General features: G+C 36.8%; 6 protein-coding genes across 8 annotated transcripts; 3 read left to right on the forward strand and 3 right to left on the reverse strand.

The window, feature by feature from the left end:
* Nucleotides 1-5,719: 5,719 nt before the first annotated feature.
* LOC306865529 (serine/threonine-protein phosphatase 2B catalytic subunit gamma isoform-like) lies at nucleotides 5,720-34,593 on the reverse strand. 2 transcript variants are annotated; one of them, XM_079410197.1, is made up of 14 exons: nucleotides 34,204-34,593; nucleotides 28,692-28,889; nucleotides 27,169-27,293; nucleotides 22,373-22,484; nucleotides 19,878-20,023; nucleotides 18,471-18,610; nucleotides 18,240-18,317; nucleotides 18,045-18,139; nucleotides 17,771-17,896; nucleotides 17,126-17,203; nucleotides 12,759-12,843; nucleotides 12,160-12,257; nucleotides 9,661-9,687; nucleotides 5,720-8,284 (listed from the first exon to the last, which is right to left on the reverse strand). In XM_079410197.1, exons 1-14 carry the CDS (start codon nucleotides 34,253-34,255, stop codon nucleotides 8,109-8,111), a joined length of 1,536 nt encoding a protein of 511 aa, XP_079266323.1. In that variant the 5' UTR covers nucleotides 34,256-34,593; the 3' UTR covers nucleotides 5,720-8,108. The 2 variants fall into 2 exon arrangements, with proteins under 2 accessions (XP_079266323.1, XP_079266324.1); XM_079410198.1 differs by lacking the exon at nucleotides 9,661-9,687 and having other exon boundaries at nucleotides 34,204-34,587.
* A 2,166-nt stretch (nucleotides 34,594-36,759) lies between these two features.
* LOC306866107 (5-hydroxytryptamine receptor 7-like) lies at nucleotides 36,760-43,834 on the forward strand (the record flags this gene model as incomplete). Its single annotated transcript, XM_079411128.1, has 2 exons — nucleotides 36,760-37,226; nucleotides 43,084-43,834. The coding sequence occupies 2 exons, from the start codon at nucleotides 36,760-36,762 to the stop codon at nucleotides 43,832-43,834; spliced, it is 1,218 nt and encodes a 405-aa protein (XP_079267254.1).
* Nucleotides 43,835-53,398: 9,564 nt separating this feature from the next.
* Nucleotides 53,399-74,005, reverse strand: LOC306865656 (dematin-like). Of its 2 annotated transcripts, none has more exons than XR_013783885.1 (15): nucleotides 73,864-74,005; nucleotides 67,609-67,663; nucleotides 67,155-67,217; nucleotides 66,847-67,002; nucleotides 66,507-66,551; nucleotides 64,743-64,875; nucleotides 64,617-64,661; nucleotides 64,364-64,507; nucleotides 60,296-60,405; nucleotides 59,983-60,088; nucleotides 59,263-59,327; nucleotides 58,102-58,150; nucleotides 57,531-57,913; nucleotides 57,145-57,225; nucleotides 53,399-54,583 (listed from the first exon to the last, which is right to left on the reverse strand). XR_013783885.1 is itself a non-coding variant. In XM_079410391.1 (15 exons), the coding sequence occupies exons 2-15, from the start codon at nucleotides 67,615-67,617 to the stop codon at nucleotides 54,470-54,472; spliced, it is 1,191 nt and encodes a 396-aa protein (XP_079266517.1). In that variant the 5' UTR covers nucleotides 67,618-67,663; nucleotides 73,864-74,005; the 3' UTR covers nucleotides 53,425-54,469. The 2 variants fall into 2 exon arrangements, 1 of the variants encoding a protein (XP_079266517.1); XM_079410391.1 differs by having other exon boundaries at nucleotides 53,425-54,583; nucleotides 57,531-57,596; nucleotides 58,097-58,150.
* A 4,129-nt stretch (nucleotides 74,006-78,134) lies between these two features.
* LOC306865657 (protein PBDC1-like) lies at nucleotides 78,135-81,813 on the forward strand. Its single transcript, XM_079410392.1, has 6 exons — nucleotides 78,135-78,362; nucleotides 78,768-78,833; nucleotides 78,940-78,999; nucleotides 79,083-79,223; nucleotides 79,302-79,413; nucleotides 79,518-81,813. Exons 1-6 carry the CDS (start codon nucleotides 78,333-78,335, stop codon nucleotides 79,628-79,630), a joined length of 522 nt encoding a protein of 173 aa, XP_079266518.1. The 5' UTR covers nucleotides 78,135-78,332; the 3' UTR covers nucleotides 79,631-81,813.
* Nucleotides 81,814-81,946: 133 nt separating this feature from the next.
* On the reverse strand, nucleotides 81,947-101,900 carry LOC306865655 (exportin-7). The gene is made up of 28 exons (XM_079410390.1): nucleotides 101,776-101,900; nucleotides 98,189-98,335; nucleotides 97,956-98,049; nucleotides 97,701-97,867; nucleotides 97,017-97,082; nucleotides 96,674-96,778; nucleotides 96,383-96,548; nucleotides 95,681-95,754; nucleotides 95,477-95,596; nucleotides 95,132-95,278; nucleotides 94,799-94,971; nucleotides 94,517-94,710; nucleotides 94,332-94,437; nucleotides 93,080-93,215; nucleotides 91,932-92,005; nucleotides 91,764-91,844; nucleotides 91,589-91,652; nucleotides 91,257-91,365; nucleotides 91,072-91,178; nucleotides 90,818-90,906; nucleotides 90,361-90,468; nucleotides 90,183-90,265; nucleotides 89,835-90,049; nucleotides 89,609-89,747; nucleotides 88,574-88,734; nucleotides 82,828-82,926; nucleotides 82,474-82,601; nucleotides 81,947-82,226 (listed from the first exon to the last, which is right to left on the reverse strand). The coding sequence occupies exons 1-28, from the start codon at nucleotides 101,791-101,793 to the stop codon at nucleotides 82,133-82,135; spliced, it is 3,264 nt and encodes a 1,087-aa protein (XP_079266516.1). The 5' UTR covers nucleotides 101,794-101,900; the 3' UTR covers nucleotides 81,947-82,132.
* A 2,859-nt stretch (nucleotides 101,901-104,759) lies between these two features.
* Nucleotides 104,760-115,951, forward strand: LOC306865493 (uncharacterized protein). The gene is made up of 5 exons (XM_079410119.1): nucleotides 104,760-104,958; nucleotides 106,558-106,854; nucleotides 106,976-107,090; nucleotides 114,163-114,335; nucleotides 114,907-115,951. The coding sequence occupies exons 1-5, from the start codon at nucleotides 104,899-104,901 to the stop codon at nucleotides 115,804-115,806; spliced, it is 1,545 nt and encodes a 514-aa protein (XP_079266245.1). The 5' UTR covers nucleotides 104,760-104,898; the 3' UTR covers nucleotides 115,807-115,951.
* The last annotated feature ends 28,228 nt before the right edge of the window (nucleotides 115,952-144,179 follow it).

Consider the following 144,179-nt stretch of genomic DNA (forward strand, 5'->3'; position numbering starts at 1 on the left):
TACATATCCCATGACGCATATCGTGTATCTCGCGATAGTTTCACAACGAGACTTAATATTCATCTTTGAGGACGTTGAAAAGCTTCTGACCGGCGGAAAAAATTGTTAAATGAATGAATTAGATTATGAAGAGTGACGATTTGTAGATGGTGCTTTTCCTTTAATACATACCTTACGCAATCTATTTTTCAGTTACTTTTTAAAAGTGGTGGGGACAATATCGAGCCTGGTAAAAAGTGGTGGGGACATGTCCCACCCGTCCCACCCGTAAATTACGCCTATGAGTACCGTGTGTTCCTGACGTACCGCAGGGAGATGTGACTCACGCCATGCCGCTTGTTCCAGCGACTGTTCCTCCATTCTCCAGCTGTTGCAGAGTAGGCCTAGTACATGTGAGTACACTGCACGGGGACAAGTGCTGACTGAGGGACAAGCTGAGATAGAAAAGTATCATATTTATTTCATGTTGTCAATAAACACAAAATATGTCTACATTGACTGATTTTGGTTTACACTTGATTTTAAGGTGTTCTTGTAACAGTGTAATTATACATTTAGCGTACTTACTATATGGGTAGGAATAGGATTAGGGTTACTTGCATGTAATATGCATAATTTATTTTTATTATAATAGTAAGTATACCTACATGTGTAACAAGTACACCTTAAACTTTTCTCTTTTAAACACCTTTCTCTTATGCTACCTGATTCTAGTGCACTAGACTAGAATTGAACTCCAAATGTGTGTGTTTTTTATCTGCTATTTTGCTTTCAGTTGAATCAACTGAAGAAAATATAAGAACATGTACGAGGAACACAATGCAACAGGAATAAACAGGGTTGGTAACCCCTTGTACGTTTTTGTTTTGGGTGAACCATGAAGATATATGATTTGATTCAACTGTACAGTTAAACAGGATGCCAAGTAGCTGCTATTTTAGTAGACTTTTTAAAAAAATATTTAACAAGTGAAAATCCCACTATGAGTCAAAGTTAACAAGTATTCTATTAACTATATGGTTCAGGCAGCTGTTTTCTCATCTATGCAAATGCTGCTTCTCAGTTCCAACGAACTACAGCTCATTTATATGCGAGGTGGCCACAACGTTTTAAAAACGTCCAAAAGTGAGACAGACAGCAGGTGGAGCTGTTCACACGTTATTCTCTTATGCACAGATGAAATGCTCAGATCTGGCTTGAACGTTTTAAATCAAGGGTACCACACAATCTGCACACACACAAAAAATTATTTCATTCTGATTTGTGTGTGTGTGTGTGTGTGTGTGTGTGAAAAAGCTCCAAAAGGGGGAATCAGAAGCCTTAAAATCTTTTTTAAAAACAAATTAAAATTTGTGCAGTAAAATAAAAGTCAAAAATGTCATGGACTATCATTTTGCATAGTGATTGAATTTTATGAAATACTGTTTTAATGGAAACATTTTTAAAAAATCAAAGCCTAAGGATCACGTAACTATTGTTCTGCATGTCGTACCAAACAAACACCCTCTAGCAGTCACAATACAGCACAGCCTTGTGTTCAAAGCCTTATAATCTGGCTCTTGTAGGGTACAGAAGTAAAGAAGGATTGTCAGAGAACGGCCTTGATAAAGACAGTCCAAGATAAAGAGAAATAAATGACAAAGAACAGCCAAAAGTAGCTGAGCCAGTGTGCGTGGGTGGTCAATAATGCTCAGCAAACCGTTTACGACAAAATGGGCAGTTGCAGGATTCCAACTGTTTGGCTACTGCTATTAAGCACACACTTTGATATGCATATCATCAAATAAATAAAACCAGAGCTGCAAGTAGTAATGTGCTCAGAATCCAATCAGATCCAATAATAATCATAATAATAAAATATATATAGATTCTTTCTTTTTAAATATTAATACTTTAATTCAGCAAGGATGTCATAAATTGGTCAAAAGTGATAAAGATATTTGTTATAAAAAATGTTATTGCAAATAAATGCTGTTCTCTTGAACTGTAAAAATACCAAGCAGCACAAATTGTTTTCAACGCTAACAATAATAAGGATTTCTGAATGAAGTAATGACGCTGAAAATTCAGCTTTGCCTTCAAGAATAAATTATATATATATAATATATTACAATTTTAAACTGTAATATATATATATATATATATATATATATATATATATATATATATATATATATATATATATATATATATATATTTTTTTTTTTACTGTATTCAAATAAACGAAGCCTTGGTGAGCATGATTGTCTTTCAAAAACAAAGTCTTAGTGATAATTTCAAATGATAAACCTCCAGCAGTTATTATACTTTCTCATAATGCATATTAAGACATTCAAATTGTACACAAGTATCTCTAGAACAAACATTAATGCCATTCAACATAATAGTCAGCAAATTAAGGTTTATTAATTCAGCTGCAATGTAGCCTGAATGCAATTTTGGTAAACAGAGCCAGTTTTTATTAATATCTCTCTAACACTCATATACTGTACATGTGGAAGGTCTTCTCTCCCTTCCTGAAATGTGTTTCTTGTATTCAGCTCTTCTAATAGCTCACCACCAAGATGTCTGTTGAATGTGGGTTGAATTCTTTCACTCACACAAGAGTACACTGAGGGAAGTGATGAGTGCAGACTTTGAATGCTAGCACACTACATAATCACGTCCTTCACATTACCGAGAGAGAGAGAGAGAGAGAGAGAGAGAGAGAGAGAGAGAGAGAGAGAGAGAGAGAGAGAGAGAGAGGTTTTCATTTACTGAAGAAAAACTGGGTAGTGCTCGCCTCCACAATAAAGTGATGGACACATGAATTGAAGAGAGATTTCTAAAAGCATCCGCTGCCATCAGATTACAAAAGCATTATTACAGCTACAGATAAATGATCCCTAAGATTAAATACTCAACATGAGGACTGTACTTTATCTATTGGATTAGATAATCTAATTTCTCATTGAGCATAATGGATGAGACTGGCTTACATTAAATAAGCCAGTTTGCAGTTTGTACAATAGCATCTCTACAGGGACAATGTGCTTTCAGGAGATTATAAAAAATGAGCTTGTGCAGCAAATCACAGCAACAAGCCTGAATAACCGCTCCAGTCTACCTACGCACCTACAGAAAGCAATGTTAACTGCACTGTAAAGCCACTAATGTGACCCTGCAACACCTCACTGTTCAAAAAGAGGGCGCTCTCCACTCACTTGAGATAAAACATACTGACTTAACACTCCAGATCATGAGAATTTAAAAGAAACCAGCAGGATGGACGTACTAAAATCACCCAGTCACTCATTTGCCACAGTAATGAAGAACAAAAGGTAAAAGATGTGGCTTCATATCTTAATGCTGCTACACCATTATACATCAATGTTGATCTCGTTCTCCTGAGGCCATGCAAATGATGAAAGACAAATGACCTAGTTAACTGAACCTTTTTTTTAAAAACATTAGTTACTGTTCAAATGAAGGCTGAAAAGGTCTGAGACGAAAACTTTTGATATAAATGTTTGACCATGATGGCATATTTATATTTTCTTTGATGTAATGCAACGAAAAGCAAATATATTGCAAGAACAGCAGGCTGTCACATAAAATCAAGCAAAGGCTGCTTTTGGTGAGTTTGGGCAATAGTTAACAGCAGTTTATATACCCATGACTTGTACAGTTTTAATGAATAAATCCTTAAAAAATAAAGGCTCCAAAAGCGGTTTTGCAGCAACATCATGTGTGAAGATCATTTTAATAATCTAATCAATATTTTCAACCAAACATTTTTGAAAATAAAATTTCTTCTTTATTGGCATTGATGGTACTATGAACACCCTTTAATTAACCTTTCCATTCCACAAGAGTTTAAAGTGTACACTTTAAAGGGATAGTTCAGCCAAAAATAAAAATGACCCCATGATTTACTCACCATCAAGCCATCCTGGGAGTGTATGACTGTCTTTCTTCTTTTAGACAAATACAACGGGAGTTTTAAAAAAAAAAAGTCAATGGAGTTTTAATGGCAGTGGGATTTGAGATATTGAAAGCCCAAAAAAGTGCAACCATCTATCATAAAAAGGCCTTCTGAAGAGAAGCAATGCTTTGTGTAAGAAAAATATCCATATTTAAAACGGTGCAAACCATAATCTCTAGTTAACCGCCGTACGTACATTCACAAAGAGTGGTGTTCCAGTGGATGATGTAGGTTCTTCAGCTTAACACGTTCTTCACACTAAAATATGGTTCTTGTATGAACTATTCACTGAAAGGTTCTTTGGGAAACCAAAAAAGGTTCTTCTATCGCATCATGAAAAAACTTTTTTTCAAGAGTGTAACAATCCTTACAAAGTTCCAGATGTTAAAGGTTCTTCATGGAAGCACAGAAACCAACAAAGAACCTTTATTTTTCTCACTTCCAATCAAATTCATGATTCATACATTGTATTATTCTCCAGAAAGAGAGTGGAAGTAACTGGAAAAACTTGTTCCTGACAGGACTCCTGCCTCAACAGATAATCAGGTGAAATGAACCAACATTAATTCAGCAATCCAATAAAAATTGCTTCATGGGCTCTTAAGCACATTTAAATTACACATTATCATATTCAATTGTGTTCGTTTTCACCCTCACATGAAAAGAGCTTATTATGTTTAACATACCAATTAAAAACTTGTGCATAATTGCAATCATAAGTGGGTTGAGCGGTTAGAAGTAATAACTAGATGTCCAGTTAATAAACCTATTTTTAAAATGAGGTGAGTGGTTTGTTTTCCCGCAGGACTTTCAATGCATGTTCCACACTATGTGCTGATGGCTAGTAAGAAACTGACGTTCATCCTTTTAGCATTTCTGGGAGTTTTTCAGACTGGTTGGGAAAGAGCAGGCTTTATAATTGCATTAAATAGGCGCTTGTGAAATATTCTGTGGTGTAACAAATGCTATTGTGAGGGCGTGCTTCAATTCAAGGCCTTTCAATAAAACAGAAGTGTGATTTTATTTTGTATTCAGCAACATCCTTCACACAAGTGTGTGTGAAGTTGAAAAAACTAGTCCAAAACGCCATTCAACAAGACCTTCGGGCTTGAAACGGAGCTTTTCAGATGATGACCTCATGTTAAGGACATAAACACCATGAACATTCCACATTTAATCAGATTATGTAGAGCTAACTAAAAAAATGTAATAACTAAGGTTATATATATATATATATATATATATATATATATATATATATATATATATATATATATATATATATATATATATACACATACATACACATACATATTCAGTATCAATTAGATGCAACATTTCAAATGTAAGTTTAACTTTAATATTTATATTTTATTTCAAATAGTTTTAGATAACACTGTCTTACTGTGCATTCTTCATCTCAAGCACAAATATCATTCAATCTCAGCCTCGCTTGACATGTGCATGTGGGCCGTGTTCAGACAGGTAACAATACACTAGCTATCCTTCAAGCACAGAATGTTCAAAATGTGAACGTCGTAATCGTAGGAAACCTTGACGAGCACAGACATGGATAAAGAAAAGAAAATGACAAAGCCGGTCTCACAAAACAAGTCTGCCATCAATCAGCCGCTCAAACGCAAAAAGCAGATGCAATATAGTGTGTGAAGAATCTGGAAACGGGCCAATTTCCCAAAAACACACAAATCAAAAAGGACAAAGAAATAAGAAACAACACCATTTTTTTTTCCCCCACATTTTTTATATTTAATTTTACTTTCATTTTTTTCTTTTTTAATGGACAATGTCAAACATTTTTTTTTTTTTTGTAGATTCTGCAAGATATGTTTGGAATTTGTAACAGAAGCCCTCCTAAAACGGGGTCAGTGGTCTGAACGCCCCCATTCCTCTCCGATATCAAACAAAACCCACCCTCCCACCTGAAACCCCCGACTCTCACACACCAGACATCCCCTTTTAAATTAAACATGAAGAAAACTAAACAAAACAGAGGCTTTGCAGAGGCTCATTACATAAAACAAAGACTTGAAAAGCCAAACACTTTAAAAGAGGACACGAAAAGGTGGTCATGATCTACTCATCAACTTTTGGTACCTGTTTAAGGTCGTAGGCCTCTCTCAGGTGTTTTATATCGCAAAAAGTAAAGCGTTAACTTAACCGAGGCGTTTTTTTCTTCTTTACAGAGTCTACATGACTACATCGCCGATTGAGCGCTCGCCTCAAGCAAATGATCATATACAATCAGCAGTTGTTTTTTGTCAATGATAAAGCCATATATTACTTTAAAACACTGATTTTTCTTTGGATGAGAGTTACTTTTAAATACAGTAATGATAACATGCAGGTTTACCCTCGCCGAGTCTCATTTTAAGATTGCGCAAGACATACAAACCCTGAACTGCTTGCGGCGTTAAATAAAATGGGAAATACACGTGTGAGCGACTCGATGCCTGCACACAGAAATTTTGCTATATTTATTAGCATGGCACATGACCTCAGATGTGTAACGCACAGGAAGTTTGAGTCTTTGCGCAGCGAAATCTCCAGCCGCCAGATTATTATGCAACGATAATGGTACAGTATAGAAAAAAACAAAAAACTAAAAAGTTTGAAAAGACGATTTGGTAAACAGTTCTTGCAAATCCTGTCCTTAATCCTCAAAAACACACAGTACAGTAAAAGCTATCAAAATAAATTTGCTTTGCTTCAGGTAAAAAGCAAAGATGAGGCTTCAGTCAATCATATGTGTGGAAAATGGTCCACTCTAGACAATACAGGCGTTTAGAAGAGCACACAGCTCAGCTATAGAAATACTAGCGCTGAAGATACTTGAAGTTTGCTGATGCAAACTATTATAGGTACATCAATTAGATAAATTGAAAAACAATTAAATGGGTTTTTAAAGTTTAAAACGTTCAACTGGTGGGCTACAATTATAAAGGCAATAGAAAAACGGTTTAACTAATTTACTTTAGCCGAGATGAGATGCAGGATGTAAGGCATATATGCTAATTTTCTGAGATGTTTAACGTCCAACTCATCCAATCACATTTAACGCACACATCATAGGATTCGTTCAACTGCTAAAGCGGGATGGCAAAAAAACTAATTACGCATAAAATCATGGCAGTCCAATCGCCACTTTAAGATGCAAGTGTGCGAAAGTACGGCAGAGGCCTATAAAAGCGCGAGTGACTACAAAATGGAGGGTTGAAAGTAAACAAAAACATGAAGACACAATCGCTCCTCCAACCATCTTGAGAAACTTCTGGGATGGTTTTTGCTTTTCCCGCCTTTTAGATTACAAATTGGTGTAGTTTGAGTTATGAACAGGGAAAAAAAAAAACAAAAAAAAAAACAAACACAAATGAAAAAGTAAACATTACATTTGGTTGAGGGAACACTTGAAAATGTACATGTACATATAAACGTGCCAACACTTGTTATTAATGCACTCATCTTACCTATAATTGGCATTTTTTTTCCCCACATTGTTTCAAAACCAAAACTTTTTGTTTTTGTTTTGCGTCAACAATTATCATACTCGCTTTGGGTATTATTCACAAATAAGCATTCTATATAATTATGTTGGGCCAAGAATTATTTTGCCAAGCGCACAAACGACGATTAAGAAATTCAGCTGAGCAAGTCTTGGTTGTTAAAAAAAAGAAAAGAAAAGAGTCAGAAATAAACCAAATTTATAAACGTAAATTTACAAAATGGATTTTTTTTTTTTTTTTTTTTTAACTACTGAATCTAAGATGACCTTACACCACCCCAATGCTATGTCTATATATATATTCTGTATTTTATATACACATGTAATATTCATCCTGTACGTATTCATTCATCTCGATTTCCCCACCATTACAGATCTTAAATTTCTTATCATCTATATCAATAAATAAATAAGAACCATGGTTTGTTTTTCATTACGCCCTCTTCATGGTATTGTGCGATTCTCCCCAAAATGGTCCAGGAGAGTTTTGCATGTAGGGGGCATCACCTCTACCAAAAAGAGAGAGAATGAGAGGAAAACAGAGGGAGAGACAGACAAAAAAAAATAAAAATGAGAGACAGAAAAGAAAAGATGAGGGGCGAGCGCTAGGTAGCTGCTGGGTTACTACGCCTGTGCGTTGGTGCCATTCTTGTCGGGGGAGTTGGCTGCGTTGATGGAGTTGGCAGTGCCGTCTGGCTGAATGCTGTCCTTGCGTGGAGGCATTCGCTCATTTATCCGGTCCAGTCCGCGTGCTTCCTCGAAGCTTTGGATCTTGTGTTGAGGGTTGAAGCCTTGGATGGCTGGAAGTATGGAAGCAGGACGTTAGTTAACGCTAATGCTTATGGAGTGACAGCAATGTTCAGTTTTGTTTTGGGTGTTATTGGTATCCTTTATTTTTATTATAGAGTCATATTGATATTGGAGCTTAATAAAAAAAATTTAAAAAGCAAAAAAAAAAAAAAATTAATACACCCACCCCAAAAAAAAAAATCACTAAAAGTAGCGTGACTACAGAGGGCTGTTCTTCCCCAAAGAGCACCCAAAAAAGATTGATGAAATACAGCTACATATACCAGTCAGCAAATCAACCAGTTGCGATAAGAAAATGAGAAGTACAGTAAAGCTTGACTAGTTTAGATAACATTAACCAGAAACACTGATGTACCCACGTCAAGCCTGACATTACAGGCAAAAACAGGCCTAGATCTGAGTTTATTTGTGTGCTTTTTGGTCAGGAAGTGAAACTGATAAAAACAAAGATTCAGTCTCATGCTGTGGTCTGCTCACACCCCTGCCTCTGGCTTCCCCACTATAAACAGCTGTGCCTGAAGCGTTCACGATTGCAAGACTTTCTGAAACAGTCCTCTTTCAAAAGCCAAATCTACTAGTTTATCAAGCTTTACAAGGAATAGTTCACCCAAAAATTAAAATGTCATCATTGACTCACCCTTGTGTCATTTCAAACCTGTACAACGGACTCTCTCATGTGGAACACAAAAGTTATTTTAAAGAACTATTTTTGTCCATACAATCAAGTCCAAAACATATTTTTTACATACGTTTTTAAAAATGAAGAGTTCATTTGCAAAAACATAACTCCGTTTTCAACAATTTTCAAAAAATCATTTTTTTTCATTGTGCATTCCAATTAATCTCAATCAAACTGCAGTTGGGTTATGTTGGTTTGGTTAAAAAATAACAAAAAAAATACAGTGCCATCTATTTTTTTATTATATGTTTTTGCAAATAAACTCTTCAAATATTTTTGATGCTCCACAGAAGAAAGTCATACATGAGGGTCAGTGAATTTCATATTTTGGTCAACTATCATTTTAAAATTTTTATTACTTTCTTAACACAAGTTCCTTTTTATAAAGAGTGACGACATGCAAAATTTTTAGCGAATGTTGCTGGTTGAATTTATCCGTTTAGTGGTGCAAAAATTTCACACCTCACTTTGAATGCAAACTGAACAAAGAAACATCTCAACGTGCAAATCAACCAAAACTGCTAGCTTTAAACGTAACAAGCACGTGAACTACATACACACAAATAAATACTAAATGACATCGGCAACTACAAAGGGACGAAATGCACACGAAGGACAGACAGTTAATCCAAGAGGGAGGGTAACAGACAAACAACACTGAGAAGTTTTCACAGATGTCTTGCATACCTCGTGCTTCCTCTGCTTCTACGGTGGCTGTGTAAGCATGAGTAGTAGTGCCATGCCCAAAACGAACGGGGAAAGAAAGTGAGTCAAGTTATCAATACAATCACAAGTCCATTCAAACCCCCTCCCCGTTTCCCATTCATTCATCTTCCCCTCCCAACACCTGCCCGAATGCTTTACATGCCACACAGGAAGAAACTTGAGAGGTTAGTTTAGTTGCTTCATCCAGAGTATAAACAGATTTCAAGACTAGTTTTTTCCTGGTCAAGTTTGTTTTTGAGAACCCGTGCTTCTGAGATGCAGTGCCTTCTGAACTACTCTTGACATGGACCTAGTCTATTTTTAAAGCTGAAGGTATACAATAGCCAAACAAGGAAAGGCTTTGGCTGTAAAAAAAAAAAAAAAAAAAAAAAAAACTGTATGCATGATGACAGTTTATTTGTGGCCTTCACAGGAAGATGAGAGGCAAGACAGCTTTAAGCAATGTGTCGTTCTTTGTTTTTTTTCAGCTACTGAGGAGTCCTTGTATTTACATCCCCTCCCCCAGTGAAACACCAGCACATTACAGTCATAAGACCGCGTTGTAGTTCACTGTGCCTTGATATATGACCTAAACAGCTGGGCTTTCCTAAAATGTAATGCCATAGATCTCCAAGTATGAAATGAAAAATTCCCTTGGAAGTGCATTTTTCATTAATAAAGTCACTTATGTTCAAGGCAGTAAACAGTAATATTGTGAAATATTACAACCTAAAGTAACCATTTTCTATTTGAATGCATTTTAAAGTTGCTAGGATGTTCTGGTTAGCTTTGTCCTGGCTAAAGTAAAAAAATAAATATAAAAACATACTATAGATATAACTTGAAAACCTTAAAGAGTTAGCTCACCAAAAAATGAAAAAGACCTTTACTCATTTTCAGAAGACAAATTAAGATATTTTTGATGAAATCCAAGAGTTTTCTGAACCTGCATAAAGAGCAACGCAACTATCTCGTTCAATGCCCAGAAATGGAGTAAGGACATCATTAAAATGGTCCATGTGACATCAGTGGTTCTAAAAGAATACTTTACACCTGTAGAGTGACTTTATTTAACAATTTCTTCTCCTCTGTGTCAGTCTTTGATCTGCATTCATAGAGTATCACTATGCAAAGAAAACACACGTGCACATAAAACAGTCTTTGTAAACATGTCAGAAGATTTCGACACAAAAGGATGACTTGCAATTTTTTGCCTAGCCTTACTTATCGGAACCAGAATATACAGACAATTAAGTAAGAGAGATGCAAGTTCTACGTTAGAGCGCTGGCTCCTGCGTCAGCAGACCCACATGCATGTGTTATGATATTCTCGTAAATGCACGTTGAAGACTGACACAGAAGAGAAGAAATCGTTGAATAAAGTTATTTTTGTTTTCTTTGCACACAAAAAGTATTCTCGTAGCTTCATAAAAATACGGTTGAACCACTGATGTCACATGGACTATTTTAACGATGTCCTTACTACCTTTCTGGTCCTTGAATGTGTCAGTTGCGTTGCTGTCTATGCAGGGTCAGAAAGAATCAGAATTAAAATTTTTGTGTTAACTAACCAATTAAGCCTGTCCACTCTGAAAAATAATAGCACAATTTTGAGAGATCTTTCAAGTGTTTCAACGCAAATGTTGTATTACAGTTTATTGTGTTACAATTTTATTACATGCTGACCAACAGAAAGCTGCATGGTTTAAAAGTGACTTCTGTGCAGTACTTCAAATATTGCCAACTTTTGACAACAGAACATGGGCCTTTTTTTGCTGAAATTTCGCTAATATGACTGCACCTTTAGGGTTAGAGGTTTGTTCAAATCCCCAACCCCAAGTATGTGCAGTATGTTATTGTATATTATGAAACTTTCTGAATCATACCAGATTTAAGAGCACCTACTTTCATCAAAATCAAACCAGACCATGTTAATGTGGTTGTTAGTAGGAGGGCAGCAGGCTGATGAGTTTTTACAGTGAAGGCAGGGAGAGGAAGCATGGCACACCAACAGGCGCTGGCTAAATTGGGTCATATTGCATCATAGTCATAAGCTCACAGGAGCCCCTCTCACTGTGAAAGCATCACCCGGCAGCAGCTCCTTGGCACTCGCTACAATCTCAGCAGTGCTTGGAAGTTTTTCTGGTTCCTGTCGGGACAGGAAATCTGAAGCGTGTTGACTGAAATCCCCTTCATGACCAAACCCTTTTAAAAATCTCCCCCCTTTTTAAACTATATCACTTTCAATCAAGTTGATGATGGGTGTTCTGCACAGTGAGAGAGGCAGAGCTGCTGGGCAAGGCGGTGACAGAAACAGAGAGAGGAGAGAGAGAGAGAGAAAGAGAGAAAGAGAGAGAGAAAGAGAGAGAGGGGTAAAGACTGAGAAAGAGAGTGTAAGAGTAGCAGGGGGTCGGTGGAGAGCAGGTATCGGCCTCCACACTAACGCAGAGACAGCTCAATGATGCCGGGAGCGAGACTTACCGCTCTGTAGGGTCTGTCTGCCTCCTGATAGCACACCCACAGGCAACGTCCCAGTGGGGGTCAAGCCCTTTAACTGCAACACACTCTCATTCTCCTCTCTGAAAACACACCCACATACATGGTTAAGGGATACAAAATCAGCTACGGTTTAGCTTCAAATAAAGTGTCCTGATGAATAATTTCATGAAAGCATCATGTTTTAAGTTGAATTTCTGCATTGTCAAACAAATAATGACAAAGAAATGTGTCCATGGAAAATCTATACAAATTATCTGATATTTTAAGCAGACTTATTGACCTTAAATTTTTCAAATAAATAATATAAATACATATGAACCATATGTATTATATTTACACATTGTAAAAATAATAAATGTATGAGATAGATACAGGCAGGAAGACAGATAGATAGATCTACCTTATATGTATTATTCATATTTTATAAACCTCTCTTTGATACTACTTGCATTAAATACTGTTGCTGATGCTTTTAAAGAATAAGGCCACATCTCTGATGTGCAGAACAGAGTGTGTGTGTGTGTGTGTGTGTGTAAAATCCTTGGCCATGAGGGATTTGTTCGTTAAGTGTGTATATTCACCTAAGTACAGAGAAAACTCTGGCCATCTTGCCAATGGCACGAATCTTATTTCGGATCACCTCTTTGCGGACTGCCGGGGTGCCACCTGCCACAAACATGCACACATCGGGAGGGACAGAGAAAAAGAAAAACAGAGTGAGGGAATGTTAGGGTCCAGTTTTATTGATATATAAAACTAGCATATCTATCAACTTGAAACCTTGTACATTTTATGAACTACTTTAATCAACATCATCATCTGCACACTAGTCCTATCTGATGGCAGGAGTCAAACGTACTCTAGATCAAATGAGCCATTACATCCTGAACTCCCATAAGGAATAAATAAACCCCATTTCAAAACTCAAAGGCTCACAGACACACAGAGGAAGTGTGTCAGGCCAAGTTAAAATTATGCACCATTCAAAAAAAAAAGAAGGACAAATCAAATGGGCATCAAGAACAGTAAATGGGACACTGTATTCCTTCATGACAGCTCCTCAGATGTGGGGTGGGGGCGTTCAGAATGGGTTCATCTGGTTTCATTACAGCAGAAGAAGCATCACTGTACTTCATGGCTCTTGTGTTAAGAGCAGTAATTCATTTTACATTACTGAAGTGACTGAATGGAGACAAAGGTTGTCTCAGCTTAGGTAAGCCGCTAAGGGCAATGCATGTCTGGGTAGAAGGTTAGCAATATATTTGATTCACTGATGGCTGACAGCAAAAAGAACATGCTTTGAAGCCATTCGTGAAATATAAAACACACTGTTTGTGTACTTCCTTTCTCTGCAGTTTTATATCTTCATAAAACAGATGAAACAGAGCAGGAAGCCCTTTTATATCACACAATTAATGCTGAGTTCGTATTTAAAGCAACTTGCACACAAGAATATAGTGTCCTAAATAGAAATATATGGGTTATGCGCGGAGGACTAATACACACTAATCAGAGAACTATTATTTGATGAGAAAAGGGGCATGCTGGTATATTTAACAGAGCTGAAATCCATGTTGAGAAGACAAAAGAAATTAAAGGAGACATATTAGACATGAGGTTAACGGAGCACACTTTTTACATTTTAATTGAAGTAAATGTTTATTATTGAAGTTCCTGAATGGGAAATAAATAAACTTAACACTTTAGCATAGGGACCAATTCTCACTATTAACTAGTAGCTTATTAGCATGTCTATTATTAAAATATTGGCTGTTTATTAGTACTTCTAAAGCACATATTCTGCATGACCTTATTCTACATCCCTAATCCTACCCAATACCTGAACTTAAGAACTACCTTACTGACTATTAACAAGCAGTACTAAGGAGTTTATTAGGAGGTTTATTTTATTAGGAGGCAAAATTCATAATTAATGATTTGTTAATAGCAAGAAGTTGAACCTTAAAATAAAGTCTTGAAAAAAAAACTGTTTCAAGAAAATAACTAAATGAATAAAACCAAACAAAACCAAACAAAAACAAAACCGTATACAATTTATTTTTGTGAAATACAAAAAAAAAAACCTAATACTTCCTCAGAAAGGATGCATTCATTTGATTAATAGTGACAGTAAAGACTTTACAAAAATTACGAGTAAATGCTGCTCATATGAACTTTGCTTTCATCATATTAGAATGTTTCAAATAGATTAGCTGTTATTGTAACTGTAATGATATTTCACTTTTTTTTCTTCATATAAACTAGTGTTGTCAAAAATATCGATATTTCGATAAATATCGATACTGAAATATCTGAACGGTACCAATATTAATTTCCCGAAGTATCGATACACCGATACTAGCCGAGCTGTCACTTTCACTTCTCTCCAAAGGCGCGTGGACAAGCACCACACGTGACCGCACTCGTCTCCTTCGCTCTGGTTAAATAGCAAAAGTGAAGTGAATAGAAAGATGACTGCTCTGGTTGTTAAAGAACACAGCAGGAGCGCTATCTGTAGGGATCTATGATCTCCGCGATGCAGAGAACGCCACGGAATCCAGTCATAAAAACGGAATTTACAGTTTAACGCAGAATGTCACAGAATTTGTCAAAGTTTGGATGAATTAATCAAAAGTAGGTCATTACACTTAAATCAAATCGCGATATGGACTAGTATCTGTAAATATTAAGCTGCAAAAGTCGATTTAAATATGAATCCTGCATGTTCTGCGTGTCTCTGTGTGAATGTGCTGCAGGTGCGGTTTTGTTTACTAATGTGGCGCTCGCGGTGATTTCAGCGTCTGCCGTCTCAATGAGGACATAAATACATCAACAATATCTCCTGAACTGATCTGAAAGGCACTTTACGAGCATTTTACCATTTAATTTGAGTAAAACTAGCGTCATATCATACACGCACAGAACTTTAAAAGTATTCACGGCAACCCGTCAAAATAAAAGTTCGGTTTAACTTAGCCTATTAAAGACCGTGTGCCAGAAATAGGCCATATTACTATTATTTAGTAGAATGTACATAATACTACTACTTACTACTGTTAATTTTTTTTAAAAGAGATAAATCACAAAATATTTTCATTTTAATAGTAAATCCCCTTCATTTGCCAAAAATGTAAATGTTTAATTTTCATTAATTCAAATATAAATTAATTAAAATTGTTTTATGCCTTCATCTGATATCCAGTAAAATTTAAATACACAACAGAATTTCTGAGGGGGAAAACACATTTCATAAGGCTACTGTAAGAATAGAAATTGTTTGTATGCATTCAAATAATAGACATGCTAAAACACAGAATTTGGTAACAATAAAACATAAGGTGAGAAAAAAATAAAACATTTCATACGGCCCTAAACGTGTCATTTTTGTTACACTTTTAATAAATTAAATGTTAAATTGTATAATTTTCATGATTTTAACGAATTAGACATGCTTTTAGATTAATAGCATTTATACTACGGGGCCGTTGAATGCTTGAATCTGATTGGCTGACGAACGTTCTGAGGTGTGCAATTATTTTCAGGGAAACGCACGGCGAACGTAGTTCCAGGCAGCTCTCTTGACCGCATTACAGTTCCATATCACTTCGCATCGTTGTCAGCGCTGCCCTGACGATTTTATCAGTTAGCCTAGTGTAGCAACTTAAAGGCTACACATGACATTTCTCACTAACGAGGTAATAACAGCGCTGCATCTTAAAGCAGACTTACAGTTTAGAGACGGTGCTTCAGAACACTGTTGAGGGACACACAGAGGTAGCCTAATTCATACAAGCTCTCTCTCTCGCTCTCTCTCTCTCTCTCTCTCTCTCTGTTTCTCTTTCTCTGTGTCTCTGTCTCTCTCGCTCTCTTTCTAATAACTTCATTATTAACTGCATTAGTCTGCTATCAACGGCTCAAGCCTCCATTGCCAGCATTAAAATGACGTTTTGGAACTAGCAAAAGAGTCGTTGGATGAGATGCGGAAGAAATAATCCTACTCACAATAGCGATTTAAGTAGAAAAACCGGACGAATCCCTTGAAATATATAATCTGATCGATGTCTTGAGGTGTGGCAACCGTAGTATAAGCGGAATAATTGACTCCGGACCGTTGAATTATTAGAAAAATAATGCACACCCGAGGTGTAACGGCCACTCCGCTTCGCGTCGTGGCCGCATCACCACCTCGGGTGTGCATTATTTTTCTAATAATTCAACGGCCCGTCGTCAATTATTCCTTACTTAATTTGACCATTAAAAAAAAAAAAAAAAAGTCCAGAAAAATTCAAACGGAAAAAAAACGGAATCCAGAAAAATTAAAATGGAAAAAATTGAATGTAGAAAAAAAATTAAACGGAATTTGGGGAAAAATAAAACGGATTTCATAGGGCCCTATATTTTGGTTATGAAGCAAATGAGAATATCAACAAATAGAACTTTGGATTTTAATTAGTACATATATTAGTAAACGTTAGTTTCAATTAACATTTAACTAAGATTAATAAAAGATTAATAAATAAATCAACAAATGCAGTACCTCAAGACATTTTTTTGTTCATGTGAAATATACCGCATGTTCTCGACTTGTTACATTTATCTTTAAATTAAAAAAAAATACCCCCTTAATATTGTGGCAGTTTTTTTCTCCGTGGTATCGAAAATGGTATCGAATATCGATATTTTTCAAGGTATCGTATATCGAAGTTAGAAATTCCAGTATCGTGACAACACTAATATAAACACAGCCTTGGTAAACAAGAGACTTCTTACCAACCCCAACATTTTGAAAGGTAGTGTACATTTTTGCTTATATCCTCAACATCTATAAGACCACAGTGGGGCTCAACAAAATTTATTTGGGGTTTACGAAAAGCTACAATGCAACAAAAGCACCCATCCACGAGAGGAAGCTCAGAAAGTTCAGAAAAACAACTTTTCAAGTTCATACCTTCACATGTGTCATCTCCCTCTGACATAAGCTCATCATCTGAGCAGATGCTTAACACGTTGACCAGCATCTCGGTTACTGAGAGCAAATGAGAGAAGACCAACTTTAACATGACGCTTTTCAAAAACCATACTTCTATTATTAATTACATGCTTAGGCTTTAAAACTATCTAAATCACACGCTTCATAGTGTTCAACATATGATCATTATGTACAGATATCCATTTGGTCACTCCATCCAGACATTAACCAGAATGTTTCCTTGAGGATCAGTAACCATCAGAACTGATGCACAGTAAAACTGTGCATCAGTTCTGGGGTGGTGATGGCGCAGTTCTGGGGTGGTGATGGCGCAGTGGATAAGACACATGCCGTTGGTGTGAGAGACCCGGGTTCGAATCCATGTGTCCCTGAGCAAGACACTTAACCCCTAGTTGCTCCAGAGGCGTGCGACCTCTGACATATATAGCAATTGTAAGTCGCTTTGGATAAAAGCGTCAGCTAAATGAATAAATGTAAATGTAATGTAAAACTCATTTCTAAAACCACATCCCATAATTTTGCAAATGCACTTCTGATGTCAAAATCAATATGGAAAAAAAAACAAAAAAAAAAACGATTACGCCATTCTCATTTACTCTTTACCTTTCTCCCCAACGAAGGGCAGTGACCACGTGAACACGTCCATGAAGTTGGGCAGCCAGTATGGGTGAGGAGAGCAATTGAACTGCCGGATGTTCATGACGTTGTTCTCGTATTTCAACACAGCAGCTTGAGGGGTTAAAGAAAAAAATAAAATAAAAAGAGCTATGTATATCTAGACTGCATGAATTTATTGCATAAGGCCTATAGCATAATGGCAAAAATTAAATAGCTCAGCACAATGGCACTGGATCAAAACTGTCTTAAGAGCTCTTACCTTTATTGTTATACACATCTAAGTAGTTTGGTGCAGAGAAGATTGTGATTAAAGAGGGGAAGCCTGTCGTCTGACTTTTTCTGTACATTCGATACCTAAGGGGGTCAGTGAAATGGGATAGACATTGTCAGTAAGAGCTGTTTACATTCAGTTCAAAGCAGTCTGGTTTATAAGTGTGGTGTGCAGTGTACTCACCCTGCATCTTGGGCTTCATGTGCTCTTATAACTGACAACAAGTTATTATTCATCAGAAAATCACATACTGCAGGGTAACTGTTAGAGATGGAGAGAGAGGTGTAATTAGCGATTCCAGCAGTCCATCAGTCAGAACGGCATGACTAACATTGAGAGGTGCGACTGTGAACGGGAACTGTGTAGGCAGCTATCAAACAAATGTGCATGTGGGCAGACTGTCAGCTGGAGTACCTGTAGAAATAGGAACATCCTCTCACACTGTTGTGACAAAAGTGCTCCGAGCTCTTTTCGCTGCCATAGTCCTCGCCAGGGTCAGACCACAGCAGGTCGCACATCGGCCCGAAAGCTGGAGGCTCTTTAAACCTGTCTAACTGCAGCACAACAGTGCAAAACAAACAATCAGAACTAAAAAACAATCAGAACTTCTGTTCTGCAGCACCATCTTATCCATCACTGCAACAAAACATATTCAATCTATTTGCATTTGTTTAAAATGTACAAATCAGTGACATTTGTAATGACATTAAGTGATTACTGAAAACATTGAACAAACTATCAAAGCACATATTAAGAAAAAAAAAAAACTAAATATAATCATTTTATGAATCATTTTATCAAAAAGTGTTTTAACTAAATGTGTGCTTATACATATCACTAATTCTTTTTAGAAAACATTAAATTATTATTATAATAATTATTAACATCCCAAAATAATGACATTTTAAACAAAAATTTATATTATTACTATTATTAATTACAAATAAAAAGTTGGGAGTGTTGACTTGATTTAAACCTTCTAAAATAAATTTTAGTTTAGCATGATTATAATGATAAAAATTACATATAACAATTATAGTAACAGTAGTATAGTATTTAGTAGTAAAAACAACAATTTTATGATTATTCTAAAATTTACATATTTTTTATTATTATTGTTATTGGTATTGCATTGTCACTATTATATATTATTATTAAAATTATAAACGGAAGTGTTTTAATATTACACAATAATAATAATAATAATATTAATAAGGAAATAATTTAAAATAAAATAAAGTTAATTGATTCAAAATAAGGCAACCATCCAAACCATCTATTTTGTTGTAGTTATATAATAATAATAATAATAATAATAATAATAATAATAATAATAATAAAAAAAAGTAACTATTTGAAATTTATTTAATAAATTGCATTTTTTTAAAAGTGTCGTTATTTTTATTGTTATTGCTATTTATAACAAATTATTATTATTATTATTGATAATAATAAATAGGAATAGGTCAGGATGGTTGCTAGTTGTCTAAACAACTGATCGTTTTGAATGCTGAGGTAGACTAGCGAGTTTAGATTTCATACTACTTTTTTTTTTAAGCTTGAATATTCTTTGCAGCAGTGCTTTAAAAGGAGATCAGTTTAAAGATGTAACTTCTCAGAGAGGGTTTCAGCATGTTGACATCTTGCTGCACTTTAGCAGTACAACTCCCTCCGAGAAGTTGCAAGTCTAAATTTATCCCCTTTAAAGAATCATCACAACAGCGAAACAAGCATCACCTTCATAACAAATTCAGCACCTTCCAATACTGTCCTACCATGAGTATCGCGCACACAATACAACGGGCACCACATTTTTCTTACTTTCCGGATGTCGTCGAGGCAGGTGATCTCGGGGGACAGGCCTCCATGAACGCACAGGAACTGCTGGTTGAGCAGAGCGGCCAGGGGAAGGCAGTCAAAGGCCTCCATGCAGGCGTCATACACGCGCTCCGAGTACTTAATCTTACCTGCGATGAGAGAACCACAATAAAAACACCCATGTATCTCCGAACAGGCGCAAGCAGAGTGAATGAGCTTTTCAAGCCAAGGCTGTCACACCATCCGTTTGACACATCACAGTAATGCTGGGTGGGTGAGGGCAGACCGGGCTTGCCAACTTTCCAAGGCTGGAGGAATAGATGGAGGAGGATGTCGCATGCCTTGTTAGGTGATGTTGCAGCAGATCCGCGTGCTAATTGGGATGAACTGAGGAAAGCAGCGTGGCAGGAGGCTGATTAAAGGAAGCTGAGGCCAGAGACAGGTTACACATGGAACAAGGGCCGCATACCGCCGTTAAATCCTGACATTTTAGAACGGGCCAGCCGTGCAGTGTATTGTAAACAGCAGCACTGACAGATGAGAAACAGGCTGCCTCGTGATGAGCAAAGAACAACACTGCAATGAGCCAGCAAGTGGTGAAATAGCACATCATTATCAAAGTCCCTTTGATTAGCTGGACAGAGAAACAGCCAGCTTCGAACTAGGCTGAATGAACGCATTAACAGCCAAGATTCTGCTGATCCAAACATGAATGTCATTGTCCACTGGGTGGTTCCTGATTGGCTAAATTAGGGACTTTTCATTGGAGAGTGAAAAAGATCCATTTGACCTCAGAGTTCAGTTTGCTTTGTTGACATGAATCGAAGGTCAAAGTTTTGTTGGTTAGCATGTCTGCAACTAAGGATTAGTTTGATAATTGATCAATCTGAATTTGATTAATTAGATTAAAAAGCCAAACCTTATTTTCTGTAATGTATTGCACAAACTAAATAAATGTATATATTAATTCAAAATGATAAAGATTCTACTTGGTTACACACAGACTCATACCACCTAAATGTAAAAATAATAATTATCAAAACTGGGCTGTATATATGTGTGTGTGTGTATGTATTTTTTATATATATATACACATATACAATTATTTATAGAAGCTCATTTAAATTTGTAAATTAAATTATTATTAAAACAAATTTAAAATAAAGAAATTCAAGTTACACACGCAAACTAAAATGTAAAAAACGTGTGTAAAAATAATTAAATAAATAAATAATAATAATAATAATAATAATAATAATAATGTGACCCTGGACCACAAAACCAGTCTCAAGTTGCTGGAGTATATTTGTAGCAATAGCCAGAAATACATTGTATGGGTCAAAATTATAGATTTTTCTTTTAAGCCAAAAATAATTAGGATATTAAGTAAAAATCATGTTCCATGACGATATTTAGTAAATTTCCTGCTGTAAATATATCAAAACTTAATTTTTGATTAGTAATATGCATTGCTAAGAACTTCATTTGGACAACTTTAAAGGCGATTTTCTCACTATTTAGATTTTTTTGCACCCTCAGATTCCAGATTTTCAAATAGTTGCATCTCAACCAAATATTGTCTTATCCTAACAAACCATACATCAATGTAAAGCTTATTTATTCAGCTTTCAGATTATATATAAATATAAATTTGGAAAAATTGACGCTTATGACTAGTTTTGTGGTCCATGGTCACATTTATGTGTGCGTGTAGAAGAAATATTGATTTTTTTCTAAAAATTCTACATCCTACCCAATTTTGAATTTCAACGTTTAGTTTAGGATTTTGAATGCATTTATTTTTTTTAAATTCAAAATCTTGCTCAGTGTTTTCCTCCAAACATTGTGCAAACTGAAGACTAAAAAAAGCAAACAGAAAAGAGCTATTATTTGTATTGTATTGGCCATGATATAAATTGCTAAGGTTTAAAATAAACTGTCCAAAATAACAGTTTTTCAGTGATTAAATAATAATAAGCAACACACTTTAATCATAGTAAAATGTATCATTGTAAAAACGAGGGCTGAGAAAACTACACAGTGACAGCTGGAAGCAAAGTTACATTAGCCAAAATATTTAATAAACACCTAAGTCGGCGAGGGATTTATATAACTTGTTGAATGAAGGGTGTTACAATTTTGCACAGCCTCTGTGTGGGTCTGCTGGTCATCAGCTGCTTGTGGAAAGCAGGCAGCCATTCGATGTGCGGGTTTCAGTTAGCTGTCAGCGTTTGTCATGACTGGGCTGATGGCTGATGTAAATCTAAGTGGGGAGTGAAGAGCCCTGTCGAGCGCTGAGGGACGTGATTGAGCTCTGTGCCTGCGGCCCGCCATTCAATACTCCCCTGACACGATCTCTCTCGGGATGCCACGATGGTAATGGGGAAAAAATTGCCATGACAGACTTGAATGATATGATGTGGCAAAATCTCATTTCATTCTCTTGATAACGTTTACACATACACGCACACTCAGGGTTTCTAAAGAGCTGAGCTTACATTCTTGTTTAAAGGTGAAGTACTCCGTGAGATGCCGACACTCGTGGTTGCCTCTGAGGAGGAAGAGGGTGGTCGGGTGGTTGATCTTCAGGACCCACAGAAAGAGCACACACTGCAGATGCAAACAGAAAAAGCATGTCACAAAAACACAACACACAATAGCAATGCTATCATATATCCCTATTCTGTTTCTCACAATTGCGCTGATACTTCAGTTTTTTGTGTGTATTCATACCATTTCCTAGAGTTCAAATAATGAAAATCCAGGTCACTGAAACTTCGAAAACAATTTTTCTCAGTGTGGTCAGAGTCGTTATTTAAGCACTAAACTAGACATCCTGCAGACTAGATCTGTCTTTTGGTGCCATTTTAATCTTGATACATGATGAAAACATTATGAATGACAGTGTATTGAAATGTAACATATGCATCGCAATGCAATTCACATTATAAGACATCTAAGTGTCAGTATGGACCATGTGTTAAAGAGACTGATATCCAAGTAGAAATGGAAAAATATGTTCAGTCAAGCCTACACAAAGACAATACTGCTGAACACAATTATTAGCGTTCTGATTCAGCTCAAGCTAATATGCTGGAAGGCCACGACACAGCAGGTTCAGCGTTTAAGAGGATTATACTTCCATTACTCCTGATATTTTATTAAAGGAATAGATCACTGAAAAATTAAAATCATTGTACAACACACTAGCATATACGGTATGCAGATTTTCTTTATGCATAGACTACTTTAATGACTGACTTCATTTGCCACTGCGGTGGTACAAAACAGCACACTGTGAGAATTGGGGCTGACTTGTCCTTCCATTTCAAACAGTCATATCAATAAATATTTTTTACAAGAGTGGACTGGATGCAATTGTTTTTGTATAAATCTTTAAGTAGTAGTATTGTGTTTTTTTTTCAAGATGACAACTGGACCAATGCACACTGTTTTCGATGACGTTCTGTTATTTTACACTTGTCACTAAACTAAATTAACATTTAATAAAACACATTATAAAAACATCCAGGGAAATATATTTCTAAAAACACTTTTTTTTTTGTTGGGTTGGTAAAGAAAGAAAAAAATCATTGACATACACATTGACGTCAACAGAGTGCTTTTTAAACTAATACATTTATGCAATAATGCATTAAATTGTTCAAAAGTGAGAGTAAAGACATTTATAATGTTACAACAGATTTCTATTCCAAATAAATGCTGTTCTCTCGAACGTTCCATTCAAAGAATTATGGTTTCCACAAAAATATTAAGCAGCACAGCTGTATTCAACATTGATCATGAGAAACCAAAATATTAGAATGACTCTGGAGGGTCATGTGACATTTGAGACCGTAGTAATGATGCTGAAAATTCTGCTTTGCATCACAGGAATAAATTACATTAATATATATTAAAATAGAAAACAGTTATTTTATATTATTATAATATTTCACAATATTACTTTTTTTTACTGTATTTTTGGTCAAATAAATGTAGTCGTGGTGAGCATAAGTGACTTCTCTCAAAAAAATAAAATAAATAAAACCTTACCGACCCCAAACTTGTGGACAGTAGTTCTTTAGTAACTGTATACTAGGGATGCAGCCGATACCGAGTACCGATTTATTGTCATGGTGATCGGCCGATACCGATGCCGATTCTGATGCTTCAAGCTTTATATATGTAATAATGTTATATAATCACAAAAATTACTTATACAGTTAACATTTTTATATTCATTTAAAATGGTGTTTATGCATAACATATGCTATATCCTCTTGTATTTTTATCTAAAGCCAAACGCGCTTTATTCAACCGTGCCCTGTCTCTTTCTCTCCGGATGTGTGCCGGCACCAAGTTTAAGAGCTGCGATGACACGGTTATTCTAACAAAAACAGAAACACGGTGAGCAGCAAAAAATTATAGATTACTTTCACTAAAACACAGCAGAAAACAACAATGCTGCAAATATAGTTATTTTTCTTTCTATCTATATTTATCTATCTATAAACTATGACGGAGTATACAAACCAGATGTGACGAAACGTTTCTGATCTACATTTAGCGTTAACAACCTGTAGGCTAAGAACATTGAAACATATATATAAATAAAAATATATATAATTGTTGTTAGATGGCTAGGTTGAAATTTAAACTTTGAAACTGTTATCTTTCTTTTCTGCTCAAGATGAGAACGTTTTGATTATCCATGTTATGCATGTTAGAAAGAGGACAAAATAAATAGAAACATTTAAACTCCAACAAAAAAAAAATGAATCAAATAATACAAATATTAAAATTTTTAAAATACATTTTTCATCAGGCAGATGATTTAATTTGTGTGTTTTCGCCTTATCGGGAAGTTGCAGTGACAGAAACGGTGACATTCCAGATAACGTTTGAAAGGAGTAAAGCCTGTGTTAATGCTCTTGAGGCGGCTAATATGGCCAAAGAAGATATTTTTGTTTTATAAATAAATGTTAATTTAAAAACAGCCCACAATCAGCGTATTGTGTTACCGTTACCCCTTTCGGCTCCGACGAGGTTTTGTTCTGTCCTCCACGCTGTGACAACTCACAAAAGATTATTTCTAGCCAAACAGCGCGGAGAGCCACTTCAGAAACATGCTGGTATAAACACAAGCACTGACTGCAGCCGCGATCAGCTCCGGTTCCCGTGGAACGCGTGCAGTGATGCACAGACCAGCTCTAACGTCTCTGAATCTACTGTTAAAAACTGAAAGATCCATTCAATCAAGCAAAACATACACGACAAATAACTAATTTTTCATTGTTTCTCAAAACATTCTCACACCGGCAATGACATTACTGCGGCGCCAATTCATTTATCATGTACGTCCTCACGCATTGACGTCATCAAATTGCAATCAGTACGTGAGATTGTATGAGTACCGATCAAATCATAAAATGTGATTATCGGCTGATATGGAGCGCTGATATCGATAGCTTGCTGATTATTAAGCAGCAAGCTAGAGTCTTACCAGTGGCAGATAAGAACTTAAGAAACTGAAGCTGATGTACAATGCAAACATGCTGAACCACAAACGCATCTGAGCAGACAAAACACTTTGGTGTATTAAGACTATGATTTTAATCTTTTCACATCCACTTCTGATATCATCTCTCAACCCCAAGCTTTAAAGCTGTGTAGCTAACCTGCCTAAAGTTATTAATGTTCGCTTCAAATCTTAACCTGTCACTCCGTGTGCTCCATTAGCTCATCTCCACTATCCCATTAAACACCCGCAAGGCTTTACAGTTCACACATGGTTAGATTATCCACAGAACACCGCTGCGTAACAGTGAACAGGATTTCGGTGTTAATCTGCAGAATACACGATTCTTTCTCCATCCTCTGAAGAAGAATCCTCTGCATTAATGTTGCAGTTATCTTTAAAGAAGCCCAGCAGTTGTCGGTTTCATCATAAACACTGAAAACGAAGCGTTCTCCACACAGCTCTGGGTGTCAGGGTGGGGCAAATTCTGGTGGCGTAACCTACAAAAGCATTTGATGACTGCAGTGTCCCAGTCAGAGGGCATTAGCAGGTGGTGTGGTGGATGACTGAAGTTCAGTGCTTTGTGGTCTGTGATGTCCAGGGAGGGAGTAGGAACTCAACTTGGCCTTTGTTGTGAAACACACACTCTCTTTCTATGCGTCTCAGGTGGCCGGTGGCCCTGGACCCTCAGCTGTGTTTGATGGTATTGAGCAGCGGTGTGTCCGCTCTCTTGCGCCGCTTCTTTTAACCATGACATTTCTCCCGTCCCTGAACTTTGCAACCAAAGCGTGGTGCAGAGGTGGAAGCTTTTTGAGGACTTGCGCTTGCTGGCCCATTCAGGGTGACGGACATCAAGGCCAATGATATAAAAGACGCCAGCTGATAAACCGGACCAGAAGATTTCTGTAACTATTTACACGCAATTCGATGTTGAGAAGTGCGTTCTTTCCTGCAGGACCAATAATCATTTAATGCCATCTGCTTCATCATTGTGGCTGCTTTACAATGATGATACAGTGTTACAGGCAGAGGTGACATGCTGATTGCATCATCACAGTGCATGCTGGAACAGAGGCTGTGTGAATAGCATAGCCACATGGCATTCTCTGAGGGCCAAGTTTTATTAAATGTGAACGTCTCGAGTGTCGACAATGAGCAAGATGTGTTCATTTGTCAAAGATGTGTTCAAAAGACCTTGAATATTCCAAAGACTTTGTTTAATGATTATAAAGAGATTTAAAACAAAACTAGCCTCTTTTTTTAAAGAATGTTCTGGATTCAAAAAAAATTTGGCTCTATTGACAACTTTTGTAGTAAGCTAGGGTTGCACTATTCTTTTTTAAAGAAACAAATGATTATTGGCTTTATATTTTGGATAAACAAAAAAAATGTGGATAGTTAAACTTGGTATGCATTTAAGATTGTGGTGTTCTCAGGTGGTCAATTAAACCAGTCTTATTACTGTTAAGTTTGCAGATACAATATAAATTCTTGTCGCTGTACGTTCAATAAAATGAACACATTTTAATGTTTTTCCCTGTTTTGTGCATTACTGTACACACTTTTTTTGTGAACTGAGGAGCAAGCCGAGATAATTTTCTAAGGTAAATGACAGTATTCCACTGACACTGCCGATTTTAATATGTAATACTTATGTATTGAACTTGTAGCATTGCTTTAATTATGATTATTTAGGCATTACAACACAGAAACACAGTTGTTTATCACTTGACCCTATCTTACATAACTTGCGAATATTACAATTACACTCACCTCAATACTGAAATAGCCTCGATCCACATAGTCTCCCAAAAATAGATAGCGTGTATTGTGCGGGGAACCCCCCACCTCAAAGAGCTTCATCAGGTCGAAAAACTGCCCATGGACATCTCCACACACTGAAGACAGAGACAAAACAAGTTAAGACAAACCCTTGAATTTGAAACAACAAAAACAGAGGTGACATCATTAAAAGGATGTGGCCAAAACGAAAACACTGGAGAACGTCACAGAGAAATGAAGAAATATCAGACATGGAGTACACGCAAGGAGGTCTTGGACATGTCTTTATGAGCTCAAGATGGGAGCAGAAATCTTAAAATCGATAGTTCACCCAAAAATGAAAATTCTGTCATTAATTTCTCACCCTCATGTCGTTCCAAACCCGCAAGACCTTTGTTCATCTTTGGAACACAAATTAAGATATTTTGCGCACAAGTATTCTCGTAGCTTCTTAAAATTACGGTTGTAACATGGACTGTTTTAATGATGTCCTTACTACCTTTCTGGGCCTTGAACATGGTCTATCCCTGTCTATGCAGGGTCAGAAAACTCAGATTTCATCAAAAATATCTTAATTTGTGTTCCGAAGATGAACATGAAGATGAAGGTCTTACGAGTTTGGAATGACATGAGCGCAAGTAAATTAATGAAAGAATTTTCACTTTTGGGTGAACTATCCCTTTAAGAACTATCCCTTTAAGAACTATCCCTTTAAGCAACTGAGGGTGCAAAAATATTAAAACCACTAAACAGAAGCGCACTAATACTAGGCCCACTCAAAACGACTGAGTGAAACTATTGAAAGATCAATAGTGGTCGCCACAAACAGGATGAGGGCAAACCAACCCTCCAACCTCCACAAGGTCAAATGTTTTGGGCAGAAACACCATCTCAATTATTCATGCCACAATTTCTTTGGTTTTCTCTTGCAAGCCAATTATCACGTATATAGCGCGTTACGAAAAACATGAGAAAGTGCAGTGGGGGGGGGGTAGATGTGCCCATTTATATCCACACACCTGTTTGTGTCTGCTCGAGCGTATGGCTAGTGCTGGGGGTTTCCTGTGGCCTCCACTGGGGAATTAAAGTGTGGGGGTGTGTGAGAGAGAGAGTCTAGGATGCAACTGTTTCTCTGACCTTTACAGAGCAACTACATTTGGGGTTGCTGTGGTAGGCTAGCTCTGTATGAAAATAATCACGCTCTTCTTGCTGGCTTGAGGATTAAGTCGGGGACAAAACTAAACCTAAAGATTAAGTATGATATCAGATATGCCCAATCAACTAACCGCAGAACCTTGAGGGCACTTTATGAGAAGAACCATATTGCTGTAAACTAACTCTAGTTTATGAGAAAGCTTGTGGGCGAGTGGGCATCATGTTTTTCTGTGATCGTACAGCATTAGGTGTTGCGAAGATCCTGTGAAAACCACATCCTGGATGTAGACGCTGGTTGTGAATCACGACAGGTTTGTAGCGTCATCGCACAGCGAGTCATCAAGTGTGCAACACCCTACCTGTGATGGGGGCCTCCACTTCCAGCATGCATTTCTCGTGACGGAGGATGTTGGCACCGTCGTTGATGATACGTAGGGCCGCGTCTTCCTCCAGGCGGCCCTCTTTCACCAGGTGGCTCTTCAAAAGCTCCACCTTGGGCTTGCCGTCCTCGTACAGCTCTTTCATGGTGAGCCGCGTCGTGGGAGGGTACGGCACTGCTGCAGGAAAGAGAAAGAAAGACTCACTTTTTAGTCTTACTAGTCATAGGGAAACTCAGCTGGCAAACATTTCATACATTAGAGAAATAAGATTGTACATACAAGACATTATACACGGTTTTAGCCATTTTGACTGTACAAAATGGATTACAGCTTTGTGCCAAAGCAATTCAGATCCAATATTGATTTGGACTACCCGATAGAGTTCCACAACAAATCTCTCAATTTAAGGCAGCATGTTTACAGTCACGACCGTGCAGTCTATCACAGCATCTGTTGACCGAGGAGTCACCAAGTTAAGGAAGCGCACTTCTACACAATTTCAAAGCCAGATGGTGTGTGATAAAAGTGCAGAACCAAAAGAAGAAAAATTTGTTACGCTGTTACACCAAATAAAAATATCTCAGCCCAAGAGTTTCTTAACATGCCACTCTCAGGCTTCCATCACAAGTTACTTTCAGCTTGTCTGTCAAACTGGATTTTTACATTTCAGGACCTAAAACCAGCTGAATCATTCAAGATTTTAAGACAAGCTGTTGAAAAAAACGTGCAGTTTTGAACATTCCTAGTGCTTGCCTGTGCAAAACTCTCAGCAATGATACTAGGGTGTTATACAGTTGCTAAACGCTTGCTAAAAAGAGTCCACTCCCAAGTCTCTTTTCAGCCAATTCTTTTGTAGGTCAACAAGTATCTTCTGTTTTATTGCTTATTTTAGTGTGCTGATCTTTAATAAGCATTACAGATTTTGAACAAACCTTAAAACCGACGCTACCTCAGTACACTGTGGCATTACTATTTTCATGATCAGACCAGTTCATGAACTTTTCTTGATAAGTGAACTGAGTATAAAGATAAAGAGTGAACTGACGAATGACATCAGCCAGTTTACTTTAACGTCTTTGCCAGAATACAGGCAAATTAAATTGATGTGTGAGATGACACATTATTACTCAATTCATGACGACAACTGAAAACATACAGTTCGCAGTTATGAGGTTGTCTGAAAATACAGTGCCAAGCTGACTGCCAGGAACTAAAAGTGAAACATATGCATGGTAATAACGGTTACCGTTATTGGTCAGGATTTGGGACTCTCCCACAAAGCTATGCGGGTTATCAGAACACACAAAGCCACAGCTGGTCCCGTCCCTTCCCCCAACCAACATGCACAGGTCTTGTTAAGAAGACACGAAGCCCTTGCTGTCATGGAGAAGACAGCTTAAATAAACCCTCAACAACCTGGGGGCTGGGATTTTACATTCAGAGACCATGTGCATGGGTGCGCGCTGAGACGGGCAACATGCAAACAAATGCCTGCTAGAACCGCTCTGCAACCCTTGGAGCCTCGAGCTATTTTCAGTTGCAGGAATTCCACAACATTTAAATCAGTTTAAGAGGAGCTGGGAAGTTACGTCCTGAAGTCGGGGTGGGGTAGAAGGCCAGCTGTTGGCATCGGTATGGAATCCTCTCCGCCAGGGTCACAGGCCAGGTTGGCAAAGCTTGCTCTCCAGAAGAATGTGGGTCTGGCCGACGGCCATGGCTTTCAGCATTGGGACCACGGGCATGATAGTCCACAATAAAGCTTTGAGTTCAGATGACTAGGAGCCTTCCAGGGACTCCAATGGTGGAATTAGGAGCAAAGAACCGGTTTGGGTTTACAAAACCAACCGATTTTTGATGATTTTGAATCAGAGGGTGTTGTTCTTGTTGCATGCCAGTATGAGGAAGAGAAAAACGACGAATCTTTCATGCCTGACAGAATAAAGGAAGAACACCTGCTCATTTGCCTGTTTTAACTAAAGCTGTAACAGGGCTATTATCTGGCTGGAGGGTTGAGTTCGCCCTTCTGCGGCGATGGCAGCGAAAATGTGTAAGCTCTCAGTGTGGCTCATTTGCATGTGAAAATTAAGCCCTCAGGGCGGGAGGGGGATTTTACTATCAAAGTACCAAAAATATTTATTTACCCAGCAGTGAGGCGACTGTACAACACTTGTGGCCCTTGATGATATCAAATCCCAACCCAATGAAGGCCCAGTTAAAAGGAGGTCAGTTTTGGATTATAAAAAGACACCCAGTGCGTTTGCACTTGCTCACTGCATAGCTGTCCAACCATTAAATGCCCTCAAATGTACATTTGTTGTTTTTTTTAATCTTGCAAGGATAACCTGTATATGATTCTAAACCTTTCCTACTGTGAAACTCAAAAGAACATTTTGAAAAATGTCTCCAAGTTTGCTTATTCAATGGGGTCTGATATGGTTGGTTTGGACCCCACTAGCTTGTATTGTATGGACAAAACAGTTGAAATATTTTTTTTTCTGTGGTAAATGACAATTTTTGGGTGGACTATCCCTTTAAGAGACTTCTGGACCAGACCTCGTGTATATTAATAAGGAAGCTAGAAAAGGCGTAACTTCCTGTGTTCGGCCTGATCTGTGGTTTTATCGCACTAACTGTTTTTTTGGGGGGGTTGAAATTAGAGAACACGCTAGGTAAGAAAACACATGGACTTTGAGGTTCTCAGCAAGGATGTCGAGAGCTATCTTGGGTGGTACAAGCGATCCTAGAGAGAAAAGCCATGGTGAAAGGGTGAGAGATGGGGCCTGAGGTCCGTTAATCATGCATGAGGACAGAATAATTACACAAGCAGGGTGACGCTGACCCTGACAGCTCTAGTTTCTATCTGTAAATAAGCCAAAAGGTCAAAACATTAAACTTCACTCAGCCTGACAGGGGTCCAAAACTTTATAGCATCAGCTGCATATAACTTGCTTATTTCTAGATGGCGTGCATTAGATGGTGATATGATTTCAGGGTGGGCAGGGTGTTGATGTTACACCCTGCAAATATTTTTAAAAAATTAAAAAATGCCACAGACAGCGACACAGCTTGAGTTGCTCTTTCATGCTAACTTTTCAAGCTTTCAACTGACTGTTGACCCATGTTTAAATGCACAACACAACAACCACCATACTGTCCGCCATTCTCAGCAGGGGAAAGTGAGAAAAGAGTTGCGTGGAAACGTCTAGCAACTAATCAAAGCTTTTAAAGGCACTTAACCTCATCTTTCCTCCGCCTCCATCGCATTGTTCCAAGCATGGCTCGGCTGATGAGTGCGGAGTAGAAAAGTGCCGCTGCGATCCTTGATTCCCCACACTCCGTGCTTTAACTGTGGGAGGACTCATCAAGACGCGGCCTTGGCGAGAACCTCAACTCCCACTCAGCACTTCAATCATGCTGGAGTTCATTCTCGCAGAGCTTATAGTGCTTTTAAACACAAGCTTTAGTCCTTTTACCTTCCAAACATAATTGACGAAACGACAGGCTGGCAAGCTCTCCACAAGCTTTTTTAATTTTTTAACACTTGAGTCGAACTGAATTCATCTCTCATCAGCCAGAAAATATGCTAAAACAGAATTATTGCAGACGTGGTAGAAGAATGCTGGCACACGATACTGATTGGTCACTGGGTAGTAGCGCTTTTAAGGTGCTAACAATCTACAATTAACACTTGCATCAGACAATATTCCCTCTCCGCTGTCCTGATTCTTTGCATAATTGCCCCATATGTGATGAAGTTGGCAACGCTGACTCTGTTACTTCCTTGTTTAATACTGTAAAGCTACTTGAACAATCTCTGTTGTGTTAAGCACTATATAAATAAAGCTTGACTGACTATAACTCTCCAGTTCAAACCTTTCTCAATGCAGATGTCTGTCCATCGTGGCTTACAAAACAAATCCCAATTAAACATTTTTCAGACAGCCTGTGATTATGTATATGTGTAGCGAAAAATCCAGGTGTTGGAGTACTTAAACTGAAAGGAGGCATTCAGTGAAACCTGGAATCAATTTGGAGCTGAAATGCTCCTGTTCATGCAAAAAAAGAAGAACAGGGATTCTAGACAGAAAGAGAGTCGGCTCTTTTTAATGAGGACAGTTTTTTGTCTGAAGCGATTTAGATTGGGAATGGAGATGCAAGTCATTACGGATGCAGAACTAGACTACTAAAGAGCCCAGTGCTATCAGCTCATTACAGAGACTGTCTAATTGAGCTGATCAGCCAAAACACAGTGAGCTGACAGCAGCGCAGAAGGGAATGAGAGGAAAGTACACACACATATACACATATATGTCAGCGGACACACTAGTTTTAATCAAAAACAAGTCAAAGTTCCCCGGGTGCCTCTATACCCATGAAGCCACAGACCTAATGATCCAATTAATTGTAGTACTCTACTGCGTCTCACCTCTTTAACATAAAAAAACTCCCATGAGCCCTTGATAAGGAGTTGATGCTTAAATGAATCAAATGCATCACCTAACCAAGGGTCAATCCTTTTTTTTGTCTAAAGTAGGATTATAAGCATGAGGTTAATTGGGATCACATGGATAACTTCAATTAGTTTAGTTCTACCTCAGACAAACGAGTAAAGCTGAAGTGAAACAGTTCTCTCTAATGTTGCCTAAACCCTAAAGGAGGAGGAAGAAAAAGGATGAAAGCAAATGTATTACAGTGAATTAATTGTTGTGCAATGATGATGAATGTAAACCTACGGGATTTCTGAAATACACTTGCATTAAGCCAACTAAAATCTGATTAAAGTTAATGTCTTAACTTAATAATACACACACAAATGCATACATTGTCTATCATAAATATTAAATATAAAATCAAAAATAACTACAAAAGTTGTCCATTCTGTATATTATCTAACTATACCTGTTAAGCCTACCAAAATCAGTCTAGATAAATATAGACTATATTCTCATTCTCAGTCTCCCATTATAAGATTATACATATAGTCCTATAGAAATATATATACTCCTATTAGTAATACAGAAAAACACCTGTAATGCACAATCAAATGTTTATTTTCCGTACTTGATTCAGCTTTGGCAGTTTCATGAATCCCAGGGGCTTTGCATATTCAGACCACTTTGAGTATCATGCATTCCCACTAATATCCCTATAATGGTCTGACTCACTAACGACAGCTTTGCATCTACATAATGTTTGCATACTAGACCTTAAAACTTCATTGATCTCATTTAATTCATGCCAATTCATCCCATGCAGCCCGAGCCAACCTGTCAAATTAACCATCAACGTGTGTCATTAGACTTAAGTTAGCTAAAACTCAATCAACACAACAGATGTCCTGACTTGCTTATATATATATATATATATATATATATATATATATTATACATAAACTGAATGTCACCCATCAGCTACCAGTGCGGGTTAACGTTTGCTAACATACAACCAGGCGAACGGAATAAAAACGTACTGTTTCACATATAAAACGTACCTTTGACGAGCCGTTCGGTGGTGGATTGTTTATTCTGCTCCTTCCCCGACATCCTTCAGTGTTTCTCGGTAGAATAATTGTAATTCCTCCTTGTAGCTGAACCCAGCTAGTCGCGTTAGCCCGCTAGCTCGGCTAAGCTACTGACGTTTCAGTTCGCGAGGAAAAGAAGTCCTGACCGCTCCGCTGTTAGAGCGGGGAAACGGAGAAAGAGCGCTCGTCGGGGTCGCTTTGGTGAGATGCACGCTCAAACGGTGGGGGAAAGGGGAAGGGGGAGCCCACTGTAACGGCAAAGTTTTATTTTCTGCCGTGTCTGTCCTTCGGGTTTGCTCACACAGGCGACCCAGCTGCTGTCAATTTCTCGGAGGGAGTAGCGATGTCCGACTCGTGAACGAATCGTTCGCTTGATTCGGATCTTTTTTAGGGAATCGTTTGAACCTGGTTCGTTGACGAAAATAACTGAATCGGTTCTCGAGTCAAACGACTCATTGAACCAAGAACCGTCTCTCTTTTGGACGTGTCCTATTCACAATGAGCCAAGAACTGATGAGTGAGTTGATTTAAATAAAGTACTTATAACATTTGAACCATTCCTAATCACAGTAGCTGGAAATGTGTTTATGGCTTAATTGTAAGGCACTTCAATCAATCTGGACACATTAACAACTTTTTATTAAAACCCATAACAAAAATGGTAGTGATCTGTGTCTACAAATGGCTCAACGTGTTATATGCCACGCAGGTGTGGCAATACGTAATGACGTAAAAGAATCACTAAATATGGGTTGTTGAACTGGTTCTTTAAAATGAACTATTCAAAAGAACCGAGTCCAAAAAACGACTCAAGCTTCATCTCTATGAAGAAGGGGTGGCGGAGGGAGTGAGCGGCGCGCGACAATAAAAAGGCTCTGCACGAGATGTTGCCTGTTTTTGTCAAGCGACCACAGCGGCTTGTGTATAATAAATGCGTATTCTGGTTCGTGTTTACGCTCAAATTCTGTGTCTTTCTTCTTTCTTGTTTGATCCGCTGAGTCGCCCAGACTCCCTTCTTGCGGATTAAACTCTAATCCATAGTGCAAACGGATTTCCTACAACATGGCGGCATCTGCTCAGTACATACATTTGTGGGTAGTGTAGTTTTTAATCCACACCTAACGCTTTATGAAGTCAATAAAATGCATCGCTATACAATTATCCACTAGGATAATCCGTTTATCTTGACGTGTAAATTGTTTTATATCCAGACACACAAGCAGGTTTGAATTATGAATAGGAGAGAATTAATAAACAGTAATCCACCATTGTCACCCAGTGGTCAAATAGAGAAACGTCTGATTGTTTCATTGCTGACTTGAAAGGTAAAACTGATTTGAAAAAGTGTTTTTTGTTTGTTTTTTTACACACCACAGCATGTATACAGAGTACATTTAGGCTACTAACCCGTTAATCACATGAGTATAGGAAAAATATTCATTCATGAATATCCATTTAGGCTTTAGGTCAAACCTATTTTTTCCTTTTTGGTTATAAATCTGAATCAAAACCGTGCATAATTTTGTTGATTCATTCAACACACACGTAGCCATAAAGTGGGTATAGCCTAAATATGATTACGTTTAAAATATCAATGTATAATAAATCTAGCGCTGATTTGACAGTTAAATACGTTTAAATGAGTAAAGATTGCAGTGTATGAAGTGGTGACTATCTACAGGTAGGTTGCGTATCTTCAATACAGCTAATTTGGTGTAGGCTATTCTATGGAAAGTCTTTGAAGCCAATATTCATCAGCAGAGGGCGCTATGATTTTATACATGAGCGAAATTAATGTTTGGTTAGGCTACAAAATATATCTGGATATCCCCTCTCAAATTTGATATCATGCTGGAACATAAGTGACTGATGATTTTGAATTCTAAATACAACACACTGCAGAATCTATAGTTTAGTATGGGAAAGGTATTAAAACTAGAGAATTTACTCTTATTCTGATTATTATTATTATTATTGTAATTCTTTTGATACCATTTAAAATAGCAGCTTTAATAATAGCTAGATTTAATATAGAATATTAATAGCTAAAGTGAAAACAAAATCCCTGACCTGACAGTTGCTATGCAACAAAAAACTAGTTGTGTAGTGATATCGACGCTATATTGGCCAATCAGAAACCAGAACCAGTCGTTTCGAATGTTGCTTATGACTTTAGTATATATTAATAAAGTCATCATAAAGTAACTTAATACCCATATACTTCAAACAATACAGTTTGAGTGGCGTGGGCTGAAAGCATATTTTAATTTAAAAACAGTCTATTTTTAGCGTCTAAGGTTATCAGGGTTACTCGCAGGTTCACTCATAGTGCGGCTCTCAAAAACTACTAGCTCGTGTTTCTCAGCGGAACGAGGCTGAGAGAGAGTTCAGCGTGTGTTTCACATCTCTTCGGTTTTTCGTGTATTTGGTTGTTGCCGGACTCAGAGAGGTGGTAGGCACCATGAAGTTGACTGTACACCCCAGACGCGCAGAAGGTTTATTCACGCTCAAAGTATCCATACAGTGATGTTCACGACACATGGCGCTGCTGAACTGGTTTGGGCTTCCAGCGAGACCGAAATCGTCTTTCCCAATGGGACAACTGAGTTTTCCCCCACCGTAGTAACCACAGCGGAGCCCAAAAGTAATGAGTCTTGTGGGGAGCAGCAGACTCTGGACTTGGACTTGACTAAGACAGTGATCATTGGGATGATGCTCAGCACCATCACCGCGGTCACTGTGATGGGTAACACGCTGGTTGTGATTGCGGTGTGTGTCGTGAAGAAACTCAGACAGCCGTCAAACTATCTGCTTGTATCTCTGGCCATCGCTGATCTGTCTGTGGCTGTGGCCGTGATGCCCTTTGTCATTGTGACTGACCTGACAGGAGGCATCTGGCTGTTTGGGGAGGTTTTCTGCAACATCTTTATTGGGATGGATGTCATGTGTTGTACAGCATCAATAATGACATTGTGTGTGATCAGTGTGGATAGGTAAGTTCATAGAGTTCAAGATTCTTTAAAGGTTTTGGTCATTTTAAGAGAAAGTGGAATTCATAGGCTATTGGCTTGGCTAGTGATCGTCCTCTTCTGCAATAATCTGTTTTCTGCCATTTCAGACATGTGAAAATAATATGCAACAACATGTAATATGTAATAGGCCTATGCAACAAAAACCTAGCATGTATAAAAATATATAAAATCTTTATCTTTTATATATAAAATCTATATAGAAATTACATAAAAACTTATAACACAATAAAAAATAAGAAAAATGTATTAATGACTTAAGTAAATACTCTAAGCAATATTCACTGAAATAATTAGTGATAACATGTACCAATAAAACCTGTTAAAACTTGCCAAACCTGACATTCATTTCAATAAAAAATATAAAACAATTCAGAAAATAAATACAAATAAAATATAAAATAAAAATAAAAAAATCTAATAAATAATGATAAAAACTGTTAAAATCTACCACCTTAACCTGACCTTTATCCAAAAGCTATTGCGAAATAATATTTGTGATTTTTCTCCAACACACATATCTAGAGAAAAGAAGCATTTAGTACATGCGCTTCTAGGCTGTTAAGCATTGCATAATGTTTATTAACATTATTTTAATGAAAATTGAAAAGCATACGGGGCATTCAGTTGATTAATTTTTATAAAAATGAAAGACAAAAACTCCAGAATAATCTTAAATCAATAATCTGAACATTTAAAATGCTTCCATGTCATTTGAGACTGGACAAACTAGACTTTGAAGCTGCGTCTTGGTGTGTATGCAATTTTAATGGTGCTCTTTGATAAAGTTCTGAGCTGGAACCCCAGGAGGTGAGTACTGCATGCTGAAACACGCTGCTTGACTGTGGTAATTCGGTTGGGTGCTTTCACAAGTCTCAGTGATGAGCGCTGGTTCGACAACAACATGTATCCCCTGCTTTAAACCTAGGAATGTTTCTGGCATTTGTAGGACAGCACAAGGTGCCAATTTAGATGCATGCATGTGGAATAACCTCGGCCTGATAGTGCTGTTACATTTGCTTATATAACTTTTTTGTTAAATGTATTAGCATATGTACAATAAATGAATATTTCAGAGAGGTCAGATCAAAATATTGATATGATGAATATGGAATATGAATATGGATGTTTCATATATATATTTTTTTCACAGTATTAATCTATTATTTAATATTCTGCTGAGCAGCTAATGATTCATTTTTTATTTTTTTATATTTATGTATTTTTTGTTGGATATTATCTTTTTTTCTGCAAACACTCTTCCTAATTGTCATGATTTAAACAGTATTATTCAATGACCTTTGAAAACATTTCCTAGTCGTGGGCTGAGAATTATGCCTATGTTTAAAACAATCCTTTCACTTTGTTTCATGAGTGACTAAGACTGCAAAGCTACAATACAGTTTTAGGCTTTGACTCACAGCCCTAAAGATGAAGACTATTTCACTAACCTTTAAAGTTATACCATGACTAGTAAATTTTTCCAGTGTTGAAGATAAATAATTCACGGATTATAGTTGACTGAAGAAACGCACTCTTTTAAAGAGATTTGCAGCTTTGTGAAAAGTTTTCTCTGCAACTTTGAAGTCATAATTTAAGGCAACTTTAGGGTTTCATTTAGAAGAAAATGACAAGATACTAACTTGCTGCTGCTGCTGGAGATTTTTTAATTTTTCACTAAGGCTTTTCTTTTCAATAAAAGAGCTTTTCAACAACCTTCAATCAATTAATATGAATTGAGCAAAATAGATAGGTACGGAATTATATGGCGTATATATGATTTTATGTTCTTCAAGAGGGTATGACCGCATTGAAAAAAGATTGGTATAGGATTTGAAACAATCTTCACTCAGAAATTGCAAGTGAATTTCACAAATAATTTCGAGAAACAGCAAGAGTTTTATTTACAACGTCATTTTTTTTTGTATTTTGCAATGTATCCTCCATTCGTAAATGTGAAAGGGAAAAATGCAACACATTCCAGACGAGAGGTAAATTAGTGTAATTTATCATTATGAACAAATAAGACCTCTTAATAAAACACACAAAAAGGTTTGAAGTTCAGTAGATTATACTGAAAGTACAATTCTCTAATGATGTCTCATTTTCTTTGTTTCCAGCTACTGCAGTTCTCTTAAATTAATTAGCTTTGAAATATTTGATAGTTCAAGAGGCCTTTCATTACACATAATTGAACGCTGAGGTGCAAATTTAATAATATGGATGTAATCGACACCTTACCACCCATAACAAACCTTTCATATTAAGACCTTCAACTTTGCTTTGTTCTGTTTTTTTGCTTTTATCTGACCATCGTGCCACAGAAACTCTCAGTTTGTGCCAGCTTCACACGAACCTGTGTGAAGCTGTGAATCAATTCAATTCAAAACTGCTGTATTTCAATATTTCTGTGGCAATAACTGTATTACAACAAAACCTACCGAGTTGCCAACATGGGAGCTGCTTTCTAAGGGAGCACCCTAATTGTCATGGAATCTCATTTGGATTGCTACAAATGGCATACAAAAAAGACTTGACTTGCAATTGATTTCAATGTTTAATGTTAGCATGTTGCTAAGCTAAGAGCACAATACTATTAAGCATCAAAAACAGTATTGCTCTTGTTAACTTAAACTAAACTATTATTATTATTATTTTTTTTTCATTAATTAAAATTAAGCTGGAAAAAAACATCAACTCAAAAGAAATAAATGAATGGTGAAACTGTTGTATTAAAATAAATAGAGATATTTTAAAAACACAGAAAATTATAAAAACTTCAACTGAATTGTAAAAATATGAAAATAAAAGTTTATTTGAAATATTAATAAATAATACAACAGTATATAAATTATACTAAAAAATAACACTATTGAAAGTACTAAATTAAATATATTTAAAGACTTGTCTGCTTTCTGGAATTGCCTGCTCTGTGATGGACATCTTTGATTCTACTTATAATTTGGCCTGCTTTTGGAACTTGTCTTAAAAGGCAGAACAATTAAGTTTTGGAACAGTCAGAGCCCACTTATAATGCCTTAAAATACCCTACGTAGGCATCTCACTGCAACAGAAACGCTGAAATACTATACTCACCCACTGGCAAAGCTGCTTGCTGATCACACTCAGATTAAAACACATCCATTCATCAGTCTGACTTATTAAACTTCTGTTTAGTATTAGCTGCATTTGATTTATGCACCATCTCTATAGGCCACATAATGGAATGCAAAACATGCCTTCATTCAAACATTTTACTACCAGTGTCTGTCCTTGCAGTCCCTTAAATGTTTTGCTTTCCATTGCTTATGGTTCTCAAATCAATTCTGACTCATTAAGCGTCTCAGCATCTTCCGCTCATTTGATTGATCTTCCACAGTCAGCAGCTGCCTAATCTTGAGAAGTGCCCCAGACTACATTGTCCATCTCCAGTAGGACTTATAAACTGAGTACTGTTTTAATCCAGTTATTATTTCCTATTTCTGAGAGGCTTGTGCAAGTGTTCTGTATTTCATCCGGTATGAAGGGGGCACAAAGAGCAAACAGAAGTGTAGACAGTACTCAACATCAAAAGATGTCCAGCTGATATGATATCACAGTGTATTATGCCATGAAGAGGCTTTCAGTATCAGCAAATCATGAGTGGTGCCTTGCTAACAACACTAATACTGTTGGGCATATGAAGGGCTATTTGAACAAACCTAAATAGGCTATATCTAAAACATATTATATTTTAATTGTCAGGTGAAATAAGGTAAAGAGAGCATTTTAGAAACTAATGTGAAATGGTTTCATGGTCCAGTGATTTATTTGGAGTTTCTGTGTAGGTGTATGCAAGGTTTTAACCTTAAGTGTCCGATCCAATAAGTGTGTCTCTAAGCCTTTCTTTGATCAGAGGGATTCTCATGCATGAAATGAAAGCTTTTATTTTTAGAGGTGGGCAGGTGAATAGAGACTTTCTGCTTTAGTAGGTAAAGAAAAGCCAATGTACCGTATGTTACATTCAAAATTTAGACCTTTAGCTACGCTGTCTTTTGAAATGTTTACTGCAGTGAAATAGATTTTGATGAGTGCAGTGATATGAAAGCCTTAGAGAGTGTGATTTTTTTCAATTTCACAGATTCAAACTCATGTCATCCACATGAGCACCAAGGCTCAACGTGTCGGATTGCAATAACCAGAAAGTCACAGCACCAATTATAGCAGTTTAGAGGTGCATTTCTGTTTTGACGATAATGATGTGGACAATGAGATTAGATCATTTGTAACAGAAGTTATATGCCCAACTATAGTGCTTCTCAAGATAGAGATGAGAGAGATGCAGCAAGAAAGATTGCTAAGCCAAACACTACATATTCATAATGGGGAACATTATTAGAGTTTTTGTTAAGCTTTTGAAGCCTTCCAGAGTGAATGCGCTAATGCTGTCTTAAACTTTTTGACAAAGCCATCACATTGAACATCTCAATGCAAGTTTAATTTGCACCAAGAAACTGAGCTTTTTTTACAGCTGGCTCACTCACTGACTGTGAATGTATCAAATACCAACCAATCATACATGGTTCTAATATGTAAATTAATCCAATGGAGCTTCTGAAATTGCACACTCTTTGAGAAGGGTTTCTGCAGCTAAACTCTGCCAGAAATTTGACCTCAAAGGACAGAGTTGAGAAACCCTGTTCCATATATGTATGTATATATATATATATATATATATATATATATATATATATATATATATATATAGTATGAATGAAATGGAGCTATACATGTTGAAATGGTCATTTCAATGCCATTTACAATTCTCAAGGATCTCTGCAGAAGTAGATCATCTGGGTATTTTTCGTTTACATTTTTATGTTGTGAATTCAGACAAGCTAATGTTTTTCGCCCACTATGTACTAGTAGTGAAATACTATAGGCATATTCAGATGCAGGGCCAGTTTGACCAAGTTATCTATAGTTCCATGAAAAGGATAGTTCACCCAAAAATAAAAATTCTGTCATTAATTACTCCACCTCATGTCGTTCCAAAACCGTAAGACCTTTGTTCATCTTCAGAACACAAAATAAGATATTTTTGATGAAATCTGATAGCTTTCTGACCCTGCATAGACAGCATAGATGTTCAAGGCCCAGAAAGGTAGTAAGGACATTGTTAAATTATTCCATGCGATATCAGTGGTTCAACCGTTATTTTATGAAGCTACAGGAATACTTCTTGTGCGCAAAGAAAACAAAAATAATGATTTTATTCAATGATTTCTTCTCTTCCGGGTCCGCCTCGGATGCACGTTCGCGAGAGTACCACGATGCAGACGAAAGCACATACGTTGTGAATGCACATTGAAGTCTGAAGCAAAAGAGAAGAAATCTTTGAATAAAATCACGTATACACAAAGTAAAAATGGTTGTTTTAGGAACTGTTCACTGAATTGTTCTTTGTGGAACCAAAAATGGTTCTTCTATGGCATCACTGCAAAAACTCCCTTTGGTACCTTTTTAGGAGTGTTGTTCAAAAATCTTTTTGAGCAGAAAAATATCTACTTTTGTGGACTAAGTTACTTAGTTGGATAATCTGGCATGCCAGAGATTCAGCTGTGAACGCGACGTCTTTTCCACTCTGGTTGTTGGTGAAATTCAGGTCAGTAGGGATTTCTTGGGTCGGGTGTTTTTGAGGTATTTTGAGCCATATCTGGCATATTATGGGTTACTGCAGATGCAAGATCTTTGGGTTCAGTCGTTTTGAGGAATGCAGTTCTCTGCTAAAACACGTCATTTGAAGTTACCTCATTAACCGTGTTATCCTCTGTGTCCACAGATACCTTGGAATAACTCGGCCTTTGACCTATCCAGCGAGACAGAACGGACAGCTGATGGCCAAGATGATAATCGGTGTCTGGTTGGTATCGGCATCCATCACTCTGCCGCCGTTCTGCGGCTGGGCTCAGAACATCAACACTGCGGGAGTGTGTCTGATCAGCCAGGATGTGGGCTACACCCTCTACTCTACCGCTGTGGCATTTTACATCCCAATGATGGTCATGCTTTTTATGTATTACAAGATTTTCAAAGCTGCCCGCAAAAGTGGGGCCAAACACCATTTCACTGCACTTCCCCCAATTCAGAAGGCCTGTCTCGATCCAGCATTGGCCACCGTAGAGGGGCTCTGCATGCATGGGATGAAGAACGGCGCAGCTACTGAAGAGTTTTCCACCCTGTCCTGCCTCTTGAACCGCGAACGGCGGAGTGCTTCGATTTTCAGGCGCGAACAAAAGGCGGCCACTACCCTTGGGGTAATCATGGGAGTGTTTTCGTTCTGCTGGTTGCCGTTTTTCCTCTTCACCACAGCGCGGCCGTTCATCTGCGGCCTGCTCGGCAATTGCGCCCCCGTCTGGCTGGAACGGGTACTGCTGTGGCTGGGCTACACCAACTCGCTCATGAACCCTTTCATCTACGCCTTCTTCAACCGAGACCTACGTTCAACTTATAAAGACCTGCTACGCTGCAGATATCGAAACATTAATCGCAGACTCTCGGCTATGGGAGTGCATGAGGCCTTAAAGCTCTGACTTCTCACAATCTGTTTATATGATGGCATGGTGCAAATATATATCTTCTTGACTCTTCTACAAGTTAAAGGGATAGTTCACCCAAAAATGAAAATTCTGTCATCATTTACTCACCCTCAAGTAGTTCCAAACCTGTATGAATTTCTTTGTTCTGCCAAACACAAAGGAAGATACACTCACCTAAAGGATTATTAGGAACACCTGTTCAATTTCTCATTAATGCAATTATCTAATCAACCAATCACATGGCAGTTGCTTCAATGCATTTAGGGGTGTGGTCCTGGTCAAGACAATCTCCTGAACTCCAAACTGAATGTCAGAATGGGAAAGAAAGGTGATTTAAGCAATTTTGAGCGTGGCATGGCTGTTGGTGCCAGACGGGCCGGTCTGAGTATTTCACAATCTGCTCAGTTACTGGGATTTTCACGCACAACCATTTCTAGGGTTTACAAAGAATGGTGTGAAAAGGGAAAACCTCCAGTATGCGGCAGTCCTGTGGGCGAAAATGCCTTGTTGATGCTAGAGGTCAGAGGAGAATGGGCCGACTGATTCAAGCTGATAGAAGAGCAACTTTGACTGAAATAACCACTCGTTACAACTGAGGTATGCAGCAAAGCATTTGTGAAGCCACAACACGCACAACCTTGAGGCGGATGGGCTACAACAGCAGAAGACCCCACCGGGTACCACTCATCTCCACTACAAATAGGAAAAAGAGGCTACAATTTGCACGAGCTCACCAAAATTGGACGGTTGAAGACTGGAAAAATGTTGCCTGGTCTGATGAGTCTCGATTTCTGTTGAGACATTCAGATGGTAGAGTCAGAATTTGGCGTAAACAGAATGAGAACATGGATCCATCATGCCTTGTTACCACTGTGCAGGCTGGTGGTGTAATGGTGTGGGGGATGTTTTCTTGGCACACTTTAGGCCCCTTAGTGCCAATTGGGCATTGTTTAAATGCCACGGCCTACCTGAGCATTGTTTCTGACCATGTCCATCCCTTTATGACCACCATGTAGCCATCCTCTGATGGCTACTTCCAGCAGGATAATGCACCATGTCACAAAGCTCGAATCATTTCAAATTGGTTTCTTGAACATGACAATGAGTTCACTGTACTAAAATGGCCCCCACAGTCACCAGATCTCAACCCAATAGAGCATCTTTGGGATGTGGTGGAACGGGAGCTTCGTGTCCTGGATGTGCATCCCACAAATCTCCATCAACTGCAAGATGCTATCCTATCAATATGGGCCAACATTTCTAAAGAATGCTTTCAGCACCTTGTTGAATCAATGCCACGTAGAATTAAGGCAGTTCTGAAGGCGAAAGGGGGTCAAACACAGTATTAGTATGGTGTTCCTAATAATCCTTTAGGTGAGTGTATTTTGAAGAAAGTTTGTAACCAGGCTGTTTTGGAGCACCATTGACTTCCATAGTAGGAAAAAAATATACTAGGGAAGTCAATGGTGCCCCAGAACTGTTCTGTTTCCCACATTCTTCAGAATATCTTCCTTTGTGTTCAGCAGAACAAAGTGAATGATGAAATCTTTGAGTGAGTAAATGATGACAGAATTTTCATTTTTGGGTGAACTATCCCTTTAAACAGCACAGTTTGGAGAGAATTCACTGGGGATAACAATAATTCTGATTCACAAAAATGTTCTAAGATTGTAAAGTTTCCAACATAGGCTCAGTGGAAAATTGTCCCTCTACCCACTTACAAAACTCCAAAAATGTTTCTATACATGCAATTCACTGAAGAGAATATCAATAACTTTTATTCTTTTTTACACAAATTATGATTATAGGGTAGATCATTGGCTACTAAAGACTTGTTTTCACTAGGTTCCTTGCACAATACTATAATAAAACCTTGTAACAATTACATACGCACTTATATATATTTTGATGTTTGTCTCTGTGTATAGGCTGTTCTGGCATAGTTAACTTGCTCAATAGCCCACCTGGTACACTGAGTGATGCACTTACTATTCAGAGCACTTGGGTGTGAGTCCAGTGAAACTCAAATCATGATAAAAGAAGTGAGATAATTCATAACCATGCCAGTTTTTATTTCACATTTACTTTTGTTATCAAAATAGCTAAGGGGCGCTGCTAGACCCTACTGTACAACAACCTGGGAATTCAAAAGTGTGCTGGATGATGCGAAAATGTACCTACAATCTATGTTAGGAATGATTTTAGGTGGCACAATATTTTCAAAAGTGCTAGAACATTAAGTTTTTTGTTCATTTTTGAACATCACTTTAAAAGTGTTGTGAAACTCTAAAGAACCAGTGTACAATCACTTGGCAAAAATGTCTTCTCAGGGACATTTTTTTTCAGTGAGCTTGGGTTGAAAGTTTCTTGAACCCACATTCAACAAATCTTTTCCTATTTTGTACAATGTGCTTTTCACAGTCCGCTCTGTACAGTTCCAGCTTTCATGCTACATGGCAAGTTTATCCAATCAACCTTCTGTGATGCTATCAGCAATGGTTTTCATGTGGAGGTCAAAACATGATGCGAGTCATAGGGAGAGTAAAAGGGCCTTAATGCACAGTTAGATAAATATGTTGTGCTTGTGTAAAGCCTTGAATTTTTACACGAGATGATAAAATCTTGACAAGATAATATGGCCTTTCATTTTAACAATACAGCTATGAATTCATACACAATACCTTTGTATTGTGTATGAATTCACAATACAAAAAAGTAAATAAATAAAATTAAAGTAAGTAAATAATTAAAACAAGCAGTCATTTCAGCGTTTCTGTGATCAAAAATTTGATGGCTTGCTTCAGGTACTATGTAAATCTGCATGAATGTGTATTGCTTTATCAACCCTTTAAAATTGTCATTACATTTTTAATTTGGAAATTAAATGAGTAGATATTAGGCCCGTTTCACACTGCCTTATTGTCTTTTGTCTTAGAACTACACTTTTATAATGTACAAATATATTATTGTCTGTGTTTTAGTGTGTTTGCTGTAATGTAATCTGAACTGCAAAAGACACTGATTGACAAAGGGTTTCAAGAATTTTGTATAAAGTATATACATATATTGTGACAAGATGTGCTGTATATTTAGTTTAGAATTTGAACCTCAAAGTCAACATATTGTCAGCGAGCTTGTATCAGTTATTCTGCTTGTACATGCTGTGCACTCAGTGTTTGTTTTGGAATATGGTGTACAAATCTAGCTGTCTCAATACTCATGTTTTCTTAATAAACATTACCCTAATAAATATTCGATTGCACATGTATTTCATTAGCATACTCTTAGAAGCCCAAGTGTCTTGTTTACCATATGGTAAAGGTCTTGAATATATTAGAACTAATGTGTTTACTTCACATCTCAAGTCAGCATTTTAAATCTGACTAAAGGTGAAAACGGCTGAAATGCAAAATAAATACTGCTTTTATATAAAGTAATTAAAAATAATTTTATATCAGAAATAAATAGCAAAACATATCAAATAAAAATACATAAAAACTAGTGCTGGGCAACGATTAATTGCATCCAAAATAAAAGTTTTTGTTTACATAATATATGCATGTATACTGTGTATATTTATGATATATATATATATATATATATATACACACATACACACACACATGCATGCTATATATTTAAGAAAAATATGTTTATATATTAAATTTATTTATATATAATATAATATAAATGTAAATCCATGTGAATATTTTCTAAATATATACTGTATGTGTGTGTCTTTAGATATATATAATAAATATACATAGTACACACACACATATTTTATAAACAAAAACTTTTATTTTGGATGCGATTAATCGTTGCCCAGCACTAATATAACCATAATATTAAAAATAAATATACACATCAAATTTAGCCTAAATTGAATTAAACATTATATTGCAATAAATTATTTGAACTTGAATGATTAACAAACTTACATGCTACTTGTTTTTCAGTGTTGGTTATTTAATGCCATTGGTTTTTAGTGGATTTGCACCAGGACAAAACAAAATTTCTTATGACAATGGCTTGTGTTTTGTACTATTACAGCATTTCTCCTGTGCGGACCTACTACAAACACTGCTAAGCAACACCCAGGTGAAAAAAGTGTGGTGTGCTCTTAGCTTTTCACTCTGCTGCTTTTCAGCTGCTTTACCTTGATGGTCAATGTGAGTTTGCAGTCTGTATGTTACGCAACAAGAGTGTGTACAGCAATATAATGACAAGAAATGTCTTTCTGTTGAGTTATCAGCACCATACAATGTGAAGTCCAGTTTATGAAACAGATGACTCATATGAGCCATATATTTTCAGTGAATCAAACCATACCCCATGACAAATGCAGCCTTACTCCCAAAACAAATGACTCTTATGAACCCGGGACCTGTTTCATAAAACAAGTTTACCAAATAAGCCAGGGGGCTGTCCCATAAACCAAGATTAGAGTATAAGCCAGGCTTATTTCGGTTAGTCAGGCTTATTTTTGGTAGATTCGGTTTCACAAATCAAACTTAAAAAAGTTCAAACTCAGTTACCCCGGCAACTTATGCTGGCAAACTAACCTGGTCCGGAGCAGGCTAACTGTCAGGCTAAGCTGAGCTCCTATAACACTGACCAATAGGAACGCATCCATATTACCACTGACTCTCTCACATACAGTCAGTTGAATTTATTATCGGTCCAAAAATAAAAGTATACAGGAAATACACCTTAAATAATCAAATAAATAAAAAATAGGCTACAACCAACTGTATTTAATGTATTGTGCCCAAATATGTAGGCGAATGACATTTTAACATAGTTGCTACTTGTGCATGCAGTTGATCAGAAGTTTCTAGCCATGCAGCCTTTCTCTCTGAATTTATGACAGCTGTACCTTTTATGGTTATTAGAACATTAAAACATTACAATCTAAAATGGCTCTTTAAAGCATTAAAGCATAAAAACACAATCAAAAGTTAAAATCACTGAATTAAAAATGTAAATTTATAATAGAAATCAGAGTACATTTTAACTGATAAGAGGAACACACATTTAACTCATTTGAGCTAGTGATTAACAGTTGCTGCTATCATAAAAATACACTTATATGTAGTAAAATTCTATGTGTCACATTTAATGTCCAACAACAAATATTTTAGCAGAATGTATATTTTATTCAGAATTCTTGCGCTAGTATTCTATTCTGCTCTGTCTGTGTAGCGCGCATGCGCGCCGCAGCGCTCGTTCTCTCGCATAGGCCTCGCCCACTCCTGACAGCTAAATGGATATATTTGCATGGCTTTCTGACATTTACAGATGTAAAAAATATACCTGTACTGTTCTCTTTATACGTTTTGCTTTCCTAGCGTGTAATATAAATAAACAGCAAGCCAAACTCTGTTCAAGAGCCAGGATATGAGCACCTTGCTCCTTTATTAGTCCAATGTGTGATTTACACAATCAAACTCTGCGGCCATTGAACCGAGTAAAACTGTAAATGAAATGAAAGAAATAAAGTAAATTAATTATCAAAAGTGTAACAAACTTATCAGTTTAACAAGTAAAATGTATACAGATACATCGCTAACTCAGAAGCAAGTTATGAGCATTCTCAATGCAGGGCAATAGTGCAATTTGTAATCGGCAATCACAAACATCTTTGATTATATCACATCACCTTTAAACTGAACATACTCTTCTGCAATATAAACTGGACCGATTAATGATTTAAATGAACTTACAGCCAATGCTTTCGGCAGGGTTTAGAAGGAGGAGGATTAATTTAAATGTGTCACAAACATGTCAAGGCTTGCTGCGTCAGGAGTTTGCTGCTTTCTGTTAGCTAATGTGCGTGACTCGCGGAAACCCGTCAAAATAAGAGTCCTCACAAGAACTTACAAAATAACGGCAGGCAAAAATAAACTTATACAGAACATTAAAGTATCACGAAAATATAATATTGGTAAATGCAAATGTCTATCATAAATTGTACACAGCCTCTAACAGAGGCAGAACAATACCTGTGACGTATCAGTTATGCACTGAGGAAAACACAATGTTTCAAATGCGTTAAACAGCACAAATATTCGCTGTTTGCTATGGTGGATCGATTTGATCCATGATCGACATTAAGGGCTGCTTCAGAATAAGCGTCTACGTCACATTATCCTGACTCACTGAACCTGGATAGCATTAGTCAGATTGCGTGAACTTGAATTGTCGTTTATGGAACCGCTTTAGTCCCGATTGATTTGTTAGGTTATTTCAAGTCAGGTTTTGGACTTTAATCCCCGCTTTTCTTAGCGTCTTTTATGGAACAGCCCCCAAGTGAATCAAAACATACAGCGCGACTAGCCGATTCCACAAACAAAAGGCTCTTATGATCCAGTTCTTTTTAATGAATCATTGCCTGATTTCTCTTAAGATCCATTTTTTTAGTGAATCAGCTCGATTCCAGATCTAGTTTTCTCTAATCAATCCACCTGGAACACTGCTCTGTATAGTATTAGCAAAAAGAGACGGTTTAATAAGAAATTCTTTGAAAATATGAAATGCTTTTAATAGGTATTCCCAAATGAATCGGAAAAGTGAATTGTTTCAAGAGATTACGAATCAAACTGATTCTGACCCCATATTAGATAGCTCTACCTCCTATTTTTCAGAAGAAAATTGGTCATGCTAAATGATAAGTGTAGTGAAATATGTTTTCCCTTTGGTGCAGAGCGTGAAATATCACAGCTGCTTCACAGAGGCTCTCATGAACCAAACCACACAAACATCTAGAGTTGTGATGACGTTGCAAGATGCATCATTTAGCGCTAAGAAAATAGTGCAAGCGTGCTGCTCAGTATAATCACATAACTTTTTTGAGTGCTGCTCAAGGCCTTTTGCACACTTCCACTTGTGTACTGAAATGTAAGTTCTGAATTAAAGCCTCTCACTTGAGGGTTTGCCATCTGTCCTGGTTTCTCCATCCCACAACACTGCTCCACTGAAGTGACAGCTTCTACCATCTGCATTTCCTCCATAGCCCCCTTCTGGGGGATAAAGACACCTTGAACTTCAATTAACCTTAATCTAGCATATGAAGACTTTCATGGGGGTTTATGCGGTGCATTAATGCTTTGCGTTATTCAAAAGCTAGCAAGAAGACCAGCTGAAGTTATCAGATACGATATAAGGTTGCCTGTTTTTGCACCATCATCAAGTTCTGCATCACAGGAAATAAAAAATGAGATGAGACGATGATGAGATTTCAAAGTCTTTCAACACATAAGTGAAACGTGAGTAGAATGAATTTAAGTGTAAAACACAACACAAAGCCATGCTTATATATTAGTCACACCTAATAATGAGCAGACAATTATTTAAATTAAATTAAAATGAATTTACATTTTTGAGTAAACTTCACTGCTGGGCTAATTTATTTGAATTTAATTTGAATAATTTAAGTTCATTTTAAATTATTTTTTGGGTCTACTTGATTTCTGTAGGCTAATTTAATTTAAAATACACAGATGTATTATATGTTATGTTTATGACTCATTATATTAATTAATTATATGCGTTTTATTTTATTTTAATTTATATTAAATTATGCTTTCATTCATTTTTGTGTCTACTGGACTACTGTAGGCTAATGTAATGTCATTTCATTTAGTTTAGAATTCACAGTATGTATTATGTTTATGCCACATTATTTTAATTTATTTTATTTGAAATTTAAGTTCAATTTACTTTTGTATCTATTTGTCTATTGTAATTTAATTTAAAATCCCCAGTATGTAAGTGGCACATATATAACATTATATTATATTAAAATATATTAATTTATTAAATGTGTGTTTTAATTGATTTTAACATGCTACATTATAATGAGTGACGTGGTCGCTATCAAATGAACATTAAGTGAATTATTAAATTCAAGCCATGCACTAATTGAAATTAGATCAAAGCGAAAGGGGCAAAACTTCAAAGTAGTATTAGTTGGAATTAATGCTGCTTTATGGAAAATATCAGGCTTTACTTGCAACTTCTCATATCGTCTGAACCCATACAGCCAAAGTTTCATTAATTGTCATTCATTTCCAAAACCCACACTCATTAACATGCTGCGAAGACATGAAATGCTCCCCGCGTTTCTAAGCCATGTTAAAGATAAGCACAATGGAGCACTGGGTAAAACGAACTCGCTGTTGAACCTGGCCCCCTCAGATCCGGCTGTACAGAAGGTGCTGTATTTTCTGAGCACTTGGCTTCCCTGCGGCGATCCTTTGTCTTGATCTGACTCATAGGTGGTCATGTGACCTGTCTCCAGTGATTCTATTGTGAGAGTAAAACAGCTAGAAGCCCATTTAGACCTCCAGAAAGTGAAAGGCATGGCAGCAAAATCTAATGACCTGATGGGCCACCTGAGGTTTGCCTCTCTAATCACACAATGGAGATCCGCAGCAGAGCTCCACATGGTCGGTACCGATATAGTAAACTTCAAAAAGTCTGCTAAAATTCAACATTTGGACATCTAACATCCACTTGTGTCTTCTTACCTTTCTTTAACTTTAATGCGTAATTTTATTTATTTATTTTTTTGCTCTATTATGGTACTTCAGGCATTTTTTGAAAATGTATTCCTATATATGTTCAAAAACTATTTCTGCAAGTATTTAATGTGAAAGATAGTCTCAGAATAGACACTTCTGGCAGTCATGGGCCTGCCATAGAATGAGGTAGAATCTGGAGCAACTTTTATTAGAATTAAACACTGCTTGTGTTCAATGAAAAAAAGACACTTAATAAATCACAAAGGAAAACACTTTTCTTTTTTCAAGTTGCAGTGTCTGTTATTCTTTAAATTTAAAAAAATAAATAAATAAAAAAAAAAAAATTTAAAAAGACAAATGGAGTTAAGCTTTGTAATGTCCTCATTTGTTGATTAAAATCAGTGAATACTTGGCACAATGAAAGTTCCCTTTTCTATCACTAAGATGGTCATTATTTTATCATATGCATTGAAAAAACATGCAAATTAATATAGTCAAATAAAAGCAATAAATCTAAATAATACAATAACCATCAAATAATACATATTTAAAAAAAATTATAAAAAGAACAAAATTTGACAAAATTAAACAATGAAATATAATACGTTAAAAATAAATCTAAAACAAATTAAGTACAATGTACTGTGTAAATGTACACTACTTTTTAAAAGAAAAAAGAAATTAATTTTATTCAGCAAGGATGCTTTGAATTGATCAAAAATGTCAGTAAAGACATTTATAATGTTACAAAATATTTCTATTTCAAATAAGTGCTGTTCTTTTGAGCTTTTATATACATTAAAGAATCCGTTAAAAAAAGTATCACGGTTTCCACAAAAATATTCAGTAGCAATAGAATAGAATACAATATATTTATATTTCTATATAGCTTCTAATAGAATATATTTATTTTAAATTGTAATAATATTTCACAATATTACTATTTTTACTGTTTTTGATTAAATAAATGCAGCCTTTGTGAGCATAAGAGACTTTCAAAAGCATTTAAAAATATCTTTGAACGGTAGTGTTCAATTTAACAAAATGCATGCGTGTTTTCTGACATGAAGCTTTTATTTATTTTTTCAACATTACACCATGTTACATAAAAACGGTGATGAAACACAGAACTATGAACAGACACATAATCGTTGGACAGTCTCCATTGTAAGCGTGCAATGCATGATTCGATAACACCTATGCCATTTTAAAAGACACTGCAATGGAGGCCAACTACTAAAGGCAGTAAAAACGCAAGTATGCATCGACAAAAGACATTCGAAATCCAAAAAAATGGAGTGGCTTTGTGTGGAAGCAAAGATCTTCTAGTGTTGTTCAGTAATTACAACCTAAGCACCAACAGCGAACTAGAACCCAAAGCCAGAGCTTACCAGCAAGCCTGAGCTTAGATATTTCATATTATTCCACAATACAACACTGTTGCTATTAGCACGAATAGAAGTTGTATATCGCAGTGCTTTTATCGGTAAAACAGAATAAATTATGAAAACGTGTCCATGCATTTTTTAATGAATGATGATGAACATTTAAGTTTTGCTAGATGTTAGAAATGTTCATCTAGTGATTGTTAAAGCTGAACTTTTCCATATCGACACCAAGAATAAATAAAAATACCACGATGTATGTACAGTGCCATATGTGTTTGGAAAACAATAAATTAATTTTAAAGTGGAATATTTGTGAACACGTTAAAAAAAAGGTGATGTTTACGATTAAAACTTTGTGTAAATATATAGGCCTATTATTATAAACATCTCTGGGCACTTTAAGAATTTGAAATAGATGTAAGGCGTAAAGAAACGGCTAGAGCAGTTTATGAAATTGATATTCCATCACTAATAATCCGATTTTTCAGGTATGGAGCGACTGTAGGGATGCGCGAGTCTTCATTCTGTCTTTATTATGTACACCAGAGACGTACAGAGACTGCTGTATATGTGAGTGAAATAACATCTGGTAATGCGGCGTCATCTTCCTTGCTTATCGTCAAATGTCTGCATAGCATCCGTATTAGATTAGAGTGGATATTACTGGCGTCTCTGGAGGGCGAGGGGTTCAGTGTCTAAGTCCAAATGTCCAAATGTTAGAAAAGGGACACTTTCTTCTTCAGGTCGTTCCGCTTCCATAGTGACAGACGATCAAATTCTGTGATGGACATTCCGAATAAGCTCTGGAATTCCTCTGGAGACAGATGACGCTTTAAAAATAAAATAACAACAATCGGTCGGTTTCTATGTGCAGTCAGAGACAAAATCCTATAGAGGACGGGGAAAACATCTTAAAGAACTTAACTACAGCAAATAATAGTTAAGTGACAGTGACCATGCGTCACCATGTCAATAAAATATTTAAATTTTTATTTGTTTGTTTGTTTGTGATAGGAATATTTGGGGAAATGCAACAATAAGATATTATTGTTAATAATAATAATAATAATAATAATAATAAGCTATTTGTGAATATTAAAATTCATTAAATTTTTTGGGGTTAAAATGAATTTGTTGAGTGTTTGGAAACAATAATAATAATAATAATGAGGAACTATTTGAAAATGTTAGAAAATATTAAGAAATATGTATTTATATTTTCATATTTTATTCAAAAAGAAATATGAACATATATTCAATATTTTTACGTTTCATAAAATAAATACATATTTAAAAAAAAATGTATTGTTGCTGTTATTCATATTTTTGTTATTGTATTTTCTAGGGATGCACCGATACCACTTTTTCCAGTACTCGCCCGATACCGATACTTTTATTTTTGGTACTTGCCGATACCGATACTGATATTTTCATTGCATTTGTACATTTTTTAAATATTGGGTACAGAAACCAAAAGAGTATGTATAATGTTAATTGGTTAACTTCATTTATCAAATAAATACAGTCAAACCAAAATTTATACAAACACCATTAAAATTTCTAACATTATCACGGTTTATTCGCTTAGTTTAGAAAATGGTAATAAAATATGACAAGAACTCAAGAGTAAAACCGTGTATGAACAAATTCAGCTTGATAATGTCAGATAACTTTGATAGAAAGGTACATAATGGATTACAATCAACCAAGAATTATTCAGACAGCTGTTATTATGACAATATTTACACAACTATCAATACTCTGCCGGGCCACCCTTAGCCTTAATGACAGCCTGTAGTCTCCTGGGCATGCTGTAAACCAGGTTCATGCAAACCTGAACTTCAGTTGTTTTCCCAGACTCGGTCTGAATATTTTTTTGTCCCAAATTTGTATCAGTTTTACTGGTAGTCCAATGTATGAAGAATTTTTGAAGAGTTATAATATGTCAGTTTACTTTATTTTGATTTTACTGTATAATATCTTCGGTTATTTTCACACTTAATTATGCCCATTAAAATGTATTTTACAAGTTTTTGTTACTTTCACTGTTATTTTTTTTTGCTCTATGGTACATCATCTTTAATTTAATATCATTAGAGCTGCTCCATTGCAGCGGTTCAGTACTGTAATTACGCGTTTTTCTGTAATAATGCAGGGAACCACTCGTTATAAATCTCCTAACTGTGATATTTTAAGGAAATAAAAGTTGCTTTTTTTCATCTGAAACGTGCTGCAATTTATATTTCAAAGCCATTCATATAATGCATAATCACTCATGAAGCAAGCAAAACACGCGCAACGCGCGCACGTATTTGTTCTGGTGCAGAATGAGAGGGACAAGTACAGAACATAGCACATAAGCTGTTAGTTTCACTTTCGCCAGAATGTCGTGTATGCTTAAGGTTGAAAATCAATGATGGTTTATAGTGAATACCCCTATAAATTGTCTTATATTTATGATTTAGTTTTAAGCCAAATGATGCGTGTGCCAAGTGAGCGAACATCAATAAAAATCACACAAAAGAAGTGCGCGCACACTCTCTCTCTCTCTCCCACTCTCCCTACCGTTAAGTAACTCGTGTGTTGTTTTACTTATTTGTTATTGACATATCTGACCGAACTACAAACTATCAAGTGATGTCTGTGAGAAAGGGATATTCGTAGCCCATCAGCTCGCGCACATCAGCTATACAGGCGTCAATACTGAATGTTTAACATTAATTTCATTGCATGCATATACTTAGTAGACATCCTTAATCTCTAATAACTCCATTCTGCTGTCTGTTGTTCTGTTGTCTGTATTTCTTTGTCTGAATATGGCAGTTATCACATGTTGTGTGGTATAGGCGTTTGGTATCGGGCATTTTAACGAGTACGAGTACAGGAGCGGATCCGATACTAGTATTTTCCCTCAAACATGCAATATCAAATAAATAAATAAATCTGTTTATATGTTCAGCTATTGTATAATAATAATAATTAACTATTTGAAAATATTAAAATACATAAAATATTTAACATTTATTTATATATTTGAGGTAGGAGTGTTTAGAAAACATAATAATAATAATAATAATAATAATAATAATAATAAACTATTTGAAATAATAATAATAATAATATATAATAGTTGTTGTTTTTCAAACACTCAAACAAAAAACAAACAAATGCACATTTTCTAATGATGATTATTATTATTATTATTTATAAAATGTAATAATAATTATGATTTATTATTCATATTTTATTAATAAAACAATATTATAAATAATTATTTTTTGCTAATTCTTTTGGGCATATAATGGCAAAGAAACTCAAGTACATTAAGCTGTTACATTAACATAATTTTGTCTTTCTTTCTTTGGTTAACTAGTGCTTATTTGTGACTTACCTCTAATCTGGTCCTGTCAACACCTGGAGGAAGCTTACTGCGCCCTCTGTGGGTTACAACCAGCATTTCATATGGATATATCTGAAGGGAGATGAGATTTCATTACATTTTGGTAACATTCTATGCGGTACTCGTCCTTTTTGATTGACTGGACACAGTAAACAGGCTGTCACATATCAGCGGCTTGCTCAAGGGAGAATGTTCACTACACAAACAACCTCCAAAGTTTTCACTTCGATATTGTCTTCATGGATGGCGTCATTGAATTCTGCATTCAATAGATGTGAGGCTTAGAAGCAACATGGATGTGAGTGAATATATGGCATGGGGTTAGAAGAAAGAAGCAGAACATGAAACTTTGGAGGGTCTCGTAAAATCTGCCTCACCTTCTGTTCCAGAATACTAGGAAGAGAGCTTCCTCTGTCCATTCTCCCACTCTGTGAATCGCCATTCTATGAAGATGCCACCCCAGCCCACGAAAAATGCCCGCCCCCGGGACAAAGGAGATCAATATGAGACAAGTACATTTACATCCATAATAATGAATCAGCCTCATTGGACTCATTATTAAGTGTGCAAACAGTGTGTGGAGATCAAATGAGTCTGAAGCCATGAAAGGATTGTAGGCTAATGTCAGGGTAAAGATACATTAGTTGCAGGAAAAGGATGTGCTTTCCATGTCAGAGCCTATTAGCTGCTGCTGGCATATTAGAAAACCAAACAGCCATGCTTGTGAAATCAAATAAGCAAAGACTTCTTACCTGTACACCTGAGGAATATAGAAAAAAAAACATTATTGGAAATATTCAGAAAAATACAGTGACATTAAACAAATATTTTCCTCATATTTGTGGATTCTCACTCAAATTGGTAAGCTGATAACAGAAGTTATAGCAGAAACGTATATAAAAAGAGAATTTTATACCCTGCTTATGTATACTACATTTTTTACCATACCTGTTTTTGCTTTTCCATTGTCTGTGGAGGTGAAGTCTGCAGATTGCAGCTAATGCATGAAGAGAAACACACATTACACACACACAAATTATATATATATCTCTTATATCTCTTCATTGCAGCTAATGCATGAAGAGAAACACACATTACACACACACAAATTATATATATATATATATATATATATATATAGCTACAGGAACATCTTAAACATCAGCTGACATGATTGCCACATGATTGGCCCATCTTTAAAAGGGTCATATAAAACTCAATCTTGATATTCGGAAATAAAACAGTGTATGCAGTATGTAAACAAACATAACTCAGAATAAAAAAAAGGTTTGTTTCCAAATCTACTATAATTCATTCATTCATTAATTCTAACCAATCAAAACAGTATTGACATATTCAAATTTACATACACTTTTAAAGGTAGAGAGGCAAAAAAGAAAAAAGTGGGTCAGAGACATCTAAGGGTCAGAGAGATGGTGAAAAACGTTAATAATATTTAATATGACAAATAAAAATGTATGAAATAAATCAGTAAATAAAGACTACATGTTATTTATTACAATAAATATGAATTTTCATGTTTAATATTACAAATAAAAATTAAGATTTTAATGAGTAAAGAATAACTGTTTTCATTATTAGTGAATAATGTTAATAATTAATATTTTTAATTGCCATTTTTAATATAGCAAAGAAACATATTTATCAGTAAAGGAAAATAAAATGTATTTTTTACAATTATTAATGCAAATACGTAATATTATTCATTAATATTCACATTTAATAAAATATTACAAATAAAAATGTATGATATTAATTAGAAAAAACTGTTATCACAATTAATGTTAATCAATAGTATTAATTAATATTATAATTACAAATTAATATATATATATATATATATATATAAGTAAAGAAAGACTACATTATTACAATTAATAATGTTAATTATTTAAGTTACATATTTATGATTACAAATAATATTTTCAGTAAATAATTAATATGATCAATATTCATGTTTAACAACAATAGTTTTAGAATATTTATGAATTTTACATTTTAAACAAACAAACAAAAATCAAACTTAATAGGAAAAGTCATATGATTTTTAAAATGTAATATACTCCTGTTTAGATGAATCTCTCTTACCCTCGTGAGGCCTGTTCGACTGCAGGGAGGTAAAGAGGCGGATTTAGTCGCACTGGCTGATGATCCTGCAATGAATGAGAATGAAACACTTAATTAGAAGCACAAATACATCCCTCAATAGACTTTCTATTCAACGCAATTCATTATTTGAACACTGGGTGTCCTCAGTGACTTGCTGGTAGGAGCAACACGCATTAGACCGGTGGTCTCAAACTCAATTCCTGGAGGGCCACAGCTCTGCAGAGTTTAGCTCCAACCAGCTCCAACTCGCACCTGCTTGGAAGTTTCTAGTGATCCTGAAGAGCTTGATTAGCTGGATGAGGTGTGTTTGATTAGGGTTGGAGCTAAACTGTGCAGAGCTGTGGCCCTCCAGGAATTGAGTTTGAGACCAAGACGCTTGATACAAATGAGCACCATGCAGCACATATATATATACAATCTTAAAAATAAAGGTTTCAAAAGGTGTTTGTTGCAGTGATGCCACAGAAGAACCATTCTAGTTTTCTCAAAGAACCTTTAGGTGAAAACAGCTCTTAAAAATCTAAAGAACCTTTTTTTCCCCCACGATAAAGAATCTTTCATTGATTGAAGTTTTCCTTGTTGTTAATGCTTCTTCATGGAACCACCATTAATTTTAAGAGTGTAAACTATAATATATAATGTCTTTCAAATGTCAATAGATTAACTGAAAGCACTAAGACTAAAACAGACATCACATACCCAAAAGTATGTTAGTCCCATCTGGCAGCGAACGTGTTTTTCTGCGGATGAGCACTGATTTCTCAATTTCCTCCTTCAGGATCAATTTGCCCAAGTTGGACTGTATCTGAAAAACAAACAGCCCAGTCATGATTAGCGAGCTCCATTAAGCGCTGGCCTCATGTTGTGTGTGCGTATCCTTCCAGCACTGCCTTCAAACAAAACACTTCATCATCCAGCCTTAGAGAAATATTCCCAGCGCAGCGGCTGATTTATGTAGACAGAGAAGGATATTAATCTCAACAGTATTGATGTATTGATGTCCTGTCATCACCTTCTGAAGTTCCTGTTCCTGGAGTCTCTTTGCATCTTCTGTCAGATCCTCAAACTCATCGTCCTCGACTGGCTTTCCCTGCTCAGCTGCCTTCTTCCTCCACTCGATCTCTGTGAGGAATTGACAGTGTATGAGCGAGTCAATTTTTATTCATAATTAATATTACAACAATACTAGAATACTACAATATAGAATTCCACAATAAAATGCTATAATATACACTGCCCTCCAAAAGTTTGGAAACACCCCAACCTTCCAACAAGACAATGACCCCAAGTACACTTCCAAGCTGCGCAAATCCTATTTGGAGAGGAAACTGGCATCATGTCTGTCATGGAATGGCCTCCCCAATCACCCGACCTCAACCCAATTGAGCTACTATGGGAGGAACTGGACCGTGATGTCCATAAGAAGTGTCCGACCAGTGTGAATCATCTTTGGGCAATCCTTCAGGAGGCGTAGAGTAATATAAAGTATCAAGTCAATGTTTTAATAAACTGACAGCTCAGATGCCCAGATTATGCAGAGCTGTAATAGCTGCTAATGGTGGATATTTTGATGAAAATGTAAGTTTTTTCATAGTTAATTAAAAAGGATTCATGCCAATATTGTCCAAAACCCCACTTTTCCAGGGTGCTTCCAAACTTTTCGAGGGCACACATATATACATTGCTGCAGTTTGGAATTGAACTGCTGGTTCGTTTGGCCAGAGGAGAACTTTGGCCAGAGGATCAATGCTAATCATGTCAGGATTGTGGACTGTTTTGTGTGTGTTTTGCTCCCCGTGTGACCCAGTTTCCCCATGTTAATTTGATCCCAGGTGTGTCTCCTTAGTTCCCTGATCATCCTATGTTTAAAAGCCCCAGTCCTTCTATGAATGTTTGTCGGTCGTTGAATTGTCATCCCTGTCCGTGATGTGTTTCCTGTGCCTCCCATGCTCCTAGTTGGATTAAAGATTCTCGTGTTTGTGAATTCCTCGTCTCCTGGTCTCCGTGTCTTCGTGCTCCCGGGCAGAGGTGTAACAGAACGACCGACCCCATACCGAAGACGAGTTCACCGCTCAGGATGCTTGAGCTTGTGCCCGTCGTTTGCGGGGGTTCACGCCGCCGTTCGCGGCTCGCCCCTGCCCGTTCTGCGTGGGCTGTTGGGCTGCCTGTCGCGGCTTACCCAGGCCACCCGTTTTGGGGAGAACGGGTCGCCATTCGCCGCTCGCCCTTACCCACCGCCCAAAAGAAATTCGTCCCGCCTGAGACGGCGATGAATGTTCCGCCCGCGGCGAGGAGGATTCCGCCGCAAGGGGCGATGAACGTTGCGCCGTCCGCGCTGAAGAGGATCCCGCCGCCTATAACGGTTCACCCCGAACCACCGAGGAAGGAAAGACAGGTGCCGGTAGGGATTTTGATTGAGTTTGAGGGCATGTCAGTCCCTCCAGTGCCTGCTCCTCGCCAGTGCCATCCAGTGCCTGCTCCTCGTCTGTGCCCTCCTATCCCTGCACCTCGCAAGAGGGTACCGTCCAGCCCACCTTCGTCTCCGCTGGTTCCGTCCAGCCCTCCTGGGTTCCCGCTGGTTCCGTCCAGCCCTCCTGGGTTCCCGCTGGTTCCGTCCAGCCCTCCTGGGTTCCCGCTGGTTCCGTCCAGCCCTCCTGGGGTCCCGCTGGTTCCGCCCAGCCGTCCTGAAGTCCCGCTGGTTCCGTCCAGCCCTCCTGAAGTCCCGCTGGTTCCGTCCAGCCCTCCTGAGTTCCCGCTGGTTCCGTCCAGCCCTCCTGAGTTCCCGCTGGTTCCGTCCAGCCCTCCTGAGTTCCCGCTGGTTCCGTCCAGCCCTCCTGAGTTCCCGCTGGTTCCGTCCAGCCCTCCTGAGTTCCCGCTGGTTCCGTCCAGCCCTCCTGAGTTCCCGCTGGTCCCGTCCAGCCCTCCTGAGTTCCCGCTGGTCCCGCCCAGCTCTCCTGAGTTCCCGCTGGTCCCGCCCAGCTCTCCTGCGTCCCCGCTGGTCCCGCCCAGCTCTCCTGCGTCTCCACTGGTCCCGTCCAGCTCAGCTCTTCCCGAGCGCCCCCAAGTGTCCGCGCTTCCAGAGCGCCCTCCAGTGCCGGCTCCACGCACGTGCCCTCCAGTGCCGGCTCCACGCACGTGCCCTCCAGTGCCTGCTCCTCGAAGATCCCCACCCTCCCACCCACTCCTGCCTCCTCCACCGCTGTCGTCTGGCAGCCCCCCCGCTCGCCCTCAGCCCTCTATCGGTACGGTGCGAGCCCCGTGGGTCTGCCATCCTCCAGCGTTGCCGGGGCTGGAGTATCCCTTACCTCCGCCTCCAGCCTCCGAGGCCCGGACTCTGCCTCGGTCCGTAGACCCAGTGGCTCCACCTCGGCTCCTAGCTCCCTCGCCTCCACCGTCACTCCTCGATCCACCAGCTCCACCGGGCTCCCTTGTCCCTCCGGCTCCGCCTTGGTCGGGCGTCGACCCGCCATCGCCTCTGGACTCCTCTCCTCTGGCTGCGCCTCGTCGCTCCGTCCCACCGGCTCCGTTGGGCTCCTTCCTCCCTCCAGCTCCACCTTGGTCCTCAGTCGCTCCGGCTCCGCCGCGGATCTCCGGGTCTCCGCCTCCACCTCGGTCACCAGAGCCCTCGGCTCCACCCTGTCCCCCCGGATCCTCGGCATCACCCTGGCTCGTTGGCTCTCCGTCTCCGCCTCGGGCTCCTCCACCACCTGCTCCGCCGCCGTTGCTCGGCCCCCTGGAGTCGGCGGCCATCCCTCCTCCATGGCTCCTCCCTCCGTCGGCTCCACCTTGGGCCATTTTCATGGCTGTGGCCTGGGTCCAGCTGAGCGCCTCCTGCTCCGGGTCCCTCCTGTCTCTTCCCTGGCTCCTCCCTCCTTCGTCACCGCCTTGGCCTCTGTCTGCCGGCCCCCTCCAGGGTATCCGTCCTCCTCCTGAACCGCCTCCCTAGTTCCCACCCGCCCCTCCCCTTTGGATGTTTCTACGGTGCGAGGACGCACCTTCCGGGAGGGGGGCGATATGTCAGGATTGTGGACTGTTTTGTGTGTGTTTTGCTCCCCGTGTGACCCAGTTTCCCCATGTTAATTTGATCCCAGGTGTGTCTCCTTAGTTCCCTGATCATCCTATGTTTAAAAGCCCCAGTCCTTCTATGAATGTTTGTCGGTCGTTGAATTGTCATCCCTGTCCGTGATGTGTTTCCTGTGCCTCCCATGCTCCTAGTTGGATTAAAGATTCTCGTGTTTGTGAATTCCTCGTCTCCTGGTCTCCGTGTCTTCGTGCTCCCGGGCAGAGGTGTAACAAATCATTAGTAATTAAATTGAATAATTAATATTCATATTTCATGTTACAATAATGTCAAAATACTACAATATATTACAAATAATATAATTTACAATCATAATAAAAACAACAACAATAATAATCAATGAAAGACTAAATATAAATTCTTATAATTAATAATGTTAATAATAATTATTATTAATAGTACTGATTGATTAGTGTATATATATATACACACACACACATATATATATTCAATATTACAACAATAATTATTAATAGTACTGTAATAATATAATAATTCATTATATTATTATTATATTACTGATAATGTTATTATTATTATATTATGTAAAAATATAATTATTATTAATAGTACTGAATGATTAGTATATAACAACAATCATTTTAATATTACAATATTATTAAATTACTACAATATAATATTGTAATATTGTATGATTAAAAAAAAAATAATTATTAATCAGTGGAGAAAGACTACATTTAATTAATTTGTATTTAATATCACAATTATTACTATTTTTATACTATTATTATATTATTATACTAATAATATTCATATTTATTATACTACATTTTAAATGCATATATGCTAAAAAGTTAATAATCTCGGATTAATTCAAGTTAATCAACTCTGCATGCTTCTCTAAAGCCGCAATAGTATCAGGGACATTACATTTCAGTAACTTCTCCTTCAATACGCAGTGATGTGGAGTGGGAGTTTGGACCTGTAAAATGTGACTGTGGGAGGGGCTACAGAAATATGAAGCTGCTGAGCATTTACCCATAGTGGCTAGAGAGGGTGGACAGGGCCAGTACTCTGTCTCTATCTTCGAAGGCTGGTTGGGGTCAGGCGGCTGGGCTGCTGGGAACTTGGAGGACTCAATGATGACATCATGTTTACTATGAGACGTTCCCGTCTGTCCGTCTGAGGACAGAGACATCAAAACATCTTTCAATACACCCTGGAAAACCAACAATCCCTCAGGAGAGTGAGGTGAAGATCACCAACTAGAAAACAATAAAAGAACAAATACCGTGTTTGTAAATTGGTGGCTTCTTATAGATGTTGGTGCCACTGTCTGAAACATAAATGTGCATGTACAGTTACAGCTCACACAGGTTTGAATGATTCTGAAAGGTGTGATTGTGCTGTGAAGTACCCGGCCTGTGGAAGTGCTGCATGAGGCCTTTGGAAGCAGGGCTGATTTTGCGGAGCTGCACCGTGGAGCCCATGTTGGAGTCTCCTGGAGAGCCCTGCTCTGACCACTCCTTTGACTCTTTTGAAGCAAATATCTGAAGATACAGGGGAACTGCATAAACCTTCTGTTATTCTGGAATGCTAATGATGAAGCACTTGATTATGGTGACATAAATTCACATTTCAGTCCTGGCCTAAAGAGTGGGCATAATTTATAACACTCAGCATGTTAACAGAAGCCAGACCATCATATTTCACTGCCTGCATCAATAATATGGCAATGCAAACTCATGCCTTACTGTAAAATATGCTGAGGGAGGTCAGCAGCATAGAATGCCATTTGATTCCACTGTTCAGTGTTCTAGTTAGTTTAAATGTAGTTAATTAAGAAAGTGCAATATTAGAATTCTGTCTGATACAGATATGCTGTAACAGTATGAATTCAGATTCATATTCAATACTTAAAAATATTAGAATGTAATACAATATAATATTATAATGGATAGTATTAATTGTAATGAATATAAAATAAATTATGTTAAAATTCATGAGGGCAATATACCTAATTATGTTCATGTTATTGCCAATAACCAATACGTGGTCAATATCAAAATTAAATAGTATTTTTTTAAAAAGAAAACACTAAAAACTATGGATAATAATTTCATGTTTATTTTGAGATTCGTTGATTCATTGAATAATGTTTCTATGACCTCATCATAATAATATAAATTAAAGACATTCATTTTTATATTCAATAAAATAATAAATAACTGTAATAATATTACTGATTTATATATCAGTATTACAACATTATTCTTTAATATATAATATTAATTAAAAGTAGTATGATTATTAATAACATTAATCATTCAAGAAAGACTACATTTGAAATATTCTGATTAATAATGCTAATAATTAATAGTATTAATTCAGATTTGTATTCAATATTAAAAAATACATACTACAATATATTATTATAATGAATAGTATACATTTTTAATTAAAAAATAAATCATTAAAACTGCTGGCTGAAAAAAATTATAAAAATAAAAAGTAATATGGATAATAAGTAAGCATTCCTTTTGAGATTTGCTAAATAATGACTTTTTAAATAATGTTTATATGACTGCAACACAATTAAAGAAATTAAAATGAAATCATAGAATTGTAATAATATTAATTTTAAATATTACAACAATATTCAAATACTGTACTATTATAATTAATAATAATAAGTACAAATTAATAATATTAATCAGCAGAGAAGGGCTATAATTAACTATTATAATTAATAAATGTTAATGATTAATATTATTAATTCATATTCAATATTTAAAAAAATAAAATACTACAATATAATATTACAATTAATAGGAATAATTATAATGAATAAAAAATAATTCATTAAAATTCTGTAATGATTACAATGTGCTGCTAATTATTTTCATATTATGGCCAACTAAACTATTATAAAAGTAATTATTAACATTATTATTAACATGAATTAAACATAACTAAAGTCATTGTGTCATATTTGCTTTGTCAAACATAGTTGAAATGTAATTCTGAAACTGAAAGTCATTTGAAGAGGCAGCATCCTTCATTAATCGAGTGGCTCGGTAAAATAATCACACTGGAAGTGTACAGAAAGATAAGTATGGTGGTTAAAGCTAGTGATCGGTGACTAGTGTCAGTGCTGATCGACAGAGGCTTGATGGCTCACCTCGGGGGAAGGAGGGGGCGAGATAGAATGAGGAGACATTGATCTCTGGAGGAGACAAGGAGAGAAAACAGAACACAGACATACATGCATCGTCTTCAACGTCTGACATCCAAAGGCTCTGTGGCTCTTTAACACACACAAATGATTTCACATGCATAACAAAGCTTGACTAATAGCTTTAAAGTTACACCTCACCATTATATCCAGCTTCCTGTTAGCCAAAACACATATATTGATTCCACTTGGAGTGGAAGTTGTAAAACGTACAATAAAGCTTCTCAAATGCTTCCCAATGGTACAATGAAACAAAGACTCGATCTAAAGACACAATTGTTCTGACCTCTCTGCTTCTGGAGAGACCTATCCGATCCAGGGCTGAGATATTGAAATGCGGCTCGTACACCATCAGATCTGGCCGTTCCACCTCAAGAATGGCTTTGTCTTTGGGAATGGCGGCCAAGTCTTTATATCCAATGACCTGATTGTCCATTCGTGCCTTTGGGGAGTTAGAAAGAGAGAGGCTGAGTGAAAGAAACGCTTGTCCTCTGGGATGCCTCACGGGGATCCTGGGAACTGGGATATCGAGCATGTGCTTTATGGTAGATAACAGAACCATGTGTTATCTGTGAAACTGAAAGTTTTACTTACCACAATCGAGGTGGCTGGGGACCCAGGAGCACTTGGACCCCGGGAGGACGGGGGCGTCCCTGCCTGTGGCGGGAGAGCAGAGCAAAAAGGTCAGAGGTCATCATTTAACTGCTCCTAACCATGTTGTTAATGACAAATAAGATCTATAAGTAATATCATCAATCAAACTGACGATGCGTGTCACTCAGCCACGCCCTCTTTCCATTCTCACTAAATGAAAAAACCCACTGCAGATCTGATCATACTTTAATTGGTTTACTTTGACAGAAGTCAATATAAAAAAAGCTATATAAACATTTGGGAAATTCTAGGAGATCGACTATTTTTGGCAAAAATGGCGGCTTTAAGGTGAAATGAACTAATGTGTGTGCGTTTGTGTGTACATATATATATATATATATATATATATATACTCTCACATATTGTCAAGCATAATAGCCTCCACATACATTACCTTCTGCATGACTAAACTATAAAACGCCTTTATTTGTTCTTCCAGTTACACAGATCTGCAAAAAAGCACAAAAAGGCCAAACATGAATTCAAAATAGAAGCAAATTAAGGTATTATAAATAATGAATTATTAGCTGGATATTTAGACATGCTAAATAACAGTGCTAAAGCAGCGTTAAGGCTAACTAATTTTGTTAATCTCATTTTCCAGTAAAAATGTATTTTTATTATTTTTATATTATGTATTATAAAAAACAAAAATATGCGAGATATTATGATTTATTTCAGAGAATATCTCTTGAATTACATTTATACTTATTAAAAGTTTAAGAAATATATTATTATTATCATTATTTATACTACTATTCAATATGGGGTCTGTAAGATTGTTTTTTTTTTTTAAAGTCTCTTCTTTCAGTTCTTGCCAAGGCCACATTTATTAAATAAAAAAATACAGTAAAACAGTAATATCGTGAAATATTATTAGAATTTAAAATAACTGTTCTCTAATTTAATAGGTTTTAAAACTATTATTCCAGTGATTCAAGGCTGATATTTCAGCATCATTACTCCAGTCTTCAGAGTCACATGATCCTTCAGAAATCATTCTAATATTCTGATTTGCAGCTCAAGAAACATGTCTTATTATTATCAATGTTGGAAACAGTTGTGCTGCTTCATATTTTTGTGGAAACCATAATGCATTTCAGGACTCTTTCATGAACAGAGATTTCAAAAGAAATTATTTTTTTAATTATTTTTATTTGAATGTCACTTTTGACCAATTGTCCTTCATTCTTCAAAAAACATCAAAACAACAACAAAACAACCTGAACTATTCTTTAATAATTACCAATTTCTTCTCACGTAAACTGTAAAATCTTCATAAATCTTGTTATATTTAGATATTTGAAAACTATATTTTGTAAAGTATTTTCCAAGGGGTTAAGTACGTATACTCGCTTTTACTTAGCAACCATCCATAAAATTCTATAGCAATGCAATTCTATTGCAATGTGCTAACAATGGCTCAGAACACCTTAGCAACCTCAAAACAATGGCTTTGCAATCACACCACAACAACCCAGCATTTTGGTACCACTCACATTTTGTTTGTAAAATGTAAAAATCAAGTTAACAATGGTCTTGATACTATGCTTTGATATAGGCTAAATCAGTTTTAGAAATATGAGAGCTGAAATGACAGTCTGCCAAACCAACATTGTGAAGATCTCACATTAGCAGACTGCATCAGTGGAACGATCCTGAAATTCAGTCTGAGGTGATCCATTTAATTAGCCTCCCACTGAGGGCGTTCAACACCCACCCATATCACACTCATTCAGCACTCACTGCACGATACATGCATTCCACACGCAGCTTCATTGGATTCAGAGATGCATATCCATATCTGTTTTATGGTAGAAAGGTACCATACAATTAATATTAAAGTCGATGTGTGTCATTTTTTTCTGTTAAAATGCTTTCTCCTAGCTCAGTTTAATATGCAGAGACAATGTAAAGTTCATCCCAAGAACTGCAATTCTGTGTAATGTTATTTATAGGCTTATAATGTTGTAGTATTTATTAATATTTCAGTAAACAGCATGTTTTTGTACATACTGGAAGAATTGACTGGTATCAATGTGAATAGCTGCTATCAGTGTGAATAAAAAGGAGAACAGTTATACCATTCATCTCCACTATAGAGGATCAGTGGACTTGTGTCTTTATGAAATGATGTTAATTCATTAGATGCAGGGACGGCATCCTGTTAGTGTGGGGGAGGGGAAGTGACATCATGATTGCTCATCCAATTTCACCATGAGCAGAGAATGGAGAACTGACCACAGCATTTATCAGGTTCCAGCATCAGAAAACATCAGAGAATTATACTCCATACAGATGGTCTCGGGTTGGCAATGGTTAATGTGCTAATTAGAAATGCAGTAATTTCAATTTCATATAAGGATGAACCTTGAATATTTTATGACAAGAGCATAAGTAACACACTCTGAGCAGGATACAAGCCTCAAGGCGTTTTGAATCCATTTCCTTGCATTAAAATAGTTGACAAAGATGCTTTTTTTTTTGCTGGAGTTGGGAGTTCACTCGAGGTAATGCGAGAGGTTTTTCGTTCCGCTTTGTTTTGACTGCTCATGCCTTGCTTCAGGGGAAAAGAGACAAAATGTCAAGGGAAATGCATTACATTTCTAAATCTCAAAAAGAAAAATCTGGGTCATATTTCAGGTCTCCATTACAGTTGAAATTGAAGAACTGACTAACTGTATAACATTAACAGTTATTTTCCTGTTTATTAATGTGAAGCTGATTTGAAGTAGTCTGTATTGTATAAACAGCTATATAAATAAATTAAATTTCATATTATAAAATAAAGTACCGTAATAATAATAATAATAAACACATATTACTCTAATATGGCAATTCTATCTTCAATTTTGAAGTGTTATTTTATTTTTTATTTTAATTAAACCATCCTTTTTTGATTATTCTAAAGCCAAAACCCTCCATGGGTTCTTTTAAACGACGCTTTGACACAAAGGGCAGTGAGACAGAAATCTATTGTAGCACCAAACATCACTAACGGTTTCCTTTCCTCCATCTTTTCCACCCTGGCCTGACCTCAGCCACAGCTGCTGTCACTGCTGGTTAGGAGGTTTAGCGATCAGCTCAGGTCAGGTTAACCCTGGCGTGAAGGACGCTGTACACCTCCTTTCTGACATGATTAATCACCCTGAGAATACACTGTAAATGGCCTGTGTTTGAGATGAAGGGACCCATGTGCATCAAGCTGTCTGTAATTCAAGTTCAATCTGGCTAAGAAGAGTCCCTAAGCACCGGGCTCAAATAAAGTTTGATTTACTGATCATTCACACGCTGAGAACACAATTTAGCACTCAAATAATTACATGGCATCTGTGACGATATTTTCATTTGGATGATTCTTACAATCCAGTTTCCTATTCTATAGAGATTTCGGTAACACTTTATTTTAAGGTGCCCTTGTTGCATGTACTTACTCTTTTAATATAAATTAATTATGCATAATTACATGCAAGTAACCCAAGCCAAACCCTAATCCAAAACCTAACCATATAGTAAGTACAAGCAGTTAATTAATATTACTCAGTACTTAAATGTATAATTACACTGTAACAAGAACACCTTAAAATAAAGTGTAACCAAGCTTTTATTGTGTTTTTCTGCTGTAGCTTGTGCTGTGGTGCACATTACAGGTGACCTTAAAATTGAGCCATTTGCTGTTCCAGCAGGAATCTGACAGCACACATCCTCTGAACACAGCAGAAACCAGAGGTGATTGTTTTTAAAATGAAGCACCACAACTGCAAATCTATCTGCCATCTTTTGGTGAAATACTCATAATGGTCAGTAGACTTGATCACAATATTGATGATAACAAGTCTTGAGAGACAATGTCAAGAGACATTAACCAACTTTATCCACTAAATTTTTTTTAATATTACTAAATAATTGTTGTATTTTGTGCTGAATTAATTAGAATAACATGTCAGGAATAATAAGGAAAATAACAGTCTAAGTGGGACAGCCAGTCTTTTAACATTTATTCATGGGTTAATAAATGTCATAGATTAAGGCTGAATTATGTTTGGATTTTAAAAATTGAATATTGTGATGATATTTCAACAATTTACTTATATGAAGAATTTGGTATAGCATTAAATGTTGTTTCAATGTTGAAAAAATTAAATTTGTCCATTAAATTATAAAAATTGTAATTCATAACCAGTAGTTAAATTGCCTTTTACCTCAATCAGTATAAATGAGCATCTGTTAACCAACATCCTAGTGATGAAATGGTAACACTTTATAATAAGGTTCTATTAGTTAACGTTAGCTGATAAATTAACTAACAATAACTAACAAGGAGCAACACATTTGTTAAAGTATAATCCTTGTTAACATTAATTTACAAAAAAATACAACTGTTATTGTTAATTCGTTGTTAGTTCAGGTCCATTAAATAATATGAACAAATGCAACTTTTGATTTTAATAATGTATTAGTACAACCCGAATTCCAGAAACATTGGGACGTTTTTTAAATTTGAATAAAATGAAAACTAAAAGACTTTCAAATCACATGAGCCAATATTGTATTCACAATAAACCATAGATAACATAAAAAAATTTTAAACTGAGAAATTTTACACTTTTACCCACTAAATAAGCTCATTTCAAATTTGATGTCTGCTACATGTCTCAAAAAAGTTGGCACAGGGGCAACAAAGGGCTGAAAAAGCAAGACATTTTGAAAAGATTCAGCTGGGGGAACATCTAGCAACTAATTAAGTTAATTGACATCAGGTCTGTTAGCTATAAAAGGGATGTCTTAGGGAGGCAGAGTCTCTCAGAAGTAAAGATGGACAGAGGCTCTCCAATCTGTGAAAGAGTACGTAAAAAGAGTGTGGAATACTTTAAAAACAACGTTCCTCAACGTCAAATTGCAAAGGCTTTGCAAATATTACTATTAATGCTGAAAGGTATATAAAGGTTTTAGAACAACATATGCTCCCCTCCAGACGACGTGTATTTCAGCAGGACAATGCAAAACCACATACTCCAGCTATTACAACAGCATGGCTTCGTAGTAGAAGAGTCCGGGTGCTGAATTGGCCTGCCTGCACTCAAGATCTTTCACCAATAGAGAACATTTGGCGCATCATTAAATGAAAAATATGTCAAAGACGACTATGAACTCTTCAGCATCAGACAACAATGGGACCAAATTCCAACACCAAAACTCCAGAAACTCATAACCTTAATGCCCAGACATCTTCAAACTGTTTTGAAAGGAGATGCTACACCATGGAAGACATGCCCCCGTCCCAACTATTTTGAGACCTGTAGATTATACAATTTCTCAGTGTAAACATTTATGTTATCTATGTTCTATTGTGAATGAAATATTGGCTCATGTGATTTGAAAGTCTTTTAGTTTTCAATTTATTCAAATTTAAAAAAACGTCCCAACATTTCCGGAATTCGGGTTGTAAATGTTGAAATTAACTATGTATCAGTATTCATGTTAACTAATGTAATTAACTAATGTTAAAAAATGAAACCTTAATAAATACAATTGAATAAAAATAAGCAATACCTTATGTTAACTTTTACCCAAGCTATAGATAAAATAAACACAATTAAAAATAAGCTACAATAAAACATACTTAATTGTGACTGTCAGACTTTAACATGCTGCTGCTACTACTATCCATACACTAATCATTTATAGAAGAGCTTCAAATCCATCTGTTCCATTGCATTATTGTACTTAGAACATAGTATGCACTGATAACATAAGAACGGCATGTATATCAATAGCAGCATAAAAACATGTACTACCACAAAACATGCTGATCAACCAGAGAGAAGCTTATGATCAGATCTACCATTACTAACATTTCTCTAAGATAGCACAGTGTGTCAGCCTGGAATTAATGGACCTGCTTCAAGGCAAGCATTAGAGAAAACAGAGCGTGTTAATAAGGAAGCAAGGCAGCGCACTCATGAGATCCAGAGAAAGCCCATATCTCCAGTCAGACAGGGAGTTTTAGCATGCATGAGTAAGCAGTCAGGGAGTATGATTCTTATTCACTACAAAGAAATCAATTTCTTAATCAGTATGTGTGTATCAGACATAGTTTTGCTTCTCAAGTAAATTACTCTTGCTTTAAGGATGTTTAGCTGGATTTTCACTGGAAGACAAAACAAAAATACTGATATGAAAATGATTTTTTTGGTTGGACATTAAAAATCTTTCACATTGGTGTAAAACGATCATCTTCTCGGACCATCAAAACACACTTCCAAGCACAACATAGTCACACAAGTATGTTTTTTTTATCAGCATTTGAGAGATAAAATCATATATTTTGTGAAATCCGTTGAATTTTAAACGGAAAAGAACCAGAATTTGAATATGAACCTTAATTTGGTTTGGTTTACGGTAGTAAAACGAAGCAACCAGTGATAGATTTATGGTATGATACAACTACAAAATGTAAATAAATAACAATTATATTGCTTACTTAAGACATATACTGCACAGGACCAAGCACCAAGAATCCATAACTTCATAAAAAAAAAAGACTAACTGAAACAAAACAAAAATTGAGGAAGGGGTCACAAAACCAACCGTAATCACTCTGAAAGGAAACAGTCATTCTGGAAGCAAAACAAGCCACAATACACACCAGGATTCCACCTCAGCTCCAGCTATGTGATGAAGAGGAAATCCTATACGCTGAGAGATGCAGACTTCCTGTCATCCCACTCCCGTTCTCCCCAGTCCTCGTCGTCTCTCTCTCTCTCTCTACACGCTGCCTTGAAGACCCCACCCACTTCTCTCTCCACCCAAACTGAAATACACTTATCTCAGCAGACCAAGAGAAGCCAACGCCCAATCAGACCCATCGGTTGCATCACCAGGGCAACGATCTGCTCAGTCTGAAGCAAATTCTCCAAGCAACGCTGATGGATACAGGATCCATTACCTCTGTGAGGCCTTGCTGCTCCGCTGGGAGCATGATGTGAGGAGTTGAGGAGCTGGGGAGCTTGTGTTTCTGGCTTGACATAAACAGCCTGAGGAAGCACTCCTCTTGAAAATCTTTCATGATAGAACAATGGCCATTTTGCACATCAAGGCCTAGAAAACAAGCTCTTCCTAACTCCTCCCCATCACTTCTGTTGTGCTGCACGCGGTCAGGCAGCCATGTTTCTTTATTCCAGACGCTTCTTTATTCCAGCTTTATTCCGCACGTAGTGCTATCCAGGTCATACGCCTGGGGGTTTAGCAGAGCTCTGGATTGTCTTGCCTAGTTCAGTCAACAAGCTTGTGAAGATCAGACCAGCTGAGAGACTAACTGCTGGATTTGTTCAATCAGATTAGTGTTCCATTGATTAAACCTGCAATGCTTCTCAGTTCCCACTATTAGTGAATCACTTAACAGCAATCCCAATGACAGGAGGAGACATCAATGGACAGAAAGTGCATTATTACAAGTCCATCACTTTTTTCCCCCACACAAAGTATTACAGACTGTTTTGCAGTTTTAGGACAGAAAAGAATAGACACAAAACTGAACTGAACCAAACAGAATAGAATATGACAGATTAGAACAGAGCAGAATATAACAGGAAACATTATAATAGAAAAGAACAGAACAGAATGGAATAGTCCATTACAGAACAGAATAGAACAGTCCTAAAAACTGTTAAATTAAATAGAATAGAATATGACAGGGATGAATAGAATATGGCAGAATAGAATAGTTATGTCTTAAAAATGGCAAAATATAATAGAAAACAACAGAATAGAGCATGACACGAAGAAATAAAAATAATATGACAGAAAATAACAAAAGAGAAGGGAATAGATCTATACCAGACAGGAAGAATCGACTGGACTAGAATAGAATAGTCCTGTCCTAAAAACTCTCAAATAAAATGATTAGCTATGTCAAGGAAGAATATAATGTGACAGAACTGAATAGAATAGAGCAGAAAAACATATAATAGAATAGTCCTGTTCTAAAATTGTAAAATTTAATGTAACAGAATATGACAGGAATTAATATATATAGCAGAATAGAAAAAATACTAAATAGTCCCAAAAACGGCAAAATAAATGGAAGAGAATATGAGGGGAAAGAACAGAATATAACTAAATAGAAGGGAAGGGAATAGATCTAAACCAGACAGGAAATAATAGAATAGTCCTGAAAATGGCAAAATCAGATTGACAGGAGTTAATAGAATACAGCAAAACAGAATACTCCTATCCTAAAAACTGCTAAATAAAATAGAGTAGAATACAATAGAGTAGAATAGAATATGAAAGAACAGAACAAAATAACATAATAATGACAAGAATGAATAAAGAATAAGAGGAAAAAACATAACATGACATAATAGAATAAAGAATATAATAGAATAGTCCTGTCCGAAATACGGTAAAATTAAATAGAATAGAACAAATAGAATAGAATAGATCTAGACCAGACATTAAGAATAGACTACACTACATTAGAATAGTCCTATTCTAAGAACTAAGAACTGCAAAATAGAATTATTATGACAGGGAATATTAGAATGTGGCAGAATAAAATGAATAGAATATAATAGATATAAACCAGACAGAATAGTACTGAATAGTCCTAAAACCACAAAATAGAATAGAATAGAATAGAACAGTGGATAGAAATGAAATTTTACTTTAGCATTGATCTTCCATGTCAATTCAGTCTAAGTGAAACAGTGCAGGAAGGGTGGGTCATCTGCTGTCTAACTTGATTTATAATATCAAACAAAGTCTACTTCAAAGTTGCAGTACATCTTGCAGCCTTTTATCTGATGATGAGAAGGTCTTTTCACCCCCAGCATCAATGCTGTCACCTCAGTGTGTGTGATCATGAGGAATGTTTTTGTTTTTGTCTGCAGTCATTCCTTTGATGAATAGTTCAACAAATATGAATCAGAGCTGCTGGTATTAGTCAAACACTGTTAATTTCCCATTAGTACACTTCAAAAAATCTAAATATAAGTCTATAATAATAATAATATCATGATATTTAATTTAGCCTTATAATAACAACAAAAAATAAATCAATCAATAAAATCAAATAAAAAAAGAAAAAGCAAACAAGTGTTGCTCAAAGAAGAAACTGCAGGACTGAAGGAAGTAGAAGTTTCCTGTTGCAGCGGGGACGCGCAGCTGTTCGGGGGCGCGTCTTTAATGTCAGCAAAGAGACTGTTGCTGTTTTCTTTTCTTTTCGTTTCTTTCTTTATTTACTCCGTTTTTTATTACGATGTTATTTCGGGACGCTAGAAAGGCACAAGTAAAATGTAATTCGCTAATAAATCAAACAAAAACGTTAATATACGTGCGAAATGTAATTGAATCATAATATACTCGAGTGATGAATAATAACGCGTACAGGACAGTTAAAGGACAGGCCCATACAGAACATATTCCTAATTTAAGGTCTTTAGATTTTGTCGAAGGTTAAGTGGCCTGGACATATTCTATTTCTAGCTGGGCCTTTTAAACCCAGATTCGACATTTTCAAATAAAGCTATAACTGTCCTCTAGAGATCGCGCGACTCTTCTGTGCATGCAGAAGGACAAGTGTCTGATGATGCCTCTGTAGGCAATACCACAATACTGATGCTTACGGCAAAATATTAACAAATACATCCATCAATACACCAATAGGTAGCCCACATCAAACAGCAGTAAACGATGACCGCAAATCCATATTCGTCAATAACTTGACCATATTGTCAGCACATCCTCCATTGCATCCAAGCTATGTGATGAGAAATAACATGTCGCCTAATCGTACCTGAGACTGTAAAGCAGCGGTTTATTCTGTCCTTTTCGTCCGGTGATGCAGAAATTCAAAGGTCTCTCACACACTCACTCAAGATCATTGCGTGGATTACGCGTTCATATGCGTGTGCCACACTGGCCGTGTCTCAAACACTAGTGAGCTGCCTACCTAGACAGCACTCGGAACGCGCTTATAATCCCAAAAATGCGCTCTGTAGCTTTTGAAACACAAACTCTGAGACGGAAATGTGCAAAGGAAATGTGAAACATTTTTTTTTTAATACAGTGAATGGCCAACCAATGAGAGAAAATAAGAGTAAACAGTTGTATTCATGATGGGACCGTCCTGTTCCTGTCACAGTGCCCTTATTCCTCCCTAGAATGCGAACTGACACTCTTTCAGGATGGGTATGCAGAACTATGAATATGTGCTATATTTGATCCTTTCCTGGTTTTCACTTTATTCAAACTTTGCAAGGCGCCTTTTCTGACGTTATATTTCATGTATTAATCAGGCTACCTCTTTGAAATAAAACAAAACCTTAAAATTCTATTTTAATTTTCTTAACAAAAAGCCCACATCACAAACCATCCCTTACAAGACCTGTTTATTGTAAAGTATGATGAAAAAAATATTAAGACATTATATTAACAAATGATGCATGCCAGGTGTGGCTGCAGTCGTAGGCCTACCTTAAAAATGACAAATCAGCATCTATATTGATTTACATTTGTCATAAAAGAGGTGAAACATTTTGGAAAATTCTATGTATGTTCTTTTTTTGAATAATGTAGTCTGTGAATGCCTTTAAACTTAATAAGGCAATGTCTAGAATTGATAGAATGTGCGATAATATCCTTTAAACTCGTTTGCCACAATTCCTCAGAAATGTCCACTCCTAGTTCTTTCTCCCATTCAGAGATAAAAAAAAAGTATTTTATTATTTAGACAGATAAATTACATTTGATAAAATATAAATGTATTTTGACATTGTACCAATAGCTCTTAATATTTCAAATAATTCCTTAAGACTAAATAAGCTAATTGTATTACTAAACACTGTTACAAAAATACTTTCGGCTTTGAAGCAGCCCAACCACTAGAGGGCGCAGTGCGCAGCTTCTTATTTAGGTAGTATTATACCAAAATACATTTTTCATAAATAGCATTTTATTAAGGCTATTTTTCATTTAATTATTTTATTTTTCCCCCCACATTTTTCTTAAATCAATTCCACTGCAGCAATACCTGATCTGAACAGCAGACAGAAAACACCACCAAACACATTTAAATCACGTGTCTGTAGCTCATCCGGGTCAAAAGGCGTCAGTATGGACACGGGGGATGTTCTTGCATCTTTGGTAGGCAATTGGTTATTTTAACTTATCAACAAAGACAATGCACTGTACAATAACATGATAGGCAAAAATTGCATTTTACTGAACCGATGCTCTCATGTAGCGGATTTTCATAACCGTTCAGAGCCCAGAGTAATATATCCATCTTAGTTAGCCTGCATGCTAACAAGCATGTTATGAGCATATGGCAAAAATAACGAATTAGATCAGGAATACGAAATTTCCTTAATCGTAACTGATTTACGTATCCAGATTTAAGCAGTACTTTAGTAAGATTGATGAATACATGAATTCTAGTCTCTTGAGGCTGCATGTATTTAATGAAACTGGTTTTACGTATTAGATTTATGAATACACTTTAATGTTCAATTTACCACTGAATTGAATATTTCTGTTTTTAATAAACAGGGGGTTGAGGGAGCCACTGCGGCTGCGCATGCGCTGTCTCTTCCAGCAGAGGCGTATGGAAATGATGTGAGTTGGGATGTTTTGATATCTACAAATGAATAAGAAATTCAGTTAAATATTTGTAAAGTATCACCGCTTCAAAACACTAACCATATTTTATGTTTGCCATCAGGCCCAACTGGAAGTAATGTGGGCTATGAAAGCCTACAACCATGCAGAAGTTTACTATAATGTAAGTGAATGAGTGTCACAATCTGTTCTGTCAGATGGATTGCTTAAATGTCCAGCTTCACTGACGGGTTTATTTCTCTACAGCTTATTTCCTCGGTTGATCCCAAACTTCTAAAACTAACAAAATCAGACGAGCAGATATACACTAAATTCCGAGAAGCATTTCGTGACCTCAGTATTCAAGTTCTGGACCCGGATCTGCTGAAGTCAGCGGATGCTAAAGAGGTGCGTGAACTCACTCTGGCGTTTTAAATTTCACCTGTATCTAGTTGGTCAACACATCTTTCCATTGTTTTTTTTCAGAAATGGAGGCCCTTTTGTAACCAGTTTGAAGGTGTTGTAGAAGACTTCAACTATGGTACATTATTACGACTAGACTGTCAAAAGGACTACACTGAGGAGAACACCATATTTGGTATGTGATGCCCACTCCCTTTAGTAGTTTACACACTTCATACAAGTGCACAGGAAACAGGTTAAGAACAGAAAGCCTAATTTGCCCCTCCATTTTCATTTCAGCGACCAGAATCCAGTTTTATGCCATTGAGATTGCGAGAAACAGAGAAGGATACAATGACTTTGTCCACAATGCCAGTTCAAAAGCCAAACAACAGAAGACAGATAAGAGTTAATCATAACAGCTTAATATTTGAAATGGCCTTCTTGGTGTAGAGGAGATCTTTCTACACACAAAGCTCAACAGTGGAGAAACGCGTATAAATGTCCTACTTGTTTTTGCCCCCTTATGTTAGTGTGTGTAGGAGTTGTTTTTCTCATTTGTAGTCAGAAGTTGGATGGTAATTCAATTTTGATTTTCCTGCAATGTGTGGCACCTTTTGTTTGTAATAACAGTATATACTTCCCCCTGAAAAACTGCTTTTGTGTTATTTGATTGCATTGGAATTAGAATTGCCATTTCTTGAAAGACAAAATTGCATTTGCAACCCATTTTTTTCAGTATGTTGGAGTGAAACAGGATTTAACAAAGCACAAGTCTTAAGTAAATAAAATTAAACACCAAAATGGACATCTCTCATGGACATTTTTGACATCGCTCCTTCTTAAACACCTCCAGAACCGATGATTTTGATGGGATGTGGAGACTCAAGTTCACATTTGAAAACATCTCGACATACCCCAATGCGGACTTTCTTTCAATTTGTCATTTGTGCTTAACTTTCACAGCATCAACAGGCATTGCTGCTACACTCAGATCTATCCAATAAAACATTGTTGAGCAGATTCCATTCACTACAGACTTCCATGACTAATGATTTACAGGAAATTCCAGGTTTTCTATGACCATGGGAACCCTGCTGCTTTTAAGAATAGGAGTGTTTATTAAAAAAAGGATCAAATTTGACCATGTCGACTTAAAAACCACGACTGTTTGGTCTAATGTTGCGATCACAAAACGTGCACGTAATGGTACAAACCAATGATGTTTATTTTGCAGTCACAATGCTTACACTATATGTAGCAGACATCCAAACAAACAATCAAACAATTCAACCAGCTACCTTATCACTCAATGGACCCAACAGTCGCCAAAAACACATTCACATCAGGGAACCAAGAAAAGAAAGTGAACATCCATGAGTGTTGGACATGGTTAAGAGATGAGCTAGTTCTTCACAAACAGTTAGCAGCAACATCTTTTGAGGAGCACAAGTTGCTAATATACTCCATTCGGCCTCTGTGTTTAAATCTACCATATTCTGATGTGTTTTCTGTTATTAAAAATAAACCTGCAATCCAGGGGGGGGGGAGAACGAAAAAAAAAAAAAAAAAGGGGTTAAAGCTAGAGACAACTGTCGAAAGTGATCCTGTCACGATGACTCAAGTACCAGGCTCTTTTTTTTTGAAGGACACGGCTACATTCTATAGGCTTCACTACCGAAGAACGCCAGATCAACAATAAAGCCACGAGAGACTGGAAGCCTGTGAGATTAAAAGCAGGGAAAACAGTTTGACGAAAGCTCAGAGAGCAACTTCACCACAACCAAGTCACTTTATCTAATCAAATCCACAGACGACATGATCGAACCCTTCAGAGACAAAGGGGAAAGGTTACGCGTGCATTCTCCGATGAATTTCACACGAGGATGAGGTGGTTTTAGGACCATTCCCAGGCTGGTGCAGTGCAGATATAAGAACAACATCCTCGGTGCTGGGGATGTGACCTAAAGTTTGACGCAAGACGGACTTCATCATGCCCAAGATATGAGGGAAAATGGTATTCCTTCTGAAAACGTTAACGCAAGAGGTTTTGTGTATTTACAAAGCTCCCGTTTATGTTCCATAGTGTCAATTTGAGGGGGGAAAAATAATAAATGTACAACTTGTGATCCTATTTGACGCTTCATCCCTCCCCCTTTGCGGATAGGTGTCAATCCCAGCACTCACGCCTCAATCCCACATCGTCACCCGGATATAAACGACTCTCTCCATACAGACAAACCCACACTTCAGCACAGTTGCACTAATTTACTAGACTGTAAAAAGTTTTCAATCACACTCATTATTTGTCTTAAATCGTAATCATTATAAACATTGTTGAAAATGTTATGAAAAAAATTTACACTTTTTTTCCTTATGTGTTTCTATACAAGGCAGGCAAAAGCAGAGCACTATGTATACCAGCTCATCCTAACCCTTCCTCCCACAGACATGCTCTCAAACACACTCTCATGCTTACACACACACACACACACACACACAGATGCCCACTTCCCATCGTCCCTTCAAGTGGTTCGGGTGTGCTGCCCACTCTATAGAGTCCACAATGGTGCCGTCCCACACCCCAAACCCATTCCCAGCCAATCCCCAGCCGTACCCTCGTCTCTCTTTTTGGACTTTGAGTCCCAAATGACAAGAGAATGGTCAAGGAGAATGACCTCTAGAAACTGGCTTTAAAATATGTATATATTTATATGTGTATATATATATATATATATAAAAAGGGGTGGGGGGAGGAGGTGTGAAGGGAGAGAGGTAATGGGGTATTTTTAGGGACTGGGGAGCAGGAGGTGCAGGCTTGCGCAGCGGTGGTCCCCTAGCAGCCGGGCCAGGGGCGGGTGGGAGTACGGGCTGGGGCCGGGCCACGTGGGCGGGGCCTGGTGCTCTATGGAATGTCAGCTCATCATATCGTTGCTGTTTACCCCGTATGTCGAATTCTTCATGGAGTCATTGACTTCTCTTCTAAATACTGAAAGATTCTGTGTAAACCTGCAAAAAAAAAAAGGGAAAAAAAATGAGTTTGCTAAAATTGTATATTACATATACATGTAAATAAATAATACACAGTCTAGTTTACTACTCTAAAACTTATAGTTCAGAAATATGAGATAGCTCACCCTAAGAAATGCAATTAAATGTGCTACATCTTTACTACAGAAATTAATACATTTAACAGAACACAACAACAGAAAACGTACATGCAAAGTTTGCTGAAATTCTCAGGAAATTAAATTACCTGTCTCTGTTTTTGGTCAGCAAGTTTCTCTCTATGCCCTCCATGAGATTTTCAAAGCATAAGTGCATGGCTTGCTGCTTTTCTGGTGGTTGGCTGTTCACAATGCTGTTCCTCAAATCCGCAAAATACTACAAACACAATGCAAATCAGCATGTTAGAATGATTTTTGAAGGATCATGTGACACTGGAGACTGGAGTAATGATGCTGAAAATTCAGATTTGCAACAAATAAATTTAAAAATACATTGAAATAGAAAACAGTTATGTTAAACTGGATGAGTATTTCACAATATTTTTGGTTATAATAAATGCAGCCTTTGTCTGAATATCTTCTATATTCCATCTATCTCATACCTTCTCATTGAGTAGAATCAAGCCAAGCAGTGGCCGTGACATTGACCACTGATTCCTACAATCTTCAAAAATGATGATATTCAACACTGTGGACAGCATCTGGATAAGATTGTGAGAACTCTTGTCAGATTAAGCATCTCAATACATTTCAAAATGTAACCGTATTTAATAGACATACATAGGGCTGGGTGATATGGCCCAAAAAAATGATTTTTTTATTTCTATCAGTCGATATCAATAATTATTTCAAATTTTTGTTTGTTTCAAGTTAAAAGGCAGATTTTTACTCCTACGTGAAATGTAGAAATCGGGGCCTGTATTCACAAAACATCTTAAGGCTAAAAGTAGCTCCTAACTCGCCGATTTAGGAGAAAGTCTTAAAAATAGTGGGCGTGTCAGACCTAAATTTTTACTCTAAGAGTATTTCACAAAGCATTTTAGTGCTATAACTAGGTCCTAAATCTGTGAAACAAGCTTGAGGTGACAGTAGTAGTAGTAGCTTGAGTTAGAATGCAGATGCAAATTTATGTTCATTATCAAAAACGGTAACATCTGAAAAAAAGCTCATTTTTATATATTGAAATTTAATTATTCGGACTGTTTGAGTTTTATTAAAAATTAACCATTGGTCTTCCATAGACGCAAACATTTAGATCATGATAACCACAGTTAAAATCTCATGGTAAAAATGTAATGCCCTGGTTTCCACGTATTGGTATGAAAAACAGTAGTCTAAATGCATTTAGTATAAATGCACAAATGCTATAGTAGTCCAGGTGATGTGTGCAAAATTTGAGGTGATTATGTTCACTTTTTCATAAAAGCATGAAACTGTACAGTTGTACAGGCTAGGGACTTGAACATTTTCATAAATGGAGCCATCGCATGGTTGCCATAGCGACCATTTTACTTTCCGCCATAACCAAATTATATATTGTGTGTCATATCGCCCAAACTAAACATGATAAGAAAAAAAAGGTGATGTCTACCCCTATGTTTTGATGGCCAAGGATTACAATGATACCATATACAAAAACAAAGTGTTCAGGTGAAGAGTTAATGGTGAAATCGGCAATGTGAGAAGGAAATCACAGTATCTGAGCATCACAGCATTTACAAAAGTCTATATTATGACCATCAATTATTTCTTTCTTTGACAATTAACTAATACTTTATTCAATAGTACAATAAAAGATTGTTTTAATTATTTGTTACATTTATATAGCGCTTTACATGGAAGTGGTTATCTCAACCACCACCAATGTGCAGCATCCACCTGGATGATGTGACAGCAGCCATATTGCGCCAGAACGCCCACCACACACCAGCTTAACTAATATTTTATTTAATAGTACAATAAAAGATTGTTTTCAAGAATACAATCATTTATTTCAGAGATATAAAAAATAAAAAAAATCTCAAGCAAGTGTATTTTTCCTTACCTCTCAGGCAGTCGGGTAGGCGATAGTATGTTTCCAATACATTCTTGTTCTGTCTCAACGATGCTCTAACATCACATGCAGACGGCAACACAATCTTGCTAAAGTGCATCCTATCTGCACCTCTTCTGCTGCACCTCTGTCATTTTCTGTGGGTCTCTGGAATTGTCAGTCAGCTTTCAATAAACTGCATTCTGGCCATTGCTTCTCAGTCTACTCTTAGTATCTTGGGCTTGACTGAGACCTGGATTTCCAGAAGACTCCGCAAGCCCTGCTGTTTTCTCTAACAACTTCCCTTTCTCTGTTAAACTCCATATTGTAATGATTTATCACCTTCCTGGTCAACTGGGAGCCTTTATATAGGAGCTGGATGGGCTGCTGTCCTCATTCTCTGTGGATGGCAGTCCACTTGTAGTCTTCGAAATCCCTCTGGAGAAGCCCTACACTGCAGACTTCCACTTACCACCCACAAGCACTAACAAATCAGGCAACCAGCTTAATTTAATTTACTCATGCAGATTTACTTACTTTTACTTTACTTTTGTCATTTAGCAGACGCTTTTGTCCAAAGCGACTTACAAATAAGAAAAAGTAACTAAAACTAAAAAGTTACAACTCTATAAATACTATCTACCCACATATTTAAGAAAATAAAGAAATTAAATCAAATTAACACATGCATATAACAACAACATTTCAATAATAAACATATCAATGAAAAAATTAAATAAAAAGCTACTACTATCCCTTGCCGGTGTCCCTGCCCGGTGGAGTCGCACGGTAGAGTCGATGGTCTTTACACTCTTTGGTCTTCACACTAGGAGGGCTTCACACGACGACTGCCGCGACCGCTGCCGCGGTATAATAACCTTTATTATACCAATCTAACAAATGATCGTTTCAATTCAGCTGGACCCACTTTCCTGTTTATCAACTACAAATGGCCAAGCAAGTGCACACACTGACAAGATACACGTTTTTAACGATTTATCACAGACAACATTTGGTAAAACCTCTAGACATCTCTGCTCATTTTTTTATTACATTTAACCTACATATTACTACCCGTGTGCCACCAATTCCTCTACCAGTAACTTTTAGGCAAAACCTACGCTCCCTTTCACTCCTCCATCTTTCCTCTGTAGTGTCTCACCCACCTATTTCTCATCTCTGGATGTAAATACAGCAACTGACACTTTATGATCCACTTTTACTTCTTTTCAAGACAATATCTGTCTAGACAGGCCAGTGCATACTACTCCTTTTAACCTAAAACGTTGCCCCATGCCCCATCTTTATTGTATTTTTGCTGAGCAGTCTTTTGGGTGGCTCACCAATGTACCAGATTTCTCTAATACTAAAAATTAAGTAGGCTTGACCAACATTTTTGTGGGGAGAGGAATTTATTGAAGATGGTAGTATAGCAGTTCTTCAATAGCGATGTTAGCATGTCTTCCTTCAAACAATCTTAACCCTTGAATGTATCCTAGCTTTTCCCAAAGTTCTGTCTGTGGGATATAATTTTATACCTAAGGACAAAAGGGCTGACAATACTGTTAGGACCTTCCCACTGGAGATCCTGCAATCTACAAGATGTTCCTGAGGAATGCTGTTCCTTTGTTATTCTAATGGGATGGACTATTTGGTTCACACCTTTATAGACAGTTACATTATTTCTTTCACAGAATGACCAACTGAACTTTAACCAATCAGGTTTCAGCAGCAGCCATTCAACTGCTTTGCTATCGGTCACTGTAGCCCTGCAAATAGTGGAAGCTGATTCCAAATCATCAGTTCTTATTCTGCTAGATCTATCTGCCACTTTTGACACTGTGAATCATCAGATTATCCTGTCTACCATCACCGGGTCTGCACTCCACTGGTTTGAATCTTATCTCACAGGTAGGTCTTTCAGGATTTCCTGGGGAGGAGAGGTATCCAAAAGACATCAACTGGCCACAGGGTTTCCTCAGGGATCAGTTCTTGGACCCCTCTTCTTCTCCATAAACACTACATCACTGGGACCCATCATACAGGCACATGGTTTCTGCTACCATTGCTATGCTGATGACACACAGCTCTATTATTAATTTCAACCAGACAATCCAATAGCAGCTGCTCAGGCTGCCTGGCAAACATCTCAGCATGGATGAAAGAACATCACCTGCAGCTCAACCTGGCAAAGACTGAGCTTCTCGTTTTCCCTGCCACTCCAAGTCTACAGCATGATTTCATCATTCTGCTAGGTTCATCAAAAATTATTATTTTGTTGGCCAGCTGACCTTCAAGGACCATATTGTAAAGACAGCTCGATCATGCAAGTTTGCATTGCACTACATCAGGAGGATCAGACCCTTCCAAACAGAGCATGCTGCACAACTTCTTGCCCAGGCCCTTGTCATTTCTAGGCTGGACTATTGCAATGCTCTTCTAGCTGGACTTCCATCATGCGCAATCAAACCTCGACAAATGTTTCAGAATGCAGCGGCATGACTGGTCTTCCATGAGCCCAAAAGGGCACACTTCACACCTCTCTTTATCTCCTTGCACTGGCTCCCGATTGCAGCTCGCATCAAGTTCAAGACAATGATGTTTGCATACAGAACAGCCACAGGCTCAGCACCCGCCTACTTCCTCCTCACTCTTACAAATCGACATCCTCTCCAGAAGTCTGAGATCTGTAAGCAAGCGATGCCTTGTGGTAATATCATAGAGAGTCATTCTTGTTCACTTTTCCTGGCTGGTGAAATGATCTTCCCACAATCACAGTAATTAGCAGAACACCTGATACGTTATCTGACAGCAACACTAATTTAATCCCATACCCAACCCATTTGGCGTAAAAACCTAGACCCAAACCTGCATTAAATCTTCTACATGAGGTAGACAAAACTCATTTATTAAAACTTTTATTCAAATTGTGAATAGATTAAATACAGAAAGCAAGCACAGAGTGCTCCCTTTAATATAATCACTACAGCTGTCAATCAGTGGGAGTGCGATTGGCTACATTGCTCAGCGTGTACTGCACAGAGTCAAAATAGTCTTGGTTACTGGACCCGCGACCCGCCCATGTTTGTCACTATCTGGCCCGCACTCACACCGCACCCTACACATAAATTTTATTCCACCCGTTACATCATATATTAGCGGTTCACCTGCGTGTACCTGCTAGCGTTCAGGACTCTGGCTTCCCCCTTGTGGACAACATAATAGACAACACTGGCCCCAGAGAGTGTTTGTAAATTAAGTTTACGTGAAATATGTTTGAAATTTCATTCTGCATCTTCTGAAATTTCATTGGAATCCTTCTCATAAAGTCACTGAATTAACCATTAACTGTTCACCTGATTGCGTTGCCGTCTGCATGTGATGTTAGAGCATTGTATTGTATATTGTATTGGAAACACACTACTGCCTACCTGACTCTGAGAGGTAAGAATGATTTTTTTAATATCTCTGAAATATTTGATAGTATTCTTGAAAACAATCTTTTAATGTATTATTGAATAAAATATTAGTTAATTAGTTTAAAAAATAATTATAATATGGACTTTTGTAAGTGCTGTGACTCAGATACTGTGATTTTCTTCTCACATTGCTAATTTCACCATTAACTCTTCACCTGAACTGTTTATGTTTTTATATATGGTATCATTGTATTCCTTGACCATCAAAACACAGGGGTAGACATCACCTTTTCTGTGTTATGATGTTTGGTTCAGGAAATATGACAAAATACATAATCTGGTTATGGCGGAAAGTAAAATGGTCGCCATGGCAACCACAAGGTGTTTTTGCAATGGCTCCATTTCTGAAAATGTTTAGGGCCGCAAACTATACCAAGTACCAAACTGTACCAAGTGTCATGCTTTTATGAAAAAGTGAACATTATTTGCACATATCACCTGGACTAATAGCTTAAATCACAGAAAATACTGTAATTATATCCCCTTACTTCTCTAATACATTGAATGCATGTCTACATTAATAATGTAATTCATATGAATATTTCACATTTCTGCCACAATACCATGCAGTTACTGTTACTACAGTAAATCCATGGTAAATTATGCCGATTTGTAGATTTGAGGAAAATCATATCGCAATAATTATCGTTTTTTTCATCGCCCAGCCATGCACAAAAAAAGTTTTTTTATTTTTTATATGAACATAAATTGCTGTGAAAATTAAAATTTTTGTTCCTCTTATGCCTGAAATATGATGAAACACTACATTATTAAAAAACAAGTGTTTATTTTATGATTTTATTTTTAACTCTCAGGCCTTTCAAAGCCTCAGCTCACCTGCTGGATCATCTCAGGGTGCTGCTGCATTATGTGAAGGAAGCGGTCGCTCTCCTGGGCCATGGGTGCCGCTCGTTTCTTCGTGCTGCGTGACAGCTGCTTGAAGAGATAAGTAACTATGTGGTCCAGGCTTGAGCAGCAACCAGTGCATACCATTGTGTCTGTAAGGAGAAAAACAGAAAGCTCAGGTTCAAAAGTTCACAAACACCTAGGGGTCCATGATGGAACTACAGGAGGGTTTGTGAGATTAAAGGGTTATTCCACCCCAAAATTAAAATTGTGTCATTAATCACTTACCCCAATGTCGTTCCAAACCCATAAAAGCTTTGTTCATCTTCGGAACACAATTTAAGATATTTTAGATGAAAAGTTCACAAACACCTAGGGGTCCATGATGGAACTACAGGAGGGTTTGTGAGATTAAAGGGTTATTCCACCCCAAAATTAAAATTTTGGGGTGGAATAGGCTTGTGACTGTCCCATCGACTGGCAAGTAATTAACACTGTCAAGGTCCAGAAAAGTATGAAAAGCATCGTCAGGATAGCCCATCTGCTATCAGCGTTTCAATCTGAATTTTATGAAGCGACGAGAACACTTTTTGTACGCAAAGAAAATAAAAAAAACATTTTTTCAACAATTAGTTTCCTTTCCTGTTGTCTTTCTCAGTGTCACCGTAGCTCCATTTTGGAGTTTATCCACAATATAGCACATCCTTGTGTTGTGGCTGACACAGAAGAGCGTACGCAGTTTGCGTTCAGTGGATAATCTCCATAATTACGTTGACGCAGAGAGATACAGAGACGACAAATTGTTGAAAAAAAAAGTAGTTATTTTTATTTTCTTTGCGTACAAAAAGTATTCTCGTCACTTTATAAAATTCAGATTGATCCAATGACGGCAGATGGACTATCCTGACGATGCTTTTCATACTTTTCTGGACCTTGACAGTGTTAATTACTTGGCAGTCAATAGGACAGTCACAAGCCTATCCCATACAAAAAAGAAAATTCAGTAGCTGAAGAGAAGGTCCTTACCAAGTGCTGTGAGCCCCTCTGATATGGAGGACAGGATGTACATGACCACATGAGGCTCCAGGCTGGCGATAAAGTTCATATGGTCTTGGGTTAGCACCTCCAGAAGAGAGTAGTAAGACTGACTAAGTTTTGGATAGTCCTGCAAGAACAAGAACAAACCAACCAAAAGTCAACCAATCTGATGCTGAAGGACACAATCTTGAAGATGATAGCTGATGATTTTTACCAGCAGGTCACTGTGAGGGATGGACAAGAGCAGCTTAATAAAGGTCTGCAGAGCATTGTCCAAGGCGTCGTCGCCGTACAGACGGAAGACGCCGAAATTGACATAGTTGCCGCTTAATACGGCTTTCAGCATGGAGAAACAAATAGAGATTCCTTTCAGTTTCAGTGCATAGACCTGATCTTTTGGCACCTCACCCAGAGTCAGGATCCGATTGCCTTGAAATGAAAAAAGAGAATACTATTACAATGATTATTCAATTAAAGTTCTTCAGATTTAATAATGCTACAACATACCAGAGGAACAGTTGATTGAAATATGAAAACCGGGTTATTATAGGAGAGTTTGTACCATATGTTGTAATCATCTTGCTGGTTTCCCTGAACAGCAGGATTCCATTCGGTGACGACACATCAAACTGTAATCTCTGTGACCTTCGTGTAAAAAAACCCCACACTTTGAGTCAGAGAACATACATAACCTTTAAACTCAGGCCGCTGTGACATATGCAAGAAGTAATATTGTATACCTGTTGTGGACGAGCTCAGCCATGAGTTTGAGGACCGGTGTGGTGCAGGCAGGTACATGGTACCAGAGCTCTATTGCCCTTTGTAAGATGGGCATGTAAGAGGGGTAACTAAGATCCATTAAGGAACACATTAAAATTGGCATTCAGTCTGATTTGACCTAAGAGATTACTTTTATATCATTTATTTGTATTAAAATTAAGAAAATAGTAATAAATAATTAAATAACAAAATAACAAAAATACTAAGAAAATATCAAATAAACAATAAAATACAAATAAACAAATTACAAAAAAATTAAAATAAATGAACACAACAAACAAATTAAAAATTAAATAATTACACAAAAATAAATTAATAAACAAATAAAACAAACGTAAATAAGAGAAACCAAATGCATAAATAATTACACCAATAAAATAAACAAGAACAAACAAACTAATGCATATTAAAGGATACATCCAATCAAAGAGCATCATAAAGCTGGTCTTGGCATTAAAGGCAAAGGCAATTCCCCTCAGATCTCTCACCAGTCCTACTAAAGTCCTCTGAAAGGCGGGAAAAAACAAAACAAAAAATTTGTTAATTTCTCATATATGAAAAGACTGGGGTGCAGATGCATTATATAGGTCAGCAACATAAGAAAACACAAGGTCTCTTGCAAATGCTTCATGCCACACTGAGGTTGTATGATAAACAATTCAACATCTCACTTTTGCTTCTTGTTCATTGAAGGTGTTGGTACTGAACATCTGAGCGATGGCCTCAAATGCAGCAGTGAGAGGAAGCATGAACTGTTCAAACTGGTCCTCATCTTCACCTGTCAAAGACACAGACAGTCTCTAAAGATGTTCTTTGACATGACGCTTATATGCTATATCTATATGTACACCCTTACCCAAATCTACCATAAGAAGTCTTCCCAAGGCTGTGTAGAAAGTGGTCCGACACCTCATGTCACTGAGGTTGGCCTGATTGTTCACACCCAGGAAAGAAAAGTGCTCACTCTGTCACACAGAAGAAAAACAAGACATTTGTCAGCCCTTGAAAGTTCCTCAAAAAACTATTTAATAATAGTAAAATGTTATTTGTAATTACTTTTTTCTTTTCATTTATTTTTTTATGAAAAAAGGTCTTGCCCTTTTATGTCATTGTCTATTAACTGTGCTTCAGGTTCAAATAAAGTTAAAGTGGAGTTAAGAAGAAGAAAAGCTCAAGTTGGTCACTTACTGTATGGTTGTTTAGCATGAACTGGACAGCACTGAGTTTCACCAGTTTTCTAACACTGCTGTACGTGAGAAATAAGGTTAAGGAAACAGACCAAAACATATTCACTGTCGATCATCCTCAATAACAATACTAATATTGTTTCAAATTTAAACCAGCAACAAGTGTGTAAGGATATCCAATCGAGAGGTCATTGAGGAGCTGTAGTGTCTTAGATGTGATTGGTTCACACTGTCCCCAGTACTTCAAGTTGGTGATTCTGCATTAAAAAAAAAAAAACACTACGTTAAAAACATTGTTAATTGTTTATAACAATTTCACCCATCAATAGCTGACATATACTCACATTTTCCCAATGAAAACACTGAGTACCATGGTCTCATCATTCAAGCCAAGAACCTCTGATAGTCTTCGATACAACTAGGGATCAAACAAAAGTAGTATTATTTCCTGTCATCATATATTCATTTTGAACTGGTGTTTTACATTGTAGCTCGAACAATTCATTTTATAAATGTAGAATTTAGTAACATGTTAAACTACAAAATAAAACAGGTTGGGAAATAAGGCCATGAGAAGCAAGCAACTGCGACAATTCACAGGGGGCTCTCACAAATCCATAAACTATAAAGATTTGGTCAGAAAAGGGGAAAAAGGTAGGTCAATTTAATTTCCAAATTAAAACTTAAAATGTTACCTTTAGTGACAAATACAGAATAAATATTTTTCTAACACAAATAAAACACACTGCTAAAAATAATATCTTGGAAGAAAAAAAATCCATAGTGTTGAGTCCTAATTATGGTCCCAAATGGCATCTTCCTCCGAGTCTACACTTTGCATGGGCAGCTGGGTAACAATACACTGTAAGCCTGCATCCTTACGGTCCAAATTAAGAGTGCCATTTGGGACAATTTAACATTAAATCTAATACATTCCAATTGTCAAGATCCAATCAGACTTCGTAACAGTTTTCACACTATTTGTACACATTATAACAGTTAGGAGGAGCAATTATAAGGTGTTATTTTCCTTTTATTAAAGTAAAGGACAACAGGCTAAAGCAGAACTAAAGACAGGTTTAGAGGAACAGCTAGTCTTTCTATGTGCACTTATCTTCTCTGTTCACATTTTGGAATCCGAGTAACAGGAGAGAAAACTTCAGCTTTCTGGTTAGTTGAGACAGAACACTCATCTCCAACATAAAAACAACTATGGTTTCAATCCTACATGTCCATTTACAAAGCAGACTAAAAGAGTGAAACCACAACTAAGCATGCAAAAAAGCTGAATCGACTGTCTCTTTTCAAAGCCCAGACACAACACAAGCACAAATTTCTGCCATTCTGAGAGTTCAAAGGCAAAACACTGTGAATGTTAAGAGATCAATAAATCATTTACTGCTAGCTGGTTTGTGTTTCAGATTTACTGTCTAAACAAACCACAGCTTGAAGTTCACGCTCACGCAGACAAATACAACATAACTGCAATTACCTTTGATGATTTTTGCACCTGGTCACCGATGTAGATTTTGCGAAACTGCTCAAAGAAACTGAGCATGGCTAATTCAAGCTTCTCATTTCCTGCTTGAGCCAGTCTTGAGTCTGTGAGGTTCATTAACTGCAAAACTCTGAAAATTACAAAATATGAAGTCGATATAAATATTACATAAAATTAAACAATGGGAAGTGAGATCGCTTCATCTCAGGAGACTCATACTCAAAATAAATTGTCAACATAAATAAACTAAATCAACAAAAAAAAGTTACATGAAATTAGTCCCAATTAGGAGTTCCAATTAGGAAAGTACAGTATGAGAAAAGGACATTGGTTTTTTTTTCTCAGATTTGCTAAATATCATATTTAACAGTGTTATTAAATTATTAGTTTTTAAAATGATCTAAAAAAAAAAGTCATATTACTTTTGCGACACATAGCAGCATAGGTAATATAAATGTAAAAATAAGGAAAATAAGAATACCCAAATGACCAATTTAAAAAAGCATATTAATAATCTCTAACACTGGCTTTAAATTTGATACAGATATACTGTTCATCACTAGTTTGATATAATATTTGAAGCATTAAAAATCTGAATGCCTGTTCATACCAAGACGAATGTTTTGTGTGAAAATTCATGCGATAAGCATTTTAAATGTTTCAATTCGAATGACTGGCTGTTAACGTGTCTGCTCATTGTGTGGATCATTGTGAACAATCATCGTATGTCAATGCCTTTTTTTTTTTATACAGAGAATTCTAATCTTTTCCAATTGCACTGTGAACAAAAACTGGCCAACCAATAAGATTGTGTTTTTGGTCACATATTCAGAGTCTCTGCTGCTACATAAAACTACACTCTAGAACTAACAGACTATTTTGTGAAGCAGCACAGCAGAGGAAAAATCTGGAACCAACTCTCTTTCTCTATACTCTACCATTTGGTGCTGTTTGCTAAATATCATAGTGAATACAAAAATCTGAAAGGCTTTTTGAAAATATTTAAATACTGTTTGACTTCCTGTATTCTTTTTAGATAGAGTGTGTCAGAAACAAAGTTGTACAGTGCTTTGTGTCCTGGGGTATTTCTGCTTTTTTGTAAGCACCACCTACTGTCAAAGAATAATTATGCATATTCATTCAGCCCATCAGACTTTTTTTTTTACACATTGGACAGAACAGACAAATCGTATGACTGAATTTTAATTTTGGCTTGGTGTGAACGGGCCTAGGAGTAATTCCTCACCGACACACAAGCTCCCCATCCATGGCATCCTGTTCATCTGTGCTGGCGAAGGATACTCTTCCTCCAATGACTGCGCCAATGATATACACTAGCCACGTCAAGCGACCTGGACAACACATATGTAACGTAAGCATTGTTATGATACAATATATTGATTTGTATATTAGGTTTTGTTTCAAGCTCACCTTCCTGCACTGCTATGTCCATTGTGCTGGAGTTGGTAGACTGCAGAAGCTCCTGGTACGACTGGGCCGACTGATCGAAGAGCTGGACCAGCAGGGCACAGGTCTTCTCATATTCGCACCGCCCGATAGTAGACAGTTGGTCCAACTGCTGTTGCACCAAGCCAGCATCGTCCAAGGGGTCTTCAAGACCATCCCTGCATAGAACGGATATTGTATAGTCACTCATCTATGACACTCTTGCTTATTGGACCTAACCGTGACTTCAATTAGTGCTCACTCTACCTTAGAATGATATGCACGGACTCTAGGCGGGATGTGATGTAGGCCTTGGTCACCTCAGGGGTGTAGGTCTCCAGCATATGGGGCTCTGTAGCCTTCACATAAGGGACAGATGCCGCCAACCGCTGCCACAGGCTCAGCAGATAGTGCACGCTGTTGGGTGCAAACTCCCAGTGCTGGGACACACCAAAGTTATCATCAGTCTTTGAAACACCAATTTTTCATAGATCATTTTCACTTAATTCCATTAGCAAATTAACAAATAATTGCTGTCAATTTGGCTCGACTTCTGTAGAAATCACATATTAGCTTAATTTTAGCAAGTCTTTCACTCACCTGCAGACTAGTTACGGTGAAGTTAGCGATCAGTCTTATGACCTCGGGGTAGTTCTCTACTTTAACCAGCTCTCCCAGCTGATAGTTACTCTTGAGTCGAGCCAGTAGTCGACAGAACTCATGGTAGTTGTTTGGGTCCGACAAACTCTGCAAATCAAACAATAAGTATTGCAAATATTACAACATCAACCACATAATACCTGCAAATAGATCTGACATTTTAACGCAGCTATTTTCAGGCTACATGTTTAATACATGGCATTATTCAACTCTTTTTACATAAATATCATCCAAACATTAGAATGACAATTATTATTATAACTAATATTAGGATGGACAGCATACTTGAGGGTTCTCCAATATTCTCTTCACACCATCTACTAAATGGGAAAGGAACTTTGCTCGCTCTGCGTTGTTAAAGAGAGACCTCCGAACAGATGCTATTTGGACTAAACAAGACAAAACCTGAAAGACAAAAAGAACATTCAATACTAAGCAGTTATTATCAGAAGAGCAAAGGCTTGTAGATAATGTTTATCTGACACTCACCAAGGGAGACAACGAGGGAGGGATGGAATGATACAAATCAAAAAACAGCTGCAAGGTTGAGGAATCCAAAAAGGCTGCAGATGAGAGAAAAATCACAAAATTATGCATGAGTTCAACATGAATACCGTTACTGCTCAAAATTACTTTTTGAAAAAAGTGCTCACCAAGGCTGCATTTATTTGATCAAAAAGAGTCAAACCAGAAATTGTGAAATATGAGAATTTAACAGTTTTCCATTTTAATTAAGCTGAATTCTCAGCATCATTACTCCAGTCTTCAGTGTCACATGATCCTTCAGAAATCATTCTAATATGCTGATTTGCTGCTTAAGAAACATTTGTTATTGTTATCAATATTGTGCTACTTAGTATTTTTTTTTTGCAAACCATGATAATCTTTATTAATCTGATATTTTTTTCTTTGATAAAGAAAGTTCAAAATAGCATTTATTTGAATTTTTTTTTTTTTTACTGTTGCTTTTGATCAATTTAAAGGGTCCTTGCTGAATTAAAGTATTTATTATTTTTTAAAAAAAGTCTTAAGTCACAATAACAAAAAAATACAATTCCAAAATATACTATATCATCAATTCTAAAGAAGGTTAAAAATGTTAATTAAAAATGGTTGAAAATGCTAAATGCAGCCTCTTTAAACAAGCACTGGAACACAGTTGCACCATTCATTCATTGTTTGCCAGATCACCTGATCTCCAGCTGGTGGGGATCTGGACGGTGCACAGATCATCTGAGGACTCATCGGTGGATGTACCGATAAAATCAAAGTTGAGGCAATTGTGGGCCAGTTTCAGTAGCTGCATGAGTAGCCCATGCTGGCTCTCATCATTTAGATTCAAGTTCTTCCCAGATGCCTGCAGACATACAGAACAATCCATTGAGTCATTGACATAAATCCCAAGCAGGCTGGTTTAGCGGTTGCGAAGAAAATATACAGACAGACAGTACTTTTGTTCAGTCTCTGAAGCATTACCCTTACCTGCTTCAGGAGGTTGCAGGAGAGAGTAAAAATGTCAAACAAGGAGGAATCTCGAAATGATGATGCAATCTTTCTATGTTTTGTAAGTGGATGTGTTGAGTCTGCCTGGAGAATCGAAAGAAGATTCAAGGAATCAGTGATCTATCTTTATTGCAACTTTCAGTTATTGAACCCAAACATACAGCAATAAATTCCAAGCACTGAGCAAAGACTACAGTTACATTTAGTCATTCAGCAGACACTTTTATCCAAAGCGATTTACAAATGAGGACAATAGAAGCAAGCAAAACCAACAAAAGAGCAATAATATGCAAATCAAGACACTGCGAGCAGAGAAACTTACTTGGTTAATCTCATTTGTTAACTGGGAAAGAATTGTGACTCCTATGATGCAGTGTTCAACACTATCCTGAAAGAAAAAAAAAAAAAAAAAAAGTTTATTATTTAAAGAGAGTGTTGATTTTAGGTATGGGGTCATGTAGAATAAGGCATTATAATATGCTTTCTAAGTACAAATAAACAGCCAATATGCTAGTAATAGACATGCTAATAAGCAACTAGTTAATAGTCCTTAATTTAAAGTGTTACCAAATAATATAGTATTTAAAAAGAAACTTTAAGTTGACGTGAGAAAACAGCCATAAAAAGTTATCCACGTTCATTTGGATTTTTCATATGGAAACTGCAGACGATGATGGTTTTCAAAATACAAGTCTTGTGGACAATATCTTGTTTGGCATTTTTGATCCAATTCTCAAAATCAACTTGAACTTTGTGAGGACATTTGCCCTCATTGAACATGAAACTTGAGCAATAAATTTGTGTAAATGATTTATAAAACCATGCTTATGTAAAGTGTTGAATTAAATGCATGTTAAATACATTCATGCTAAGTGCTACTGATTTTAAGGCATCCCTACTTGCCTTAAAAATGTGATCGCAAAAAACAAAGAAATATTTCCAAGTTGTATAATTCTGAAATTGAACAATATTATCTTTTCTAATAAGGCTATTAAATGTATTATACCTGCAGGAATCTTGTCACATCGACGATGACATTCCTGAAGACGTAATCTTCCTTTTGGCAGTCAAACCAGCCAAGCTTGGTGATTCTGGCATAGAGCTGGATCAGGGCTTGTGTCACGAAGGCAGCAAGCTTTGGCCGGGTCGCCAGATAATTGAGAACATAATTTCCTGAGGAACCAAAGTGACATTTATTTAAAAAATGTGTCTTTTCTGGGTTTTGGGGCTCTAAATCTTGTGGTTGATCTGATAAACTTACGAATGTCAATGCGCTGTTCCAGGGGAAGTGGGTTGCTCGTACGAGACACCAACTTGGAGAGACACGTTGCAGCCAACAACTGCGAGTACGAGGACTGTAAAGATTGTACAAATACAGTGTCAAGTTAAGTAGTTGCTTAACTCAAACTAATGGACTTGGATTTTCGAGAAAACTGCTGTCAGATCAATTCAGATATCTTGTTTTTCTCAGTTCTCAAAAAGTTTAATTCTTACACTCCCACTTTCCAGCAACAACTGGCATTTACTCAGGCAGTCGGGACTGTTGGTGAACTCCACCAGAGCTTTCTCGGCCTGTAGACGTGTGGTGGTGTCTGTGGTCTCATATAGCTGCTTGCACAGGATCTCTAGCTGGGCTAGGCTCTGAAAAAGAAAACAATTCAGAGGATATTTGTGAGATGAACCAATAAAACTTTTATGTCTAAACTGTTTATAAAAAATAGTTTAGGTGTGTAAATAAAGTTTATTGCAGAAATGTGCAAATATTCAAATTAGGTCAATGACACTCATTTATCCGCATCTATTACTTTTTTTAAAATAAAAAAATACAACGACATGAATACAACTATTCTGACATAAGCATATTTTTAATATCTGCATTAAAATCTATTTTTAATATTTTTTAGGGGATAATAATAATAATAAAAAAAGTCAGGGTAATTAAAGTTTAAAGTAATAGGACAATCTTGAATCATTTCTTTAAAATATAAATTTAATTTCTTTAACAAAACTTGTGTGTGCCAAATCATAAGCCATGTGGTTTTGAATCAATAAGTGTCAAAGTATCCTAAAATATTAAATAATTTGGCCCATTTATGACAAGGCTAGTTGCATATGTTGCGACTCAAAAACATTTATAAATTAGCAATTCACAATATTTGTATAAAAATACTTTTACCTTAAGAAAAATAAAATTTAAAAAAGCTAATATTTTCTAAAAAAAAAAAAGATAAAGATGCATTCAATATTTAGGGAAATCTGATATTAATTTTTACTTACAAAAGTTACAGCACATGACATTTTTAGTGTCATTAAATTGCTCCAATTTCTTAGAACTGTAATAGCGCAACTCCTCAACAAATAACGCAATTTGAAATATCATTAGCTATGTTTCCATTCAAAGTTGACAATTTCAAAATCTTAAATTGGAATATTGCATAAAACATTAGCGAATAAAGCTCCGTTCCCATTCAATGAGTCAAAGAGAACAAAATCGTCACTTCCTCTTCCTTTTGCACGTCAAAAACCATCTCAAGCGAGCGTAAAACCTTTTTGTGAATTAAGGGATTTTTTTTTTACACATTTGGCATCTCCATTGCTTGTTTCTGATGCAATACTTCAAAATGTGCACAAGTCTTAAGATAGAGAGCTTCAGTATCTTGTACAATCACAACATCAAACATCAGGATTATGAAAAAAACCATTAAGAAAATTAATGTGCAGACATCACATCCACAAGTTATTGTTCTAGGTCACAGAGGGAGTATGTGGTTCATGCAAGCATGAAAGACTATATGGTGAATGGAGAAAAAAAAAAAGTCAGCGATACACTTTGGCAATACATAGAGGAGCAATGAAAGAGTTAACTCGTGTTATGCAGCAACAAGCCTCTGACTCTAAACAGTTCTTTGTTCCCTTGTGGAGCATAACTATACAAAATCAGCATCAGCAGAAAAACAGCAGCTGCAACAAATGCACAGCCTCAATGAAAAACTTCAAGTTTATTTTGCTAAAAAAATCTGAACTAATGAACTCAGAGACCTACAGAGTTATTTCTACATTTTTATTGCACTCAACAAATAAATCTCATGTTAAATAAACAGTTTAATACTTTAGAAACGCACACTTTCTTGTGCCAACATTAAGTTGGTTCCTCATGTCCATGTTCGTACATGCTTGATGCACCCTGCTGATAACTGAATCAAGAGACCCTAAAAGAACAGGGAGGACCCCTATACATACAAGAAAAAAAAAGCAAGATAAAATGCAGGCTGTATTTGCAAGGAACTGCACAGAAAAGATAAGACACCTTCAAGTTGAAAAACCTCAAATGAAAACACCATGCATTGGTTTTCACTAAAACTAACATCAATCCACCTGTTCACACCAACCTATAACAACATATTTGAACATTATGCATTCAATGTTTAAGTGTACTTAAACGCTTCTTAATTATATTACAATTTTTCAATAAACAAAAAGTATAAAGCTGCCAAACAAAAAAGGAATTGAATGTTACAAGCCAGAAATCCTACTGAGTCATATTAACCTACTGGCCTCACATGTTCTTTGATAGTTATATACACACACATATATGGAAGCATTATTTGGTCGGTTTAGGTCTAAAACAAGTGTATTATACTACCAATATGTGATCCGCAAACGGCCTTTAAGACATAGAGCTGCTCCGATGGTAATTAATAATATATAAATGCAAATGGAGTGGCTTCTTCACCACCAACAGAGTAACAGGACGCGTGGCAACAACACTGGAAAGCTCATGTTTACTGTTGCCTGTGCAAACGAGAGTCAGGTTAACAAAAGCGTGGTCCCCCACTTCATTAAATGTAATGGGAATAAGCAGTTATTCAACACTGTGTTTAACCTTTGCCCTCAAATATGACCCGTCTTATTTGACAGGTGTTGACAGATGACAAGCAGCGGCTGTGTTTGAAAACATGGTGTTTAACGGACCAGTCATGTCCAAAAATGTTGTCTAGCTAGGGAGGTTTTCAGGAAACAGCTATACTGAGAGAATGAGAAGAAAAAATATTTATTTTAATTCTGGGCCGACTTTATCTGTCAGTTACGCCTGAGACGACTTTGGTTGCCAAGTTGGCTTTTTTAACCCTCAGTTATCAAGATTATTATTAGAACAGTCTTATCAAGTATACTTAAAACGAAATACAGTATAGTAAATTTAGATTAATAAACATATCTAAACATTCTATAGAGAAAATAAAAAAATTAATATTACATATAATACAGAGAAAATTGCTCACAAAAGACATTTCTGGTTGGCTGCCATCACTTCTTCCAGTCATTTAACTCTCCTTAAACACTACAGGTAGTGTTTTCTAAGACTTTTTTAACACTATTACACATTTACAATTCTCAGGAGATTTTAACGTACATATCGTTTCCATAATTTTGAAGAAAAACTAATTTCTAGTCGTGCTTTTGGTTTGTCGAGGCGGCGCGCGGGAGAATCTCACGAGTTAGCATGCGAGCTACAGGCTAACAGCGAAACCGGACACATTTGCGTCCAGCAATAACAGAATGACAGATAACTGAGTGCAAATACGCTTTTGGGCTAACCGACAGGCTTTTCTCTTGGAAAAAGCCTCGCTGAGCTCGAGTTACTATCGCTTGTGTAACTTACAAGGCCAGTGTATTGCAATGCAAGCGGTTGGATGAGGGATGATGCCTTGTTTACAATGTAAAACACCACTGTTGCTATAGAGTTACGTGCAATTTAATATAAACGATCTCTCGGGATCTAACGATCTCTGCTGCTTAAAATAAAATACTTTACATTTTGCTTCAAAACAACTTTCAGCCATGCTGCAGAGTTGTGTGTTAGCCTGGATCACAGAGTTAAAATCAACATGATGACAGGCCACAAGTCAACACTTGATAATCGCATCCAATAAAGCATGCGAGTGAACCTCTCCCGCCGCGCGACGCACGCATTTATAACAAACACGCACGCATCGCCGAAATAAGCCTCGGTATCTATCGTTAAACTGCAGTGGATCATATTTCGTGAATTTAATAATAACAAAACAAAATCATTTACTTACCTGCACATGATCCGCCATTTTGCTCCATTCATGCTCCTCTCACTCCCCCTGACAATGAGCATGCGCTCATCTGCCCACGATCACGGGAACATTTACGCAATTGACGCACGTAGTGATAAAGCCAGATGTTCGCTCGGGGCTTCGTGAATCCCGTTACGGCAGACCACCAACGCCGGAAAGAGCCTTTGTTTACATGCCTCTTAAAGTGAAACGAATTCAGATATTAGAGGTCACGTGGATGTATCATTCTAATAATACCTAAGCGTGATTGACAGTGCTTATTGTGAAGTTGAGAAATAATGCTATTAATGGTTCAAAGAGGCTTCTGACGCTGAAGGCTACACCTGTTGTAAACGTGCAAATAGTAATAAGGGTAATTAGAACGTTTTAAACAGACACAGGTTTATTTTTGTATTTTTTTAAATAAAAATTATGTACTTTTTGGGAGATAAAGACTAGACATATTGCTTTCTGTACTTTTAATGTACATGGAGTGGGTTGCCCCTCAGGGATGCTGCCATATTGACATCACATGACTAGCTGTTATGCAGCTGACTGATTTAAGTTAATCATATTAACAACAACAACAATAATACATTTTCTGTACTCGTATTCCCTTTCCTCTGACTTTTTACCATGGTTTGTGAAGCAACAAGCAAAGATGTCAATTTCAGTACATTTTTAATAATGACTAGGCCTATTTATATGTTGTCGTTTTTAACGTAGCCTACTTAGGCCTACATAAACACCTTAAATAAGAATGTACAGTTATTTTTGGATTGAGTTTAATTCATTAGGCTTAACTTAAATAAAAACCCTATTGTGATAAATACGAGTGATTTTGTTAGGAACATTGCTAAGTAGTTTTTGATGTTTGCTAGCTTCTTAATAAAGTTGTATGGCTTGTTGTTCCCAATAAGAAGTTAATTATTGATGATGATGTGAGGTTGGAAGGAGATTTTCATTAACCCTCTGGTGTTGCCCGCACTGGCATTTTTTTATTTCAGTGAAATGAATGTATTATACTTGAGTTTTATAATGTTTTTTACTTTTGATATTTTGTATTATTATTATTATTTTTACCATTAACCACTTTTTGAGCATAAATGAAATTGCCAAATTAAACATAAATCTTAAATTCGGAGCACAGACTTAAATTTGGTTTCTTTAAATAAGAAAAAAGAGCTTTCGGTAAGATTTAGTTTGGGTGCTGTACCAAATGTTTCCACTAGATGAAATTGCTTCCCATTCCTTACCAATGTGTTTTGTTCTTGAACATGAACTGTACAAATGTGACTATGTTCTTCAGCACCATTTAACCTTTCAAATCAGAAATGTGTGTGTGTGTGTTCACATAGCAAATGCTAAAACATTGACCAAGTTTCGTACCATTCTGAAAAAAAGAAACAACCCCCCCCCCATAAATTTCTTCAGTAACACTTACCAAAACAGCACCAAAGGGTTAATCTTAACAATAGACCACCAGATGACTTATACAGAGGTTTAAAGATGGTTAAACTGACAGCTTTCAGGCTCTCTACCAAACCACAAGATATTCACAGTTTATTACGCCTGACAGTTTCACTCAGATTAAGCTGTGCCAGTTTACATCTCATTCAAAGTATTCACTGAAGTGAAAAGAGCGCGGAGACAGCGACAGGATTAGATGCTTTTCCATCCAGAGCTTATTCTCTGTTATTGTACTGGATTTATCACACTGTGACTTAGAATTGCTTTGAACAGAACAGTTTTGCAACTGAGTAATTGACATCTCCATCTCCATCTCCATCTTTTTTTTGTTTTTGTTTTTGTAATTAACATCAAAATTTTAGGTTAAGTAGTTTATTCCAGTTTTATTCTCCATGTTCTTGCATGACAAAATGAAATACTAAAATTCTTAAAACTAAAACTGAAATAAAAAATGAGCTAAAGCAATACAGAAATATATAAAAAAACACTCATAAAATAACAAATGCATTACAAACTAAAATGAAAATGAAATAAAAATACACAAAATGTATAAAAAATACACATAAAAAATATATTTTTATTAACACATAAAAATACAAACTAATTCAAAATATGAAGAAAAAATATAATAGAACATACATATAACACAGGTTTAAAATAATCATTGACTTTAGCATGTCACACCACAGGACATTTCCCAAAAGTATTTCATCATCTAACCTTCTGAAAGTAAGTTCCACAATCTAAAGCTTCTGCTGATTGGCCGGATGACAGCAGGATGTCACATGACCAAAGATATCATTTGAAAAGTGTTCAAGCTATAACCTTTTGACCATTTTCAAACCACACTATATTAATTTAGTTCTGAGGCTAAAAATTGACATTTTTATGTGCTTGTATTGAAAGTCTAAAGGGGTTTGATATGGATATATATCTAAGGGATATATGATCTTCAAAAATGTGTGCACATGTGGACCTGTTGATGTTTGTGAATGTGCTGTAATAGCCAGTATTGGTCACAAAGGGGCACTCTAGATCCATCAGACCTATGACATGAAACCTTACTGTATTTAAGATCTACTGATCTGTTTCCTGAGTGCTATTTTCACATGACTTGAAGTGACAAAGTATATAATGCACAGTTTGATGTGACCAGTTTTATATAGGCCTACTATACTAAAATGCTAACATTTTGCAGATTATATTAATATGATTTGGACTGACATTTGAATTTATGCACAACTTTGCATAGCATTTGCTGTTAGGAGAGTTGTAAGATGTGAGGAAAGGTGAAAATTTCCCATGGCCCTGATTGATTCTAACAAGGATGTTAACAATAGGATGTTAAATGCATTCACACTTTCGCAGAAGATGTATAGTCTTTAGCCCTAAACAGGAAGAATCATATGAGTAGGAAACCAACCCAACCACAGCAATACAGACACACGCCCACTCATCTGACTTCTCCAAGTAACTGATTTAGACTTCATCTTTGACAGGAAGTAAGACTGACAATGTACCTAAGGTCAGTCTGCCATTGACAGCAATGCCTCTTATAGTCATTTAAACAGTTTAAAAGCAAACAGGAATCAAGGGAACCTATAGAGAGAGAGTTGGGGAGAGAGAAGCAAGACAAAGGCCAGCTGAAGAACCATGGAGGAGGACATCAGGAGAAAAGGGATGCTTTATTTTCACCAGCAACGCTTCGGCAAGGTGAGACTCAATGTCCTTCTCAGAGCTTTATGAGTAGTGTGATTATTTTCACGAGTTAAACTAATGAATTGAATGCATTTTCACACTCTTGCATGGATGTGGATTCAGCATACATCAGCGGACTGACAACGGCAAAGATGAGAAATGCGGCCGCTGTACTGGCCTTGAGTATAAACGCACATAACGCAAATAACACACACACACACACACACACACACACACACACACACATATATATATACACACACATACGTGATATATACATATATAAAAGAATGCTGAAAACTATGTACTGTTATTTACACAAAACAATGAAGCAGCACAACTCTTTTCAATATTGACAAATAGAAATGTTATTTTATATTGTATTATTATCTATTAATATTAATGTTACATTATATCATTATAAAATGTTAAAAGATGATGAAAAGATGCTAACAAATTATTATTATTACAATTCTGCTCCGGGTGTGTGTTCACAGTGCTTGTGTGTGTGGGTGTGTGTGTGTGTTTGTTCACTACTCACTGCTGTGTATGTGCACAAATTCTGAGTATAGGCAAAGTCTCTTTAAGAAGGTATTCTATAGTCTTTGATATAGGTCACCATACTTGGCCACACATCACATCCTTTCTTTTCTTTTCCTTTCCTTTCCTTAATATAGTAAAAATATGAGTGTGATTTACATTGTACATTATATCACTGATTTTAGTACATTTATATTTTATACAGTATTGTTATTATTATACATTATTACATCAATATTATATTAATATTACATATACAATTATGCAGCCTCTAAAATTACTTAGAATTAATCTATCTATCTATCTATCTATCTATCTATCTATCTATCTATCTATCTATCTATCTATCTATCTATCTATCTATCTATCTATATATAACAAGTTAGGTAAAAAAGTTATCTACAATTAATAAAAAAATAGTTAGAATACATTACCTAAAATTAGAAAATGAGTAATTAAGATTACATTTTCATCGTGTAATTTGTAATCAGTATCAGTAACAGATTACAATTTGAAAGTAATCTACCCAGCACTGTATGAATACATTACTAACTGTTGGTAACCAGAAGTACATCCAAATACTTGTTGTCTGTTGTTTGACCATTTTAAATCTTCGTTTTTGATTAAATGTTTGCTTAAAGGAATATGGGATCAGATTATAGTTCCTAGCCATATTGGCCTAGAAAATCGCAACTTTTCATTTTCCATCGGTCTTAGTACACGATGTAACTACAGAAGAGTCAAGTTTTACATAGGAAAATTATCGAAATTCTTGGGTCATTTTTGATTCAATGATCTATGCTAAACTAAACTAAAAGTGCTACCTCCAGACCCGGAGATCGGCTGAATGGATTCAAAAACGGTCAAACTCAACTGTTTAACTGGAGTTATAAAATGAGCCTATTTCCAAAAAAGAAGAAAAAAAGTGTGGTGTTCCTTTAAAAGTGTCTTTGTGCTTTTAATTTTTTTTAAATAAAAATTCTGCTTGGTTTTATATTTGTTATGTAATGCAAAAACTGACTTTAAAGTATATGTATTGAAGTAGGCTATGTTATGTACGTGTGTGCTCTTCAGAGATGGAGGAAGGTGTGGTGCGTGCTGGTGGCGGAGAGCAGACGCAGCGTGTCACGGCTGGAGCTGTACGAGCACAAACACTCCTCCATCAAACAGGGCTCCAGCAAACGCAAGCCCGACTACAAACAGGTGATCCGACTGCGAGAGTGCATACAAATATCAGAAAGAGAGATAGCTGACTGCCCCAAAGACAGCGCAGCCTTTTATCTGGAGACCTCAGACAAACTTTACGTGTTCGCTGCCCAGCATTCAGAGGTGAAGGGCTGGATCAAGAGTCTGTGCGAGCAGGCGTTCCCTGTAGGTATCACATCCTATCACAGCGCATAATGATGATGAGCGTTTTGCTAATTGCTCATAATACATAACTGACACGTCCAGGTACAGATGTCACACTTTAAAACCATTTAATGCTTTTCAGGACACCAACGCTGAACAAAGGTTACAGAGAGAGAGCAGCATTTATTCTGAACCTGAGAGCAGTCCCCACGCCAGAGAAATGCAGGAAAACTCACTTTATGACACAGCAGAGAACGGTAAGGCACGTAATGTCACGCTGACAACCTAAATATAACTTATAAATTATTAGAAAATCACGTTCCTTACAATTAATAGGCTACCTTTACCATTGTGAATTGGGTTGCACATGCATTGCTGTGACCCTGAAATACTGCAAACCCAAGCCTAAACTTGCTCTTTCTTCATTAAATCAGTATAATTTTCTCATGCAATAAGAATGATAATAATACATAAATGGTAGTCTATAGTCTATATATATATATATATATATATATATATATATATTTAAACTTCAGTACACATATATCCATTTTAATATAATTTTTGTACTGTTTATTTATTTAAATCAAATTAAAACTGTAATACATGGTGACCACGTGTTATTATTTTTCATATTTTATGTCCGCACGTATGTATGTATGCATGTATGTGTTATATATATATATATATATATATATATATATATATATATATATATATGTGTATGTGTGTGTGTATATATATATATATATATATATATATATATATATATATATATTGCATGTCATATAATGCGTTTTGTATTTAATGTATTTACAGAGAATTAGGAAATTGTTATCAGTATATGTATTAATATATCTATATCACACACACACATTATATGTCTGTTTATCTATCTATCTATCTATCTATCTATCTATATAGATAAATAACAATAATAATATAGCACATTTTATATATATATATATATTATCGTAACGATTACCTTTTCATTCTAATATTTTTTTAAATCAGGTAATGCTTTAATGCATCGCACCCTAACAGGTAATAATAGTGATATTGGAGGGACAGAGAGGAGAGAGATGCTATTTTAGTTTGTCCTATTGCAAGGACGAACAGCCTCTTTTTCAAGTTAAACCTCAGGCTTGAGTCAAATTGCCCATTTGGGCCACAGGTGGCCAACCTTGATTCCATTAAAGGACAGGAAAGAGGGGACACTGTTTTCAGGTGTATGTATAGAGAGAGCTCATTCAGGAGAGACGACAAATGAAATGAAGCACAGGGATGCAAGCTGTCCTCAAATTCACCCGAGGCCACTTCTTATTGACTTTCTGCTTCTTCCTTTTCATCTAGTTCAAGATTTCTATTGGTCCTTATGTATCACTGACAACAGAGCACTTTTTTTGTGGCGCTCACTAAGGCAAGCATCACTACCACTACTACTAAGTGCGCAACGTAGTGTCTTGAATGAGGGACCTGAGGAATCAGATTGTCATTAGTAGCATTTTCAAATGAATGAACAAACAACCAGCTACCAAAACACCAATAACAACTTAAAAAATACTTAGCAATGACCTAGAAACCACCCACAATGTGGTTGTTGCTTTTGCACAGGCAACCACCACTCACATTTTAATCAGAAAATGGATGAAATTTTTTGTTCAGCTTTAAATGATGTTTTTCAAAATTTCAGAATTGAATGTGACTGTCTGACATCATCTCTGACTTCATTTTGGGCCAGAGGAGCAGCCGACCAAAAAATAGCTCTAATTTCCGTTTTATCACTTTGGGGTGACAGCTCTTAGACTGTCAGAAGGGCTTCGTCTGGGTTCCGTTGCGCAAGTTTTTAGAGCAGCACATGCAGACAGACAAAATGACACAAAGTAGATGAGAGCGAGTGAGAGAAAGAGAGAGAGCGAGGAAGCGAGGAGGATGAAACTTGTCTGACTCTAAATCAGTACTTCATGAACTTCAAGATGTTTCTATTCTCGTCTGAGGAGGGGTGACGGATCACATCCTTATTTTGCTGTACTCCATGCCATGACAACAGTTACTTAGATATTGACTTCCCCATTGACAAACAAGAACCAAATTTTTTTTAAAATATATAACAAAAATATATAAATTCATAGTTTACATTTTGTGTTTGGTAAGATTTCTTAATGTTTTAAGAAAGAAAGAAGTCTTATGTTCACCAAAGCTGGATTTATTTAATAAAAAACAAAAATAAAAACAGTAATATTGTTGAATATTATTACATTTTGAAATAATTGTTTATTTCTAATATGCTGCTTTGCTTTACATTATAAAATGCATTTTCTGTCACTTTTGATCAATTTGAAAAATTCTAAAATTAAAATCTTACTGACCTCAAAGCTTTGAACGGTAATGCATATATTATGATGGGTGCATGAATTTTGAACTTTGAACAGAAAACTGCAGAACAAGTTATACAAAAAAGTTGTATTACTTTTATTCTAATTTGTGTAAAAACAATGCAAAATATTGAGTCAAGAAAGATATGTTGGAAGGGAAAATTCACCTAATTATCGCTAAAAAATAGTTCAAATAATTGCTTCAAATAATGTAATTACACTAAAATAAGATGCATTGCATTGTGGAATACAGTATCCACAGACATTTATCATATTCCTTTCATACAGAACATACTTTACATACTGTATATGGCAGAAATGATAATAGTAGTGTGCTATTCTGAACATAATCTCAATTTCCTGTGTCCTTGGTTAAGGACTGAGCAAATAGCTTTTAATTATAAGAAAATTGCTAGACTTGGCAGAACATGAAGTGATTATGTTCATCACCCTTCTCTTAACTGTCTCTTAATGTCCCTTATATTTCATTTTCTCCAATGTACATTTCACAAAATGGCTATTATTCATATAAAACGTACAAATTAAGAGATCTTTTGTATGGAAAAGATCTCAATCTAGTTGTCAAGCTGACCTGAAATACTTCACAGTCCAGCTGCCAGTCTCTTCAAGTGCTAGTCCAAGTGCTGGTAAGTTTAAAGATGCTAGACGTCAGGCTTGCAGCAGTTTAGGGATAATTGGATTGCAACCACCCCCTGATAGATTTGATTGGATGAGCAAGAATGTTTCAAGTCGCTAGGTTGTGGGTGGTGTATGATGTTTTGTATAGAAGCTCGACATCAAAGACAAAAACTGGGAGCAGGTGGAAACTAACCGTTCAAATCGTCTCCATGAGGGAGTGAAATTCTGGGAAGCAGAGAGGCAAACAGGCGGATGAGGCATTTTCTCCATCTGTCTTCATGTTTACATTTTAAACAGGATCTTTGAACGTTTCCAAGTGTTTGTGTGACTGGTTTTGAAGACTGAATGATTCAGATTACAAAGTTTTTTGTGTTTTTGAACGTCTCTTATGCTCACTAAAGCTGCATTTATTTGATCAAAAATACAGTAAGAACAGTAATATTGTGAAATATTATTACGATTTAAATAACCGCTTTCTATTTTAATATATTTTAAATGACAATTTATTCCTTTGACAATTTTCAGCATCAGTGTCACATGATCCTTAAATCATTCTAATATGCTGATTTCAAGAAATATTTCTTATTATCAATCTTGAAAACAGTTGTGCTGCTTAATATTTGTGTGGAAACTGTTATATGGCATTCAAAGATCTGGGGTAAGAAAGAAAGAAATTAACATTACAATAATAATAAGTACTATTTATTAACCATTGAATCAGCTCATTAGCATGATTTCTGAAGGATCATGTGACACTGAAGACTGGAGTAATGATGCTGAAAATTCAATGATGCTTAATCAAATAAATGCAGACATCTTTATATAAAATCAATAAGAACGATAATATAAATGATAGAATAAATAACAAATTATAAATGCAAAAATATTATTTTATTGATATTTTAAACAATGACTCTCAAAAGAAATAAAAGATAAACATTTCATAGCTTCCACTTTGTGTCACCTTGAAAATGCAATGTGTCTTGCATTTTGGGATACATTTTTTTTGGGATGTCATGCACTCTGTCCACACATTTTAGGCAAATGTAGTATTTTATTTGAGAGCTCCATGCATACAGCAAATGTACATGCTGTGCACCTTACCGTACTGCAATAGTAATAGTATGGTAGCAAAACTGGCAACAGAAAGACAGAGTTTTTAAAGATAGATTTTGGGTCAGCAACTCAAGTATTGTAGTTCCTGTTATTTTTAGCCGATAGATGCTCAGTGTGAACACCCATGGGCCGGATAGGAAGGAAGTGGTATTTTTTTTTTCTTCTCTGATCTATAGTTTGAGAGTCAAGACAATATCAGAATCTCACAGTTGGGATTGCATTTATCATGCCTTTCCTTCCCAAGAAGCTCCCGACTCATCTTCTGAATCCGCTGTGCAGTACCTGAATCTTATTTATGCAGGTGCTGAGGTGAACTTAACACTGGCCTTGCGGAGCTCTCTAATAATACCGGCAGTGCTGCTGTGGTTTGACTGTACCTTTGATATGGCTGTGGGTTTAAAGCCTAGAACACCAACAGACAACCAATTAGTGGCACAAATAGTTTTGATCATGCATTAGTTGAAATTAGCAAACAGATGACACTTATGAAATGCAAAAATAAATGTATACATATGCGCAATTACGCTGATGCACAAAATGAATGGCTAATTCATGTATCGTCTCTTGTGATCTGCGCAATACACTGATGAACCAGGGTCGTTAAGACTCTTTTTAATCAGTGACCTGACAATCAGAGGCTGATTAACACTCGCCAGATCTCATCAGACACCCTTGAAATCAAGATGGGCACCGGGAGTCAATTTACCGTTAATGAACACATAAAGTAATTGCCAAGTCCTTCTTTGCACCAAAGCACGAATCAAAAACATGAGGAAAACATGATAACAACAGAATTTTGCATGAATTGTTCCCAAAATGACAACTTGGACATCTAAACAAAACTTCTTGACAGCGGATGTATTAAAATCAAGGCCGTTTAAGTGAATGACGGTAGCGAAGAATGAGACAACAGCTGTTGCTGAACCTAGTTCCCTGCTTACACACTAAATGCGATGGAACTTCATAAGTGATTGATTCTCATTCTATGAGAGACTTGGCTCATGATTAACTGTTTAGTGTTAGCATGTTGCTAAGCTAATGACAAATATTGAGCAAAATATTTTCAATTGGACTATATTTTATTAGTATGTTTAGGTGCCATTTTGGATCAGTTTTGTCAGTGAAAAAAGGCATTATTCACTCTAAAAAAATGATGCTATATAGCACTAAAAGTGGTTCTTTGGCTCGTAAAAATAGGGTAACTACTTTTGGTGATGTATAGCACCAAATCTTGGTGCTTCAGTGGTTCTTTGGCATGACTGAGGGGCTATATAGCACCGCTACCATATACAGAACGTTAAGCTTCTGTATGGTTCTTCAGTGGTTCTTTGGGGTGATTAAGGCAGTGTTAAGCCCCTTTAAAGGTTCTTTACGAGCCAAAGAACCACTGTTGTTGCTGTTCAGCACCATTTGACAAAGGTGCTGTATAACACCTTTAAAGATATGGTGCTATATAGCACCAAAAGTGGTTCCCCTATAATTACGAGCCAAGAACCACTTTTAGTGCTATATAGCACCATGTTTTTTTTAGAGTGTTGGATTGACTTTTTTTAAAAAGGACGTGTGGTCACCCTAAATTTGTCCAAAATGAAGTATCTTTTCTTCTGGAAACTTTGCCAAGAATGCAGCTATGAGGTCTTAAAACATTGTCCATGTAAGCAGCTCACTGGGTTTTCAAACTGAGCCAATGGATGGATTTAGTTTTGGTGTGTTCAAGTCCTCCTGGAAAGTTTGTAAAAAAAAAAAAAAAATACTGCTAGGTTTTTCCACATAAAACAGTATAGAATTTTCTCATGAAATTGTGTTGAAGGTGCTGAAAACAATGGTATTGTTTATCATTTTACTGTAAATGAACTGATAAAATGACACGATAAAAATGTTTCTGTGGTGAAGTAAATGCAGAAAAACAAATGTAATTTCTACATGTAAATGTTAGTTCAAGCAATAATAATACAAAAAACAAGCAAAGAGTTTTTTAAAGACAGTAAATTAACAGGAAGTGAAGTGGGAGAGAGAGAGAGAGAGAGGGGGACGGGATTGAGAAAGGTCCGCAAGCCGGGACTCGAACTCAGGATGCCCAGGGCACACTGTGCTCTTGGTTGCTATTGGCGCAGACAAAAAACCCCCAGTAAATTCTATATTACTCAATTCAAGCTTGTAGAAAATAAAGTGTAAATACTCACCTTTTATCTAAACAGAGAGGTGTTAAAATATCAAATGAAATATCCAGCTAAATCAGTAAAACATCAGTAAATCAGCTAAAACACTAACTGCAGCATGCGTCCAGTGAGTCATCCAGGTTAACAGAATCGTGCTTCACACGTGTGCCATCTGTATCTCCAGATAGCATGGACTGCACACATCTGCGTGTAACGCTCTCCCCAAGCAGAGCTGCAAGTGAGAGCGAACAGGAAAAACAACTAAATTTGACATTCACGGTCACGGGTGAGGCCTCACAGGGCAACAAGCCAACTATCTGATAGCTTGTTTCATTCTGGAAGATGTAGAGCGAGGAGGAAGAGGCTCAGAAAATGACAGCTGTGAACATCAACCGAAGGAACAAAGGCTGAACTTAGACAGGGCTGCCTTCTCTGGCTTCTTCCTGCTCCTGTGGACATCCAATTTTGAATTTCAAAGCTATCTCTAGAGGAAAAGCAATAGGTTGTGTTCCCTGCTGTCTTCGGTCTAAGTTTCAGTGATTTAAAAAAAAAAAGGAAAAGTGATTCAGCTATATTGTCCATGTACTTTTACAGAAAGCTGAAACTGAAATCGTTGTAGGAGTTGAGGCAAATAGTAATTTGCTCACCCTATATGATGTTTCAAACTCGTATGACTTGCTTGGAGATGTTTAGCAGAATGTTCACAATGCTCTTTTTCATGCAATTAAATTAGATGCTGATTTACAGTGCAACCATCAATCCCCCCCCCCTCCCCCAAGTACCATAAAATTAACACCTTAAAAGTAGTACAAGTTGGACATATGACTAATTTGCTATTCAACCCACATTTTACTTTCATTCTGTTTTCTGTCACAATTAGTCACATGACATGCAGAAACCAAAAGTGTTTGGCATAAAAAATTTTTCACATGAATACAAGATTGAAGTGTTTTAGGGGCTGTTTACGTTGTACAAGGCAAGATATTAACTTTTTTTTCTCATTTAATTTTGTGCTAATGCAAGTTTCTTTTGTCTTACAGTTCGAGATTTTCTGGTCATAGCAGTGGGCACAGAGGTTGCTGAACGGTGCAGTCTGTACGGGGAATATATCCTCACTCCCCTGCCGGACTGCTTATTCCTGAAGGATGTTAAAACTAAGAAAGTGTTATTCAAATGGCCGTACTGTTACATCAGGAAGTTTGGACAAGACACGGTAAGCTAGGCCTTTTTTTTTGTCCAATCTATTTATTCAAAATGCATTAATAAATATCCAAGGGTGCATTAAATTGATCAAAAGTTAAAAACATGCAAACAATAAGATATCTATTTCAAAAATAGCTGTTCTTTTGAAATTTCTGTTCATCTTCATCATAATGTTACTGTTTTTATAATATAAATTAAGCCTTGGTGAGCATCTTATGTGTATATGTGTGTATGTGTATGTAAGGCCAAAAATTAACTGATATTTTAAGACTGTAAATACACCCCCCCACATATACATACATACATTATATATATATATATATATATATTTCCTTTTCTTTATCATGACATTGATCCTTTGATGCAGGTTAAATATTCATGTACTTTTTCTCCACTCGTTATAGTGTTGTCATGTGTGCAGGTGTGAAGTTTCCTCATTTAAACACATTGAGATTCATTTGCATGGCTTTTCTCATGGGAAATACACAGCCTGTCTTTATTATCGCTCCAGTGATTGTGGACAAACATCTATGCTATGAAAATAGATTTCATAACTTTCCCTTCTCTTTTCTTTCCCTCAGTTGTCTTTTTCCTTTGAGGCTGGTCGCAGATGCGAGTCCGGTGAGGGGAATTTCGAGTTTGCAACCCATCAGTGTGAAAGACTGTTCAACATTGTCAGCACATTCATCCAGAATCTACCCAGACCTTCCACAGCAAAGCCAATCAGCCCTGACCATGTAGAACAAAGTCTAGCTCAAGAAGCCACGGATGAAACGTACAACTACACCATAGATAGTCAAGCATCTGACTTTTTACCTGAGGGGAAAATGCAAAAAGCATCAAAAATGCTCAACCCCTCTTGGAGGAGCTTTTCTTTCAATGAAATTGAGCCACAAAGTGAAAGTCAAGTGACGAGCATCGACACCGACCTCGAGAATCAGGAACCCGTCTACGCCAGAGTGTCAAAAACTCAGCAAAAAGCCACTTCCCCTACAGACCCTCAAATGCACTGGCAAAACCTGAGAAAAGCTCTCAAGCAGTCTGCATCTTTCCGAGACCCTTTCAAGACCGATGCTGACATTTCGCAGCCATCTGATTTCGCAATCCCCCAGGAAAAGGGTGCGCATGAAGAGACCGATGCCGCAGAAGGTTCGACTGACTTGTTGGGTGACTCCATCCAGCAGTTAGCAATTAATGACACATTACAGGACATCAGTGAAGAAGCAATTTATGTAGATCCACAGGACTTCCAAGCCAGAGCTGAGTGGGTTGTCAGCGGTATGCACGCTGAAACGGAGGAGGTCATCAGTGCTAATGAAAGAGCTCATGATGGGGCAGACCACCTAGCTGAGCATGACTTCTTCTACAGCCCTGACATGGGCACTTCGCAGGCCATGGCTGCCCTCTCCAACCCTGTTCAAAGTTCAGATGAGCTGTTCTCAACTTATGACAACTTCAGGTTGAAGGGAAGGCGCATGTAATATAGCATGCTCATTCCACAATCATAAAATAGGGGGGAAATTATTAATAATTGTGTCTGTTGAAAGCAACATTTATACGCTAATGTCATATTAAAATAAACAGTTGGTCAGACACACATATATTGATTTAAATTGTACTGTATTGCCCTGCATTAAATTATAGAAATAATAATACAGAAATATCCAAATTGGAATATGAATTTAAATTGTATTGTGCTGTATTACAAAATGTAACTATAATTACAAAAATAGATTATAAAATAGAAATATAATATATATCTAAATAACAATTTTACAATATAAATGTAATCATTACAGTACAATATAACGTGTGTAGAGTATATACAAATTGGTTTTTATAATAAATATAATTACAAAATATATATTTTTAAATAAATTTACAGTATACATTTTATATTATTTATATTTTACAATACAGTACAATATAATATAGTAATATGTGTGAATATAATATAATACAATTAGTGCTGTCTAACGATTAATCGCATCCAAAATAAAAGTTTTGGATTTGTTTACATAATATGTGTGTACTGTGTATATTATGTATATATAAATGCACACACATGCACGTATATATTTAAGAAGAATATGTTATATTTGTACATTAAATATTTATATAAATATATACATGTAAATATTTTCAAAATATGCTGTATGTGTGTGTATTTATATATACATAATAAATAAAACATTTTTAAAACACAGTACACACCTATATTATGTGTATATAAATACACACATGCATGTATATATTTAAGAAAAATGTTACATTTATATATTAAATATATTTATATATAATATAAAATATATGCATGTAAATACATGTAATTTTTTTCTAAATATATGCTGTATGTGTGTGTATTTATATATACATCATAAATATAAACAGTATACCCACATACTATATAAACAAAAACTTTTATTTTGGATGTGATTAATTGCAATTAATTTTACCTAGTTTTTATTTTTAGGTATTGTACAATGTAGCAAAGTTAGCATCCTTTAGGAAAAAGTATTATAAAGTTTTAATAAGAAAATGTATCTTTTTAATACGCTGTGTCCTTTGGTTGGCTATGAGTTTGGATGGGGTTCCCTGGGTCTAGAACGGATGAAAACCCCTGCTTTAGTGAATTCGCCATGCTCTTTCCTTGATGAAAACAACTAAACCTCTCCTGCCATTTCATGTATCATGTTTTCCACTCCAGCGCCTCTTCCAGGAAATCTTTGATTGCTAGCTGGAGAAATGTTCATGAAATCTGCTTGCCTGTAATGGAACAGTAATTATTACAGTTGGTGGTATACGGTTTGGACTGGAGGGGCTCTTTCTCTCGCAGACTGATTTAATTAACTGTGCGAAGGGACCTGCGGCTTGAAGCTGATTGGGATCCCGACCTGCGTGAGAATGAAGATGTCACAGCACCCCATTCATCTAGTGCTGTCTGTCACTCTCTCTGCTAAGATAGACGCCTGCTGTAACGCACCAGTAGTGTGCAGTTTGGAGAGCCTTAATTGAATTTATTTTAAACTCTATTGAAAAAGTGTGTATGTGTGTTCATTTAATCAACGTATGGCTAATAAAATGAATTGTAAAAAGTAGTAATCATCTATTACTAACTAATTGACTGTAATTGAAATGAGTTAAAGTCATTCAGAAACAATCACCTTCTCAGATAGGGGTCATTGATATGTATTTATATGCATTTGTCAGTGAATTAAACTATTTAATTAAAAATGATCCTTCATGTATTATTCTACACCCACTGTGAAGGTTTCTCTCTGTGATCTTTGGTTAGGGATGGCAGCTTCAAATACTTGATTGCTGCTCCACAGTCACTTTTTTATAGTCCCCCTTTTGATACAATTAATTTGTTTGACAGAAACTGGGACTTGCTTAATAATGTGGAACAACCTCTTTAAGTAGGTTTTCCATTTACCTAAGAAGACCTGGCAAACTATTGAACAACCCCGCCTCAGACTGATAAAACATATCAGAAATAAACACTTTATATGAAAAACCAAAATCTGATTTTTTTTCCTACTGATACCGATGTCACTTACATAATCATTTGAAAAAAAATCTATATAAAAATGATATGATTAATTAGATATATTTATTTACACATACATATATAATTAAAATGGTTAATTAGAATTCAAATTAAAAATAGAAATATATTCATTGTTATAATATAATATATAACTTCCTAAAATAACATTTATATTTCTCTAGTTATCAGTTAAACTTAAAAAACAAAGGCAGACAGACAGATAGATAGATATAATATATCTTCCTAAAATATTTATATTTCTATATTTATCAATTAAACTTAATAAACAAAGAGAGACATATCATATAATACAATACAATATAATTTATATATATTAAAATAAAATGTAAATTTATCAATTCAACTAAATAAAGACAGACAGACAGACAGATAGACGTGTGTGATAGAGATGTGTGTGTGTGTGTCTGAAAATGCATTGAGGAGACCAATAAAGAAACTTGCACCACTAAGCAAAGATTATTTGCACATTAAATATAAAGCAAACTGCAACACTTTTGCACAATTTTTAGGTTGAAATGATTATGAAGTGCAATTTTTACCCCACCTTTTAAGGTCCACTTTGATGATCTTACACTAGGGGGCAGTGTCTCTCTCTCCCAACACATAATAACTGAATGTGATGTATGTGAGAGTCCTGCTGAATACAGAACACTGTTTTGCAGATGTAAAATATGAAATGATCAATTTGATATGAGTCTCCAGAGAAACCAATGAGATCCGTTACTCTGATGTGATCCTGCATTCGGAGACGCTGCAATGAAAACTCGTCTTCTTGAAGTTTGATATTCTATTTTCTCTTGAGAGGGTTGGGTCAGGTGAAAATACAGTTGCATAACTGCAGAGAAAATACCACATGGTTGTCTGCATCTGTGAAATCCTCACAAATGAAAAGCCAAAATGCTTGTAACATATTTAAATCTGCCTGTAAATTATTGCATGATTCATGCTTGAATTGTTTAGTGAATTCCAGCGCCTCAATAAGATGAATGGCAACACTGCAAGTGCAAATGAGAGCAGACTGTGGAAGAACAGCCTAAAGAAAAATGCAACGCACGATCTTCAAGGCGGAGCCTGTTCACGGGCCAGAGGATGTTCAGTGACACTGTTTGCTTCAGCAATTGACCTCTGAGCTTGAGCCATCAGGCCATCAAATATCTCCTGCTGAGAAACACTTCAACCACTCATCTGACCTGCTGTAAACTCTCATTCAGAAGAGTGACATCAAACAATAAAATATGGCAAAAGATGTTTTTTAAATAAATGCACAAATGCTGTTCTTTAAACTTTCTATTCATCAAAACATCCTGAAAAAAAATTGTAACACAAAAACAGTAAGCGGCACAACTGTTTTCAACAGTGATAATACTAAGAAATGTTTCTTGAGTAGCAAGAAACATATTAGAATGATTTCTGAAGGATCATGTGACACTGAAAACTGGAGTAATGATGCTGAAAATTCAGCTATTCAGCACAGGAATAAATTAGGAATATATTTAAAAAACTATTTCAATAGTTTACTGTATTAGTATTAGTATTACTGTTTTTACTGTATTTAAATCAAATAAATGCAGCTTTGGTGAGACTTCTTTCAAAAACATTTCCCCCCCAAGTTTGGATTGATTATAGTACCATAAATTCACCTTTTAAAAGCCGTTTAACTGTATTCAGTGTGGTTTTGTCATAATAACACCAATGAATATGAATACACATCTTAAAAACCCTTCTTTCAACACAAGGTGATGAAATACGTTGTAATTATAAGATTACCCGATAATGAGCTCCAAACCAGGAATCCAATGTCTTTTTTTAACTTGGCATTTTCTGGAGCATGTGCTTTGTACTTTTTGCTCTCTCTCCCCATCTAGGGACAAATGTGGCATGTCCCACGTACCTCAGGGTCTGTCAGTACAATTCACCATGTGCTCTCACACTAAACATTCAACTCCACTTTAAAAGAACAGTTCACCCAAAAAAATTACATTTCTGTCACTTACGCACCCCCACATAATTTTTAACCCACATGAACCTCTTTCCTTTGTAGAACACCAGAATATCCTCAACAAATCCTCAACAGAATATTTTCAACAAATCATCCTAGAACTGGAGATTTGACTCAAAAGAATGATTAGTGCATGAATCATATGACACTTTTCTCATTAAGGATAAGAATATCAACTTAAATTTCAGTCTGTTACACAAAACTACTGTATGACTTCAAAAGATGGAATATAACGCATGAGTCATATGAACCATGTTTATGATGGATGGACGGATGGACAGGTATAATGACAGAGAGAGAAAGATAAGACAGGCAGACAGACAAAACAATACGGACAGATGGACAGATGGACAGATGGATAGATGGATGGATAGATAGATAGATAGATAGGTGGACGGAGGGACTGACAGACAGATAGATCGGAGCTTGACAGCCATGTTCATTTTCATTAAATGGAAAAGAATGGCCAGGGATATTCTTCAAAAATTCTCCTTTTATGTTCCAGAAAAGAAAGAAAATTCAGGCTTGGAATGACATGAAGGCAAATAAATAGACAGAATTTTCATGATTGGGTGAAATATCCCTTTAAAGTCTCCCAAAAAAGTCTCAGTTCCTGCTTGGATGTGGCCGTAATTAGAAGTCAGATCTATCGGAGCTCCTCCACCTCTGTCATCTGACAGCTTCAGAGGGATCTAGCTGATAAAACCAGCTAGAAGTTTAATGAGCCTTTTCTCTTGCTTTCCCTGGATGTGAACGTCACACTGAGACTCCACACAGGCTTTCACAGCACTTGCTAAAAGCATGTATAACCCCCCCTTTCCTCGCTCAAGTTTTGGGTGGGTAAGTGCTAAGGCGTCTGGGTATTGTTCTTACATTGCTGTAGTCTGTGGGTGGTTGGTAATCTGATCAGCCTATGTGTTCACCCTCGTCCTACTCCTTTACACCAGGGGGAGAGGAGATGATGGATGTTTTATACCGCTTCGTTGGAAACATACCAGAGGACAGTCAAGTACATAAATGTATGCACACACAATGTATTTACTCTGTAAAAACGAACTGTAGTGGGATTACTTAGATATGCAAATGAACTACAAGTTAAATAATCATGACTTAATCTCAGAATTGCATTGAAGCATATTGTCAAAATCATTTGGTTAATCAGTAATCCAGAAATCCTGTCCACCCACAGAAGAGTGAGTTCACTAAATAGTTAATAGCTATCTTTGTGTTATTTAGCACTCAAATTTGCACCCAATATTATTTACCTTTCTGGAACTGACTATTCCATATTGTGGTGTACTGTATGTCTGAGTGATTATTAACACCAGCTCCTGCATACTCTCGTGAATGCGAGGTGGAAACTGACACGGAAGAGAAGAAATTGTTGAATAAATTTGTTATTTTTGTTTTCTTTGGGCACAACAAGTATTCTCGTTGCTTCATAAAATTACGGTTGAACCACTGATTTCACATGGACTATTTTAACAATGTCCTATCTACCTTTCTGGGCCTTGAACGTGTCAGTTGTGTTGCTGTGTATGCAGGGTCAGAAAGCTCTAGGATTTCATCAAAATTATTTTAATTTGCGTTCCGAAGATGAACGAAGTTCATACAGGTTTGGAACGACATGAAGGTGAGTAAATAATGACATAATTTTCATTTTTGGGTGAGCTAACCTTTTAACGTTGATGGTCTTGAACTTGAAAAATGGTGTGTATTGATGTCTTTCCGCGGTTGAATGTGCTTCTCTGGTGAAAGTATTTGATAAATATAATTGTAAATTAAGCCACTGGTATTATTTACCATACAAACATGACTTCTTTCTGTGCAAATTAGGTTTATTATAGAACGCACCCATTAAAAAAACCATAGCGCCATTTGCCTGGAGGTAAAGTTATCCCAAAAATGAAAATTCTGTCATGTTTTACTCACCCTCATGTCAATCCAAACCTGTATAATCTTCTTTATTATTTTGAGAGATAATTTTCCTTTTGAAGAATAATTATCCACATTCTTCAAAATATCTTTTGTGTTTTGCAGATGAAAGTCAGTCATACAGATTTGGAACAACATGAGGGTGAGTATATGATGACAGAACTTTCAGTGTTTTATATGAACTATCCTTTTAGTGTTGCTGTAAAGCACACCAGGTTGTTGTAATTTGCAGCATCCTTGATAATTTGGCGGTCTAAACCAAGCTGCAAGATGGAAAATTGCACTGTGCAACTGTGTTCAGCACTAATGTTGTGGGCACATTCACTCTGTTAGCTGTGCAAATCATTTACTGTGATTCCTCTCCAGAGAGTCGATCATCTTCAACAAACACGATTTCAATATCAAACTATTACAAACAATATTTAAACTACTGAATCTAGGCCAAGCTTCACATACATAAATTCCTCTATGCTGCTTAGATAGAATCTGACTTCAATTTCCTTAGAGCTAGTTTACAAATAGAGGTGTGAAATACATTTAGAGGTGTGAAAATCGAAGATAAACCAAATAACATATTCCCCTCTGACACACATTGATTTGCACTGTAGGATAGACATAAGATGCCAATGACTGTGTTGAATCAACACCTGGAATTTGAAATGAATGATGTGGTCTGGTGAATAAATTCATGTTTTATGCATCTCTAAGATAAGTCTAATTTGTTTCATTTGATTTTGCCAACAAGTTCACACATAATAATGATCGTTTCAAATGTATGTGACGTCAACCCGAGGGTTTGTCTCAGAGCAGTGTTAAGTGAATCGAATGGAGGTAACCCTATCTGCGTGATATCTGTCTATAGAAGAGCTTCACAAAATCTGTCGTTTGAACTTGATGTTTCTTGTCTTCTACCCTCTGTCTAAAATAACTCTCTCAACTTTACACCTCCAGGGGAATGTTGACAATTTAACCTTCAGTAAGTGGGAGAGGACACAAAACTGCAGCCACGTGATTTAAAGGGAGGTCATAAGGGACATTGGATGCTGAGTTTAGCAGGTGGCTCGTGAAACAGAAAAGACCCTTCGCCCATACTTGCTGCTCTGTAGCATATGTTGGCATAATATATGTCAGAGAAGGTAGAGTGAAATTCCAGTAAAGGTAAAGGAAATATGTAGATACATTTACAAAGGATCCTTTGATATATGCGGAACGCAAAAGTAAGAGCATAGAATCTTTTGATTGATGCCCAATTTAGAAAAATAATTACTTGTATGTTTTGAAAAGAGTTATGTGCATAGGAACATTTGGAATATGTGCAATTTAGAGAGAATTATATAAGATCTGTTAATGTCTAATTTCAAAAGAGGTCAAAATGATATTTTGATGTATGTCAATTTTATAACAAATTCTATGGGATCCTTTGATTTATGTACAATTGAAAAGCAAATAAGTTCTTTGATGTATGTAGAATTTAGAAACAATTACATAGGATCCTTCGATGTATGCATAATTTATAAGCAACTATAGGTTTCTTTGACATGTTGGATTTTGAAACAATTCTATAGGATCCTTTGATGTACGTACAATTAAAAGCAACTGGATCATTTAGTGTAAGTCGAATTTAATAACAATAATATAGAAACCATTGATGTAGCCGATGTAGAATTTAAAAATAATTCTGTAGGATCATTTGATGAATGTACAATTAAAAAGCAATTGGATTATTTTATGTATTTAGAAACAATTTGACAGGATCCTTGGATGTACAACAAAGTTTAGAAAAAAAACCATGATCCTTTAATGTATGTAGAATTTCTAATAAAAAATGTCATAGGATACTTCGATGCATGTAGAATTTCACAGCAATACTATAAAATCCATTCATGTAAGAATTCTATAGGAGGATTAGATGCATGTAGAACTGAGAAACAACTTCATAGAATCTTCAGATGTATACATCATTTAAAAACAATTGTATAGAATGCATTGATGTAATTTATAAAAAATCTATAAAACTCTTTATGTACAATTCAAAAGCAATAAAATAGAACTTGTTCATGTATGTACAATCTATAAAGAATTCTATATGCTCCTTATATTCATGTAGAATTGAGAAAGAATATCATAGCATCCTTTGATGTATGCAGAATTTTAAAAAAAAATTGTACCGGATTCATTGATGTACTTTGTAAATAATTCTACAGGCTACTTAGATGCATGTTGAATTGAGAAAGAATTTCATATGATCCTTTGACATGTGCAGCATTTAAAAACAATTGATGTAATTGATTACGAATTCTATAGGATCCTTTGATGTCTGTTCAATTTTAAAACAACTTGACCCTTTGATGTACGCAATATTTAATAAGAGGTCTGATGCAAATTACATTTTCTTTCATGTACATTAAATCTTCAAAGAATTCCAGAATGATTTGATGTATACAGAGTTAGCATTCCATTCTTTGCATGTGAAGACAGGCAGTTAAGACTTTGATTGGTCGTGATCTGACATGCACATCTAGAGAATGGGTGGTGAGGAGTGTGAATTGTTTAATGTGCTTTGCAGAGATGCCACTGAACGGCATGTCAACTCTGCTCTGTGTCAACTTGTGAGGACCAGGATCCGCGGAGGCTTTATCACATGTGGCCAGGCCAGGATAGAGCTGACAGTGAACCAAACTGACGACTTCATCGAGGGCCACATGACAGTGGCAGGCCCGTAACTGATGAGCCGTTGAATCGTTCCTGACAGTGACTTGTGGAGCGGGGCGCAGGGACTTAAATAGAATTCTGTCCCTCTTTAAAACAAGACATCTTAGAACAAGTCTAAACCTCAAAATGAATGACTCCAAAACAAATAAAAGGTTAACCAAAGGATCATTCACAACTAGTCCTTCACTTGAAGTCATTATCCATAGGCTGTTTAGTGAAATAAAAAATGACAAAACAGTTTTACCACAGGGCTGTCGCTACAATGTTTGCTTTAATGTTGACCAATGCCAATTTATCATGTTGTGAACTGTTGGATTTGTACAAAACTGCAATATTGTTGGGATGGATGCTGTGAATTGCCCTCTCGAGGTCGTGCCAAAGCATCTCAAACGGATTGAGGTCAAGACTCTGACTGGGACACTCCAGAATGCGTTATTTTCTTCTGTTGAAGATATTTTGTTGTTGATTTACTTCAGTGCTTTGGGTTGTTGTACAGTTGCATCACTAAATCTTATAATAAACTTCAATTTGTGGATAAAATGGACTGAAAAATGTCCTAATAATCTTGATAATAATAATTTTTTCCGACACTGTGAATGCCTCATTGTTTGTGTTTTATTTATTAAACTCAATATATCTATTTTGTATCTTTTATAAGCAATATACACAGAAATATAAGGGTTTACATAGTTTTTCCTCCAGCTGTATATCAGCCAAATAAAAGCCACAATGTGGGGCAACATCAACGATATTAGTTCTAGTCTTCATTTCTATGGTAACAGTGCTTGATGTTGTATTCTTATGTGTATTTTAATGAGCATATTTTTAAATGTAAGTCATGCATGTCGCCCCTGAATGAGCCGCACAGTGATAATCAGATTAAGAGATAGTGCAGTGAATCAGTAAACCAGAATTATCCTAATCCATTTTGCAATCTGCCTGCAACCCTGAATCGGGACAGCAACGACGTATCCATCCTTGGAATCACATCTCTCTGCTTGCATACTGGATAGGTTATTAAAATCAAGGTTTAAGCACAAGTTTGGCTGCAATCCTAAGGTGCTGGTTACACAATGTGTCAATGTGAATTTCCAAGGAGCGAGCATGTAGAAATATAGTCATAAGTTCATCTCAGTTTATTTTTAAAAGAGAAATGGAAAGACAGGATAAGGTTCACCCAAAATTAAAATTGTGATCCTCACTAGGACTGGGTTGGGTGAATCTTAAAATATCATTACTTCTGATACTGTGGTTGTTCGTGAGGATTCACATAAAATATCAATCCTAGTGTTTTAAATATGAATTAATTATTTTTTTCCATTCTGCCTGTAATTTAATACATATTCAAAAAAATTGAATGTTACATTTTCATCTCTGAAATGCAAACAGTCATAACAGCAAAGCTAACTGTGACATTTAGGGACCGTTTCAAAACCTAGTGAGCAGTCTTGTTGCCCATGTAGGCAGCTAGCTTCTAAGGTAGCATCATAACTGTTATGGAACCTGGCAAGTGACTGTTTTGGAACACTCTTGGCAGCAACTCACATTAGACACAAATGTTTTTGAACTGGAGACTCACACTTGATTCCAATAGTCTGATGTTAGCATGCTGCTAAACTAATAGTAATCTAGGCTCATTGGAAAGAAATGCCGCTACCTAAATTTTTGCAAAACTCCAAAAAAATGCCTCTACATATGATTTACTGCAGTTTCCAATTGAAATGATCACTTCTGGCAGTAAAACAACTTTTTCACACATTGGGGCAGGTTTTCAATTATTGACAACTTATTTTTGCGCGGTTCCTTGTTATTTTATGACCATAGTGCATAATTTGTAACCTAATACAAAATAGTCTGCTCCATATGTATGGCTTTTCTGACATAGTAAACTTGCTTGGTAGCTCATCTGATACAGCACTACACTTGTAATGTGAAGCACTCACGTACGAGTACTATGAAACAAGATATGAAGTCATGATAAAAGAGCTCAAAAATGATCTAAAATGTTTTTACCTCACGTTTGCTTTTAAATTTATTGGTTAGGTTTAGGTTTTAGTGTAAATGGTACAGTATTTTCAAAAACAATAGAGCTTTAACCTCTAACCATTCAATGGACATTTCATTTCCAAACTGCCACAGTATATACAACAATTTCATAAAACATGATCAATTTCATAATGTGTTTCGGATAAAACCAAACATGCTTATAGTGCCACTCACACAGCATTCCAGTATGACATGCAAGACATTCTAAGTGTAACAGGCAAGACGCAACTTATAATACAGGGGTGTCAAACTCAGTTCCTGGAGGGCTGCAGCCCTACAGAGTTTAGTTCCAACACTGCTCCAACACACAAACCATGTAGTTTTCAAATAAGCCTGAAGGACTTGATTCGCTGGATAAGGTGTTTTTAATCAGGGTTGCAACAAAACTCTGCTGTGCTCTGGCCCTCCAGGAACTGAGTTTGACACCCCTGTTATAATATCATTCCAATACGCCTGCAGGGTCTGACCCATGGGTCAGCCAATAGTTGGACACTCTAATTAGCATAAAATAGACACTGCACACAATCTTTGGTTAAATTTGATTAATCACTTTTATTAAACTAACTATTTTTGTCAACATTTCTCTCGCCTCATCCACCATCTTGGATTTAGTTTTTCACTGAGCAATGCATTCTCATCTACTTTGTAAGAATAGCCAGTTTCACATAAATAAATAAATAACAAACAAGCTAAATGTGATACTCTACATAGGCTAAGTGCTCAACTTTAAGCTCCAAAAGACAGCATTCCACACCATTCACAACTGATTACAATGGACCCTTTTCACCATTCCGGTTCTCAGAAGTCATCACAGTTGGGTGAATGAAAACTACATCAAATATAATTTTTAAGTACTCACTTGCTCCAATGACAAACAAACAAACAAACAAAAACAAAACAAATAACAAACACTATGGTGTTTCTGTGGTTTTATAAAAGGTGGAAAAAATATTGAGAGATTATGTTAGAAGAGAGAAAGATGTTGAAATTTGTCGCCAATTTATTAGAATCACCCACAAAGCAACATTAAATCGAAAGTTCTGTCATGAAACTCTAGATGTTGCAGTCCAATAGGCCTAACTCAACTGGCATAATAACATTATCAAATGGCGCAGCTGATTGCTTCTTATTTTATATTTCATATATGTTATATGTGCAGCAGCAGTATTGTTGCAGCATGTTGTGGATGTATTTGCAGTAGCAAGTCTTGGTACTTGCTCTGCCACAACAGCAGCTGCATACCAGATCTATTCCACCAAAACCAAACACATTAACATTGTCATGTACATTACCATGCTAAACCCTCCGAGAGTTGTCATGATAGAACTAGTAGTAGTTTTAGAAAGCTTGCACAGAAAAATGCACAGCGAACACAAATATTGGGTAAAATAATTAATATGAATTACTTTAAAAAGTTATTGTCATTGACATTTCTAAGGCCTCGTCCACCATCTTGAATTGATTTGGCTGAGCTCATCGCAGTGCATTCTGGGATTACAGTACATCCACTATGAAATATAGACCACGTGTGATTCTGAGAGTTTGGTTAAAATGGAACAGCCTTTGAGATGTGAATAGACCTTTTCTTTGCCTGACTTCCTGTGGTCTTTTGCACTTGGGTTAGCAATGAGTCTGACAAATTTAGATAGGCCTAATGTTTGACCTGAAACGCATTTACGCTTGCAAAAACCTCTGCAACTCAGATGCTCATGTGTGTTTCATCGGTTATCAAAGTCTTCTTTCATTTACAATCTCAAGGCTTTAGGGCACAAGAAATACTCGCAAGACCAGAGCTGAATGTCAGGATGAGGCATATCATGCTGTGCTTCAAGCTCATTGTCAAAGGATAGACAGCTGCCAGTGCCTGGGCTCCATGATAACCCTGCTGCACTCCAGGGCAATGCAGGGCCGCTCTCCACAGCATGCTAAAACTCTCCTCGGCGCACACAAACACACAACAGACAGGATACAAGGGTGTTTTACAGCTGGAATGAACAGCTGTGGTTTCTTCCTACTAGAATACCAAGAGAGGGATGAATGTTGTTTGTTGAGGTAGATAAATCGTTCATCCTTATAGGCTGGGAAATCCACTGCTGACTGAGATATTTTTTATTGTTACTATATTTGTTTGCTGTGTTGTTATTGGAATGGGAGTTATTCTTCTCACCAAACATATGTAGGAGTTGACAGATACATAGTAAAATCCCTAGAACACCATCCTGCACTTTGAATATAGATGTTGCAGTCATATATATATTCATATTCTGGCATCTGTACATGAAATGCAAATAGCAGAACGTGTAGATGAATAAAAAGACTGAATCAAAGTGAGCAGAAGAACATTATAACAGAGCTGGGAAATTAATCTCTCATAGGTGGATATGATAGAAATACATATGCGAATATGAAATCCAAGTGCTACAAGCAAAAGGAGTATGCAGTAATTAAATCCCTTGTTGATTTTTTTTCTAATCAAAATATATAAGAATATGGTATGAGCCATGCATAACTTTGTGATATTTTCTGCTTCAATTAATGAAACCCATAGAACAGATGCTGCAGAAAAAGTGTGTTAATATTTCTATGGAGAAGAACTAATAAATAATTTGTAATATTCATTTTAAGATAATTATTAGGTAATTTATATATATATATATATATATGTTGTGAATGTTTATGTTTGATGTTTTATAGTACAACCTTGTAATTGTTTCCAGATAATTGAGTCATCAACTTCAGTGTTTAGAGGATCATGATATATCGATTATACAAGTAACTCTAAAATCAAATAATTTTTTTGGAATGTTGCTCTAAGCTTCACATTCTCCTGAAATCAGTGCTATCAACACCAGAATAACAATGACAGCTCAATCAGAACGTCACAGATCTCGTCACTGTGTTGAGCAGAAGCTGTCTGTTACGTCCCCAAAGAGCAAGAAAATCCATTGAGTCATAGTACTCTTTTCCTAGCTACCATTTTAAAGCAGATCGAAAGCCATTTTCACTGTGCCCACCCTCCCCACTCAAGACAGCAGTAATAACAGAGCCAATGTGACTCACGCTGGTGAAGTTTTACCCGCCTAAAGTTCCACAGTGACACTTTATCAGCTGCACCATTCTGGACCACATGACCCCAGTCCATTAGGAAGCGGCTTGAAAATAGCATTGCTGATGACATTCAAATCTAAATGGATGAAATGGATTTGAATGAAACATAAAATATATGTAAAATGCATCAAAGGTGGGCTATTAACATAGAATAGGCTTTCTTGGTGACATTTCATGAAAATAATTCAATGCGTCAATGCATTTTATGATTTGAAGCATTTAAATATAACTTGTCAGTGGGCCAGACACCTTTTGCTTAAGTTAAACACTTTTCATATTTATGTTTTCTTTCTCGAAAAGGGTCTCACATCAGACTCTGCAGATTGCACTTTCTTGTGATTGCTATATGTATTCGCTTCTGGTCAAAATACGTAATCTGGTCAGAATACATAAGGCTTCCTCCAGTGAAAAAGTCCATCCCCTTTTGTACTCGCATATTAAAATCCAACAATATATTTGTTTAGAGCTGTTTTGGACTGTTTTTGCTTATAAACTGAGCTTGATCTGTGTATATTTTTCTCCTGATTCAATGCTTACTGGTGAAAGCAATATTATGAATAAAGGCCTTGTATTTTAGCCAGAAGCAATGGGTTGAACATCACTAGAAGCTGCAAAAGAGTTGTGTGCAGTATGTACAAAATTAGTGAATATGTATAATGCTTGGGAGCAATAATAATAATAATGATATACATTCATCTCTGAAGACCTCAGAATTTTACAAAACCATCTAAAAAGAGCTGTGAGGCAGATTAAAAAGAGTGGTGGGAAGAAGAATAAACCACAAGTTTCCTTGGAAAACAAGTATAAATGCAAAAAAGTAACTAATATAATTACATTGCAATCTCATTTTTTAAAAAAAATCTCATTTAAAAATTGCCTATAAGAGTCTTCTAGAAGCTTCGAACACCCCCCCCCCCCCCCACACAGCGCATTATCTTATGAATTGGTTAGTAGTCTATAAGAAACAGTTGTATTTCAGCCATGGGATGTTCTAAAATGTCTATCCAATTATTTACTCATCTGCTATAATGTAATTTTATTACTGTCATTTAGGAGCTTTTTCAGCAATTATTGATATTCTGTATGATTATTTGTGGTTAATTAGTTAGCATATCATAATTAACACAATCAAGAAAATCAAATTGACTGACAGCCATACACCTATTTAAAAAAAATGACATAACGGGTCCATTTTGCACTAAGCAGAGAATGTCTTGAAAATTAATGCCTAGTCTTTGTATTGAGATTGAGAAGTCACCAAATCTATTTACTGTAAATTTTCACTATTTACACGATAGCATAATTCAGATTTTCTAAAACAGCCTCTTGCCTGTAGAGAAGAAATGACGATGATTGCTTTAGATTTGTTTGTATGAGCCTCAAACAATTCACTAAGAAAAATGTGCAATTCCCTTCACTTTCCTTTATCATTGGTCATCAAAAGCAACGATATGATTGCAGTCTCCTTCTGGGGAGGAACAGTGTCTTCTAAGACATAGATAAACAATTCAAATCAGCATCAAAGCATCTGACTAGCCTCACCAATCCTTTGGTAATTAGGCTAGCTCTGAGCGCTAGTCAGCACGCTTTGCTCAAACACTCTGGTGAGGCATGAGGCTTCTCTCAGTCAGCACTAGATTGCCAGTTGTCTTCAGATCCTGCACAAATAGCTGCTTTTTGCTCTGGCAAGTCAGTGACAGATAGACATCTTTTTACAGCAACCTTTTGAGAAAATTGAGCGAGACTCACCTGTTTCGCGTGAACCACAAATTCTGCTAATGGCTACAGCACAGACTTGGCTGAACTGTCAGCGTCTCTGCTTGAGTCTACAGTTGTCTGGCAATACAATAAACAGGCATGAACTGAAGCCAAGCTGCCATTTTGTGAGAGATAAAAAACATGTCAAAGATTTAAACGTCTCTTTACCTTCAATATCTCTGTGTAGGCTACTTTTTTCCCTCAGATATCAAAGGTGCAAGAACAAATTGGGCTAAAGCCTACAGCTACGCATCAAGGCCGCAAATATTTTGACATCTGATTCTTTGCCTCATCCCTTTACATTTACTTAGAATAATAGGAGTTTTTAATACTCCACCAGAAAGAGAAGTTTCGTCCAGCAAAAACTGATTAGGGGCATGCTGTCACTGGATCATTCTAGTAACGCTTTCACATTAGTACATACTGCACAGTTTTGTTTAATGACACTGTGTCATGCTTCTCATGTAAGAAGTACTGTACATGTAAGATGTCGTGTAAGACGTCATGTAAGGAAATGGCTCATGAAAAAACCTTTTTTTTTTGTGATGATACATCTTCTGATGCACCAGGGCACATCATCAGTGATGTATCCTGAGGTCATCGGGTGTTTCGGGTCTCTCGAACATCAGACACCCTCACTCAGGAGACCCAGCTGAGGTTGATCAAGCCTCAGCTTGTGCCCTGGCAGCTCAACCACGGTTCCGCTCTCTTAATCCAGAGCCACCTAGAGGCTTTCTCCGCTGCCTCTGTGCTATTACAGATAGCTCTTCTCCTCCTTTCGCCTGTGATGCCGAGTGCAGTATATGCCCTGCAGAGGGACTGTCCAGCAAAGCCTCTGCACCCTACCTCTACAGGCAAGCACCTTGCCTTCCAGCCTTGTTCGTGGCAGTCGCTGACTAAGTCCTGATATTTCCCCTTTTTCCGCTCAAAGGCCTCCTCCATTCGCTCCTCCCATGGCACGGTGAGCTCCAGCATGACAACATTTTTTGTTGCCTCAGATACCAGGATGATATCAGGTCTGAGTGAGGTCTTAACTACATGCTGGGGGAACTTGAGCTGCTTGCCCAGGTCTACTGATAGCTGCCAGTCCTGTGCAGTTTGGAGAAACCCTGATGTTCCTTTCTTTGTTCCTGGCTTTTCTCCGGCTCTAATGAAGCTGATGGTTTGCTTCCTAGATCTGGATTTTTGGCAGATGGAAACAGCACTAGAGATGCTCTCTGCGATAGTCTTGAGCACCTGATCATGACGCCAGCGGTATCGGCCTTCCCCCAGAGCTTTTGGGCAACAACTCAATACGTGCTCCAGGGTCCCCTTGTTCTTCTGGCAGAGGGGGCATGCTGGTGACTCGGCCAAGCCCCAGCAGTGCAGGTTGGATGGGCTGGGAAGAACATCATAGACCGCCTGGACCAGGAACTTGATGCGGTGTGGTTCTGCCCTCCACAGGTCAGTCCACGAGATCTTCCTCTCCACAACTTGCTCCCATCTAGTCCATGCGCCTTGCTGTCTCATCCCCACCGCTCTGCTGGTCCTCTCCTCCTCCACAGCTGCTCTAACTTCCTTCTGAACCAGTTGCCGCCGCTCCTTCCCCCGCGCTTTATCATAACGGGGGGCTGCAACGGCTCCTAGTCCAGCCCTTCCTCTGGCCACAGTTCCCACAAGGACTCCATGGCGCAAACGGGACTCTGCCTGCTCCACTGCCACCTCTGCTCTCCACTTCCTGCCAGTCTTGACTACCACCCCTGCCCCAGAGACTTTTGGGTCTGTTGATTCCCGGAACTGCAGCACCTCTCTTGCACGCAAAACCTTGAACTCCTCCTCGATAGATTTCAGAGGTAGTGTCAGTTTGCAGCTGTTTCCATAGAGTGCGATGTTGCTTAAGCTCCGCGGTAGACCCAACCATCTCCTCAGGTAGCGGCTGACTCTCCTCTCCAGGTCTGTAATGGTGGAGATTGGGAATTCATAGAGAAGCAGTGGCCACAGTATCCTCGGCAGAATCCCGTGCTGATAGATCCACGCCTTGAATTTGCCGGGTAGGCCTGTTTTGTCGACACTCTTCAGCCATTTCTCCAACTCCTCACAGGTGTTCTTTATTGAAGCTGTGTCCCTGAGGCTGCTGTCAAAGTTCCTTCCCAGGCTTTTCACAGGCTTCTCGGAGATGGTAGGGATCGGTGTTCCTGAGATCGAAAACCGGAACTTATCGACCACTCTGCCCTTCTTCAGGACTAGGGATGTAACGATTACCGGTTTGACGATAAATCATGATAAAATTCCCCGCGGTTAGTATTACCGTTTCATATTTTAATTATCATTAAAACCGTATTCGATTACCGTGATTTAAACAACTCGCGATAAATAAATACTGTCCAGCATAAAGCAGAGTTTTCAGTAACAGTCTCACGTGCGCACAGCAGCACAGTAGTTTCGTTCTGAGTGAAAATAGGGCGGAAAAGCTGGGAGGTTTTAAAAGAGTGCTTAGGGAATTATACAAATTAATATATCAATGAATTAATCATATGAATGTACCTCTGAAGGATCTGACTGTCTTCAGAAACAATTCGATGGCATTTTGTTTTCATCTTCGCTCCATGTAATACCTAAAGGAAGTGTTCGCGGAGTTCACAGGAATCAGCTGTAATTCAGCTTTTCCGTATAAAGCGCCACCTGCTGTCAGAGACTGGATTTACAGACACTTATTTACGTTCAGTCTGTGTGCAGTTTCTGTCTGGCCAAAAAATTGACCAAATTTGCATGACCTGCTGTAAATTTTAACCGGTTGATGAAAAACAAACTTATGTACATTTAAACAATTCAGATATGCTATATAGGATTATTTATGGAGCCAATAAAATACATATAATCATTTATTAATTATCATTTGAATTTAACCCTTTTCTTTAAAGGCTGAAATGTGTGGTCTACCTTTATGTTAAACTTTTTCAAAGCTTTATTTGAACATTTACATTATTTATTTGAACATGCTATTAAACTGGTGTCAGTCAAATTGTCATTTAAAATCCAGACCTCACTGGTAATGTTATTGTTTTAGTGATTATGCAAACAAAAAGTCATTTTATTTGCTGTTTGTTGATTTTTAAGTATGAAACTTGGTGAAGTGATTTATGTTTCGGTACTTTTTGAACATCTCCAGCACATTTTAACAATACCGTGATAATACTGATAACCGTGATAATTTTGGTCACTATAATCGTGATTAGAAATTTTCATACCGTTACATCCCTATTCAGGACCAAGGATCTTGACTTTGCTGGCTTAAAAGACATCCTGGCCCATCCCAACAGCCTCTCTAGGCCTCTCTAGATCCATCTGGCTCCAGGCACTGACTCAGTGGTTACTGTCAGGTCGTCCATGAACGCACGGATTGGTGGTTGGCGGATCCCGGACCTGGACTTGGGGCCTCTACACTCTGGTTCAGCAGATTTTACCAACATGTTCATTGCTAGTGCGAACAGGATCACCGAGATAGTGCAGCCTGTGATAATTCCAACTTCCAATCTATGCCACTCTGATGTTACTGACCCTGCTGAGACTCTCAGACTGAACTAAGAGGAGAAAGTATAAGTATTTTACAAGCTACAAAATATGATGGCAAAAAAAAAGCCCCTGTATGTGTTTTTGTCAGGTGCAGATTAACTGCTGAAAAAAACAACAGAACCATCACTGAAAATTTTAATGGTTTCCACTACAAACAGCATTACAAACATTTCAAACCATCAACTTTTAACCATTAAAACCATTAAAAAAATGGTTTTCTGTAGTGTGTTTTGGGACATATTCCATTAGGATTTATTGGTTTTAACAAACCACCAATAGAAGGTGACCAATTACCAGTAGAGACCAACAGGATCCATTACAGTTTCCATTAAAACCAATACAAGTCCCATTATAACCAGTAAAACCATTACACACTTGAATATGATGGTGTTTATTGTTTTTTTTTTTCAGCAGGGCGCACAGCCTTGTCTATGCTGCAGCCTATAGGGACCATTTTGTTCTTTGTACAGTTTTTATTTCTATGTTCAATTTGTGAAAAGGAGTTCAATTTGGAGGGCAAACGCTTTAGAAGCTCAAACCTTTTACAGTGCTCGAGTGTTGTTGTCTTTTATAGCATATGAAAATTCATACTCAGAAAGTAGAACTGATATGACATTTATTACAAGATGATTAGTTGATGAAAAATGCACCTGCAGACCATTTTTCCAGTCATGCATTCTGTCATTGAGAATTTAAAAAAAATAATGTGTAAAAATCCCACCACGTCTCGTTCTCGTAAACCCATCTCATGTCTCATCTCATCTCTTGAGTTAAGTGACGGAGTTAATGATAATCAAACAACAAAAGACAAGGAGAAAATCACTCCCTGCTCTTAACAGAATAGCATTTGTAGTTTTTATAAGAATTTATGTAGTGCAAATTGTGCCCTACCATCACATTCACATCTATGCATCCAATAAATAAATTACTATTAGCACAAAATTGTTTATCTAGTCACATGATTCTGCTCACAAAATGCACCAGATTTTTGCATTTCAATTTAAAATGAAAAATTTTTCTTACGGGGGTATTCCCCTGGAACCCTCTAGAGGAAACAATGTGCACCCACTACAGTCTCACAAAATCCTGTGGGGAGACTGGGAATGTAAAAGAAACACTGGATTGGCTGTCTCAATGTGTGTGTATGCCAGTTCACCTTACTATTTGCGTGTGGACCATGTATGGCACTAAATACATTTCTCCAGGAAAGCATAATCATTAAGGGGGGGCCTCACACAAAGAGCTGCTTAGGGGCCCCTGATCACCTTAATCCGCCCCTGGTTTTTGTATTATATTTATGGAGTACAGCACACAAGCAAGAGTGCTATATTTTCCCCAATATCTGCAGGACTGAAAATGTGATATTCAATTTACACAATGAATGTGCGAAATGAAATTTTAAATTAATTGTGTGAGTCAATGATAAAGACAGTCACTTGCTTTGTTTCTGAATGAATCAGCCTTTTGAATGAATTGGTTGAATGAATAACTGAATGACTCACTCACTCATTAAGGGTGATTTGCCAAATCTTTAAAGTAAAAAAATAAAAAAAAAATCATATTTCAATATTAATATAAACATTAATACCCAGTTATTATCAATATTTTTGCGATGGTGAATCTAAATATTTCTTTCTGGGGGGGGGGGGGGGGGGGGGTGTTAAAATAGTTAATATGGTTAAAATATCTCAAATGCATCTGTATTGTTCTGTATTTTCTGTCGTTCATTCATTCATTCATTCAAAAAAAGACTATTATTTGAACTAATATATAAAATTGTTGCCGTTAGGGTCTAAATAAACCATGTTAACCAGCCTAACACTAAGCCCTTAGTGTTTGCATCCGATCAACAAGATCAGATCTGTGCCAAATGCCACGAAAATCATAACTGGTTGACAGTACGACCAGAGTACCTCACAGTAACAGCGCTATCCGAAAACATTACAGTGGGCTGTAATGTAACTGCACTGTTTGTTTACAGCTGAAACACGAGTCAATTAAACTGAACTGGGCTTGGAGCCCCAAGCGCCTTTACATTTCACAGTTCTCCCTTGAGTTCCTCAAATTATTTCTTCAAGATAAGATAGTGGAAATCAAAAAGGCTTGCTTGAGGCCCTTTTGGTGCAACTAAAAAGAGCATCTTCTCAAATAGCCATTCTTCCCCATAAATGTTTATCCTAAGAAAAGGTGGGGCCTATGTGATTTTTACTGCTGGGGGAATTTATTTGTCAGAAGTACAGCATCTGGATCTCGTAAAGTTTAAAATTTCATAGGTCTATCACCTTGAGTTACAGCGCACTGCAAACTAATGAGGTCGTATGGGAGGCCTCTATTGATTCACATGCCCTTATTGCCAGACACTCAGCCCAGCCTCAAAGCCAACTATGCAGTGAGGAAGCTGCACCGCCAGATGGCCGCCCTCAACCTACAAAGCTATTAAGCTCTTAATGAGAACTTCTAAATCAAATTGGAGTCACATCTATTTGATGTGACTCCAATTCTGTATCCAACTGAGCACTCTGAACATGACAGAATCTTAGTCTCCTGATTGTGAACCCAAGTGAGGATTTCTCATCCACCTTATCTCTGCGATTATGCATGCATGATAGAGGAAAGTAATGAGGTAGCAAATAGGGCAAGAGGCTAGCTGGAGGAGGACCAGTGTCAGCAACTCCCAAGCCGTAATGAGGCACGGTGCAGCCTAGGCTGCTCCTCTGGGCTTTTCCTTTGCTCCCTGTGGGACCTCGATGTGTGACAGAAAGCCAAATGCCTCCTCGTCCTTATCCGGAGGCGATGGAATGCTGAACGCAGTGTTCCCAAGCTTTGGTGTATATTTATACCGTTGGAATTCTAATCTGATTGCCAATGAGGCATTGAGCTGCTCCCTGGAAACTCAGATAAAGCTTACAGTGTGCCATATGAAACTCTTTAAGCTGAGCTTGAGGGAATAGTCCCCTCAGGCCAGTGAGATCTTTGTGGAAGACTAAACCCACATTTTAACCAACCCTGAGGCAAATGGTCTCAAAGCCTGGTCTTAAACACAGATATTTCTTAAAACCAATACATATGTCAACACAGCAGGAGCCACACATTCTCTCTTTCCAGTGTACCTTTCGGCCTATTTAGACTTGTTACTTCATGCATGACCAGATAGCTATCTACTTTGTTAAAATGGGCTCCAAGTTGTGGCCAGAATCAAATTTACACTTTTATGCTATCTATCAGGACTCCCTGACCTCAAGTCAATGCAACAAATGTATACTCCCTCCTGCCAACTTAGGTCACTGAATGAGCGATGCCTTGTTGTTCCCTCACAACGAGGCAAAAAAGTAACTCTCTAAAACTTTCACCTTCTCTGTTTGTCTCTGGTGGAATGAGCTGCCAACGTCCACATGAACCGCTGAGAGTGAGACCATCACATCTTTCAAAAAGCAACTGAACACACCTCTTCTGCATGCCACACTCTTAAAACCAATTCACTACATACCGGTTTCCGTGTTTTATGGGGACATTCCGTAGACATAATTGTTTTATACTGTACAAACTATATTTTCTATCAACTTACCTTAACCTCACCCCTAAACCTACCCATCACAAGGTCCCCACAAGGTCAAAATGTACTGGTATTACTAATGTGGGGACCCCATAATGTAGGGAATAGGGAATAAGAGTGTGTGGTTGCCAGGTTGTGAAGAAAAGGTAAACCCCCAGCCTGAAAACTCATCTATATTTTTTGGCCTTTTTTTCTTACAATATAAAGTTTTAGTTTTTAAAATAAATTTTTTAATCAACAATATTGCATGTTGACATTGTCACAATTAGTATTTAATAATGTTGTTGTCATATAATTTTCGTTACTTTTCAGAAAAAAAAGCCTGTCAAATATTTTTCAGCATAGTTTTCATTAACAAAATGAATGCTAGTTTCAGAGGGCATTTACACCTGGTCTATTTACATTTCGATAGCTATACGATAAGAGTGTCCAAGTATAAATAGCCTCTTTGTCAATTATTCAAATCAGTTAAAGGCAAAACAAAATTAACTGCAAAAAGGAAACACACTACTCTATTGTTCTCAAAGCTCTGAAAAACCTGCTCCCCTTCAGGCTTGGCAAAACTGCCTTTCCGTCCCTGTAGTTTCAGTTCTTTTTAGATGTCAGCTCTGGCAGATAACAAACTGTTATCAGCTGGGGTATGGGCCCTTTTGTAATTGCCTTTCACTCACCGACAGGACCTGGCGGTGACGTGAGCCCCATGTTTGGCCTTCGTTTTCTCATCCCTACTGGCCCACGCCCCCGCCACCCGCCCCGCCAGCAAGCGCAAACACAGCTGATGTCTGATGCCATGCCTCATGGGGGTCATGATTGGATGTGTGATTGCAGTACACCACTGCCTGGCTGGTGCCTTTCCTCTGCGGTCTGCAACAAATACACAAACAGAATTGCAACTACACAAATTTCGAGAGGTACAGCTCGCAAACACCAAGCCGCCCACAAATACATCTGGATCGGAACTGATATCCATAACCACTCTCTTGAGGGACGGCGCAGAGTCTGCATGGATGACTTGCAAACGATTATTCCTATAATTATCAATGGTAAGCGAAACTATGAGTGTTATAATTGATTTGAACCCAGCAGGTGTATACTTCAAACAAGGATCTTATTCCCTCTCATCTCCATACAGAAGCTCCTTTATTTAAAGCGACAGAGCTGCAACTCTCAAGGTTAAAGCTAAATTTATGCTTGTATATTCTGAACATACCTACCAAATTTGGATTTTTCATTTTATGTTTCAAATTTCAAACTGACCTCAAGCAGAAACATATTGGACAAGTTACATTACTGAAAAATTTGTATTTAAAAGGTTGAAGCTTAAAAGTAGAATTAATGATAATTATAAATAATAATGCAATTAGTAGATTTTAATCAAATGTCAAAATTAAATACTATCAGCAAATGCAGTTTTTATATGATTTATATCATTTATACTTGATATATTTTATTATAAGACAGTAGGCTTTACAAGAAAAAGAAAATTTTCAGGTTTTCAATTCAGAAATGTTTTCTTTTTCTGGTAACACTTTACAATAAGGCTACATGAATAATCATGTACTAATGCCTAAATTAATAATTAATTCATCACATACTAATGATTATTAAAGGAGTTAACTAATTATGAACTATCCTTGACTATGACTGGAGTCATACAGATTCATGCATGAATAACGGCAGCCTTAACTACATGTTAGCACATGTTTGATAGTTAATGCATTAATTAACATTTATGGGTAAACTAAATCAAGCAGCTTATTTAAGAAGGAATAAGAAATACTCTGACTTTGAAATTAATTTAAATAACTTAATACTATCATAATTTGAGCATTTGACATCCTCAGCTTTGTTATAAACATTGAGGGGCAATGGATTAGTTGATCCTCCTCATCAAGAGTAGAAAATACTAAATACACTAATGACTGATCTTGTCTGTTTTATGTTCTTCTCTTTCCCTTTAAACTCACTCTATTGTGACTTATACACGGATTAATAAAAAATAAAACCCAAAACCCACAAAGAACATTTGTAGAACAATTCCTAAAGAAATGCTCAAACTGGAAAGAGTTCACTCTCCATCCAGACACAGCCGTGATGATCCTGTACCTCTGATCTCTGTCTTCTTGAAGATCCACACAGCATCTCTTAACCGGGCTGAATACTCACTGTGTTAGTACATGTGTGTTTGATAGAAAGTATAACATAAATCATGAGCTGAGTTCAGCAAGTAGTTAACAGTGAATTCATTATGATTGGGCCCCCTCAAGTAAAGTCATGTCAAAGTCAACTTTAACAAGCCATTAGTTGATGTTAGTTCATGGGTAGTTAATAATGAGTTAGTTATGTTGGGCCTTCTCAAGTAAAGTCAACTTTAACAAGCCATTAGTTGATGTTAGTTCATGGGTAGTTAATAATGAGTTAGTTATGTTGGGCCTTCTCAAGTAAAGTCAACTTTAACAAGCCATTAGTTGATGTTAGTTCATGGGTAGTTAATAATGAGTTAGTTATGTTGAGCCCTCTCAAGTAAAGTCAACTCTAACAAGCCATTAGTTGATGTTAGCTCATGGGCAGTTAATAATGAGTTAGTTATGTTGGGCCTTCTCAAGTAAAGTCAACTTTAACAAGCCATTAGTTGATGTATCACTTTGGATAAAAGTGTCTGCTAAACGTAAAATTTTGTGTTACTAGAATTCATTTAATTAATTGTTTACTTGAAATTTCAACTGTTTTTTTTTTTACCACGTTTCTTTTCTACACCATTTTTTCAGTGTAGAAATTTTAATGCAAGCATTTTCTTTTAGATTAAACTTTTTTTTATGTAATTTTAATCAATTAAGTGCCCAACAGTAAATTGTACAATTTTAGTGGGGTTTCTGGACAATATGGTAACTCTTTACAGAACATGATGGTCAAAGGTGGTAAAAGTTTCTTAAAAAATAAGAAAGAAAGAAAGAAAGAAAGAAAGAAAGAAAGAAAGAAAGAAAGAAAGAAAGAAAGAAAGAAAGAAAGAAAGAAAGAAAGAAATGTATGAAAAGATTGCCAGATATCTTGAGCTGTGGCATGTGGGTGCTGTATGTGTGGAGAAGGAGTGGTATTACAAAGACTCATACAGCACAAAGCTTTAAAATTGTGCCCAAAGGCACTGGCGCACAAACAGACAGTTTTATTATTCATTCTTAGAAAAGGTGAATTAAATGTCTGTTGTTATGCACACAAAACCACTGACATCTAAATCCATATCCTGTTTCGCTGGGGTGGCAAGATCGGTCTCTCTCTCCCTCTTGTTTTTTTTCTTTTATCATTGTCGTCCTGCCACTATGAGGGACTGCTTGTGTCCTTTTCACAAGCTATTCATCCTACACATCCATCATCCAAACTCATTGTGCCATGCTTGTTATTTTCCAATTTTCAGCTGGTGAAAGAAATTATTTACTCATAATCGTGCCCCACACTCTAAATTAAATGGCACACATTGGAAAACAATGTCATTTTCAGTGACTGTTTTGTAAGGAGGCGATCCAAATAATTTACAATGCCAGTGAATGCCGGTTATGGCATGTGAAATGCCACTGTATAATAATGTGGTGCAGACTCAAGTGCTCCATACAGGAGATAAACTAAATTAACGAACTGCACGATCTTGTCATGTTTCAAAGAGATGCTGGAAATGTAGCACCTAAATCAAAACCTAAATTCTCTTCCTTAAAAAAAATATCAAGTGTTTTCAACATGTTAACTATTTCTTAAAGGAACACTCCATTTAAAAAAAAAATAGGCTCATTTTACATCATTTTGCAGCAAAGTTCCTTGATTATTACGCCGGAATGAGAGTATAGTTCCTAGCCATATTGGCCTAGAAAATCGCAAGTTTTCATTTTCCGTCGGTCTTAGTGCACGATGTAACTACAGAAGAGTCACGTTTTAAATAGGTCATTTAACTCTTTGGTCATTTTTGAGCGAGTTGCTAATGGTCTAATCCGATTCAATGATCTATGCTAAGCTAAGCTAAAAGTGCTGAGTGGATTCAATGATCCAATGAGTGGCTTCCACAAACTTATTATTACCTACCACAAACTTAGAATTAGAATTGCAATATTTAGAAATATTACATATTATATCTTATAAAAATGATCATTATTTTATAATGATTTCAATTATTGTAATAAATTATTATTATTTAATATTTAATTCCAGTTCTCTAAATTGATTGGTCTAGCAAGTGAATTTTGAATATTAATACATGAATCAGCGTTGGGTAGATTAATCTGAAAAAGTAATTAATTACTAGTGAGTAATTAGATTACTAATTACTTTCTCTAAAAAAAGTATTGCACTGCTTATTACAAATTACTTTCTAAATCCCATATCAACCTTGACCAGTTAATCAATACAAGGAAAGACATGAAACTGCCCATTTAATTCTTTCAAATAAGTAATATAAAATTGAATAAATTATTCTTGAACTGACCATAGTATTTTATTGTATCACACTGTTCTTTAAAAAAAAAAAGTAGCTTATTACTTGAAAAGCTACTGTTTCAAAAACAGTTGTGTTAACTGTCAAGGCTGCTGTAAATGTAGTTAAGTTAGTGGTATTGCTATTTTTAGGTATGACTCCACATTTACTCTGCAACACCGGTGAAACGTCTGTACTTCCATGCTCGCTGTCTAAACAGGCAGCAAAGGAAATGGAAACCCTCGCACGAAGGTGGCCGCTGGCATCAGCGGTATATCTCAATAATGCTTAAAGTATATTCACTCAGCTAATATAAAGCTCAGCATATACACAAGCAGCCAACAGTGAGGCAGCAAGAGCGCACCGTAGATGTGAGGAGGAAAATACACATCATCATTAGCTCTCTCAACTTCCTCTCTGCTTGACTGCTGCGCCGAGCAGCCCTCCGGTTGTTCTACAATATTCTGTCAGCTAGAGTCGTCCTGGAAGGGGGGCCGCGCAACAGAGCTGACAGAAAGCATACTTCCCTTACTGATGTTAAGAAGAATACTACTGTAAAGCACATACTGGAGGGGGAAATCACAGCATGGAGAGATCCAGAAATATCTGTTGGAGTTCAAGTGAGGACTTGGTGTACTATTGCATAAACAGTAAATGCGAGAATATCATACTGGAGACATACATGGACATATATACACACTTACTTGTGATGATCTTGCTAGTGATATGCTAATGTAACAAAATTGCCATTAAGGACCTTTCACATTAAGTACGATAACTCTAAATTTGAATCTTTCTAATTCAATGAGAATAGAGAAGTCCACACCACAGCTAAAATGACAATGAAAAACAATAGCATTGGAATCACATTCATATTGCATTTTTCCATCTATTAAACAATAAAGTCAAAAGATCTTGAGCCATCTAATGCTGCAGATATCGTTCATTGGCCAATAGTTATCATTATAGTTATCATCATACTTTGTGGTAAAGTTGTTTGATTATTTTTTTTTGTGGTTCAGAAGTGTCACAAATCCGGTCTTTGGCCCTCCGCCCGAGAGCCACCAGAGGTCGCCCTTTCATCGAATTGACTCATGCACCACACTACAGTTGCACGTCACCCACGGACTACAATTCCCATCATCTATTGCACTGATGACAAAC

Source organism: Barbus barbus, assembly GCF_936440315.1.
Source record: "Barbus barbus genome assembly, chromosome: 47".
Lineage (NCBI taxonomy): Eukaryota > Metazoa > Chordata > Actinopteri > Cypriniformes > Cyprinidae > Barbus > Barbus barbus.

Coding starts and splice junctions, on each gene's coding strand:
- LOC306865529 (XM_079410197.1), bottom strand. CDS start 34,255: ATGTCGGGGAAGGAGCAGAATAAACAATCCACCACCGAACGGCTCGTC. Junction 18,611..19,877: donor GCCTCGACGACATCCGGAAA/GTAAGAAAAATG, acceptor GTTGTGCTGCAG/TTAGACAGGTTTAAAGAGCC. Junction 17,897..18,044: donor AGATGTGTATAACAATAAAG/GTAAGAGCTCTT, acceptor TAACCCCTCAAG/CTGCTGTGTTGAAATACGAG.
- LOC306865655 (XM_079410390.1), bottom strand. Junction 96,779..97,016: donor TAACAAATGAGATTAACCAA/GTAAGTTTCTCT, acceptor TCGATTCTCCAG/GCAGACTCAACACATCCACT. Junction 92,006..93,079: donor AGGTGCAAAAATCATCAAAG/GTAATTGCAGTT, acceptor TTTGATCCCTAG/TTGTATCGAAGACTATCAGA.
- LOC306865656 (XM_079410391.1), bottom strand. Junction 60,406..64,363: donor ACCCTCTCTAGCCACTATGG/GTAAATGCTCAG, acceptor AATTCCTCACAG/AGATCGAGTGGAGGAAGAAG. Junction 59,328..59,982: donor TGGGACTAACATACTTTTGG/GTATGTGATGTC, acceptor CATTCATTGCAG/GATCATCAGCCAGTGCGACT.
- LOC306865657 (XM_079410392.1), top strand. CDS start 78,333: ATGGACACGGGGGATGTTCTTGCATCTTTG. Junction 79,224..79,301: donor AGTCAGCGGATGCTAAAGAG/GTGCGTGAACTC, acceptor GTTTTTTTTCAG/AAATGGAGGCCCTTTTGTAA. Junction 79,414..79,517: donor TGAGGAGAACACCATATTTG/GTATGTGATGCC, acceptor TTTTCATTTCAG/CGACCAGAATCCAGTTTTAT.
- LOC306865493 (XM_079410119.1), top strand. CDS start 104,899: ATGGAGGAGGACATCAGGAGAAAAGGGATGCTTTATTTTCACCAGCAA. Junction 104,959..106,557: donor ACCAGCAACGCTTCGGCAAG/GTGAGACTCAAT, acceptor TGTGCTCTTCAG/AGATGGAGGAAGGTGTGGTG. Junction 107,091..114,162: donor TTATGACACAGCAGAGAACG/GTAAGGCACGTA, acceptor TTTGTCTTACAG/TTCGAGATTTTCTGGTCATA.